The 144,179-nt window shown below is 42.1% G+C and overlaps 1 protein-coding gene across 4 annotated transcripts; it reads right to left on the bottom strand.

The window, feature by feature from the left end:
- Positions 1 to 32,659: 32,659 nt before the first annotated feature.
- Positions 32,660 to 121,806, bottom strand: epha7 (eph receptor A7). Of its 4 annotated transcripts, none has more exons than XM_069161507.1 (17): positions 121,613 to 121,806; positions 120,052 to 120,116; positions 118,816 to 119,485; positions 101,334 to 101,489; positions 91,445 to 91,780; positions 56,378 to 56,502; positions 54,262 to 54,430; positions 51,554 to 51,698; positions 48,673 to 48,728; positions 45,710 to 45,835; positions 45,099 to 45,284; positions 44,750 to 44,811; positions 44,331 to 44,540; positions 43,135 to 43,284; positions 39,626 to 39,819; positions 38,856 to 39,011; positions 32,660 to 37,343 (listed from the first exon to the last, which is right to left on the bottom strand). In XM_069161507.1, the coding sequence occupies exons 1-17, from the start codon at positions 121,704 to 121,706 to the stop codon at positions 37,229 to 37,231; spliced, it is 3,015 nt and encodes a 1,004-aa protein (XP_069017608.1). In that variant the 5' UTR covers positions 121,707 to 121,806; the 3' UTR covers positions 32,660 to 37,228. The 4 variants fall into 4 exon arrangements, with proteins under 4 accessions (XP_069017608.1, XP_069017609.1, XP_069017611.1 ...); XM_069161508.1 differs by having other exon boundaries at positions 45,710 to 45,823; XM_069161510.1 differs by having other exon boundaries at positions 51,590 to 51,698.
- Positions 121,807 to 144,179: the final 22,373 nt, after the last annotated feature.

Here is a 144,179-nt window from a genome sequence, read left to right as displayed (position 1 = left end):
TTATTATGAAGGTATTTCAATTTATTATGCAGTGATCATTATTTATAACTAAAGCACAAGAGGCACTCCTATTGTGACTTCAGTCAGCACCAACTTTTCTCTTTCATCTCGTGGAGACAAAAGCATCGTAAGTTTTACCAACTGAACGCAGGCAGAGAGAAGAGAACAATAGTTTGAACATCGAGTACAGGACGGTGGTCCCTCGCTCGCATAGTTTCTGTTCTTTCTTTTCCAGATGTCCCGTCATGGAGCTGCATGTCTCTGCTCTGCGCTTGTCGTCTCCACCAACAGTTCTTCTCTTCTATCTCTATGCTGTCCTTTTCTCTCTCTGCTCTCCTATCACCCCAACCGGTCGAGGCAAATGGCCGCCCACCTCTGAGTCTGGTTCTGTTAACAGATGCTCCGCCCACCTCTGAGTCTGGTTCTGTTAACAGATGCTCCGCCCACCTCTGAGCCTGGTTCTGTCGGAGGTTTCTTCCTGTTAAAGGGAGTTTTTCTTCCCTCTGTTGGAGGTTTTTCTCCCTTAAAGAGGAGTTTTTTCCCTCCTAGCTTACGTGGGAATTGTTGGATTGTTGTGTTTCTCTGTACAATATTGTAAAGTTCTGCTGTAAAGACTTTAATGTGTTAAGATTCATGAAATAACTTGTGTTGTGATTTGGCGTTATATAAATAAAGTTGAATTGAATTGAATTGGTTTGAGGTGGAGTTTTCCGTTAAGTCCACCTGAGTGCAGCTGCTGGAGTTAAATAGAAGTGAGCTGTCAGATTAATTCCATTTCAGCCCTCCAAATAATGTACGGCCAATCACTCAACAGTTCCATGACAGGGTTACTTCGACATGACACCGAAGCAACGTGAGTTTTCAGCAAAAAAGTTTCTATTGCCAAAATGTAATCAGTTTGGAATTTATTTAATCCCCGATTCACAGGGCGAATAGTAATATGTCTTTTCCGTAATCATTGTGTCTCCAGCAGAGTTCAATAGCACGCTGCATTCCTCCTCCCAACATCTCAGACTGTGTGCACAGAAAAGCCTTTCATTCCCCGTCACATCACTCTGACAACAGTGTAAAATGCATGGAACATCTAAGCACAGCCCAGCAGTCGTACACACTGTTGGTTCAGCGCCAACAATAATCCACCTTAGATCCTCCTAATTCTGTTAAAACAACAGATCAGGGCAGCCACGTCTGACGAGAAGATCTCAGCAGCTTATCCTCCACCTTTGCAGCCACAGATGAAATATATTCTTATCTATTATGGATTGTTTGATTATGTTTGTCTGTTTTGTGAACACAAGTGCATAGAGACTGAAAGTACATTCTGCTGAGTTTACTCGTTAAAGAAACTTGTGAAAATATGATATAATCGTACTATGTATGAAACCAGCCATCATCCATCAGTGATGTCAGCCTCCAGTTCAGATTCTGTCCGTCACCATCTTTGCTAGTTCGGAGCAGTTTGGAGCAGGAAGTGACCATATTTGGACGAGCTGGGGGAGGAGCCAGAGGTGGATCTGACCGATCTGATTGGAAACCTGACGATACTATGTCCCGCCCACCGATAGCTGTAACCTGACTGCACCACAGGCCGGTCAATCAAACAATTTCCGTCCACTTTTATACACAGTCCATGGATTGGACACGGTTTTCAAATAGTCATTATAATATAAAATCAATTAGTTAATGAGACTATCGTTCTTCATTATTTCCCCTGTCTTTACTGGCCCCTAGTTTTAATGTGTTACTCCCGTCAGCAGGTGGCTGTAATGTCCCAAAAAGCTGTCTGCCAGCCGCCTTTAAACAACATAAGGAGAAGAAAAACACCTTGCTCCAATCTCCAGTGCTTTTCAGGTAAAACTGTGGCACTGTGTGAGATTAGATGCCGCGGTGCAAACGGCAGAAACATGCAAATGTTTGATTCATAATCAAATAGTTCAGAGCGAATTTCGAGCAGTATTGTTGCTTGAAGTGCTGATCCCTACAGCTTACTCATGCTAAACTTTAAAAAATTACAATTTTATGCATTTTACGAAACGCAAATTGTGTTGACAGTTTTTAATCAAGCTGACAAATGTCTGCTTATAGCGCAACATTAATTTATATTGACATTTTTTGGTCTTCCAACTGATCTAAATCTAATATTCACTCCTCTTTGAGCTTGTGTTCTTCTCTACCAACTGCTGAGAGAAACATGGGGCTCATTAGCTCCTAAATGCTGCGTTATGCTCACCAGCTAGTTGTTTTCCTTTTGCTTCTGGTGCTTGGCAGGAATGGTACAGTTAGATTATTGGTGCTTTCCCACTGAAAACAGGTGCCTGCTGCTGCTGGAAATGAGATTAATAAGATCTGTGACACTAAATTAGAACAGAGAAGTTCAAGTTGTAGAAGCAAAACAATGAGTAGAAAGAGGCTGAAAAGCAGAGTTGAGTGTAATTGTAGAAATTCATGTCCTTTTCTTTCACAATACATACAGTAATATGATTTAAAAAAAAAAAGAAAAGTATTCATGGAGTGCAACTTTAAAGTTGTTATTTAGTATGAGCTCTGATTGTGAGACTATTTGTTTGGTATCAAACACTGAAATTGATGATATTTATTATTTAGGATTTCCACCTTTGTTACATAAGTGGCAGCAGATGTTTCAGAAATCTAAAAACACTGATAAATGAATACAAAACTGCAAAGTTGGGTTTTTTTTGTGTGTAATTTGAGTGAAGTGACCCTTTAGCTGGTTGGAACAGCAAATTCCAAAGTTGTTATGACCAGCAGAGTTTTATCATTGTGTGATTGTGTCATATGTTCGTGTTAAATAGCCACATCTTATTACAGTGAAGGTCAAAGGTCATGCCTGGTGTGTGGATATATCCACGTTACACACCCTTTAAACACATTTAGTGCAACCAGTCCTGCGTGCCTGATCAGTCATGGTTTAGAGTGGTACCTGCAGGTCTCTTTGACGCTAATATACAGAGTCTGATATACACACAAACAAAAATACACACAAACAAAAACACACACACACGCACACACACACACATGTGCACCTGCCTGAGTCACAGTTTTGAAATCAGCCCAGCTTAACGTGCACATGCCCTGTTGGTTTAACGTATTGCATTCATATTTTGATGCAGAGCTCCTGGCACTCTGGCTCACCTCCCCCGGTGGAAGCATTTTCATTGTCTGCATTCGGTCACGGAGGATACTGGATCCTCTCCACGCTGCTTCCATCATGCTCGGCCTTCATGAGCCAGGGCTTCAGCGCTGAATAGCACCACGTACAACATACTGTGGTCAGACGGGAAAGCTGGCCATTTATCTGTGTTTGCCCTGAAATCCAGCACTGTTCAGAAGCCTCCCTTTCCTCTGAAAGTCGGATTATGTATCCTAAGGGGCAGCTAAGTCTCTAAACCCCAATTATTATGCTACCATTTGATTTATGGGTTTATTTTTAATGACACATTAAAATGCAATTAGCATCTGTATCCAGAACAAACTGTGTGCATCCAATGAAGGGCTGTGAGGGGGGAAAAAAATGACACCTCCCATGTCCAGCAGTCTCTCTGGCACTCCTGCCTCACAGTATTTTACTGCTTAGTTTAGATGAAACAGCTCTGGCTTTTAATGGGAGTCTATTAAAGCCACATATATTGATTGCTTTCACCACAGCATGGTCGAGAAGTTCTTCAGATGAGTGGATCCTTTGACTGAAACCTAAAACAGAAATCAAGTCTGATTCACTTGGCAAACATTCCTATGTTTTTTTCTTTCTCTGGCTTCACTTTCCTCAGTAACACACCCACACCCAAAACCTGCAAATAGAAAATCAACAGCACACACACGCATACTGTGCATGTCCACACAGTAGTGGGATCGTGTTCACAAATATAAACTCATTGATTTTTTTTTAGGACTACATTATTATCCAGTCCGACATGGATACAGCGACTTCTCCGACCACCGACCTCAGGAACTGTCACCGGCTTTAATATGCGTGAAAACACCACCAGTCAATACTGCGGCTGACCTACACCGTGCAGCAGAAGATATTGTGCTTTAGAAAGTCAGCTTTAGACATGGCGAAAAGCAGAAATAGCAGCAAGATCAGCAGCCTGCATTCCTGCATGCTGTGCTGCATGCTGATTGAGCTGCCAGTATTGTATTCTCATAAAAAATGGATTGGCTTTACACAGACCAGCAGACAGACTATCTTTGATAATCTTCCTCCGCTCTGGTTTAAGAGCACTTTTATGGGCCAGCTGGTGCTGCTTTCATATTCAGGTTAGTTAACCGCTGCTACCTCAAATCCTTAACAGATTCCAGGAGCCAACCTGAGCACCAAAAGTCCCAAAGTCAGCAAAGCATTGGTCTGATCTAAAGGCCTGATGACAAGTCCCTAAAACAGCCAGATTTTATTTTAACAAAACATTCATTTCACTCACAAGCAAAGTCAATCTGGGCTCATTTTAACTTGAGCACACTTTACAAAGCATAATTTGCACTGTGAAGACAGCTGACCATAAAGTGAAGGGACAATTGCAGAGTCCAAAATTGAGGAAGTTATTGTAAGCTCGAGACAAGAGATCCACTGCAGGGGGGAAGCTTTCTAATATACAGCTAGCAAGACCTGAAACCTTTATTTACCTGATGAAACGAGGTTCAGTCTGAGAAAAAAAATGTCAGGTCACAGTAAACAGCACAGTACAGAGAGATTGTAATTTACTAACACTGTCATGCCCTCTGTTAACGAGCTGTAATGTACCATTACTCACCACCAGGTGGTCGTGTTTTTTGTTGATGTACCGGAGGATCTGACCAACTTTCCATTTCTTTTTATTGGCTCTCTTGCATGACTTAAGCTTCACAGATGATTGAATTTCCAAGCACTTCAAATATATAAATGAATTTTAACTGGATGAAGAAAGCTGTGAACATTCATTTCCATACTGTGTTGTTGCAGTGCGCTCCAGCAGGATTACACCGACACTCAACACCTACCAAATACTCAGGATGTCATCAAGCCTCCCTCAACACCGCACATTTTGACATACGAATGAACTTCATTTTGCCACTTTCCAGTATGACCAGCCCAGAAAAGTAATTTAAGGCTGAATCCAAATGTCCAGATTTAAAAGTATTGTTCTTGGGAAGCCAGTGAATGCTGACGTCTGTCCAAATCTAACTCATCAACGGGCGTTAAGTAGAATTTCTACACGCTTCCACAGCCTCCTCTCTGTGTGCAAACTTGACAAGACTTCCTTCAGGAAATTACACTGCAGAAGATTGAAGCAGTAGATGCTTGTAGGTGATGCAGTAGTCTGTCGTCGACTGTATTTTTGTACTTATCTGTAGTAGACTGGTTTTCTGTTGCAGTTTGTGGTTCTCTGTAGTTGACTTTGTGCAGTGGTTCGTCCTTGACTGTAAATACTTGTCTTTTAAAATGACTTGATGTCAGTAAATGTGCTGAAACTGTGACATTACAGTTGTAGAATTTGCATAAAAGGACAGCATGCCCCGCCCTCTTTTGTTCCACCTCCACAAACGATTAGGATCCATTCCATTTCTCATCAAAGAAATGCCCCGCCCTTTTGGCCCCGCCCACAAATATCAGGACAAACAACTTTATATTTCTATAATGTTGAATTATACTGTATATTATAACCTATTTTATAAAATGTATATATTAAAGTCTGTTCTCAAAATATATGCATACTTTTTATTTTTAAATTATAATTTCTCAGTTTCAACATTTGATATGTTGTCTTTGGTCTAATTAAAGTAAATATGGGTTTACATGATTTACAAAACTCAAAGATTAGAAAAAACTACACAAACTGAAAATAGTTGTGTTTGAACAAAATCTTTTTCTTCTTTCTTCTCTCAGTAATCATGTAATGACCCCTCAAATATATCTATAAATAAAACTGCGTAAAGTATTTCACCCCCAGCAGCCACAACAATGATGTCAAATATAATAATGCATCCATCATCAGACCAAACCAGTTATTTTACTTTAATACTTGAACTACAGTTTTGCTAATACTTTGCCTCATTGGGAATTTCCATGCAGGTTATTCACCTGTAATGGAGTATTTGTACACTGCTCTTATTTTCAATTAAATATAAATACATATTTACATGATTTAAAAATCATTTAATTCTGTTTTTATTTACATTTTACACAGCGTCCCAACTTCTTTAGAAATGGTTGAATTATATCCTGCATTTAAGATTTTTACCAAGAATACTATACCTGGATGAAACCCCTTTATAAAATCCAACATTCTTGAATCGTAATTGTAATTAAATGAACATGTTTTTTTGTGATTGATTACATTTAGATTTATTTTGTAATTGAGCTATATGTAACTAGTTACTCCTCTAAACTGCTGGTAACCACCATGAAAAAAAGGATGTTTGACACCTGTTTTTACCAAAGCAGATAGAGCAGATGACTTTGATGTTGAAATCTCAGTTTTTGGAATTAAACAAAAAAAAAAAAAAAACAGCAACAGAAACAGATTTTGTTGTTATTGTTTTCTTCTCACAGTCCCTCGAAAATTGTGGTTGTTGCAGAATCTACCTGCACACGAAGAGAGGGAGGCAGACAGGAACATATACTGCAGGTTTTGTATGTAAAGAGGTTTAGTTTACAGTGATTATGTTAAACAAGTCAGAGGAAAGAAGGAAAATGACCTGGATGAATGTATTGGAGATTCATCCACGGCTGACTTAGTGTGTGGTGACAGCTGGAGTGAGCGAACTGACCTGTTACAAGACAGCAGCGTCAGCGGAAGTGACATGAATACAATTGATCTTGGCTCTGCCTTTGGAGAGACTCGGATATAAAATCTGACAAAGGGTCAACAGCTTCTTCCAGAGAGGAGCGTTTCTGCTCTCAGCCCCAGACAATAAAAACATTAGGCTGCAGACGACACTGCCACCACCACAGCCACCGCTCTCCTTGTGAGTCTCCAAACCCCCCATGCTTACATTAAGCAATTAACACAGGTGGAACATATGGATGCAACAGCCTGATGTAATCACTTATGCAAATGTACAAAAGAAAATTCGGGGGATTAATTGCAGCCTGAACACATGCTGTGAAAGATGTCACGATTCTCTGGTGTAGAGATGGAGATCAGGAAGATGTTTGTATCAAACCGGCTCATCTCACAGTCTGCACGGTCACCGTGGGAACAGATGAGATCATAAATGAAACTTTATTCAGTGTAAGTTACTTTTCAATGTCACAAAGAGTGTCATAAAATACAGGGCAAACACATTAAAAAAAAAATTAAAAAACAGCAATTAATCACCTCACAAAAATTCAAACATAAACCGAACTTAGATAAAGTATAAAAACATACTAAAATAATGTATAGGTTGGTTCTGATCTCCAAAGGTAGTTCATTCCTCAATCTAAGAGCCCTGGCTGCAAAATCACCTTCACCTCAGTGGTTGCATCTTGACCCTGAAACAACTGACAGGTGAGCCAGTGAAGAGACTCTCAAGCACTATGTTGATGAATTATTGTGTGTCAGTAAACAATACATTAGTCAAGTCATGAAGTGATGGATTTATGCCAGTTTTGGTGTGTAAGAAAAGAAGGAAAATAGTCTTGTGAATTGCCCTGACACGTAAATACAGTTGAAACCAGAAGTTTACATACACTGTGCAAAAAGACACATAACACTTTTTTTCTCACTGTCTGAAGTTAAATCAGACTAAACCTCTCCTGTTTCAGGTCTGTTAGGATTACCAAAATTATTTAACTTTTGCTAAATGTCACAATAATGAGAAAGAGAATTTCTTAGAGAATTTTATATTACTTTCTTTGAGGTCAAAAGTTTACATACACCAAAAGTACTATGTCTTCAAACAACGTGGGCAAGCCCAGATGATGATGTCATGGCTTTTGAAGCTCCTGATAAGTTAACTGACAACATGTGAGTTAATTGAAGGCACACCTTGGGATGTATTTTAAGGCCACACCTCAAACACTCTGCTTCCTTGTTTGAAATCATGGGAAAGTCAAAAGAAATCAGCCAAGAAATCAGGGAGAGAATCGTGGCGCTCCACAAGTCTGGTTCATCCTTGGGTGCAATTTCCAGATGCTTGAAGGTGCCACGTTCATCTGTGCAAACAATTATACACAAGTATAAACATGGGAATGTCCAGCCATCACACCGCTCAGGAAGGAGACGGGCTCTGTGTCCCAGAGATGAACGTGTTTTGGTCCGACATGTGCAAATCAACCCCAGAACAAAAGCTAAAGACCTTGTGAAGATGATGGCTGAAGCTGGTAAGAAAGTGTCATTATCCACAGTAAAACGAGTCCTGCACCGACATGGGCTGAAAGGCTACTCAGCAAGAAGGAAGCCATTACTCCTAAAGAAACATAAAAAAAAGCCAGATTACAGTTTGCAAAAAGACACCAAGACAAAGACCTTAACTTCTGGAGACATGTCCTGTGGTCTGATGAAACTAAAGTGGAGCTGTTTGGCCATAATGACCACCGTTACATTTGGAGGAAAAAGGGGGAAGCTTGTAGACCTGAAAACACCATCCCAACTGTGAAGCATGGAGGTGGCAGCATCATGTTGTGGGGCTGTTTTGCTGCAGCAGGAACTGGAGCTCTTCATAAAATAGACGGCATCATGAAGAAAGAACATTACCTGGAAATATTAAGGCAACATCTCAGGACATCAGCCAGGAAGCTCAAACTTGGGCACAAATGGGTCTTCCAAATGGACAATGACCCTAAGCATACTGCCAAAATAGTTAAAAAGTGGCTTGAGGACAACAAAGTCAATGTCTTGGAGTGGCCATCACAAAGCCCTGACCTGAATCCCATCGAAAATTTGTGGGCAGATCTGAAAAGGCGTGTGCGAGCGAGGCGGCCAACAAACCTGACTCAGTTACACCAGTTCTGTCAGGAGGAATGGGCCAGAATTCCAGCAGAGTACTGTAAGAAGCTTGTGGAAGGATACCCAAAACATTTGACCCAAGTCATGCAGTTCAAAGGCAATGCTACTAAATACTAAGGAACTGTATGTAAACTTTTGACCTTGAAGAAAGTAATGAAAAATTCTCTAAAATATTCTCTTTCTCATTATTGTGACATTTAGCAAAAGTTAAATAATTTTGGTAATCCTAACGGACCTGAAACAAGAGAGGTTGAGTCTGATTTAACTTCAGACAGTGAGAAAAAAAGTGTTATGTGTCTTTTTGCACAGTGTATGTAAACTTCTGGTTTCAACTGTAACAAATCCAAAAATCCTTCAGCCTTCTTAAAAGAGTACTTGACCTGTTCAGCATGGTGCTCGTACAGAAAAAATATAAATCAATTTAGCAGAACCAGACTTATCAGGCACCCACACAACAAGCCCTCCAATCTAAACGACCTTATAGGTGATTTGTCCATTTCCTTTTACAATACAGAGGAGAGGACCAGCAGCTGGAGATATGCAAGAGACAAGATGTACAAAATCACTGCTAAAAAAAATACATCATCTTATAATGATGTGACAATGTTCTGGAAAAAGTGTGGTTAGATTTAGGCACAAAAATAGTCGCTGAAGGGAAAGATCACAGTTTGGATGATTCATTAACCCTTTGAGCTCCAGGCTGTTTTCAGGGTATTTTACTCCCCTTACTTTTGTGTTCATATCTTGGTCATTTTAGGAGCTAACCATTCATGCTATATCTGGAAATGATGTTTTTACATGTATCTCACCATAATATATTGTAGATATCATTTTACCTGTGTTGAGGAGATTGTTTAGAATCTGGCAATATCTGAACCATGTTTATGTGACACTGTATGACTCAGCAATTTCAAAAAATATGATTATTGCCTGATGGAAAATAAATGTCGGGAATGACTCCCGGTGTCCAGGGGCCCAAACCAGGGACCCACACTCAGGACATATGGCCCTGTGATATGTGATAATAACGCGACTGTAGTGTAGGCCCACAAATATGATATTATTTGTTTTCATAACAAGTGGGATTTAATGTCAGCCCCATGTTGGAGACGATGCAGAAGTCAGCTGTGATATTAAAACTGGAATAGCTAAAAACACTTTGTCGTACAGAGAAATGACGGGTGTCATCAGAAAGTGTGAGGTGTGCGGTTTGATTTGATATGCAGTACGTTGCGATGTGATCGGGACTTCGGGTGTAATTCTCTTAACGGTAGTGGCGGTGGAGGTTCATATAGAGTGTAACAATGAGGTGAGAATTCGGAAGCAATTTGCGTCCGTGGGGTTCTAATGGTTAAGAGTAGAGGAGCTTTGTCGTCATGGTTACTATAACAAACAGTAAGATTATGGATGGAACGAAACAATGCTGACTACAGGTTTGAGATGGGAAATGAACAGCAGTCTCCCATCTTCAGGTCTGATGTTTTGTTGACTCTTCCATCAACCCCGACCTCCTCCCCACACTGACTCTGTGGCTGCATCACCTGACCTTTGTCTTTGCTTCTGTCATAACACTGTAAGAACACTGCACCTACACCGCCTGCAACTCAAACGCTGGCACTTCAGAGGTTTGAGTGTGTAACGCTGATAGCAGGTAATATAGCCTGGAGCCTGCAGCCTCAAGCAGAGATGAGCAGCTGGTTACAGAGGTCTGGTTTTATCAACCCCTTCCAACTCCACTCTTCTTCTACTACTTTTAGGCTTGTAGTTTTCAGACCCAGCAACATCAGTTCAGGATATGACAATCATTGCAGACCCGTGCACCCACTTATACAGTTACAGTTATAAGTGCCAGCCATTCTTTTTGACAGTGATAGTAATGGCAATCACATCACACATTCTACATTTCTCAGTGATTTGGAGGAGGATCGATTAATTTAGTGTCCGGAGAGCCGAGAGCTCAAATTCATTATAATCTTATAATTCTTATGATCTTGTATGTATAAATCTATACTAATTGTAGAAAACTGTGCCCACGGTGTTAAAGCTATTAGGGAAGTCAATTAGGATTTTAAGGTCATGATGTGAAGTGCTGCATAAACATGTAACAGCAAGTGTAAGTTTTGATGTCTTCATCAATGCTAAGAGATCTTGGGTGACATGCGAGATATTTCTATCAAATTATTATGTTGTTTGTCTTCCAGCAGCCTTCAACTGTAAAGCCATATAAAAACAAATATTTGAAGGTGTCTTTAATCAGAGACTCCTTCTATTAATCATCCAAATTACTCCTCACTTTGCAATATTTGTGATAATGCAACCAACGACACAGCGTTAATTGCATCCATCCCTCAGCTCTTCTGATGGCGTGACACACCGATCAGAAGGAAGCCAGTTTCCTCTCGCTGCTGCTTACACTCAATCCATCATCTTCTCCCCTTTGTGTTTGATGAATGCTACATTAATGGGGCATTATTTTGGTTGTTTGTAGCCCCCCCGATGTTCCAGTTCAGCTGTTCATGTGGCATCTGACTGTTTGATAAACAGATGCAAACTGCATCTTCATATTGTAAGCACCTGTATGTTTTTCCTAAGAGCTGCATTTCCATGTAAAGGTAATATTTTTAGTTTTAGGAAAAGCAGGGTACAAAGAGGGGCAGCTGTGGCTCAGATGGTATAGCAGTCCCCGGTTCCACATGTTTATATGTTTAAGTGTCCTTGTGTAAAGCTCTGAACCCCAAGTTGCTCCTGAGCACTTTTATGGTTTTATGACAAATATATGTACAGTTTGAATTGGATACCAGCAACATGTTTAAAGAAAAGTTGTGACAAGGGCATTGTTATCACTGTAAGTGTTTGGGAACTGAAGTTTATCACCTGGACTCTCCTACTACGGAGCCATGCTATTGGAATACATGCATAATCTGTTTTTGCATTATCTTGCTAAAATAAGCAAGGCCTTCCCTGAAAGAGACGTTGTCTGGATATATATATATATGCTACCCATGCCATGTGTACTATTGCACACCCATACTGTCACAGATGCTGGCTTTTGAACTGTGTGCTGATAACAATGTGGATGGTCCCTCTGCTCTTTATCCAAAAGGATGCAGCGTCCATGATTTCCAAAAAGTATTTCCAAAAAATATTTTTCAGACCACAGGACAGTTTTTCACGTCATCGCAGTCCCTCTTAAATGAGCTCGGGCCCAGAGAAGGCGGTGTTTCTGGATCATGTTCATAAATTCTTTGCATGATGGAGTTCAATCTGCATGAGTGGATTCAGCAACAGACAATGGTTTACAGAAGTGCTCCTGAGCCCATGCAGTTATTTCCATGACTGAATTGTGTCTGCTTTTAATGCAGTGACACAGGAGAGCCTGAAGATCACGGCCATCCAATATTCATTTAAGCCCTTGTCCCTTGTATACAACTCCTGTGAGCTTTTAATGATTTTATGTACCTTAGATGATGACATTTTTGGAAACACGGTTGTTGAAATCCATGACTAGTTGATGCCAGCTCTTCATGAACTTAGTGTTCAGTTCAAGCTTTCAAGCTTTTTCTTCAAGGAATTTATTTTACATACACCATCGGTATCGGTATTATGAACCGAACTGAGTGATATATTTATCAAGCTGGTACACTTCATACAGTTCACTCTTCATTTCAAAACTTCAAAGTGGGAATGGGTTCTCCTACTCGAGGTAAATGTGTCAGTACCTTTATACTGTAATCTCAAATTAATCATGTGTATACTAAGAGAAGACTAGCCAGTGAGACTCCTTTGGAATTTCTCCTGCTTATTATTGAAAGAAAACAGGTTGTGACCAAACAAAAAAGCAGCAAAAAGAGAAGAAGCTAAGTGAAACTGATATATCACTCATTGTTTACTGTAAAAAGGAATAAACTATTTCAACACACTGACAGATTGATGCGCATATAAAAACGAGGCATTGAAACAGATTGCCAGGAACTTGAATGCCATCTTTCTTGTTGTTGTTTGCAACCCTGTAAAATGCATAAAACCCAATCAGCAGCACATCTGAAGGTTACAGCAATAATAAGCAGAAGGTCTAACTGGTAGTATAAAACTGAGTTGGTTTATTTGTTGTTGAGCATCAAAGCACTTTAATACACACAATTATGGAATGTCCAATGTAACGGAAAACTACAGGTAAAAATTCACCCAATAAGCATTCTAAAGCAGATCTATAATAAACCTTAGCAGTCCATATTCAATACGTCCCTTTACAAACAATTTTTCAATCACCTAATGCATAATTTTGACTCGTAATTTAACTGATTTATAGGAAATCACAAAAAAAAAAAAAAGGAATCCAGGAAGTTCACTGGAAAATATAAACTCAGAAAATAAAGCATTACAAAAAAATCGCAATAGATAAGTTTAAAAAATAGTTGATTCAATATATTCAACAAACATCCAGCTCCAGTTTTACAGTGAAACAAATGCCCCTTTTTTAAGGAACGTATGATGGAAATATAACAATTCAACAACAAGGCCCGTGCACAGCAAGTGGAAATAAAATCACAGGTTTTGTGACAGTCAAATGGAGGTGAAACCTGCTGGAATACATCCACCAACCCAGTTATTTGTTGCTTTAAAGTCACTCCATGTGGATATTTCAAGTTGTAAAATTTAAATCAAATTATTGCCTGTCTAGCAGTATTGTTGACAGAATCTTTTTTTTTTTTTTTTTTTATGAAAGAAAAGAGCAAAACTTTTGCTTCCTCAAGCAACTCAGTAAACATTAGCAGAACAGCACTTTAATCTGCAGGCAATCATTTTATCATGCATTTAGTTGACCTTTCTCATAAATCCCGGCTGAGTGATCTGAGTGAACTCTGCCAGATGGAGAAAAGTTTGCAGAACAATGCAGAGGATCCTCTTTGTGTTAGAAAGCATCTCCGCGCTGGCTGCTGCATCTTATTTTAGCCCATATACTCAATTTTCCTGCAGATGTGCGCTGCAGCTGACAGCTGCATTAGAGGCTGATATAGAATGAACAATTACAGCTGAATAGTGATCTGAAGGTTAATTTGGTAATCAGTGAATCTGCAGTAATGATAGCTGCCATAAATTATGACAACGGGAAACATTTATCTTTGAATCAAAAGAAAAGGATTGTTTCCCAGCTGAAACCTGACAAATGTGAACACTTTAAAACCGAGCAGGAAACATGGAATTGGAGCATTATTATCTATTATTCTACATCGGGTAAATATTCAATTACATCATCCAGTACAAACTTTCCAGATATGTGGAAGTCAAGGACTGGACACCTCAGGTCATTTCTTTGTTGGACACATGTAAGTTCCAGCATCTGATAGTCATTAAAAGCAGTCCTTGGACTGCTCTGTAAGAATGATCAGAGTTCCAGCTTCCATCCTGCAGGTTTTGTGCGTCTAAAGCTGGATTATTATCAGTGTTAAGGTGCATGTTCTTGGCTCTGGGCTCAAATTTATCCAGCTTTTAAAAGAAAGAATGCAGTACTTGCTTGAGAATCATTACATTTTTCTGTCTAAACCTTCCTGCCTCCACTTGATTCACATAGACATCCTCTTTACAGATATTATAGAAAAGATTATAGAAGATTCTTTTGTTGAGAAAACACTATCGGACACAAACATGTTAAATTTTGTTCATGCTTATCAGCTTATCAGCTGTAAAATAAATACTTAACTAGTTACTTAACATAATGTACACATCATTTTGCTATAAAGAAATTATGTTACGTTACTAAGAAGAACCGAAAAGATAGGCTGATAGTTTTGCAGCTGTTACTGACTACGTTTATATATATTTTACAGGTAGAAGTTTATTATAAAAAAAAGGGGGAATTCACGTATTTTCTTTTTCTTGTGTAGCTCTAATAGTAATTTACCTGGATTTTTACATATCCAAATACTTTAATATTTCCCTGTTCTCTTTAGTTGTGCATTTCCAGAACTTAGTTCCAGAACTAACAACACTAACACGTCCTCAATTTAATCTCAAAGAGAGAGTGGGTGGTCTAAATACATCCCTCCCAAACATCTTTATCGTAAACTAAAGGTCTTCCTCAATGTCTGATATTAATAGCAGATGCTACTGCAGAACAGACAGACAGTCTGCAATATGGAATCATCAAAGACAATCCTGCATGAGTGAACAGTGATAATATGATACTGTGATAATGTTTGTCATACAAATCATACAAGAATATGAAGAATAAGGTTATTTTCTATACCAAATCCTGAACAGGATTATAACCAGGATGAATATGTATTTACAGATGATGTTAATGGGAGGAAACTGAACAGCAGTAAATCAAGTTATTATTATTATCCCCATGATATAAAGTGGTGAAGTCCATTTGGTTAGATGGACCTTTTGAAATTAATAATCCTGTAAATCGTATTATGTATATTAGTAGTGCATACATTTTATGTTCAATAAGGGGTTATATTTAATACTTTACACTGCTCAGATGAAAACATTTTTAATAAGATTTCTCTACAATATCTTTCAAGTACAGTGTGGTGAAGGTTAGGGAATTATGATTGTCCCAATTAAACTGTGGTGTGGTTAAAGGTTCAGTGCGTAGGATTTAGGGGATTTATTAGTAGAAATTAAATATTATATTCATAATTATGTTTTCATTCGTGTATAATCACCTCAAACTAAGAATCATTGTGTTTTCACTATCATACAATGAGCCCTTCTTATTTAGATAGGGAGCTTCCTATGGCGCGCACCATGTTTCTAGTGTGGCCCAAAACAGACAAACACACACTGAGGGATGTTTGCATTTTCACAAGTTTTACAGCCACTGTAGGTTGAACGGAGGAGGGGGGGTTATGTGGTTGCAATCTCCAACCCTGCTGCTCGAAACCACTAACAACAACAACAACAACAACAACAACAACAACAACAAAAGAAACTGGATTCAAACTGCCTCCTCAGCTGCCCATCCACCATCTTGCTCATCACTGGATATAATTGTGGGCTCCAGTTGAATATGAGTATACCTCCGTAGGGGTACTGGGCTGATTTGTGCCACACACTACATCTTTACTACCCAAGACTGATCCAAATAGGCTGCCTGTTTATCTGGCCTTAGGACTGACAATGACCCCTTTATGTACAACACTTTATGTGCAAGCATGCTCTCGAACCTAGTTTACATTCAATATACGGCATCAAGGTCATCAGGGGACATGTAGACTATACATCATCACTGGTGGCTGTGAGCACTTATTCCAAGGGGGGAGTGAAGCACTCAAGGACAGCCTGCTTTTCCAGCATGAGCCTCCTCAGCTGCTCTTTTACTATATTAGCTCACCTTTCAGAAACACTCTGCTCCCAGCAGCTCAGAATAAACATCTTCTACAACTATTTTCTTTTCTGAAAAAGGCAAAGCAAAGTGAACACTTCTGCCCCGATGTGTGATCCAAACTCTGAGAGTGGAGACCGCTTTGCCCTTTTATTTTTTCAGCGGTCTTTTCCATTAGACTCATGGGGTGAACACCATGCTAGGATCAATACAGGCCCCATTAGGGACCCCTATTGGGTCTGGCTTCTGAGCATCGACCCGTCCACCCCCAGTAGGTGAAGAGAGACCCTATAGGATGTGGCTGCTGAGGACCATCCCTCTCCATCAAGCTGCATCTCCTAAAGGCACATCCCAAGCACGTCTACCCTCTCATGTATTCTAGCTGAGCACTGTCATTATTACAGTGATTACTAGATGCAGTTTGAAGCGCGTTTATCAGCTGTGTTTATCAAAATGAAGCTTCCTGAGAGAGGACAGCCAAGCAGCTGTTTGCCAGTCGGACCAGACGATTATGAATTCAGTCTCAGAGTTGCGATGAATTGTGGCTGATTTCCGAGGCAGCAGAATGTTCTATGCAAATGTGTTAGTGCAAAATAAAGCAGCGAAGGGACAGATGTCAACAGCTGTTTGTTTTATGAATATTTGCAAATGTGCACAATCTAATCATTGTTAAAGGAATGGCATATCATGCACGTTATCAGTTTGTTAGTAATCTCCAGACAGTGCTTCCACGGTATAAATACTCATCTATTGTTTTGTATGCCCGCCTCCACTCAGCCGAGCCTCCAGGATCTTCCACCTATTCATTCGCCCTGAATAATGCGGCACATCTCATGTCAGATGGAAAGATAATGGTGTCATAATGCTGGCCCCACTTCTCCCGCTCAGCACAATTTACAATATGCCATTCTGTGATTTCCTCGCCACTTCATGCCTCACATTGCTGCCCGGTGAGAGCGCGATTTGCAGAGAAGCACATCCTGACCTTACACTGGCATACACCCACACAAATCACTCTCGTTGACCTCTGACTGCTGGAATGCTACTGATAAGTCCTGATTGGACTGCTTTGTTTGCTTCCAGCAGACCTGTTGACAAGATGGTGGATGCTTAAGAGAGATTCCCTCTTTTGTACACACAATGTGAATGAACTTTGCTCCTGATGAACCAGTTGTTTGAATTGTTTTGTGAAAAAAACTGTGCAACGTAGAACTTTGACCAGAAGAATACGGAGAACAAAAAAAACATGCACATATATATTACAAAAGACGTACATTAAACAGATAACCTCATAAACATCAGGCCCTCATTATCTTTGAGACTGTCCTCCAAGAAAACAAACCCATCGGTCTTTTGTGCAAACAGCTTGCTACACAGTTACGGTTTAAGGTCGGGCAACCTCTAACGGCTCAATGAATAATGAGAATCTTGAGCTTTGGAGCCGCGATGCAGTTCAGAAGACATTCACATAAGATGAGTTTTCCTTGAAAGGAGGCGGGTTGGGTGGATATTTAGATGCGTCATTGGACTTGGCTGCAGGAAACTGCTGTTCACTCCCAGTTTAAACCTACAAGTCTGGACAGTTTTTTAAAACAACATTTGACTGTTACCATGGCAATGAAGGTTGCATAACTTTAAGGACATGGTTCAAGCCATCATTTGATCCCTAACTATTATCTTTTTTCTTCACCCTAACCAGGTTAGGGTGAATCTGTCTTGTGGCAATGATCCAAGCAGATTGCAGCATTGTTGACAAGTTGTCCCTTCGTGGAGTTGAACCATGAACCTTCGGATCGCAAGAGACGGTGACAGACTGTTTCACTGGGGAGACCTGCATTTACACTAACGTCTTGTAAAGTTTAGGGAATGACATTACATGAGCGAAAAAGTTTTGTTTGTTTACTTTTAAAATTCACCAAAAAGTCAAAATATTGGTGATACAATTTTGAAAAAATCACATCATTCTGATGAAATCAGGTGTATTATGAAATAATTTGGGGAAATTTAATCAAATGTTTGGGAAAATAGAAACTGTTCAAACAAATTACAGGAAGATGTGTTATATCACCACAGAGTCACCGTTTGGTCATTTTAAAGACGTGATATCTAGTATGCAAAGATTGTCTGTGTTAAGGTTGGTAATATTTGAATACATATATGTGGAGTTATAGATTTTAATTGATTTTGCATATTGCTTAAAAAAAAAATCACGACCATTGACCATAAGTTGCAGTTGCAGCGGTCTGTGTCAGTTACGGTCACATTTGATTAAAGATTTGTTGAGTTACAGATGTTACTTGATTGAAGAATAATCAGAACAAAGACAAGAGGGGTCAGTTGATCAATAAAAACCCTTTATTGTGTCCAAACTTCCAATGGTACTGTATGAAGGAGGTAGTAGGATATGGTGGATGAAGACAGGCATGTGCAACAGTTCTGGATCAACAGATCAGCAGTGTGTGTGGTGAAAACCCAGCAGTGGGGCTCGCTTACCGTATACTGTGCACACACACACACTTTGTACAGCTGAACCTACATGAATCAAAATAGCAGGTACACTTGGAGATGCTCACACTGTCTGCTTATCCAAGACCTGCTGCTTTGCCCTTGAATGGTTAAAACAGGGTTTGAACAGACTACAGCCAAGCTGTTGACTTTATGATGCTGAGTTTAACCTCAATGCTAGCGTACTCACACACATGACTTCAGACACATTCATGTTCTGCAGGTCAAATTTACATTCATCAATGAATTACTTAAGAAAATTAGCATGCTAACACTTGCTCATAGGATATATAAAGGTTGATGTTTTGATGTTGATGTCATGGACCTACTGACTGATAAAGCCAACGATCCCACTCCCATCTTTCAGAAGAGACGAGGCACTCTTGTTTCACTTCAAATTAGCCAATTACAATGGAGCCTTTGGGGACTTAAAGGCTCGCAACAGCTAAAATGAAAAAGTTAGTGTACAGCAGTCAAGTATCAGGTGTTAAGAGTTCAATCTGTCATAACAGAATCATATTTTATGACAATCTTTTATGAATACCACTTCCCTTACTACTTTTTTCTGGTTTCTGTGCTGCAGGCACACTGTCTGTCTCACATCTCTGTGGTGTTGAAGCTGACAAGCATTTTTCCAAAACTCAAAGTCCACTTTAAGTTCAAATCAAACCAAACACTTGCAATTACAGTGAATATCAACACATAAACTATTCACAGTCTTTCCAAATGTCAGTGCGTTATTGCCATCCAAGTGGATCTGTTGAACTTTCCTCTGTGGTATTGCAGAAGTCACTCAGTCTGATCATCAACAGAGACTGCTGCTCTGCAAGCTGTTGAACGGGAGTGAATATGACAGCAGTTGATGAGGACTAGTATATATTTGTATATACTGACAATACACCCAGACTTCATTTTCAATCAATCAGTCACACTGTTAACCATCTGTGCCTCTTTCTTTTCATTTAGAAACATTCACACACTTTTAATTGTGCTGCCACAGTTCTGCTAAAGCACATTAACTTTATTTCACGCAGCTGATATCAGCGTTGCCAGATTGACCCGCAGTTTTAACAAGAAGTTGAAAATGGTTTGAAACACAAACAGGATGCTACAGCACCTATTTCCATAGTGGGTTCAGTTATAGGTTTTCTCAAATATTTACTGTGTACTATAATTTGCATTTGGTGCAACAGATTTAATTTTAAAGGAGCCTCTCTGGAGCTGAAGGCAGAGCGGTTTCTCTCACACCGCAGCGAGCTAATGGCAGCAGCACCATCACTCATTCTGCTCCACTGTGTCTTTGAAGGAACCATTGTATCTGCCAAATCCATCAACCTTTCCCACTGAGGCATTTGCCTGCCTGTGAAACTGATCATCTACCTTGGGGATTGCAGACCATAGCGGGAGGAGCAATATTTTACTGCCTCCTTAAATATTTAATGCGGGAAGGTGCCACGGGCTTGACCATAAAAAGGACCCCATGAATCCAAAGGCACCCGGTCACTCTCAATCAGCCCAAAGCATCCCAAGACACTCTCAGTCCAGACATTTGATGAATCTGACTGCCACTGCAACACTTAATCAAGATGAAATTTAGTTTCAGGAAGAAAAGCGGAATGGTAAATTAGTGTTCTTCAAGGTAAGCTGGTCAGATTTGCATTAGAAACACATTATCCTTTGATTTAGGAAGAGGAACAAATGATTGTAATCAACTTGTGCTCTACTTATCTATGCTATACTTAATGAATAGCAATATCTACTTGAGGCAAGTCTCACCCTGGGAAATGAGCATATTGCAATTATTGTAGATGGATGCACAAGGATTATGCTATAGAGTAACATGATTATTTTCCAGGCTTATTATTTACTATTATTATGGTCATCATTTCGTCAACAAGTATGAAACATCTCTCAGTGTTCTGAAATAGTTTAGTATTAAGGTACTGCTGTTTTCTGCTGCATATGTGGTGAAACACTATATTGCAATTAAAAGACTAATCTTATGTCCACAAGGAGAACGGGCCGAGTTGGCATGCCTTAATGAAAAAAAGATAGATCAGCTGATAAACCAATCGGATGAGGCGACTGGCATGCCGTGGTCAAACTGTGATTAGTCAGGACCGTGGCAAGAGGAGCCAATCACGACATCTCACCAATCACTTCATAGCATTTTGTCAACGTCATTGAGTAACGGCAGATAACCGATAGCCACTTTATGTTTATATTACCGTTAGCAACATTAGCATGTGCAGTCATAGAAGTGAAGATTTGGGCTTTGTTCCAAATGGCGTACTTCCCTCAGTGTACTCACACTCTGCAGTCGTACCTGTTAGCACACAGACTTATGTTGTACTTGAGGTTTTTTTTTTGACGGGGTAGTATTGTCTCAAATGTAACTGCCGTTCTGCACTTACCAACAAAACAAATCACCGTAGCATTTCAATGCATCACCTGCCAACATATCTGCAGCTTGAATTTATTCACACATAAATTAACGTGTTTTTGTGCACTCTGTTTGATGCAGATGATACACACACTGATGGACTCTGTCCAGCAGTAGTTTGGTGATACTTCGTGAAAAATAAACATTTCTGTGCACTTTGACCCGCACTTTGGAAATTCTTCATGTGAGTGTTCCTTCATTTCCCGCTACAGAGCCAGGAAAGTGCAAAGTGTCCAGCGTTTCATACTAAATTTTCTGACCGTTTCAAGTGCACCATCCGGGTACTTGTAGTGCACTGCATGTTTCCAGTCTTGTCAGTTTTTAACGCACACATGCAATCAAAATAGTTAGTTAGCACGCAAGTTTGCCTTTTGGAACACAACATTGGATGTTTTTAGTAAAAATAAAGTTTTACTGAACTCCCAGCAAGTTAAAATGAAATCTGACGGCAGGCCGATGTCAAACTGGAGCTACTTACAGAAAGAAAAGAGGGATTCAGACATTCCATGTGTCAAATTAATGAGATGGGATTTTCTACTGCGTAGAGGTAGCAAACGTTATGAGTTTTACATCAAAACATATTATGATGGATGTTTTCAAAGTATCAAAATGTGATACAGAATAAAAAGGTAGTTTTTGACACTGGATATATCTGAGTGAAGTGGCCAGCTGGTAGAGCTAAACTTCAGCGGCTATTCTACTGGCTGGGTCCTCTATTGACAGGGATTCGTGCTCACTTAACAGTCCGTGAGCCACAGCAGGATTCATCAACCTTGCCAACCTGTCACAGGTAATTAAGATACATGGGAAATCCAAACGTCACGTAGATTGCGCCGTGAAATGGAAAGCCTTTGGATGCGTCAGTGTTGACGAAACTCTGGACATGGCAAAAAGCATTAGTGTAAAGAAGCACAATCGACTGAAAAAGAGGAACAAAGATATTCTGATGAGACTCATTGTTGTAGCCTTGTATCTTGCACACCAAGAACCTGCATCCAGGGGACACGATGAAGCTGTTGGCAGCTCAAACAGGGGCAAACTTGTGGAGCGGTTACATCCTTTTGCGGAGTTTGACACTGCACTTTCAGAGAACTTGGAATCGGCACCAGTAACTCAGAATGACATCTCTAAAAGAATAGCTGGTGTTATGCAGGATAAGACTGATACAGAAATTAGCATGTTTTCTCTGCGGTAGAAGTGAATGACACATTTTCAACAAGTGCCAACTCCCTGTCATCTTTCATGTTAATGAAAAAGGCAGGGTGCGAAATGTTTCTGGCCTTTTTTGCTGTCAGCTCAGACAGACATGCAAAAACTATGATTTAAATTTTGATGACAGCCATTGTGAAATTGAATGTGATAAATAAACTCTTTTTTTTTTGGTGCACTTACTGTGCTTGCTAATGATTGAGGTCCCTGTTCGGAAACTCGGGATATTTTGGCAGTTCGATAAAAGATTCAAAAAGAACGGTATCAGTTTCCTCTAAATTAGGGAAAAGTTTGTTTGTCATAATCAGCAACTTGGGATTTTTTTTTTTTTATCAACGTAACATCTTTTGCAAACCACAAGTAGAGGGAAGTATGAAGTCCAAAATGTCATAAAAACGTCAGACATACATACGTATGGCATCAAAAAAAAAAAAAAAAGTCATACTACAGTATTTCGTCCAAAAACAATTTTACTATAGATGTCTTCCAAAATGTCATCCAAAATGACATACTGCAGTATTTTGTCCAAAATGTCATACTATAGTATGTAGTAGGTCATAAAAATGTCATACTATCATATGTCTTTCCAAAAAATTTTATATTATACTATGGCGTCGAAAAAGTCATAAAAAAAAAGTCACACTGTACTGTGTCCTCCAAAATGTCAAAAAAATGTCAAACTATAATATGTCATCAAAAAAAAAAAAAAAAGCATACTCTAGTACGTTGTCCAAATAGGTCAAAAATAATTAATTCTATCTTATTACGTCCAAAAAGTCATACTATATTTTTGGATTACATGGTATACATGTAGTCCAAAACTTCAAAAAATGTTATACTATAGTATGTCGTCCAAAATGTAGAGACATTTTCATACAATAGTATGTTGTCCAAAATCTAAATAAAAAAAGTAATGTTGTGCAAAATGTGATCAAATGTCACCCTGTAGCATGTCATCCTAAATTCCATAAAAACATCATGCGATATCATATCTTCCAAAATGTCATACAAATGTAATATGTCATCCAAAATTTCAGAACAATTTTATATTATATTGTCATTCAAAATGTAAAAAAAAAAAACTTTTTGGTAGAGCATGTTGTTTAAAATATCATAAAAATGCCTTACTATAGTATGTCGTCAAAAATATACAAATTTAAAGCTTATGAGGTAATCACTAACTTCCTGCCAGAAGATTGTATTTGGTGGTGTGACTCGCCTGCTCATTATTCATACATTTTTCTTAAAAGCATACCTGCTGTTCAGATGCCCTTGTAACTATCATTCAGGCTTCTTAATTACCTCTGTCATAATCATTTATCAGGACTTGTTGATTAAGAGCAGCTTCAGAGGAACGCAATTACTTTATGCTGAAAATATGATGTTTACCCTGCAAATGATGAAACCAGAAAGAAGATTACGCCAGGAGATGGTGTTTGATTTTCAGATTATTTTGTTGACATCTGACACTTGGAGCCTGAGTAGCTTTTTACTCAGAGATTCACGCAACATGAAAGGGAACAATCAAGGAAAGGTTCTGCTGTTTGTTAGCAGTGTTGAAGCTGATGAGGTGCTTTCTGATTTCTCAACGAGTTTGAACAGTTCTGATGATGGATGCCTGGCATGTGAAAGTAGGAGGTGTTTTTTTTGGTTGTTTTTTTTATCATGTGAAGACCCTTGCTCGGATGAATACATTTGTTATGATAGTGATGCATTTATTCCTGTGTGTACTGCAGCACGGTGGACTGAAATGAAGCAGCCAGTGCGGAGTTAAAGCCCCTATCTATTCCATCACTTCATTTAATGGTGTTTACATCAACATCTTATTGGGTAGTTTAGGATGTATATCCCAACAGGGACATTTAGCATCATGAAGACAAGTAAACAACAGTTGAATAGTGCTGATTTGTGCAGGCCTTAGTGGACCTTTCTTGCATATCTGACCACTCTCTCCCTCCTTCTTTTCATTCTATAAACTGCCCATTAAAGTCCATTACTATGGAAGATTTACACCCATCAATGATCTCCAATATGGTCAGAGGTCCAACATACTTACAACTTTGATCCTCAGAGGACAATGAAACACAGTCAATGTTTCTCTTTACTAAAGGTCATATGGACAAAATCTATCCAATTTCCATTGTCATGTCTGTGTGACAGCGAGAGCCACAGCAGGAGGCATTTTATGTTCAGATTATCCAAACATCCTGTTTTCATAAACCCAATATCTCATAAGCACCTTGAGGGAATTTCTTCAAAATTAAGCACACGCATTCACTTTGTCCCACGAATGAACTGATTCGATTTTGGGGGTCAAATGTCACGGTAACTGTCCTTCACATCTGTCCCGTACTTGTGAATGCAGTATCTCAATGCCTTGAGGGACTTTCTTCAGAAGTGGCACAAATGTTTACTAAGACTCAACAATAAGATGATTAGATGTTAGGGGTCAAAAGAGAGGGTCAAAGTCACCATAACCACACATCTGTCCCATTCTTGTAGGCGCCATAGCTCAGGAACACCGTGAGGGAGTTTCTTCAAATGTGGCTCAAACGTTCAGTCGGACTTAAGGATGGACTGATAAGATTTTGGTGGGTCAGAAACAGGACGGGGAAATGTGACAATTTGTAACATTTCACCAGATATTGAATTGCAGTGTTTCCCTTATATGCAATTAGCAGCGGCGCAAGTCCACTGTTGAAACAGAACCGCCGTCGTTTCAACTTTTTTTTTTTTTAAGGGCAGGATGAGACGACACCGACTGAAAAAATAAGGTTCTGCTTAATTTGCAGGATTTTTTTTTTTTATTTGGAAAAAAAAAATCTATAACTTCAGTCTTTTTTAGTTTGTTGTCAATAAATAATCATATCAAATATCAATAATCTCCTGCTTTGTTTTTTTTCAATAAAAAAATCTTCAAAATTATGTAACAGCACAATTTTTCAAAGTATGAGTTGTAGAACAAGCAATAGAAGACCATTGATGTGTGAATGGATTTTTGAAGTCCTAAACTGTGTATGAATTTAAGTTATTGAAGATCCCCCCAAAAAAAATCCGGAAAATGAATTAAAAGCACATAATCCTAAACTAAGTGTTGTAGTAAAACCAACAGGAGATCATTGATGTGTGAAATGATAAAAGTTATTCTGGAAAAATGACCGTTAAAAGTGAGGAACGGAGATAAGAAATGACAGCTCCTGCATGGTAACGGTCACCCAGTGGGTGATTTGGGTCAAAGAAAAAATGTATACCTTGTTATGGAAATCATGTTTGAATTTTCTAATTTTACTGCAATAAGGTGGTTGTTGATACATATTTTATGTTCAATATTTTATGTTCAATAAACGTCAAATGTTTTTCACATGCACGCATGCTTAACCTCTGCTGCAACAACTGCATCTTAGGGGAAACGCAAGTATGACAACATTTCCCACAATTATGAGTAGGATAAGTTGCCGAAGTCATAACATTCTATAGCCAAAGGGTCAAAGGTCAAAATTCCCTGTGACATCAAGATGTTCGGCAAAAACACTTTTATGGGCATTGTTAAACATCATGACTCAGGAACAGAAGGGAAGATTGTGACCATATTTAATATTGGGCCAGATGCTAAATTGGTAACACTGATTTTGGGTGTGGTGATTGGCCGATTGGCCGGTCGAGGCCGATGGCCTCTGAGTCTGGTTCTGTCAGAGGTTCTTCTTCCTGTTAAAGGGGAGTTTTTTTCCTCCCAGCTGTTGCTGGATGAATTCTTGGGTTTCTCTCTACAGTGTTGTAAGGTCTTCACTATGTTAAGTGCCCTGAGATGACTTGTAAAATTGAACTGAATCGATTTTCAAACTGTCTTTGTATGACACTGCGCCGTGCATCTTGAACTTTAATTGTAGTGTGACTGTCACAGCTCTGATTTCTATTCTATCTATTCTATCTACTCTATCTCTCTCTGTACAGTATTGTCGTCTTGCAAGCCGCATTCTCTACAAACTAAGGCTACATATTCTTTGGCCTTAAAATATGCAAAAATATACAGTATTTACAACTTGTTCTAATTTGCAAAAACACTTTTTTTTTTATAAAATGAGAAAATAACCTAATGAGAATGGATTGATGTTCTCTCCCTGCAGGTAAGTCTAGGGCTAAACTTTTGATGAAGCACCAGCTCTTTTTTAGGAAACAGGGGCCCTTTCCCCAGAAATCACCTCTATTTTTCTTCAAGACAAGAGTAACAGATTAGGCGTGAAAAGTCGACGTTGTTGCATCTGTAAATACCACATAATATTTCCCAAAGGATGCACCTGAAGTGTGAAAAGCAAAGCCTTTGTTTTGTAAATGGGTCATGATCTGTTTTCCCTGTGGAGTCCAACAGGTAAACCATTAGTCAGACCTGCACGCTCCTTGTCTAATCAATTTACACAGTTTAAAACCATACATCTCCATATCCCCATTTGACTTCTATATTAGATGCAAAATGTCAGATACTGTAATAATGGTGATGCCGGGCTCTGGATTATTGCAGAATTGCCAAATACAAATGATTTATGTTCCTGTTATCTTCCTCTGACAGTCTCCCAGGTTCGTCTGTTTGTCTGCGGCAGTACATGAGTTTATTTAAGAGATGTAGATGAAGACATTTTGTACTCTGATATGTAAAGGGACAATATGTGATGCAATACAGAGTGGTCATTAGCTGACAACTGGAATCAAATCGCTTGGAATCTGACTCAATAACGATTGCTGCTAATTAAATGTAAAGAGGACCATGCAGAGAAATCACATACAGACTCTACTCTTACTCAGAAGATTGACACCCGTTTCATTTGTGTGTGTTCAACACAGATGCACAGTACTGACAGAAAAGAGAAACTGCTAGCTGGGGCTTGTCTTAATTAAAATAAACACCTTGCAGCAGATCCAAAGCTGTCTTATTACAAACTGTATCCGTAGATGAAACAAAAGACACAGCCAAGTCTGAACACTGTCTTCAAATACATTGTTTCATGAGATGTTGTGAGTAGATTGACAGATACAATATATTCCCTCGTGAAGGAGTTGATCCTTGTGGCTAGAACTGAGTTTTGAGAGTAAAAGAAAATACGAAGATGATATATTGACAATACAATGTGTAATGGAGATGCAGTGCTGTAGGTTTGAGTTACTTATTGTCTGAAGTATGCACAGATGATGATACATCTTCACTACTCCCATGCTTTATTTACTGTGTACTTCAGATTTAAGGGATTTTCTCACACCCTGCTGACACACACCTGTTCCAGAATACAAATAAACATTGGGGCTACAGCGTCTGAAAGGTATCACAAGGAAACCACAAGAACTGTGATTGGTCAGCATTAGCTGCTTTTCTCCTACAAGTTTCTAATACTGGTAAACAGCTGATAATGACAACAGCTTCAGGAAAGCTGAAGCAAGGTTATGTTCCCCAAACCTCCCCACGCACCAACGCAGACTTTCTGAATGAAATGTATCACACGGAAGTCATGAAACAGCGTTGAGAGCAAGAATGTACAGAAAACATGTGGTTCATTTGATAGATTTGTGCAGTTGAAGTGGTTAAATGAACGCATGAAGTCCAACACTCAAATACAAATCAAGACCTGAGTCCTAGTTATTTATGATAACACTCCTTTGAAGCCCTCACATTGATAATACATCTGAATAGATACTGTATCTGCTGATACATTAGTTCGACTGTTTTCCCGGCCTGGCTCAAGTGATATAAATCATCACCTTATTGTATATTTTCTGATCACAAAATATTCCAAATATTTTTCAATTCATTAGTAAAACCCCGTTTCCAAAAGAGTTGGGAAGCTGTGGAAAATGTAGATATAAACAGAATGCAATGATTTGCAAATCATGTAAACCTATTTTTGATTGCAAAAAGACCAAAGACAACGTATCAAATGTTGATATATGTTGATGTCAGCAGTGAAGATAGAAAAGGGTTCACCATTTTGTGAATGACTGCGTGAGAAAATAGTGCAGCAATTTAAGATTAATGTTCCCCAGTGTAAAATTAGAACACATTTTTCTGATTTCATCATCTACGGTTGATAATATCATTAAAAGATTGAGAGAATCTGGAGAAATCTCTGAACACAAGGGACAAGGCTGGAAACCAATATTGGATGGTGGTGATATTCGGACCCTCAGGCAGCACTGCATTAAAAACACACTATTCTGTGTTGGAAATCACTGCATGGGCTCAGGAACACTTGTGAAAACCATCGTCTGTGAACACAGTTCATCGCTGCATCCTGTTGGACTCGGGCTCATGCTAGTACAAAGCCAATATGTGTAAGCCCCCAGTCCTGCGTGTTCTTTTAATGAGGCAATAGGAGAAGATGTCAGGCTTCAAGGTATTTATTTAACAGCAGCAGAATAATCCGTTTACAGAGCTCTGGGTCCAGACTATGTTTCCCTGACCGCAACAGAGTATGTGTCAGTTCACGAAGTCTGAACTCCTGACTCTCCCTGACCCAGTCTTCTTATAGTACAGGAACCAAAAAGTCATGTATGGTGATGTGTCCTTTGTTGATTGGTCGAGGTGGGCCGTCTTGCCTTGTGGGGACGTGTTGCTCAGGTCAGTAACTTATTCCTGTTTTATGACTCGGAAGAAATAAGAAAGACAGGAGGTGAAACTAATGGTCGTACCATCAACCGTTACAGGTTGAGGCCTGTGGCCTTGTTATTATGCACAGCAGCATGCTGACCCCAACAGGATCGCTGACCTCAGCAGTATCGCTGACCTCTACAGAAACAGCCTGTTGCATATGCCTGAGGATTAATAGTTGATTAATACGAGATTGTATACAAGGAATATAATATGGCATACATATATAATATTATTGTAAGCAAAGACTAGCATAGGATAGCACAGTCCACAAATGCAGGTTAAAACTCTCCAAAGAAGAAACCAGATAGAAACATGATCCAGAAACACCGCCGCCTTCTCTGGACCGAGATCATTGAAGATGGACTGAGGTGAAGTGGACAACTGTCCTGAGGTATGATGGATCACAATCTGAGATTCTGTTTGGAAATCATGGACACTGCATCCTCCAGGTTAAAGAGGAGAGGGACCATCCAGTTTGTTATCAGCACTCAGTTCAAAAGCCAGCATCTGTGATGGTACATGGATGCATTAGTGCACATGGCATGGGTAGCAAGAATGGGACAACATTTCACTTTCAAAACTCCAGAAACTGGTCTCCTCGGTTCCCAAACTTTTCCAGAGTGTTGTTAAAAGAAGAGGTGATGCAGCTCAGTGGTGAACATGATCCTACAACAACTTTATGGAGACGTGTTGCTGTGATCACATTCAAAACGAGAATATATTTTTCATAAAATTAAATTTCTGTTTCAACATTTGTTAAGTTGTCTTTGGTCCATTTTCAATTAAATAAGGGTTTAATCATTGCATTGTTTTTATTTAAATTTTACATTGATTTTTCTTAACTTTTTTTGGAAACGGTTGTAAAGTAAATACTTTTAGTTTTGCTGAAGTCATCTGGAGGGCACACTTCTGCTAAATTCAAACACATTGAAAACAGAAGAGCTGGAGTCATAAAAGCAATGCACAAACTGTCTATGTATCGTGGCCTCTGAATAATGCTAAAATATTCCTAATAAACACAACTTGATGTAACTTTCTCACTTCAGCGTGCCAAGATGTGCAGGGGAGCATCCATCCACCTGTTTTTATGCACACACTTTCAATTTAAATACTTTCATCTAATAGGGAATAGTGTAAATTGAAAAAAATGGAAATATCACAACTTTGCATTTGCCTGAAGTAAGTAAATAAATAAACAAATAAAGAAAAATAACAACAAAATGTGAAAAATGCATTGGAAATGGATTTAACTGAAATATCTCATGATGTGCATGAAATCTTTGACTTAAATGTTAAAAAAAAAACAAAAAAAAAACATCAGCCCTATTTTGAGCACATTAAATAATACATATGAAATAAAGATATGTGATAATTACCTTTTTATGGTTTTCCAACGCCTTCTTCCTCTGATTTAATGGAACCAAACTGTTGATCTCTGTGAACCTCATGTTCATGTAACAGTAGCAGATCGAAAAGCTCATTCATTTGCATTTTATTTGACTGATTTTTGAGACATCTTTCACCAGATACAGAGTTGAGTAAACAATCTCATCGAACAGGCTTTTTGTTTTGGAAATATCACAATCTTCATGAGCAGATGGCGTTTTTTTCACTTTCTGTTGATGTTCTTTGTCTTTTTTCTATTAGTTGTTTGAATGGGTTTCTTGCTGTTAATTATTTCTTAATGATGTTGGGGATTTGGGTGACAGACCCTATACGTTATTTGTCACCCAAGCTACAGCACGACTCAGCCATTTAACTTGAGCTGAGGTTGTTTTGAAGGATGAAACTAAAGAGAAGCAAAGTGGTTGTAAAGTGAGTCTCGTATGATCACCGATTAAGAGTAGCAGACTTTATCCACTGACTGTTAAGATAAGTATCTGTCTTTAGATTTTAAAGCCAGGCTGTAAGACAAAGCACCAGGGCACCATTCCTCTTTTCTGCATGTACGATCTTAGTGAGACACTTTAGTAAATGATCTAACCGTTGAAGCCGGATCAGACTGTGCAGTTTAAGCTGGGAAGTGAGGAGTAGCCGCACAGAAAAGCAATTGGAAGGAAGCCAAATTCATGTGAAAACCAAAGTTGTGCTTCACACAGACAGTCGAGCAGCTCAGAGACAGCATGGCGAGCCACGACTGGACTTACCAAAATAAATACTGGAACTGCTGAAAGATGTGATCAGAAGAAATCCATTCAATCTCTGGAATAATTGGAACTTTGGGAAGATTATATTACAAAACAGGGAAGTTTGAAGGAGTGTTTGGACCGTTCTGGCTGTCTTATCATGTATGCATGTACAAACAAGTTTGTAAGAATGTCCACACGGTTTCTCAGGCACATCCACACTCAAACATGTTAATCCTGTTGATTCATGACTTCTCTTCTTCAATGCCTGGATCATCTTCACAATGAGCGACCCAATATCCCCGGTAACTGTGCCCAAACTGATTGGTTCTGCATGTCACCATTTACATTGAGAGCCAATGCTCTGTGTCAATGCAGGAAGTACAGTGACCATGATGTGGTAAGGCAGGAAGTAGGGTCTGCATGTAGGCATGGTGTGAATGGGCATTTAGTATAGCGTCATTTCCTTTTCTGTTTGAATGATTGTTGTCACATTGATGTCACGATACAAGCGTTGGCTTTAATTTGTATCAGATCAGAAAGGAAATCACTGAACAATATCTGACCTCACAAATATTCGGGGAAAATGAACCCAACCAAAATCTCATGTGGGGTGAATTTACTGTATGCTGAAGACAACTTCCATTGAAATTGTAGTATATACATACAGTGATGATCCAAAACATGATGCACACCGGGTGAAGTGAATAAATGTGTTTGTGTTGTAACATGTCAAGTTACATTTTGCTGAATTTTGGTGGGCGTGGTCCTAATGTTTTGGCTAATTGATCTGATTACAGACATTTTTTAGTTCAGTTGATTTCCTAATGAGCTATGTCGTTTGTTGTCATTTAAAATCATGATCACATCACAGTTTCTCACCTTCCCTCGATGATAAGAAATGTTTTGTCGCTAAAATGAGTCTTGATTTTGATTCAGCTCAGGACAAGCTGGAGTTTTGTGGATTTGATCTTCAGGGCACAAGTGGTTTTAAATCAAGTTTGAGGTGATTTTAAATACAGAGAAGTCCAAAAATCATCAACAATATGAGGGTGGGTTGATAAGTTCAGAGACTGCTGCTCGTGTGCATTCACGGAGCAAATCCAAGCTAACTCCAGTTAAAGCTAAGTTATCCATGTAAGAAGGAAAGATCTTTGGCAACCTAAAATAAGTTCTAATTTATAAAGTCATGGGTTAAAACTAATAAACCTTAACTTCAGTGTGCACTCTGCACTTTTGAAAAGAAGCTTTCTTGAATGATATGACTTAATTATTTTAGAAGGAAATCAGTCAGGTACATTTTTGTATGGACCAAAACAATGAATGAAACAAATCTAAAATCTTTTTTGTCACCCAAATACTCGCAGCAAACGATAAAGACCATCATTAAATAAATGTCACCAAAACTCAAATGAGCTTTGGATTTGAACATCATACATTTATAAAAAATAAACATGGTAAAAACACTCCAAAGGACACACGCAAATTCTAGAGATTGTATTATATTTCCAAAAATATATGTACAGTCTATTACAAAGGTTACAAAGCAAAAAGAATTGTCTATGTAACAAGAAATTGTCTAATTAAATGATCTTACAGTTCTGCTTCTGGGGAAAATACTTTTAACCAGTGAATATTCTCAATACTTTCATCACAGAAAAATAAATAATAAATCAACATTTTGTATTACTGTACAACAAACTAAAAAGTAAAATCAAAACAGAGTCAAAGGAAAGATGGGAATCCTATCAGCCGTCTTTGGTCCTAAATGAAAAAGTATGTACAACTGAAATCTTGTGGGTGACAATAATTCATCTGCAAGATACAAAAATATAGTGCATTTTCAATGTATTTAGAGCTCTACTGAGTAATATGTGTAAAAAACAATATAAATAAAATGTACAAGTTTTACAATTAGAACATATACAAAGATCCCCTCAAATCTCGGCTCGTTCTGACACAATCGACAGTGCTGCACTCTTTGGAATTACCCAACACCTCGCCAAAGTGGTGAAACTGATTTCCAACTGCTGAACCACGAGATTTGAAAAATAACTTCATAAATCTATCTGCTATTCCTGATTTCAACCAACACTCTACGTCCCGCACCTTTGTTTTGTTGTTTTTTTGTGTTTTTCTTTCCTGAAACAGAGCCTGAAACCGTTTTTTTTGTCCAAAGTTTTAACAACCTGAAGTTCAGAATGTGAATGAGAAAGCTGAGACGGTGACGTGTACGATTAGTGAAGGTTGCAGCTGATCTCTTGATTGTATTCTGGCCTTAATCTCAATTTGGCTCAAACTGTTGTCTGCTGTCAAACGGAGGCGCGTGAAGGGCTTCCTCTAGATGCCTCCTTTAAAACCAGAGCAGGGAGTGTGTGGGGGTGTGTGTGGGGTGTGATTGTGTGTGTGTGTGTGTGTGTGTGTGTATATGGATGTGTATGTGTTAGTGTGTGTGTGTGTGAGTGTGAGTGTGTGTGTGATTGTGTGTGTGGGCGGGTGTGATTTTGTGTGTGTGTGTGTGTGGGTATGGGTGTATGGATGTGGATGTGGGTGTGTATGTGTTAGTGTGTGTGTGAGAGTGTGTGTGATTGTGTGTGTGGGGGGGGTGATTGTGTGTGTGTGTGTGTGTGTGGGTGGGTGGGTGTATGGATGTGGATGTGGGTGTGTATGTGTTAGTGTGTGTGTGAGTGTGAGAGTGTGTGTGATTGTGTGTGTGTGTGTGTGTGTATGTGTTAAGTGTGTGAGAGTGTGTGATTGTGTGTGTGTGGTTGTGATTGTGTGTGTGTGTGGGGGGGGGGGGGGTGGGGGACTGAGGAGTTTTGCGCTGACTGAATGACTTCATGCTGGTATTAAATTCAAAGGTCTGGCCTAAGCCCAATGCTGAGCTCTGCTCTGTGGATAAAGAGGGTGCGTGACGAACAGGTCTGGTCAGGGATAAGTCCTGGTGCTTCTTCACAAAGTTGATTCCGTCAGTAATTAATGGTTGGAAGCAGCATCCACACTAAACCGGCGTATGTTTAGGTCTACAAATGTATTTTTTTACGAACAGTTTAGTTGTTCATATTTAAAAAAAGTTCTACTGCTGTTGTCAGAAAATGGGAGAAATCACAAATCTGAATTTGACAGATGCTTATAAACGCTACTTGTTAAAGGGGCAGTTCAACATTTTATCATATACACTTATTTGCTTTCTTGCTGAGAGTCAGATTAAAAGACTGATCAGACTCCAATGGAGTCGGAGTGGTTAACGCAGTTTAGGATTAAAACACCGTCCACAGTTCAGCATCACTCAGCTCATTGCCTCAAATATAAAAGCGCATTTTTGTGGATTTGGGACTTTTGTTTTGAAACGACTTCTTAGTGAACAGCAGTTTGGAGTAGTAACTTCTCAAAATCTTGTTTAACTGTGAGGTTTTATCAGCAAAAGTGCTCAGATTAGTTGGCAAAGTCCAATCAGCATTTTCTGGCATTTTATAGTTGAAAAAAAATTGTTGCAGCTGTTGCAGTTCAGTATTTTATGATCACAAAGCTGTCATAAATATAAAATGAAATAAGTTTTAATAGAAAGGCTGTTATCCATTTTCAGACGATACCTTCCTTTTTAGCGGTGCGACTCGGCCTTCCACAGTCGGGCCAGTCATCGGCCTTCTCCGTTTTCTCTGCTCGATTTATCAACCATGTTCATTCACCAGCTCAGTGGGGACACCGGGTCAAACCAGAGAAAAACAAGGGTTTTCAAATGCATCTCGCTCAATGTAGACATACTCCAGGTGACAATGGTGAGAGTGAAGAAAGCTTGTTGGAGAGCTCAAGGTTGATTCCTGATGTGGTTCTACTTTCTTTATTAACTGTACGTGAAAAAAACGTGAAAATATAGATTTATCTGTCCGGTTAGAGCAGCAGTGAAAGAGGATATACTGGTTGTCTTCTGGGAACACCACGTGACAGTTAAATAACTAGGATTTCTTATCCAAGAATACCGCACTAAAACATACTTAACAGTGAAACTTTTCTTTTCTTTTCGTTTCTTTTTTTTTTTTTTTTTTTTTGAAGTGGAAACAGATGGCACCAAATAGGTTGATTGGCTTTTAAGCACATCTTCTGAAAAGCCTCCTCATCTCTGTTCTACATACAAAGCCGTGTGGAAGAAAAGAGGAGCAATCTTGAGAAACACTTTAATGCATGTTCCGTCACACACCGAGATGCATGAATAAACAAGGGAGCTGCATGACCGCCTGCAGAGCCGGGATGGAGGGATTTAACAGCACGCTCTGCGTCTGACTCGGGCTCCGACGTTTGTTCCTGCGTTTTCATACCCAAACCCTGAAGGGGCTCTTTGATTTCTGGGCGGCACGATGTGTCAGAAGATGATGTCAGCGTGACTAATTGGCACCTTTCTAGTGTTTCAAATGGTGCCTCTTTCATCTCTGCGGCCACTCAATTCAACATTTCCATGCCATGTAAGATTTTCATCAAATGTTTCGCATATCATCGTGGCAAAATGCGACATGATTATTTCATTTGATGACTTGGCACGGCAGTATTTTGAGCACTTTCCAACGCCTTTTTAGGTCAAAGAGGTCCTTTCCTTTCCTTTCCTTTCCTTTCCTTTCCTTTCCTTTCCTTTCCTTTCCTTTCCTTTCCTTTCCTTTCCTTTCCTTTCCTTTCCTGTCCTGTCCTGTCCTGTCCTGCCCTGTCCTGTCCTGCCCTTCCCTTTCCTTTCCAGCGATGACTTAATCTTTCCAAAGGGTTTGTTCTCAGCACAGCACACACATGCGTTTCCACCTAGCATCTTAAAAAATGTCAGGTGAGGACCGTTTCTACCTGGTAATTATTGCTCTGTTTAGTCCAACTCGTCCTTGCTGAATATGTCACTCATGGCATTAAACCGTGTCCGTCCACCCCAGTTTGAAATTCCAGATAAAAAGACATCACGCTACAAGGACAGCAAAAGGGAGCTCGTCCACCCTTGAAATGAGCCGCAGAAAGCATTGCCACTGAAGTGCCTAAAATAGTGGCAATACTAAATCTAAATACATTTTAAGGCAGTAACACGTCTACTCTTTTCTTGGATCCACCCTTAAAAATTGTATTTGCAGCTGATCAATGCACCAAAACAAACACGGCGTGCAACATTTTAGGCAAAATGATGGCAAAACATAACGCGGTGGCTGCGATTTCAATACAATCTTCTAGTTGTGCTGAAACATTCGACTCAATAACCAAGTCACTGCTCTGAAAGTCTGCTTCCTGTAGTCAACACTGAGATGAAGGATATTGCTATTCTGATATAAAAGTCTGGTGATTTGAAGAACAATCTGAATCCTGCATCTCCTCTGTGTTGCACTTATCAGAAAATTCCTTAATATAAACTTTTTAAAAAGTCGAAACCATGTCGAGAACCCAAGAATGTGAGGATACCATTTTCACTTCAACAGCACATGAAGGAAAACACGAGTCACTGCAAACAGTTCAAACAGTCCAGCACGAAAAGGACCTTTAAATCTGCACCGAAGAACGTTCCCTCTGCATTTGGATTAAAGAGTTTACCCTGTTGTCACATCCAAAGAGAAGACGAAACACAACCTTTGCCACAACATGTCAATGTGGCAGATAAAGAAAATTAACAAATTAGAAAAAGAAACCAGTGAAACCACCGCGAGGAGACCGGTTGGTTTTTGTTCCATCGCCACGGTGTGCACTTAAATCATTCATTGAGTTAAAGAAACATAAAGTCCTTTCTAATGCGCCGTTTGATATGTGGTTGAGTCAGTAAGCGCTTCTACGAAGAAGAAAGTCGTGTCGTCCAGGTAGTTTCTTTTTAGTTGCTGTTTTTTTTTTGCCCTTTTCCTCTCTTTAGTGCCCTTTGAAGAGGCGGACCACAATCCTTCACTGAGGAACAAAGGAATGATTTCACTCCAGACAGCGCCGGAAGAGTCTGACGTAACAGATGTCCGTTTACTTTGACCGTTATCCCGGTTGCATCCGAGGTGCTGCTCCAGAAAGGTTCTGTTTGTTCCCGCCCTGTCTGAGGCGGCCCGTCTCGTCTCGTCACACCTGGACGCCGGTGCCGTGGAGGTGCAGCATCTGGGCTCTCGTAGTCTGTATGCTGCTCATGATCTTTTTCTGATGGCCCACCAGCGTGATCCCCAAACTCATGACGTCCCTGGAAAGACAAAACACATCAGTCAGCACCACGTGAGCAAAAGATTTACAGCCTCACCATTTTCACAGCAGGGTTGAATCTCAATAACACATTGTAATATCAATTTCAAGGATGACGTGAGGTAGTCTGAAGGCTGATTTTGTTTCTTTGCGAAGTTTGGAAAGTTTGAACTCAAGCGTTTTATGTGAACGGGGACAAGGACTTTGACGACTCATGCAAGTGGAAAGCTTCACGTGGGAGCTGAAGGGCGAGAATGAAGAGCACGTTGAGAATGTAAGAAACAGCAGAGAGTTCACACAAGTTCACCAAGTATAAGACAGACTACATGAGAATAGTTTAAAACCCTCACATAGCTTCATCATGTTTGTGGCAGAGTTAAACTAACATTTACAACAACAAGTGCACAGCAGCCTTCAGCTAACTTTACATGTGGAAGTACACTGATAGAAGAAACACCTTCAAACGTCAAACTAAGAAAACAGTCCAGGAAGATTATGGATGATTGTTTCTGTTCTTTTGTTGAATCAGCAGCAGTTCTGCTGTGCTGTGTAAAGAGCCAATGGTGAAAATAAAAGGCTGAATGATGGCTTCACTGTGCTGGAAGTAGTGTTGTACAACAACAAATAATTTGTATTATGTAACAGAAACACTGATCTCACAATAATTCTACTGTGAGATCCTGAAATGCTTTTAATGTCACACATCTGTGTACAAAGTGTTGAGTTTTATCAAAATTCACACTGGATGAAAAAAACTGGAAAGTGCATGAAATTCAAAATAATTAGTGAATGAAGACTGTTTCATAGCCAAAAAGAAATTGATGTAACACAATTCTTTTGTTGAAATAATGGAGTCAGTGCTGTTGAAATGGACGCCACTGTCCCAATTAAAATGTCAAACTCCCTGACTTTCACTGACTAAAGAGCTGACACTCTTTCCCAAACGGGACAGTACGACATGAGCATGCTTCTTATTGTGTGTTGAGACCAAAGGCAAAGCGAAATGTCTCCTCGCGTTACTCGCACGAGTACGGCCGCTCAAGTTTCATATTTTCAATTCACGCGGGAATAATTCGCTTTTCGTTTGCTCTAAAATGATCAAATCCCCTGACTGTCCCCGTCTGGAAAGGAGTTTTTAAAATCCCCTGATAGTCAATGAGCAGTGGGAACCCTGACCATGGAATTTATCAAGACAACAGGTAAACATGGAGGAAGTGTTGAGTGTGCAGAAACAGCTGTTTAATGGGAGCAAATCAATAAACAGGCCTCTTGCTAAAATATGATAAAGTGTGGTAATAAAGGAGGGAGGACATGAAGGCTTTTCTCTCCTGTAAGTGTGTTACAGATGAAGACCTGCTTCAGTCTGAAAACGTATGATCACTTACTGACTCTGTGTGAATACTAAAGTAGATGAAATAGAGAGGGACATGTAGGTGAGATCACTGTCTAATGGTGCTCGGGTTTAATGTTCTCTACTGATGCTTCACCTCTCCAGAGCTTCACATCCACTTACTCGATTGACATCCTGGCCACAGATTCCAGGGAACTGTAGCCAGCCGCTGTGAAGTTGTCTCGGTATCGCTCCATCTTGATGGCTTCCAGCCACTCTCCCACTGAGCGGAAAGCGGTGAAGTCTGGTGTGCTCTGATCCAACAGTGGGCTAATTGGTCTGCGGGATGAGCACAGAAAGACGTTTATGTCTTATGTGGGAAGGAAACGTTCGGCTGAAAACACAATCAAGCGAGAGACGAGACAAAGCGGCGACCAAAGGCTTCCAGCAGGGAGGTAAATTGCGAGAAGGAGGAAAAACTCGCTGATTGGAGCGCTTCAGTCAATAAGAAAATCACAAATAGATGCAGGATGCCAGCCTCTGCTTCTGAAAAATATTTTCGTCAATATCTTTTCAATCTGAATGCATTCTCTGATACATCCTCCATACAGCCTGCACATAATAAAGTGCTTTTTAACCAGTTGTAACCTCCGAGTCTCTCATCTCAGGGAAGTCTGTCCTGACTGCAAATAGAGTTCATTTGACAAACGTCAGAGAGGTCTGGAGTTCCCACCACGCTCTGAAGTACAGGGAACTCATTACAGAGATTGATTTAAAAGCCCCACCGCTGACCATAAAGCCATGGAAGCTGCTTTGGGGTATCGATCCCGTGGGATTTATCTTTCATCTTTGAACCAGGGAGGCTGAATCATCCACTGGACACTTCGGATCATCTACTAATGTACAGGTTCAATTTCCTTCTCGTATGAAGCCGCAGCGTTTCGGTTCCTCACCGTGTACATGTTCCCACCGGGGTTTTCAGTGTGTTCGGGTTGCGGATCATCTTATCGAGGATCCCGACTATCTGATCGAATTTGGGCCGTTCGGCTCTGTCTTTCTGCCAGCAGTCCAGCATGAGCTGATGAAGGCCCGGTGGACAGTCCATGGGGGCGGGAAGACGGTAGCCTTCCTCTATCGCCTTTATGACCTGAAAGTACAAAACACGTGGCAGCATTTGCATCAGAATCTGATATCAATCGAACCCCAAACACCAAACCCGGACCCTGACTCTTGATTATCGGCCAGTGGCATCAGCCAAACCCACAACGCAAAGCCTTTAGCATCAAACTAACACCGCTCCCTCTGGCATCAGCCTTTTTCCAGCCAGTTCCACGACCCAAACCCTTCAGAATCCGCCTGTAGTTTCACTCCGACCCCAAACCCACAGCTCATTAGTATCACATGACCGCAAGCCTTTCTGACTAGGTGAACAGATTACTTCTCTGCATTCACTTTTCATCCCTTTAATCTCAGAGTTTGTAAAGCGTGTCGGGGTTAACCACATGTGATGGCCCTGTGCGAGCTTTGTTTGAGTAAACGTGAGGACTTAAAGCTTTCGACGCTGACGAGCTCTGAGGAGTAAATGTGGGTTAATCATCTTCTCCTGATGCTGAACTGCTTCGATGTGTCACTCGCATATGAAGGATTTCATGTCCGACAGCCTCTTCTATCAAAACGAGGCTGCTGGGATCATATCAATAATCTCCACTTCTATCTGACACAGTTTAAGTGGCCATTTACAGTGTTTACATTTTATGTCCAAGTCAATAAACTTGTAAAGGAGAGAACCTGAGAAAACTGTTGTATAATGTCTTGTTATGTCACTGAAGTTAAATCACTCACAAGATTGACAAAGACGGAGGAAGAGTCGAACCGAGTCAGTGACTCATTCTGTGGAGAAGGACTCAGAATGGTCAAACTTTCAAGCTGAGATATCTTAAATTTAATCGTTCTCTTTGCCCAACTTACTGTTATGTAATAAATAAACAAACTTTGATTTGACAGTTGTGTTAAAAAGGTGCATTACCAACATCGGAGCTTTCCTTTTGTCCTGCTCTCAGCTTGAAGTTAAACACCGCAGAGGCTTTTAACCGACTCTTTAGGGGATGAGATCATATTACAACAATCCCTTTCACTGTTCACTGGCTGATTGTGAGTTTGATAAATTGATTTTTAAGATTTTACTGATAACCTTTAAGGCATTGTAAAGATGGAGCTTGTGGTTCTACTGCAGCTGTTTCTCTGAGATGGATGTCCTCCACTGTTCATATGTCCAAACAAAAGTCTATATTTACACACTCTGATGAATAATAGAACAGATCTTTAAAGCTAATCTATTGTTACTCTGCACCACGCATGCACTTTAGTGGAGAGTTCATTAAAAGTCAATGCCGTGGGAACAGTAGCTGCAGCGGGCCCTTTGATTCCGGCCCCGAGCTCTCCGCCCTTTATTGTGCGGATAAGCAGCCGTGTACGTTTCTGCATATATTCATCAACTATTCCTGTCAGGGCCGCTCAGACGAGTGAGTCACGGAGGAAAAGGGTGTCAAAACACTGAGACTGTTGGCAAAAATGCAAATACTGTTCTTGCTGTACACCCGCAGGATGTTTGCTGACGTCTTGACGAAGCACACCATTTTCTGACATTGATGTCTGTCAAACAGCAGAATGTCAAAACACCACATATGCCACTTTCATGCCCGGACATCTTGTTTAGCATTTCTAACACCTAATTGTTCAATCAGCAGGCCTCTGCTTCGGAGCGCCGGAGAATCTTAAATGTGTTGAGCAACGTTGCTGTGGGTGCTAAACGCAGGAAGCCATATAGGAATCTAAAGGCAGAACTCACTCGCCCTCCCCCATCAATCAAAATGTGTCAAGTGTCCACGAATAAGCAACAGCTTCAAGTGAATTGGTGCAGTTGGACTCTCTCAGTGGGGAGTTGGCAGGAAAGCTGGCAACAGCACTCAGAGAACTACGGGTGAGTCCATCATTAAAGCAATTTGTGACATTTGTAAAGAGAAGTGTGGGATTTTAAAAAAAGGAAGAAATGTGTGGACGGTGTCCAGAGTCGGCTTGTACAGTTTACTGGATGGTAGGGAGGGCTGCAGCTTTGGTACAGAAGGGTTCATCTTAATGATGGATCTTGTGAGTCTCTTTTGTCATTTTGCATGTTAAAGACACATGCAAAGGACAAACTAAGGTCCTGAAATGTCCAAATTTCCGGCTGTAGTGCAGACAGTTTTAGAATATCAGGAACTAGAAAATCTTGTTTTTCTGTATTGTAGAAGAGGTTTGACTGTATTTCTCCTGTAGTGGATGCTTCATTACTTCGTGGTGCAGCTACAACATGTTGGAGACACATGTTTAGGTTTTGTACATATCCAACATTTCTGATGTCATCAGATTAACGTTAAATAACTGGTTTCACTGGCTGCCATATCTCTTTGCACTGCCCCTTTAAAATCTCATTATTATTATTATTATCCGTGTAGAAATATGTATCTACAATAAAGTAATGGCAGCAACGCACACTGCAAAATATGCATGAGTTGTCTATAGTGTAATTGGCTCAACACTGCTAGTCTCACTGCTTCCTATTACCATAAGTCATTACAAACTTTTAAAGACATTTGAATCAGAAGCATTCTGCATGACAGGAGTTTATCTGCATTGATGTTGTCAGGACTGGATTTTAATACATGTCCCAGTTCAGGCTGCTTTCTCCTTCAAATGCATTCAAACGGCACAATTAAAGCAAGATTTCCTGAACTAATTAAGCCCAAGGTTACCGTCCCCACCGAGCCGCTCCCAGGAGGGTCGTGTTAAAAAAAAACTTTAAAAAAGAACCATAAACTGAGATTTTTGTCTGATTCTCTGTGTTTTAGTGTGAGGACTTCATTACTCATAATTAGGGATGAATCTGGGGAAAATCTTACATTCTTACAATTCATGTACACATCATAGTGAGTCCAGTAGTTCTCAGTTGACACTCTTAAAGCTGTTATCATTTTTATAATATTATATTTACAGAATTTAATTAAAATGATATCCATAAAAATCCATTTTCCAGTGATATAAAAGAAAATCAACATAATCTCATTTCAGAAGCTGGAAAGAGCAGATTTAACATTCTGCTTAATCAATTATTCATAATTAGTTATAATTACAACTGCAGTTGTTGCATTTTCATCTAAACAAATCTTTGATTCTATAACTGGATGTTTCCGTTTTTTTGAGGAAAATGCTGAAAGTGTAAGAATAATCATCAAGGGAGTAAATACTGTTAGAAAATCTGTGGCTCTTTGCTGTCTTAACTCTCATCTCAACTCTGCATGGATGTTTCCACATCACTGGCTTCACTCGGTCCACATGTACAGCCAGGTTACTATGATCTTTAGTTCTGATGTCGTCCATCATCACACAGACATTGTTTACCATCTTTTATCAGGCAGTAACTCACGTCTTGATTGGACATGTCCCAGTAAGGTCTCTCCCCATAGGACATGACCTCCCACATGACGATGCCGTAACTCCACACATCGCTAGCTGAGGTGAATTTACGGTACTGGATGGACTCTGGTGCGGTCCATCGGACTGGTATTTTCCCGCCCTGTTCAGTAAAACGCAGGTCAGTGGCTGGAGAAAACATCAAAGTCATTATATCCTGCATCTTCCCCTAAAACATCAATTATAGAGAGTTTTGTATTAAACACAGAAAACACAACAAATGCACCACAAACACAAAGAGACTCTTTAAATGGACCTTTAACTGGTTAATAAGTCGTTTACCAATGGGACACAGATCAGGTTGTCAAAAGTCCAACAGAAAACAGATTATTGTATAACAACAAAGAAGACCGTGTTTTAGCAGGAACTTAAAAACTCAGCTCAGACAGATGGCTCCATTATTCTGAACTAAAAGGCTGTTTTAACTGAAATATTTTACCTGTAATAATGGCGTCCTATTTTGCGTGGTATGAGTAGAGGTGCAATTAAATATTATCCTAATTATTAATTATTCACTCTAATAAACATCCAACATTTAGAGGAAATAATGAGCAATCAGAATAAAAGACTTTTACTTCATACTTGTATTACAATAATTGATTCCTATTGTCCTTGCCTTCAATAAACCACAACCTTCTGTATTATTTTATTTCCTTTGATCTTCAGCATAATTGCGCATGTACTTTTTCCAATTTCTTCTTTGCTCTTTCCACTTTGAAGATGTCTTCATCAGTTAATGAAGATGAGATTCGTTTTTGGCTCCACTTCTAACTGGTTGTTTCAAAGATGACCAGAAAACTGCTTTTGTTTGGAAGTCAACGTTTTCTATTCATGATTTCTGAACATGTGTAACGACAGACACAAGAAGCAGACAAAACCTGGCAGCATAAAGGTCCTTATTACTGCTTTATAACTGCACTATGAGGCATTAATACATGATTAACAACTCTGATTAAAGACTTGTAAAAACTTTTTAAAGGCTGTCTTACTTACTGCAGATATACAGCTTATTATCCATATCAATAACGGTGCAGGCTACCGTCGCTGTGCACTCGTACTTCTGCTCTATTTTTATGCACCAGCAGTGACTTGATTTGAGAAACTCAGACAGGCTGCTTGTAGGGAGAGCGAGCGCTTTAATTGACTCACGGTTGTTGTGTAGACAGCCTCGGGATCGTCGTCTATCACCCTTGACAGGCCGAAGTCAGACACTTTACATACGAGATTGCTGTTGACGAGGATGTTCCGCGCAGCCAGATCTCGATGGACGTATCCCATATCGGAGAGATACCTCATTCCCGCCGCGATGCCCCGCAGCATCCCCACCAGCTGGATGACTGTGAACTGACCGTCGTGTTTCTGTGCAGCGGAGAGAAACACGGGCGGGTCAGCCATCTTCACTGACCACGAGGTAAATGTAGGTCAGAGCACTGCAGCAGCTCTGGCACAAGATTTATGATATTTATGCGCTGCACAGATCCGGCTGCAGACTCCCGGCTCTCTGGGACACTTTCGAGCAAAATGAAGAAAAGTAGGAGAAGATGCTGCGCTTCGAAGGTGATACTCACCCTGAGGAAAGCATCTAATGAGCCGTTCTCCATGTACTCGATGACAATCATCACCGGCTTTCCTGGAGAAAGTGGAGAAAAAGATGGACAAAAAGGAGCCGGTTAATCAACATCGATGTTTTCTTTTCTTTAGAGATGCTTCACAATAAACAACTACTGCTTCCAAGTTATTCTTAGGTGCACATTTCATTGGCTTTTAATTAAAAGTTAGCATCTGCTCCTTTTATCACGGGGTCTAAATGAGAAAATGCTAAACAGGGAGCGGCTAATTGGATCAGATATAACGTCTCTGACTTTCATCGCTCGGTGTCATCAGGATGAAGGTCAGAGTTCAGACGCTGCTGTTTACCTCTCGTCACGACTCCCTCTAGGTGAACCACGTTGGGATGGTCAAACTGCCCCATGATGCTGGCCTCGCACAGGAAGTCCCGCCTCTGCTTCTCCGTGTAGCCCACTTTGAGCGTCTTGATGGCGACCGACACGTCTCGCTTTCCCGGCAGCTTGAGCCGCCCACTGCACACCTCGCCGAACTCTCCTGTGTGGGATGAGAAAAAAACTAAAATAAAATCACGCACTTCACAATGACAAATTTATTAGTGTATTTTGAGACAAAGCAGCTGTGCAGAGCTTGAATACAAATTGCAGTGCAACATCTTGTTATTCTCAGGGGAGTGTAACCGGGTCCTATAATAAGACATGCTGGAGATGTCAATGACCGCCTCTGTAAAAGCCATGTGGCAGCAGTTTCTCCACGGCTGCTATCTCGGTGACTGGCTCTCTCACACGCATCCCACACATTAATTGCAATGAACTTTTTCCCCTCTTTGCAATTGCGCCATCAATATATGATGCATAAAGCTGTGTCCCCATTCAAGGTGTAAATATTTGGCTGTCAGGGTGATGTATGAGAGCACGGAGAGGACTAAACACAGAGAGCCGAGACACACGAGATGGGCTCACCTGCTCCGATAACCCGCTCGATTTTAATGCACGAGGCGTCCAGCTCCTTGGCAAATTGATGGACAGCCCTGTTGGGGTCCTCATAGGTTTCGGGGTCGATGTAGGTTTTGGTGCCTGGAAATTTAACTGTAGAAAGGTAAGAGGATTACTGTTACGATTAAATATGCACACTGCGCTCCAGCGGGCGCTTGACAGGCAAACGATTACTAAGACCAGTGAATCAGAGGAAATTGCTGAGGAGTCAGCAGCCGGTGTCAGAAAGGGTTTTCACACGAGAACGTTCAGCACAAAGATTTGAGTAACCCGAGCGTGGTGCTCTTCATGAGGCCATCAGTTGCCTTTCACCTCCCTGAAGCTGAGACTAACCTCGCTGGGAAATAATCCGTCTCGCCAGCCGTGTGGGTTCATACTTTTATATCCAGGATATCATTGATGGGGAGGGGTGTGTGGGTGAGGTGGGGGGAGGGCTGTTTCTATAATCTTAAATCTCTTAAAACTGCCCCTAATTGATGAAAATGATTACAGTGTGCTCACAGTAGTAAACTTTACAAACAACAGTGATACACAGGAAGTACAGAAAGACTGCAATGACTTGGATTCATGGTGCAACTGAATATTTATTTGTTAAATTCAGTTGTATTAGCTTTGAAATATTTAACTTTGAAAAGCACCTGTTCGATTTTAATTGGTTTGAATTCCCCTCTTTCAATACTTCAGGAGGTAATTTCAAGTTTCAAAGTTTGTTTTTTATCCAATTTTAATGGATATTGTTGGTTGGTATTTTTAAAGAAAGTTCCAAGCCTCTAGTGTTTCCAGTCTTTTCTTTGGGTTTTATAACTAACAGCTGATGCAATAGAAGTTGAGTCAGAGTCTTAATATTAATGCTAATTAAAGTTAAAATGCTTAACATTTATTCTGATGTCTGAATTTCATCAACTTCAATTTTCTTTTACCCTGGAATTCATTTTAACGCTGCCAGTGACCACAATAACAGCCACATGGATATTAAACCCAACAACCTATGGCTGACCGGGATGTTTGAAAAGTTTCAAAGTGCCTTACAGACACAAACACAAAGTAATATATTCCTTTGGACAAAAACTTCAAAGAAATCACAGGAAAAGGGTGAAAAATAGGACTTACGAAATCAAATTGCGCTGTTTAAAAAATACTTTCTGGGAGTTTCAAGCAGGTGAAATAAAACTACATGAAGCCATAGCTAGTTTTCAGAAGAAAAGGTTCCAGTGTGGACCTGTGATGGACTGGCGACATGTCCGTGGTGTACAAAACGTCTTTTATGCCTCATCAGGCTAAATATAGGTCATCATCAGATGTTAAGAGTCCTGGAATATGTACGTCCAAAGATCTTTTACATCTTCAATACAATTGAAATGAAGTATTTCAAAGAAATGATCATTTTTGGTTAAGAAGATATCCCTCACTGTTATATTCATTCTGCTGCCAGCCTCATCACTTTTCTGATTACAGATGACGGAGAGCATTTATTTTCTCTTAAAAAGACTACAGAGCTGAACATGAAGGGAGGATAAGACAGGACAGGACGGATGCAGGTGTCTATCAATAAAACAAAATGAGGTGCTGCGACAAAGTCTGGTCAGTATTCTTTTGGTGGTTTGGGACTTTGTTAAAAAAAAAAAAAAGTGATTCATTTCCAACAGCAATATTATGGGAACAGTTCATGAATATCCATTCAGTGAGAGTCGAGACCTTTTGTAAAACAAATAAGGAAAACAAAGAAGGTCAGAGAAAGGCCAGAGAGGAGGTCGGGGGGAGCTGTTCTCCAAATTAACAGCAAATCACAGTATTATGGAGCATTAAGTTAACAGAGCATTCATGGGGAATATTACAACATGCATTTAAACTCCACTGATAACAGCATAACCTGTCAACTTTTAAATTGAATGAGATTGTGCAGTCGTAAAGCTGGAAGAGGATAAACACTGGACCACAACAACGCAACGCAAGAGAGGACCCGAGCAGCCAGAGAGACACACCTTCTCTTTGTGCTGTAAAAAAGCCCGCTGCCCGATCCACCAGCGTAAATACAACTAATACATCGTGCAGCGGCGGAGGGGACGCCGGCAGTCGAGATTTCCCTCCACTCGCTCCCATAATTGCTGCGTCCATCCACGATGTCAGCGGATCTGATAGGAGATGTGACTTCCTCGCCTCGACATGGCAGACAAATTGGGTGTCCATGTTGGATCTGCGCGCTATCTAACTTGTGTCGCCTTGGCAGCCTCTTGTCATTTGACATTGCGTGGCGGATCCCTCCATTAAGCCCGACACCGGCCTTGTTTGTGTGGGGTTTTTTTTCAGGAGATGGGACCGGTGAGCTGCTGAGATGCATCTGTCAGACACTTAGCAGCAGCCCAACTCGGGCTCGCCATCGCCGTTGCTGCCCTGACCCTTTGTTTCCAAATCAGCAGTTTGCCTACAGCATAGATCATTACAGCTGCACTCTGGGAAGCTGTCTGTGGCTGGATCTCCAGGGGCATCATTAGAGGTGGTGTATCAGTTTAAAAAAAACAAACTCTTAGTGATAGAAGCACCACCTCCGACCGAGCACACCGTAGAGCACAAACTGTCACCTGCTAAAACTGTCCGACTGATGATTGGCTGCATCGTTACAGAATCCTCCTTCACACACCGGTCAGCCCTTCACTCCCCAGCAGCTGTCACACTCATGTGCTTGTACAGTTTTGACTTCTTCATCTCCACAGTGGAGCCAATCAGCAGCTCGTGTGGGTCTGATGGATCATAAATGAACTGGGATACAACGTGCCTGCAGGGGCTGGTGGGTTTTAAGGCCCCCTTCATATTCACAAGCCGTGATTGAGACGTTTCTCCGCCTGTGTACATATTCTATACATCTACTGTGTGTGTGTGTGTGTGTGTGTGTGTGTGTGTGTGTGTTTGGGGTGATGAATGCAGGCACTCACACTGGAAGTAGAGCTCCTCGTCTCCCTCCTGATCGGCTTTGCTGTAGCCACAGTGCCTGCACGGGGGGGAGAGGAAGAGAGCGGCAGAATCAACTGATTGTGCGCAGGAAATAAACGGCCTAAATTAAAAGAATTTTAATGCGACAGCTAATGCCGTGGATGACAAATCTCTTAAGGAACCCAGCTGAGCAGCAGAGGCTGTGAACCCAACAGCTGAGCCAACCTGGGAAATCAGCTCCAGCATCTAATCATGTGACATATCAAAAGTATAGAGAGCATGCGCTGTAAAGGACCGTTCAACATGTCTTATATCAATCTGTAATATTAACGTGTTGAAAAGTTCCTTTCAGCAGCTGATCTGCAGCACAACGTTGGTCTTTGAGCAGAAACTGAAAAAAGAAAGCAATGACATGGGAAGGTGAAATCAGCCACGAATGATGGACATGCACTTACTGAAGGTGCAAAGCGTGACTCTGCTGTTCAGACAACATGCTTTCATTTCCTTCAACACCAGCCTTCATAGTCGAGACACTTTCTGTTTTGCTCATTTGCTTTTTGTGCAAATGAGCAATTTTGTTTACAAAATTAATTATAAAAAGGGGATTTTCATGAGCAAAAATGAAACAATTTGAACCCATAATAAGTCTGATTTTTACCAGGTGACTCCGGTGTTTTAATGCTGAGGACTTGACGAAAATAAAACTGGAGTTTACTGCAGGAGAAAATACTTTTACCAGCAGCAGTTCCTACATTTCTCTCCTCTTCCTTCTGAGATGTGTGCGCTTTGAGTTTGTTTAACAGGAAGTGTTACCACGGCGTCGGAGAGGGAGCAGTGGACCACTCTGGAGACCAGCTTTAGTAGCCTAAAGCTGGATAATGGTGTGTTGTATATATACAGAGCTGTACACAAGTTTTAGGCACTTTAGATGTTTAGATTCTTATCCATCAGGGAGACGTCTGATTGGTCCCGAATTTACTCTGCAGCAGGACAACAAGGCCGAACCTACAGCCAATCATAAAGAGCTATCCTCAGTACAGAGGCCGGACCATCTGGCTGCGGATGGTTTGGTCCCTGAAGAGCCCTGATCTCAACATCATGGAGTCAGTGAGGGATTAAACACAGACACAGAAGACACTGAGACAGACTAAATCCTCAGAAGAACTATGGCAAGTTTTCCAAGATTTAACAGCAGATCTGCCAAGTAGCTGGAAAAACAGTTTCAAAGGCAAATGTTGCTCACAGCAAATAGTGTCATTTAGTTTCTTTTCTTTCATGAACTTTGTATGAAGTTTACTGGATAATGAAAAAGCATTTGACTTTTAGTGCCTTAAAAGTTAACACTATGCTGCATGTATATTAGATTTTGAGGATTCTGCACATTAAAAGTTAGTTTACGGGACAAAAAATTCCAATAAAGAAGTAATTAATGGATATTATGCCTTCTGAAGAATTGGTTTACATTAGCTGCTGGCACTTCCTGTTTCCACCAAGTGTCAACCAACAGAGACGTCTCTCATTGGTTTGTGAACGTTACGAAGCCTCCAGTTCAGATTCTGTCCGTCACCATCTTTGCTAGTTCGGGGCAGTTTGGAGCAGGAAGTGACCATATTTGGACGAGCTGGGGGAGGAGCCAGCAGTGGATCTGACTGATCTGATTGGAAATTCTACGTCCCACCCACCGATAGCTGTAACCTGACTGCACCACAGGCCTGTCAATCAAACAGACACGCCCCCAAAAACAGGTCTTTTTGAATCTTCTTTTCTAATGAATGAGGGATTATTTTCAGATGGACCTCCAGAAAACTAATAAGAAGGAGTGACTTTAGCTAACAACACCGAGATAACTGATGGACACATTTTATTAACTTTGTATTTGATGAGAGAAGTTGAATGGGAGTCTACGGAGCCGGAGGCTTTTTGGAGCCGACCTCTAGTGGCACTCAGTGGTATTGCAGCTGAAGACACTTCTGCATCGGAACCATTTTACAGACCTGGAAACTCTGAACTCTTTTATATCCAGTCTGTGGTTTGCACCTGTCTTTACATTTTTAACCCTCGTGTTGTTCCTTGGGTCAAAATGACCTGCAGCTGTGTTCAACCAAGTTCTATTTTATTTTCATATTTTTTGGGATCATTGGTGACAAGGAGGCTGTGAGGGTTTCTTTAAAGAATGATGACCAATGATCCCAAAAAATATAAAAATATAGAAATAAAATAGAACACAGCTGCGGGTCATTTTGACCCAAGGACAACACGAGGGTTAATCCTGATATTTAATTGATATCAGAGGTACCATTATCACCAGAAACTGAGAGTAACACTGATTCATCTGGGTACTCTGGTTGGACTGAGAAGAGTGATTGTTGAAACACAGCAGAGATTTAAACAGTTCTGATGGATCTATCATGAAAAGACAGTTTAGGCAACGCTACATTCGAGCAAATGAAAACACAGATGAAGTATGTGAGCGAATCATGATAACGACGATAAACTGGGTGCTTTGTAATGGTGGAAAAAAAATAATAGCCCTGCCATACTTCATCCTGCCCTCAGGATCTCACACACACACACACACAGACACACACACACACACACACACACACACACACACACACACACACACACACACACACACACACACACACACACACAGGGACACAGAGCCAAAGCTATCACACTCTGGAGTACATGTCTCATAATGGCTCTACAAAAATAGCTTAAAAATTTTGTTGGCGACTGGTGGGGAAAAAAATTATGCATCACAAGCCATTAGCACAGCATGCCACGAGATGATGGGTGCACGTGTGTGCGTGTGTGACGACTCCACAGACGTGGAGGCCTGTGAGTGACAGAAAGGCTAATTGACAAGCGCAGACTCACAGGAGCGGAGAGTCAATGGGGCCCGCGAGAGCGTACCTTCTCCCAATGATGAAGCCAAACACCATGAACACCAGGATGATGGTCCCCGCCACAGCCACCACCGCAATGATGATGACGGGGTTCTGCTCGCTGGAGACGATCGCAGCTGATCGGACACACACACACACACACACACACACACACACACACACACACACACACACACACACACACACACACACACACACACACACACACACACAAACACAGGGGAAGAAAGAAAGGGAGGATCAGTGAAGCACACAGAAAAACTATAACCTGCAGGACGTACAGTAACTGGGCCCAATGAGCAGCATGGAGATTGATACCCCCCCCCACCCCCCCACCCCGCACCCCACCCCATTTTCCCTCTGAGAGAGTGGAGGAGGGACGCTTCTATTTTTGAGCCGTCCTTATACACACGGCTCTACTGTTTCAGAAAGTGGGCTTAATAGTCCCAGACGGTGACGGCGATGCCCTTCATCTCAAACAAAGACACATTCAGGGTGAATTGTTTCCCGCTCGCAGCTCTCACAGTGCTCACACTGTTTGCGTTGACAAACGGCCGATTGCCCCGGAAGAACGAATCGCCTCGTGTAAAGTCAACGCAGGAAATCCATGCATTTTAAATCAAGTGGATCTGCACTGTATAAATAGTGAGACATGTGAAGAGAGGAGCCTCAATCAAACTTCGATATCACCAATATGTCTGCTCTGGGAGGAAATAAGAAGCTCTGTACTGTCAGGTTACACACTCGCAGGTTCCCCTCTGGAGGCCGTCGAAGAGGAGGCTGGTGGTTCAGCGTGCCGGTCAAGGACACCGAGACCGGACTGCAAGCCTCACCTTGTTGCAGGACGCACGCTGCATGTGGTATGAGTAATTAATGTGTCCTTTTATGCAAAAAATGTTGGATGTGAAGTCGGCGGGGGCGGATTTTAGGTGGGCAGGCTGGATCATGGGGCTCTAAACCGAGGGAAGTGAACAGAGAGGTGATGTACACGGGGTTAAATCCTTCAAAAACGCAAATAAAAAATATAAATCAGCAGATAATTTACTTGATAAAAAGTAGCTTATTTGCCCACTTTTTGGGGGAATTTGTTGGAATAATTTCATAAAGGGAGCCTCACTGAAAGCTGTACAAATAAAACGGCCCGTTAGCGTCCCTTTTGGTTTGATTGTGAACATTTGTGTGCTGACTCAGTGATCTAAGAGACATAAATTGTGGCCTAACCTCGTGTGTTAAAACATCTTGTAATGGCAGACATCGTGATCCATAACACAAACACTTCACAGCATCGCACCTCACCAAACCTCACAATAAGAGACGGGGAGCCTCGCAGCAGAGCTAATGTAAGTGATTAGATTTAAATGAGTTTATCCTCACGACACTACAGTAGCTTGTCCTTGTGTTTAGTGATTTTTCCCATGATGTGTTATCAGCATAAAGTCAAAGCAATTTGTGTTTGCTTTGCTTGAAAGCAAATAATTTCCCTGGGCTATTACTACAGCGGCTGGAAACATTAACAGGTTGTGCATAAATTGTTGAGCTGAAAAACTTGTGTTCCAGGGTGATGTGCAGATACACTGCTGGGGTCCAAGTCTGGAGCATCTGGACTCCTACTGGTATTCTGCGTGAGCTATTCATGTGAAATAGGACTGCTATCTAAATATTACATTCGTCCTTTAACATCTAGTTCATCAGCACATTTACAGTTGCACCAAAACAGTATAGATTCATTTTTTTCTTCTTGAAATAACATAATTTAATTTAATTTGATTAATACTGCCTAAACTGGCACTTAATGGCACAAAATCAACAAAAACAAAGTGGCACCGATATATATTCTCGAAGATTTTAAGTGATGAGGGAAATGGAGATACAGTACATTTAAACGGCATAAATAATCTATATCCAAGCAGTACAAACTATCACTAAAAGCTATTTTGTATGTTTATTATTTAGTTTGAGGACATTATTTGTGGTACTTCCTCTGCTGCATACACTTTAATCAACATTGTTTGTATTTGAATCCCACTTTAAGAAAAAGTAAACAGTGTTGATGGTCCAGGTGGAAATCAATAGCATGAGAACAAGAGGAAGTTTTAACAGAGTGAAAAAAACAAGACAGAATATCATCAGGCGATGTTGCATGGTTTCTCTTTAACCCTTTGAACCCTGCAGGCTGTTTTCAGGTTAATTTCAATACCTTCACGTTTAAGCTCCTATCTTGGTCATCGTTGGGTCGAACCATTCTTGCTGTATCTTGTTTTTTTTCAGGACAGTCCAGGCTAACCAAATCTGTCATCATTTAATATGATAATGCTTGGAGATTTTTTTTTTATATTAGCCTTTTTATCAAGGAAAACAAATATTTTGTCTTATGGAATTGTTATGTTTTTACATGTATCTCACCATAAAATATTGTCAGTAGAGATATTTTTTTATTGTTGTGTAGATGAGATTGTGTAGAATCTGGCAATATCTGAACCATGTTTGTGGGACACTGTATGACTCAGCAATTTGAAAAATTGTTTGACGGAAAATAAATGTCATGACTGACTGCGGGTGTCCAGGGGCCCAAACAGGGACTCACACTCAGAACATACGGCCCTGTGATAAGTGATAATAACTCAGCTGTCTGCTCAGAGCCCGGTTTGTGTACAGAACCGATGGTACCTCCAGGCCTACCTGTGGTCTCCTCCTTGGTGGTGATCTCCAGCCGTGGTCCGTAGGTTCCGTAGCCGGCCTCGGTGAAAGCCCTGATCTGGAACACGTAGGCCGTGCTGGGCTTCAGGTTGTTGACGGTGGCGGACGTAGACTTGGACCTCACGGTGGAGTAGATCCGGTCCTTCTGCTCCTGCACAGGGAACAAATCACAACTTCGTTATTTCTTCTTCCAAAAATAAATTTATGTTTTAGCAATCAGGCAGAAAAAGGACATCTAACTGCTGAGAGAAAAACAGCTTATAATTGAGTCCCATTGAAGTGCTGTTATCTGTAAAGTCTGGGCTTTGAACGCAGCACAGAAAGACTTCAGAGGATGTAATTACCTGCACTTTGTAAACTCAATGAATGTGATACAGCAAAGTTTCATCGAACTAGAGATGAAGCCATTCAGATTTACTCGTCATTTTCATTTTCCATCTATATATATCATCATTTGACCTATATTTAAATGAGGGTTTTAATAGAGACAGACTTCATACTTCAGACTTTCATTCGTTTTTATGTCTTGCTAAATTTAGCATAATTATAATGCCATTGTTAGACATATGTCATTTTATTAATTTGCTTTCCTCTGAGTTTATCTTTTTATGAACCTATTTTTTTATCATATATCTTCTGGACATGCACTGCCCATTAAAAGGACATAATCCACCTTATCATTTTATTCTTAAGCATTCTTCAGGTGCTGCCGGAACGACCCTCCAACACTTTTCATTCTCCAAGTGAGAAAATAAAAATTGTCTTGATCCAACTGAAATTAATTTACATTTTTAAAGTGCTTCAAAATCCAATAATCTGTCAATTTTATGTCATAAAAAAAAATGGAAGGTCGAAGTTGTCGCAAGTGATTCACAATGTCGACTCCAGGACTGATTTTGATCCGCTCTCGTGGAAACTTGCCATGCAGGAACAGGTGGAAATGAACGTTAGAAATGAAACACAACTCTGGTACTTCAACAAACAGCTACACATCTGTACTTAAGAAGTGATTAATTAACAGCAGATTAACAATGATGGGAAAAAAACCAACAGTAAAGTTAAGGTAAATAGAAAATATACAGAGAAAATCAATGAATACATAAGTGTACTAAACATGTGCAATATGATGAATATATTAAATGAACGGTGATGTTATTGTACGGAGAACTGCCACCCCTCCGATGTCTTCTGGCCCAGCAGTTACTGTGTTTTATTTGAGAATTGGCTGTATTAAAAAAGGACACTAACATCACATTTCTCTTGTGTTTCCTCATGCTGCCTGTAGATTACACAGAAGACCTCCGGTTTTAACTGAAAAGATCGTCTTGCCACGATGCAGCCGACCGCATAGAGAACATAAATACACGTGAAAATAGCCTCTCTATCAGGGATTGCATAGGGATGCACACGCTGCGTGCATTGTGTACTTTGTTGTTGATCTGTAAATGTTTTGCTCGGCAGCCCAAATGGGATGCCAGGGACTGTTAGGGGTGTAGTCGTTGTTTCCAATTTCCCACTTTTACAGCTGGGCAGAGCACAGCCACCGTACGTGACGCAGGAGACTGATTGGTCGGTGTGTGTGTGTGTGTGTGTGTGTGTGTGTGTGTGTGTGTGTGTGTGTGTGTGTGTGTGTGTGTGTGCGGGAGGCTGCGGCCGGCAGGACCGGCATCACAGCTCTGCTACCCTGCCTTTGATTCGCTGGGTTAAATCCGCTCCATTAAACCTGGCTGTAAAAAGCTGATGCGCTCAGACTTGAAACACAGCGAAGCAGCCGTGTAATCTGTGTGGAAGGAGGAAGGAGATAATGCTAACAGATTTCTCATTCTGGCAGTGCGGCAGCCATGTATTGTGTGTGTGCTAACATGTGCGTGGGGGCGACTGTGAAGGACTACAGCCTGATTAAAATCTTATGAGCATCTCATTCATTATTGCAATTATGAGACAAAGAAGGTACTTGCAGAATCTCATGAATTCCACTCACAGCAGCATGCAGACCAGAATGCAAAATGAAGAGTCGGCAAAAGGGGACGTGAGGCTGAGAGATGGCGAGGAAAGAGCTTCAGAGAGACGAAGACAAACAAATCTGCTGCAAACTCACTTTTTCGTAGTATTTGATTTCGTATTCGGTGATGACTCCGTTGGGTTGCTGGGGCTCCTGCCAGGAGAGCTGGATGCTGCGCTGCTGCACTTTCTCCTTGATGACCTCGCTGACCTGGGACGGAGCTGTTTAGAGAAGAACATGTCAATAAGTGGAGGGCAAACCCTCTCAGCACGCACACGCATAAACTCGACTCCTCCTCCTGAGCTGATGAATATTCACGCGGACGCCTCCGAATGTTTACACCTCATGATCAAAATTTCAATTACAGTGCAAACAGCGGGAGGTGGCGTCATCCCGGCCTGTAGAAAACTGCAACATGTAGATTATGAATGACAATTTGGTTCAATTAATTCCAACATTTCCAGTGGAACAAGCAGCACTTAGTGTCCCTGATGACAGAGGAGCTGAGGAAGCCTCTTAGAGGGAGACGGGTGTACCTGTAACCTTCTGACACCCGTCTTATGCACACCAATTATCTCCATCTCTTTGCATGACTCATTCTGAAGGTCTGGGTGTCTGGATTAGATTTACTAAACAGTGAACACACACACACACACACACACACACACACACACACACAGGAGTGTGTAAAACAGTAGTGTATTAACAATAGTACCAACAAAAATAACAGACATAAATGGAACAAACAAAAACAAAAACAAGGCATGTCGGTCTTCTCTATTTTCTGGTGCGCTTGTATGTAAGCACGTGTTTTTGTGCATGTGTGCGTGTTCCTGTGAGGAATGAGCCGTGGGAGGACGAGGTGGTGGGTTGGATATAATAAAGAGACAATTTGGTGATATGTGCGACTGCGTTCGTGTTGGATGAGTCGGTGAGGATGTGGTTGTGGAAAAAACTCCCTTTCAACAGGAGGAAACCTCGGACACAGCTCAGAGGTGGATGGACGTCTGCAATTATTATGTACTGCTGCTGATTGATTCTGAGCACCTGTGCTGTAGCACCAACTACTGCTGCTGTACTTGGATTTAAATGCTGCTAATAAGCTACTGCTGGTGCTCTAAAATACTGCTGACGCTGCTAGAACAGCTGCTGGAATTGCCACTACGACACGTCCATGTAGGATTATGTACAAACTAAAGAAAGCTGCGATGAAGAACCGTAGATCAAATGTTATTTAAAGACATGACAAAGGTCCCCGTGTCCACAATTAAGGCTTCCTTCATTGACTTTCAGACTAACATTTTTTTTGTTAATGTGATGAATGTAAGAGTATTAATTCTAAGTTCTGAGGAAAAACATGTGACTCTTCGAATGCACAAAGCTGCATTCAGACAGTTCAGCTGAAGATACCAAAACGCTTCATGAAGCTGAATGGAACTCTTCTATTGTTGACACAGTTTTTAATGTAATAAAAAAAAAAGTCTCCTGGTCTTTAATGAGTTTGAGGCTTGAAGCAGCGTGTTACAGTAGTTAGGAGCTCCACAGCTGCTGCTTCTGGAATATCTTCCGTTACCTTTACAGTGCATCATTATCATCGTCGTCTTGATTATAATCACCATCATTTCACAGCACTTTTCTTAAAGACCCCAGTGAGGGAAGAGATGGCAGGCTTTGTGGATTACTCAACCTCACCCCGAGGAGACGATGCTTTCAAAAATATGCTTACTGCAAATGTGCACTCTAAAATGGCCCAAAATCCTTTCTGTAAACATACTGTGAAATCTTGATGACTCACACCGCTCCTGGGGGCAAAATATATTAATTAACACGTCTTAGCGAGTTTGAAAAGCCGTCCTGGGGATGACTTGAACTCCGAGGTAAAAGCCACTTGTCAGACTTGGTGCTTTGATTTGTTTCCTGAGTCTCTGACAGATCAGCAGAGTGCTTTCACATGAAAAAAGAAAGCTGCTGAATGAAGAATTTACTCCGAAGTCAGAGATGCAAATACTTCAATGACTCTGTAATCATACAAATTTAGTTCATCATCTCATTTGAAGCAACGTACAAATGATGACACAGATGAAGCAGCGGTTCGACATGTTCCACAACCTGAGAAGTGAACGGTGGAAACCTGGAGATTTATCTTCTACTCTTAAAAACAAAGATCTAGCTGCTCTGCGTGGACGAGCAGCAGCTCCGAAGTGTCTGCGCCGTGCTCGGTGACCCGGTGGGAGCGGACCTCTGTCGCCGTAATACAGCCTGACCCACGATTGTTTTAAGATGACCCGCCACTAATCACTCCGGCTGGATTAAAACCTCATTAGGCCTCATCGGCATTCCTGACAGTAACGCGCACAACAGCGGACACCCGGGACCTTGTCAGAAACCTGCTGCTGTGACATGTCCCCTCATAATCCACCCAAAACAGAGGAACAATGTTTCCTTTCTCAGCGCCGTCGGCCGGTCAAAGGGACGATTGAGTTTTCACTCCCGAGTCACAACAAGCAGTTAGTGCAGCTTAACTTCATCCAATTTGGCTGCGTGCTCAACCGCCATCCAGACGGCGTCCTTGAAATACGGACTTCTCTCTTCACCAACATAATTCTGCTTCGGGTTTATGGGCGCTAAATGATGCTTCTTCTCTGTGTTTACTGCTTTAATTTGACATTTGCTTTCAGCCCCTGCAGATGCTGTTTTATACACTGCATGTGGACGGAGAGAAGCTGCTTTAAGAGTTATATTTATATAGTCAGGAACTCTTTCTGTGCTTCTGACCACAACTCAAGAGACCTTTTACGATTCTTATTTTCTGACTAAATACAAGGGAGCATTGTTTTAAATATAAAAATAAATAACTCATGTTTCTGTGTTTTCGTTTGTCTATGATTTCTTTAGAAAACAAAATAACCCACAAAATTGAATAAAAGATTGTCCAGCTGCTTCTTGCTGAAGGTCATAAAAACCTCTGAACCATAAAGTGTCTGGTGTATCTATGAATTCTGTCTGAAATCAATCAGCAAGTAGAAAACCAACAGGCTGATGATACAATCCAAATCTATGTTTTAATCTTCCAGCCGTCGAGAAATTATGTTGTAAACTTGTGTTTGTTCCCAAGTAATAAACTTGTTTTGGTCGTGTCTGCCTCTAACTTTGGCCATTAACTATTAACCATGTTTGACATGTTTTACATGTCTTCATCCAAAAAGGAGGATTACTTGCCAGAGGGAGAAACAAACAGTAGGGTTGAAATTGATGCAGAATAGGCTGATTCCAAAAAGATGAGATCCTACAATTCCCATGATGCAACTCGGTGGTATCTTCAGTTACACCAGATGGTTACATGCAGGCCTTTTGAATATCCTGACATATCCCTTACTTTCACGCGTTTTTTGGGTAATCTTCCCATCTTCACTTCCCATGATGCAACTTGCTAGTGTCTCAAGCTACCAACTATGGGACCCGATCAGTTTGGACATGGTGAAACATCCTGACTGACCAGTATGGCTGGTAAACCAGCACCAGGTCTCAAACTGTTGATCTCAGTATGGGGTAAACCAGGGGTGTCAAACATACAACCCGCAGGCCGGATCCGGCCCGCCAGGGGGTCCAGCTCGGCCCGCCAGATGACTTTGCTAAGTGTGAAAATTACAGAAAGACAAATTGCATTTCTATGAGAATATGGAGGTTTATGAGTACAAACGTTTTGTAATTTTTTTTAATCGATCCAGTAATTGCTTCAAAAACAGCGTAAATGCGACGTTTGCTCCGGAGGCAGCAGCGCTCGCTGCTAGGGAATCTGCAGAGGAGAGCCAAGGCAGATAAACAGTGTGCTGATGTCTGAGTTTTTGCTCTTTATGTTTCTAGTTTATTGTAGAAAGACCTTAAAATAGGGTTTATCATCCAAAAACCTTCACCAATGATTTAAACATAGAGAAATATTGTCGTTATGTATGCGTTATTATGCTATGATTTTACTGGTCTGGCCCACTTGAGATTAAAGTGGGCAGTATGTGGCCCCACACCAACATATCAAACATGAACAGGCAAATTTTGGTTCTTGCTGCATGGTTTCACGTGACCGCCGTGATATTATCCCCTCTCTCCTCCCTCTCTCCTCCCTCCTCCACGGGTGACAGAGAGCTGCATGGGGGCCATGTGTTTCCTCAGGAAGCATGAGATCAGTGAACAGGACTCACAGCTAAAGGATGACCATCACAAGAAGGAGATTTTCAGAACGGAGAAGAAGTTATCCATTTCTCAGGACGGTGAATCAGGACCACAGCTGAGAGATGATTTGAAGAAAAAGTGCTCCTCCGGCTCCGTCCGTCTCCCCCCCGAATCATCCAGGCGGCACTGCGTGACAGCCGTTAATGACTGACTTGATATCATGGAGGAGCAGTCAGCCTCTCTCAGACTTGCAGCCTACCTGCGGGGCTCAGCACGGCGGAAAATTGCGTAATTGTTCTGCTGCTCTTACAGAGCCTGTTTGGGAAGGCATTTGTGCATTCATTTTGCAATATTAGAAAAGGTGTGAGTGACCCTGAACAGCTTCTCCTGTAAAGCTAACTGATCCAGAAGCCAGTCGCTTCCATACTCTGCATTTATGAATACATTAGACAGTGCATTTTTTAATATCCTCCTCTCTGAGGCAGGAAGCAGAGCAGAGGTAGTTCATTACACAAGAGTCTTTCTCTGCCTCCCTGCTCGCCTTATGGACCGAACCGATGCTATAAACTCATATATTAATTACTGCTGTTTTGAGGATGTGCTGGCGTATCTCAACGCCTACGGCACCATCTGTGTTGAAGATTGCTGGTGTTTAACAGTGTTTAAAGGTTTGTAACAGGTTTTTAATTTGAATAGGAGATGACAACGTCTCCTGCAGAAAATAATCCAAATACAAAAAAAAATCCTGTGGTTTCTGCAGAAACAAACATGGAGCACGTCTACCGAAATGAAACGAGCGCACATTTGGATACTTTTTTCCTTAGAAATGAAACTTTTTGTGCCGCAGATGAAACTTTGGTTAAAAGCAAATTTGACACTATTTTCAAGCTGAATATGTTTTTTTTCCAATAATCTGTTAACATACTTAAAATCTGTGCTCTCCATCTTATCCAGTAGTTCACACATTGGCAGCTCCTGATGCATTAAACATACTGTACAGGTCCATTCAGTTTCCTCTTTCATCGCTGCAGAGCTGAATATTTACAGTTCAGGGGAGGCCAGTTATTAGTCTGAAGCCTTTTAACACATCATCTCCAGCAGCCTGTGAAACAAAAGCCTGGCGACAGTCGGGTCCCGGGCCGGGCTGACACTAACGAGGTATGACATAATCAAGATTACTTCCACTTGATGCTGCGGCTCCCATAACAGAGCAGAGCGTGACTGCTGTGAAACGTCGGCCACTCAGGAGAAAGTGACATTTAAGGAGTGATCCCTGCACAGCACCCTGAACATGTTGATTACTCATTGTTGACACCAATAATTCTCCTTGAGAGGAATTCTGGACGTTCAGTTGAAGATGCAGTCTGGCTATTTGTTTACTGCAGTGACTCAGTGAAGCAGCAGTGTCTTGAGACTTTTAGTACTCAGTATTGGTCAAGCACCAAACATCCTGCTGTTTTCACAATGCAACTTAGTCGTGTTCTTAGTTAAACCAGGAGTCTAAAACTAAGCTGATGTGACTGAAGACATCCTGGTTTTTAGGGCTTTGCATTGAACAGGCTCCAAAACAATTTGTCCTCCATCTTCATAACTCAACAACACTTTAAACAGATTGCCTCAGCTGTTAAGTGCCCCGTTCGAAACTCAGGCTTTCTGTTAAAACTGTCGTCTCAGAGAACAAGCCCTGATAATCCTGATGACACCATCACGGGGTTATTTTCCCAGACTTGAAAAGTCTCGACAAAACCACTGCAGAGCCGTGCAGGATGAGTAAACCGACATCTCTGCGGCTGGAATTCTCTTTATGCTCAAAGCTACGAGCATTCTGGTTAAATGTTGCTCACCGTGAAAACAAAGACGCGTTTCTGGCACAGAAAATTGCTTGCATGAGTTGAGGATTGTACGTAGGTTGTCAAACGGAGACTGACTTTCCTGGTGGGGAGAGTCTGTCTCTCCCTGTGTGCACCATCCAATTTACATTTTAAGATTTCACCAGATTTCATGCCATCAATTTTTCCAGCAGGAATGTCTGTGTGTGTGTGTGTGTGTGTGTGTGTGTGTGTGTGTGTGTGTGTGTGTGTGTGTGTGTGTGTGTGTGTGTGTGTGTGTGTGTGTGGTTCGGTGTGTGTAGGGTGATGTCATCCGCCCCCGAATCCTCCCCACCTGACCGAGTGACACGATCGTGCAGCTCATCTCTGAAGGCCGTTCAACACACCTGGAGGATACTTAAATGGAAAGAATTCCCTTCGGTAGCCAGAGCACGCTCAGTGAGTCGCAGAGTAAAGGATGGAGGACACTGATGGAGCCGGCTCTGAAGAATGTGAGGGGAAGTGTCAGAGTGGATGTGACACGTCTGCTGCTGGGCTGCAGAGCCGGCGTCTCCCCCCGGTGGCACCGAGACTCTGCACGGCATGGCGTTCCACCACCTGCTGACATGTCACCTCTCCTTAGACCCAAGCAGGCCGAAGGTGTCGCTCAGGGTGCCGACAACACTTCGCTATTTCATCCCTCTTTTAGCCTACAGTTTTGGTTTTCTGGCCAACAACCTGCACCTCCTACAATTATCTCTTTCAAAACCAAACCGACGTGGTGAAGTGCTCCGACACTTATTTTATTAAAATGAGGAAATGAAATGTCCAGTTTTCGTCACCTGATTAAAATTCATTAACATGTTTTGAATGTTTGAAGATCTAAAGCATTTAACAGAGCCAATAAAAACTAATGTTATGGTCAAATTTGTTATAATTACATTTGAGATGTATGAATTTATTCTTTAATTAATATTATATCAACCTGAAGTCTTGCAATGATTTGCTGCCATTTGCGCAGTCAAAGTTACTGCAAACTCAACACTACCTCTATTATTTAAAATTAAAAGCCCTCTAATAGCCCTCATATTTTACAATATCTTTTATTGTGAAACTTGTGCAGGAACATGTGCCCGAAGTTGAACAATCACACTAACAGAAATCTCTTGATAAATGTATAAAATCAAAGCAATAGAAATATATACAATGTTATTATGACACTTATTTTTGGCTACTATACATCTATGGTTGACTGCCATCGTTCGTCTTATTTGATCTTAGTTTTATCTGTTTTTTATCTTGTTCGTTGCTGCCGATCCTGAGTTGCCAACTGTTGTATTTTTATAATGACAATAAACTGACTTATGTCCTTATTACTGACTTGCCACCGTATGAACAGTGTTTACACCTTAGAAACGAGCCATCCGTGCACACACACATCACAGGCACGCTCCGGTACTTCAACAAATATCACTCCACCCCCGCTTGTAGGTATCTGTCAACCGATCTGGCAAATATTCTAATTTTGGGAACCCAACGGTTCCTGTGGAGGTGCTCGCAGATACCCTTGAACCAAGCATGTTTGAAATTAGAGATTTAAAGAGCCCGGCAGAGGACAGAGCGCTGGCTGAATAACAATGTCATCAGAGGCAGGGACACCTTTAGTGACCACGCGGGAGGTCAAAGGCGCCTCCGTTTGAAAGCAATTAGCTGGGCCTGATGTGGAGGAGACCCGGCCGGGTCTTTCATGTTATATAGGCCTGACAGCTGCAGACGGTGATGGGATGGTTATTAACACACATCTGATGCAATGACCGCTGACAGCATATCACATATCCCCCCCCCCTTATATTTCCCAGTTTGAGGACCATATTTACACGAGTTCTGTGGATCAACAGACTGCCATCGACTCTAACTCTTTTCTCTTTTAAATGTGACAGAGGACTGATGGAGACATCCTCATCAAACGGTGTCGAGGTGTGTTTGGCCGTGAGCAGAGCACATTACACGTCAGAGAGATTTTCTCCACTTAATAGAATCCCTCCTTGAATTGTGCCTCCACTCCAGCAAGTAAATGTTTTTTTAGTGTGAGTCACCAAGTGCATCAGCCACACCTAACAGCTTAAGTACAGGCCTGTGTGCGACTGTGCAGCCAGGAATCACAATCACAGTGCAAGTCGGTGGGGAAATTGCATTCATGCCACACTGACATGCACACGCGAGGCGCACGGTGCATGATTGCTCCTCCAATGCCTCCTGACAGCAGTTCATTTTTAACACACAGTGGTGCTCCATGCCGGTTGCTCTCACATAATATCAGAATGCTGTTCAGTAGTGTGAGAGATGCAGAAATCACTGGTCAGCTTTGTTACGTAATTGTCAGAGCAGCAGGGAACCCGCTTATCGAGGAAGCACTCAGCTTTCCCGGGTCAGTGTCGAAATTAGGGAGCAGCGCTGGCAGCCTATCATCACACGCTCTCAGCACACTTCCTGATTTCTTCACGTCAGCAAGAATTGGGTCCGCAGCAGCCGTATTTATTTTCCCCCATGTGGGGTTGAGAATAGAGTCATTTTGGCTCTATTGTGCTGCGGCCTAAATTTACATAATTGTATACCTGTGATGGTGAAATGATGGTGTTGTTCACACCGGGCTCTAAAACGCATTATGGGGTTATCCCTTCACAAATGGACGGGACTACACACACACACACACACACACACACACACACACACACACACACACACACACACACACACACACACACACATACAGGATACAAGGCTGATAGATTCACACACAAGAACAGTAATTTCCCTCTTCTTTGGATAATCAGAGTTTTACGGTGGTGTGTCGCGAACTGAACTGAGAATCAACATGAACTAATCCGTCTTCCTCTCTCACTGGCTAGCTGAGTAGATGTAGATGTATGTGCTGCATGCTGCAGAGTAACATAATTGTGATTTCCCAGCATGCCCGCTCCCCTTTGTAACCTTTGAGAATAAAACAACCAAATTAAAAAGGTGTAAGTGATTGGTACAGATTTCTTTGCATTTTTAATTATTCATTCATTTTTAAAATAATATTTTAATTTGTTACATTTCAATAAAGACACATTAATATAGCCTTCATAAAACAGGCCGCTTGCTAAATACGCTCTCTGAATAAGGTTTGTGACCCAGCGGTGTCGTCATAGAAGAGAGGCACCATGGATCCAGCCTCATGAAAACAGGATTATGGGAATTCATATGCAGGGAGGTTAAGGGGACTTTTATTGTAGCAGTAATATAGTATAATAGTATTTTTAGAACAACACCGGAGGGACTGTGCTGACAGCAGGAGGAGTGCTGAGCGACATTTTTGGGATTCAACATCTGTATAAACTTGTGAGCGGTCTCTTTGTGTCCAGTTGTTCTCCAGACTGTTGAGCTGACTCCTCCTCTTATTATTTATTCAACACCAACGTATTATACAACAGCACAACAGTAAATAACTCTAAATTTCGGCGCCTTCTATGGGGAGAGGCCGCCTTGGGCACCATTAGTGCACCAGGAGGGAAGGTGGTATATATACCCATCACAATCATTAGAGTGTGGAAAGTAACACTGAACAGACTATGCGTCAAAAGCATCATCCTGATACCTTACGTGAGCCTCTGACTGCTTCGGCTGCGGTTGCCCTGGTGACAATAACGCCACGGAGCATGTCTGCCTGAGTGAACCTGGACATTAAAGGTAACCTACTGGCAGTTGGTTCTTATAATGACTTGAAAATATAATCCTGCCAGCGCTACCACCCAACAGGACAATATTTTCCATCGCTTACACAAAACGGGATCCTCTTGTTGGGAGGGAAATTAGAAATATAGTTCCAGTGACAAAAGGCGAGGTATACATTTTCAATAAAATGTAAAAGTACTCATAATTATCCTACAGAGAAAGCCTTCTGGACTTGTCAGGATAATCTCACCAGACTCGAAGGCTCAGGATCACGTGACCAAATATAACAAGGCCAAATAAATCCTCTCCTCTTTGCCAATTGCAAATATATATTTCCTTCTTTTGCAGTTTCCCACACATAACATGAAATATAAGCAGTGAGGCACATTTTTAACAATTCCAGGTGTGAACTGCAATTTCCTGCTCTGCCTCCCAGAAACCAGGTCATGTTTTAGAAGGGCAGAATAATCAAGACGGCAAACAGCAGTGTGACTCAGAGAACAATGATATGGAACGTAAAGTGAAAGTGTGCTGCAGCTTGATTGTGCCAAACCCAAGTATCTACCACAGAACTGAAGCCGAGCCTCCTGACTGCATCACATCAGAAACGCTTGTTTGTAATAAATGTCTCAGGCTGCCACAAAAACGACATTTGTTGACGTAGCCTGGCAATCATAATTATCATGACAATACACAGCAGGCCAGCATGTGTGTTGGATGTGATGTGATGTGAGGCAGTGCGGAGGGGAGCTGGTTTCAGGGAGGTCGCTGGAAATAAATGACACGGTCTGAAACGGGAGGGAGAGCTCGGCCAGTCTGTAAATAATAAACCTGGGTTTTGTTCGCAGCCCGTTTTTCCATCTGAACCCACTTAATCAGAGTAAATCCCCAGAACCCGCCGGGCTGCATGATGTACAGCCTGATATCCTCGCTCTTAATTGCTGAATTTCCTGAGATCTGCAGAATTCATCGCCCAGACAGCCTGATGAAGTCATAAAAATATGCCACGCTCGTCCAAATCCCTTCTGTTGGTGAGCTGTGTTATAATGATGCTATCTAACTCCGGCTCAGCACACGGACTGTCGGAGGGAATCCACTGTGAAACCAACAGGCAGCGGCCAGATGAGGAATGAAAGCACTGGTACTTGTTCTAATGTACACAGTGGGCTGTGCTGATCCACTACGTCTGTGACCTTTCTGCTACGAGCCGCTGCGAGGCATGTCTTTCCAAACGCAGGACCGGCCTAAGCAGATATATGCGTTTGCATACACAGTGGCTTTATCGTTTATCTTGATAAAACAAAGACTGCGGAGTGAAAAGGCACAGAGCCGATTAGAGCCGGACCCGGCGCGGTGACTCGGGATATATACAGGAGCTGCTAAGCAGCCAAACGGCCTTCCACCTCTTTGTGTTTCTTAAATGTCAAAGCGCAGCCTGAGGGCCGGCGCCCCAATCTGAAACTCTGATTGGACATCTGAGCTCCACGGGGATTGATAAGTGATGTAATTCCCAGAATGCAGTGTGCTGCAGACTGAAGGCACACCGGGTTGCCGTCCTGAGGCGCTGCTATTATTTGGAGGTTGCAACCCCTACAGTCAGACTTATCTGTGGCTTCATACCGAGGCAGCTGCTCTCCTTCCCTTATCGTCTGATGTTTAGCATCCAGCTTGAGAAATATTCAAATTTCAAATTAAAACCAGCACTGCTCTTTAGCCGAACGTAGGGACATATGATCGCTGAAGGCTGGCATCATAAACATCCATTTATTATAGGAATACGTCTGTCATCAGGACGATGATCGTATTAATCAGTGCTCATATGCTCTTTAATCAGTCCTGGACCGAATCCATCTCCGGGAAATCTCATCCAGGGCCCCTCCAGCCGCCACTGTAATTTTGCACGGAGCTGTCTGGTCCAACACGCTGCTGATTGCCAGCAGATCCGAGCCGGGCCTGCAGTTCTCCGACATGCCGCACGGTTAAATCAGATCACAGCAGCGAGGGTGACCCCCCCGCCCCCCTCACACGGCTGTGGACGGGTGGGGGAAGGGTGGAGGGGCGAAGGGGGCTCCCCAGGTCGCTGAGCATCTCCAGTCTGTCAACCAGTTCACTGCTCCACCAGATGAGGTGACACACACACACACACGCACGCGCACGCACACGCACACGCACACACACTCGGTTTTGGTTGTTTCAGCACCGGGCTGCCGTTTTCATATTTCATTCTGCACAAAGACAGAAAACAATCAGCCGCACAGCAAGTGGGACGAATCTGTAAGAGTGCAAACGCACCTCGTTGTCAGGGATCACCTCCATCTTTGAAAAGTGAAAATAAAGTAGTGGAGACGACTGCGACCAAAATAAAACACAAGCAGTTGTTCACCTCTTCAACATCACGAACCGCGCGGTCGAACTTTGTTCAAACAAACCAACATTTAGAAGTTAGATATCTCAGATTTCTCAATGATACCAAACATGTCAGTCTGCATGTCGGGAAATATGTTTAATATGACGCCGAGAATATTTCTATGTTTACGAAAAGGTCCGAGATAGACTGCATCACCAACCTTCTTGGTTTTAACTAATTTCATTAACTTCACATTTCCTAAAACACAATATCCGTTATTATGAATAGGACCTTTCTTGTAGAGGGTTCAAACTATAGCGAACTCATATCCTGCTTCACGTCTTATACATTTGGGTGATATTGTGATAAAATTGTGCATACTGCAGTGTGTATTTTAGAATAAGACGCCATATAAAGCTGAAACAATAAGTAATTTAACCGATTAGTTAATGATAGTAGTCAAAATCTGGGTTTTGAAGCCAATACACACAAATCACTGGCTCCAGCTTCGTTGTTTGTTTTTGTCATTTGGGATGTTGCTCAAATTTCAGGGACATTTGAACTATTTTCTAACTAAATTAATGAAGAAAATAATTGTTAGCTGTAGTATGTATGTATGCACTGTACTCACGAGGAAAGGGGGGCTATGCAGGATTTATTGTCCCCAGGACCCCTCAAGCAGGCCAATGCAGCCCAGAGCATGCACATATTATATAGTGTAATTTAATGCAATATAATACTGTCAGACAGTGACATTATTTGAACAGCCTGAAGAGGAAATAAAAGTGGACTCTAACTGATATAATCTCTAATGAAGCTCCTGACGTCTGTGATTCTAAAGTCTCTATTTTAAAACGACCTCATGCTGAAAGGTGTTAATGATCAGGTCACATTCACGCCAGCAGCTGTGAGGTATTTCCTCTTTTTAATAAATCCCACACTGATTCGGTACACGCCCGCCTCAAAGCTCCACCTAGCAACACCTCAACCTGTCAGAGAGGAGAAGCCGGATGTCCATAACGACCGTAGGTGGAAACTACGTTCCTCATTCTGATGCTCCCCGAGTCGGAGTCGAGCGAGTAAAAGCACCTGGTGATACGGGATAACACCGGAACGCCCAGCCAACTCAGCAGCAGGCCTGTAATCAGGGGGCGGCCAGATGCTGGCAGCTGTGCTCGTGATGACTAACCCCCGGGCCAGGCGCTTCACACGGGCCTCCAGCCAAACCAGAACACACAAAAAAAAAAAAGAAGACTGACAAAAGCCTGGTGAGTGGCAGAGTGCAGTTTCAGGGACCGTCTTTCTGCGTCTGTCATCAGCGGTGAGCTCCTCCGTCACTCAGCTGTCTGCTATGAGCTCACTTGATGTCTTCTTTATGCGCAGACAAAAAGCAAATGACAGGATGTGAAGGAAACCAGACGGCAGCGCACGAACGCTCTCGACTGGGTGTGTCGCTTCACGCTCGACAAAAACGCTCGGCGAGTAGATTCGTCGTGGAAGAGCAGCTCGCACAGCGACCTCCTGAGACACATATTTCCTTCTTTATGTTCTGTTAAGTTATGGAAGCAGCTAACTGATTATGATTAATGACCACTAAGCACAGAGAGAGACAGGCAGCGACTGTGAATACAGTGCGATTTAACAATATTTTTCATGCGTTTGAAACAATTTCAGAGTTGGTTTGCCACAACTCGCCGCGCGTAACAATCTGTTTAGATCAGATTCATAACTATGATTTATTATGAAGTGTCGTGCAAAAGCTTTTTTGTGCTGCTAAAAAGCTGCTGAGTCTAACAGGGGCTGATTATTCGGGTACTTGAGGACGACACCGGCTGACCTCGACCTCCGAACAGTCATCGACCCGAGTGGCGCTGAGTGATCGGCTGTGTGGAGACAAAGAAGCTCTCAGGCTGAACTCTGTCTGCTCTGCAAACACAGACTCACTGTCCTCGGCCGGGACGTTAGAAAGTTCACATGATCAGTCACTGTCAAGTGTATCTTCAAGCAGGTTGTATACTGTAGAGAAGCATACATACACTGTACAAACAGCATATTTCTACGACTTACACTTATATGTGTGCTGCACACGATGTACACAAATATTACATAGCTTTTGTTCATTTAAGTTTTTTTCTGCACAATTATTTTTTTTACTGTATGCGCATATTTAAATATATTCATATTTAATAGTAATATATTTATTTATAAATATATAAAAATATATATATTTATATGAATCACATAAACTGATACTCATAATACAAATCAATACCACAAATGTAAACTATCATAATCATGATACAATACACTTGTTTGACCGAGTTGCAATATTAATGTTTTATTATCAATAAAGTGTATTTCATGTATTTAATGTATAGCTTGTCTGTGTGTATTTATATATCTGTCCTTTTTTTTTTTTTTTTTTTTACATTTTCCTAAAATGACATTTTTTATTGGATTTATTTTTTTCTTTGTGTGTATTTTTTTGCTACCTCTATCCTTGAGCTGCTGTGATGACTGATTTCCCTGCTGTGGGATTAATACAGCTTTGTCTAATCTTATCTTATCTTATAAAATCACTGATAATATTTCTTTAAGTTAATTTATTCCCTTCAAATCTAAAACGTATTTCAGTGTTTGCATCACATATATAAAACCGAGTGACCTACACTGACACTGACAAGTCTTTCTACGTGTAAACATACTTTTCACTGACTGTAAATATGAATATCCACGCAGTTATATATTCTACAATAATTCAGGTGGAAACTGAAACGCTGGAGGAGATGAGAGGAGATGAGAGATGAGAGGAGATGAGAGGAGGCGGTTTCTGCAGCCACAGAAGCAGACAACAATCCTTCAGGACTATTTCAGTCGAGGTCGTGACTTTCACTTTCTCTTGACTTTTTTTTTTTCACCATTGTTCATCGCACCTGTGCACAAACCCAAAACCCACAAACCCACAGCTGACAGCATCAGGTCCTCAGTGGAGAGGAGGGAAACCGAACGTCCAGAAAAATGAATCTGAATTCTTCATTTCAATATATTCAGTGATGTAAAATAAATGTTAAAGAGAGAAACCTGCGCTTCTTTTATTGAGTTGATCAGTTGTGACCAGAATTAAACTGTTCGTACTCCGCAGCAGGACCGAGTGCTGAGCTAACACAGATTCATTCTTCAACAGCCTCACCATCATTATAATGATGTCATTATTGCCAGATAATTAGCTTTGAAAATGTATCTTGGGAAACAATCTCATAGTTTGTACTTTCTCCTTCGAGCAAAGTGTCCCTGTTTTCCTGCCAACTATATATTGGACATGATAATGACTCTTTTCTTCTCTGGCTGGTTACAGAAATGTACTTCCCCGTTTCCAGCGTGATCTCTTAGCGGGAGTAATACGCAGAACAGATCCGCTAATGAGATGTCAGAGATCATCAGTGGAGCTGGGGAGAAAATACCGGTGATATCGAGAAGGACTTCAAAAACGCCGCCGCGAGCTGAGGAACATAATACACCCGGCGCGCTCGAGGTGGCACCTCGTGGCATTGAACAATCCAGAGAGCTAGTTTTTCTAACAGCTCTGTAATGTTTTCTCAATTTGGCTATTTGGTGGCTTTGTGGTGAGCTTATGGAGAGCAGCTCGTAATGACAGAAGCAGGGAACGCTCCGTCTCTGCTGGGAGAGGAAGGACCTGTGGAAAGTACTGCACCTCCTTGACTTCAAGGCAGACTGATTCAAGTTTGGAGATTAGCCAGAAAAACAGAACAAAAAAAAAGCCCAATCTGTACTTCACTTCTTTTTTCTTGTGCTGGGAATCATGTTTCTATTTTCTTTAAGAGGGGGGAAAAGAAGCAGGTGGAGAAGAGAAGAAATACAAAAAAAAGCTATTTCTTCATCTATCCCCTCTGCTGGTCGAACAAAGTCTCCGCCTCCACATGGAAAGCATCAGCAGTCAGTGCCTTCAACACACTGTGTTGTCTCCTAAAATGCCCCCCCCCCCTCCTTCACACACACACACACACACACACACACACACACACACACACACACACACACACACACACACACACACACACACCACGCACCACAAACTATTAGTCACACAGGGACAATTAAAACCGCAGCCCAGCCTGTCCTTTGTAAATCTGTCTGAATCGCCTTAAATCCTTCACTATTAAACTCAGGAATGCTTGGTGGGACCATTCATATCTATACAGGCGAGAGCTGTATGGACTCAAGCTCAGAAAGCAGCAGCAGGGGGTGGGGGGAGGGGGGAGGGGGGCTGTTTGTGATGCAGATTCACCAGTAGAAGAGGACCACCAGCAGCGTGGAGCGCACACACACACACACACACACACACACACACACACACACACACACACACACTCATACAGTACGTTGGTCTGTCAAGATGTCAGTTCCTCCATCAATCAATCAGCTGATGTGATGGAAGCAGACGTGTCAGTCTGACTCAGACCGAACCACTAACAGGAAAGAACTGAATGCGTGTTGCTGTGAATTATTAAAAGTCGATACTGCTGCGGTTCAAACTGGAACATGTGACCATCCGTTCATGGTCGGGGTCATAACCTCACATTCTGTGTTTTATCAAGTCACTTCCTGGTCACCAGCTCTGAACTGTTTAACTTGAACCGGTGTTTGGGAAGTTCAGCGGCTTTTTAAAAGGCAAATGAAGGACGAGTTAAACGCCAACAGTCGAGTAGTTCCCACCGAGAAATCTGATTGGTCAACTGGACATTCATAACGTTCTCAAATCACCACGACAACACACCATGCTCACCGCTCGAAAATGTAATGCAATGTGACCCTGCCATCTCCATGGCAACACTGTAACGACAGTGGTAGTCCGTTCCTGGAGACGGTGGGATTCCTCGGGCTCAATAAATACGACACATAGACACACTAAACTGCTCAGCTAGATAATGTTGTAACTGAGACATCTGCTGACTAATGAAATCCATGGACTCACGTATTTTTAGGATAGTAGCATCGTTTTTCCAAAACTCTGGAGAACCGTTAGCCTGTTGGGTTTGGATGGTATCAGCTGTGGCGGTGAGAGGGTGACGGGTGAAGTCCTGACCGCATCAGTCGGGCCGATCAAAGACGTCAAAGCAAACCATCTTATGTAATATTGCTTAATTTAAGCTGGAGCTGACCATTTAGACTCCATCTTCTGTTTCAGACTTTAAATCTCACTGTTGTTTCGGAGTTCGGATGCTGCTGAACATCTCACGTCCGGCAGGAATCTACTGTCAGCTCGGTGAACTAACTCGTTTCTATCAAAACAACATGATTTCACTCATTTTTTGCTGTTTGTTTGTTGTGGCCAAGTCTTTGACAAAATAATCACATTATAATAACTACAGACAACAATACTTTTGATTTTCTGGAGCCAGAAATGGAACATTCGAAAAAAAAATGGCACAAAATACCAGCTATTGACAGCATTAATCAAAAATCATTGACACAAGCCTACAAAGCACCAGAGTGGTTGAATGTAACACACACACACACACATTCATGTCCTGGAGACACACCGTTATCCTCCCTTATCCTCCATTATCCAAACCTTACCTTAAACATAAAGTTAAAAGAAGTGTTTACCATAAATGTAATGATTTTCATAATGATGACTTGCTTTTCGTCCCCCAAACAAAGAGTCTCTGTGATGGACTGAAGATTATTATATTCTTCGGTTTGAATGAGTCCTTGATCAACCCGACTCGTCTAACTTAACTTCTCCTGAAATGCTTCCATCTCCAAATGAATTCTTCCAATAATCAGTCGGCTCACTAACAGGAGTTTTAGAAGATGATAAAGTTTTCATGTGATGGCCGTGAGAAAACAAACACAAACTGTGTCTCAGACAGTTCTTCTTCTAACAAACTCCAAACAGGATAACCACCCAAAGCAGCTTAAAGCTGCATACCAAGTGACAGCAGATTCACAAATAGAGAGCTGAAGCCCGACATCCTGATTAAGGCCAGCGAGGTGTCACATCATTGTCAGACTTTGTGTATCGGCTGCCTGATTTGCCATTACTGTAATTGGTGATTTGTGTGTGATAGGCAGCGAGAGAGACGAGGCTTAAGACTTAGTGGGAGGGCCCGCCGAGAGCTTCTCCCAAACCACATCCCAATTACCTCCGGGACAATGACGGTCTGCCTTTTGCCTCTTTGTGTCAGGCGTCTGCTGTGTTTACTCAGCAGCTCTCCAGTCCACTTTGTCACCAGTTAATTGGAAAGTTAGAGTTATTTTAATGTAAATGTCCGACGTGTTCACACAACTCAAAGTGAGCTACCTTCACACAACAAAACCTGTGTTTGGGGGAGCCGTGTTCACCCTGACTTCACACCCGCCTGTCAAGACGCTGCACACGTTGGATTTCCACACTGAATCCATCTCCTGTTATCAACTGCAATTTAATTTCAGGCAGAAAGCAGAGGATGTTATCTGCAACGTGTCAGATTAACAAACCCACACAGCTGAAATCCATCCAGTCCATGCATTGAGTCACTGAATCTCGCAAGCTCGAAATAATTTAATTTTGCATAGCAGACAAAATCAAATAACATCATGACATTAATAAGTGATTATCTCCCTTTGAGCACCAGACGAGTGTTTCGCAAAAGCCAGAGCTGCTGAAAACACCGAGGTCTCTGCTGGCCTGTGATTTCCTCTCTCATCCAGACATCCTCTGCCAGTGTATACTGGTCTTAACACATTGTGACACACTTCCTGGCAGCATTGGTAGGCGACTCACCAGCGAGATGATTTGGGAAGAATTTACAAATTTAATTAGCTCGGTCTCTGAGGACACCGGCTCTTCCAACTTTCATTTAGATGTAATCTTTCTTCTGAAAATACATTTCAGCACACAGTCCTCGCACCAGAATAGCTCCACTCTGTCTCAGTACTTGTCGACGCAAGATAGAAAGCGGCGGGTTGTTTTCCAGAGAGACGACTGGCAGCGTAAGTGGTGAAAATAACACAATCGCCATAGAAATACGGCACAAACAGGGAGGTGGCGTAGAGGACTCGTGGGATTTCTGGGTCATCCAGAGCGGCTGCACCTGCAGGAGATAATTCCTGGACTCCTGCTGCCAAGTATTTTTCGAAGATGATGCCAACGTGAAAGAGCATCTTGAAGGGACGTCAGACAGTTCGCATCTCCAGAGAAAGTTTCTATCAGATTGGGAAGCGGTAATGCTTCCAGATGATAAATTAACAACAAACAAAGGGCTGCAACTAATGATTATTTCTGTTATCCATTAATCTGACAGTGATTGTCTCTATTAATCACAGCGATGTCTTCATATTAGTTTGTCCAACCAAAGTTCACTATCAATAAAAACAAAGGAAAAACAGTCCATCTAACATTTGAGATTCTGGAACCAGCACATATTCCCCTGGAAAATCATTTTTTCAATATGAATCAATAATTCAATTTATAACCTCATTATTCTGTCGATCGAGTCACCGGCGCATTCAGTAATCATTGCAACACAACAAGTACCAGAACATTGACCTAATTAAAGCATATTGGGCTAACGTGACAGTAATTATTTGCTCCATAGTGTGCAGCCAAGCAAGGAAACTCTGAGCAGCTCGACACCAAATCTAACACCACAATATAAATGTTGATTCATGGAAAAATACCGTTTCAAAGCTTCTCCATGGTTAAAAAACATTACCGGTCTCATTCTCGACCGTTTTACTTTTCTTTCTTTTTTTTTTTATCTTTAAATATAAACAGACAACCAGACTTGAACGTTTTTTTTTCATAAAATAAGCCCTAAACATGAGATTATAGGTAAAATAAAAAAGAGAGGAGGGTTTCATTGTAGACTCACCATCCAGCACCAGTTTTAATTATACAGAAGGAATGCCATCAAAGAGCAGAAACATCAATCTCTCCCCCAAAAATTGAATTAATAGATCAAACGACACGATAGGAATACCTTAAATGAGGTAAAAGTTCAAGAAAGTCACCGGAATTAGTGACAAACCGACTCCAACATTACAAACAGCAGAGATTCCTCTCAAATGTGAAACCAGAAGGTTAAATGGGCAATTATTTCCTCCACAGCAGGACTCAGAGAGCCCAACTCTTCCCCGGAGTCGGAGTCCCAGCTGTCCAAGGACGCAGCCGACAGGACGGACGGGTGACAGAGATCAGCGGAGACACGGGGATCCGGGGGACGCCACTGAGCTCTCGGCCACGTTACCTTGTCACAGCATCCCTCCTGCCCTCACTAACTTCCTCCGGCCCAGATGTGAAGCCCATCTGCTCCGCTGCCGACACCAGCGTCCTCTCGGATCCTCGGCTGCCATCATCTTTTTAATGTTGTTTAATGCCAAATGATTAAAAGCAGCCGAGCAGATGGCTGTCAAACACTCCTTCTGCTTTGATAACGAAAAGGTTTGGGACTCCTCCGGTTTGAATCAGTGCAGATGAGGAGGCGAGCAGGTGTGCAGGACTAAACTAAGTTCTGCTCGGGCCCTGAAAGAATTCCAGGTGACAGCTTTCGGGGGTCAAAAGGTCGCCCATAATTGCCAGTGGCCTGTTTGAGGGAAGGCAAACGGACTTTTCTCAATTTTTTTCTCCCCTTTTCTCCAAAGCCAAAGTGGTCTGCCACAAACTCATTATGATTTCCAAGTGTGATGATCTGAATAAAAGGGGAGGGGGGTGAGGCAGGGGGTTGAAGACATAATTAGTTTTCCTCACTGCAGGAGACAGTATGCTGATGAGACAATGAAAGACGGAAAAAAAGCCGAGCTGTCAATCTCCCCTGATTCTTTTTCATCTCACAAAGCACCAGTGAGTAATGCTCACAGACCAAAAAAAAAAAAAAAAAAAATCCCCACACACACACTGCAACCGCCGTTACACAACGCAGACCTCTGCCAGCTCCACAGCAACAAACCGGTTCAGAGACCTTCGGAAGGAAGCAGCAACAAACACTTTAAAGGAGAGGCTTTCTAGAAAACATCATTCAAGACATGTTCAGCTGAAGAAATAAATAAATATGTTCAACATATTTTAATGTCTTATAATACAAAGGTCTGTAATTGTCAAAGTTATGATACCTGACTCCTAAACATGATAAAAAAAAAAAAATGCTCTGAAATAACAAATTTATTTATTAAAAGCAAAAAACAAGTCACTTAAACCTCAAAACACTTGAAAAGCAGACCTGTCAATCACCTGCTGTTCATTCTATTATAGTCTATTTTCAAATGCTTATATGACTGTAATTTCTAAAAGTTTATGTTATTTGTGGAAAATCTTTATTATCTTAGTAGCATGTTATAACGTGGTCAGACTGGAGCAATGGATTTGAAATCACTGGAAACATGCTTTAAGAGGGAAAAAGCTTCATAATCATTTTTTTCCCATCTTAAGCTGAAGGACCTTGAGTTTTGTGTTAAAGGAGGCCGCCATCGTTTCTGATGAGGAACCGGCCCCTTTGTTTCTGGACCACAGCTGTCTGCGATCCTGAAACACATCTAGATCCAACAAGTCGCTTGTCTCTGGCTGCAGGACAGATGTCAGCTTTGTTTCTAGCTTTGTTTGGTCGGCAACTTTCTGGCAAAAATGGTTCTGTAGTCGCTGAATATTCCACTTTTATACCAGCTGTTAGGTTTCCGACTTTAAGGGAAATGTCTAATTCCCGGACTTTTCCCATGAAGCTGAAACTCCGTGACCTCTAATGAACAGAAACAGACACATTTCTGTTTAAAACATGCCGACACATGCCCCTCGGATATTAAAATAAATGTAATTAATGTCTAATTACTGTTTGCAGAGGAATATAATTCATCTAACAATAACTGTAATTAGCTCACAACCTAATAATCTACATTTCTAATTTCTGTCAGTGAGCACTTAATGTTACCAAACATACAATAAGCAGCGAACTGACCTTACAGCTACATGCATGGAACATATTACATTTTGATAAATGGAAACTAAAATTTAAACATGCAAATTAAATTCCCTGATATTTTTAGGACTTGGCCCCCCAAAAAATATAAAATTCCCACGACTTTCCCTTTCTGGAAAAGAGTTTTTAAAAGTCCCTGATGTTCAGGGCAGGTTTGTGTTCTGTAGGTTTTTTCACCTTAAGGAGCTGGAAACCAAAACAACAAGCTCATAGAGGCTACAGCTGAAAAAAAAAAAAAAAAAAAAAAAAAAAGCTTGAGAGGGGCTGCAGGCTGAAATTCTCTGGAGTGACTTTTTTTTTTTTTTGTTACACACACTTTACGCTAATGACAAAAATATTGATTTAACTCTTAAGTCTTCTTCAGGTGGAAGATGAACGGTTGTACATTCAGCCTGTGGCGGCTCGGTAGCAGCAGACTGGTGCTGTTATTGACCTGCGTGTGACAGATGAAACATGTCCTCTGACGAAGCGACGCTCTCTGGGCTACAGACACCGCTGCCTACAGGACGCAGCAATCACAGCAGCCGTCCGCTGGATCGCCGCCGTGCGTCTTTGTGTTTGTGTTTTTTTTGTCCGGTAGGGGGAATTCTCTGCTGTCGGGCAGCTCCGGCATGCAGCCCCGCTCGGCTTTTATTACCCTTGGAAGTCCTTTTAACTCCTTCGGCAGGAAATGAAACACTCGAATGGCTCTATTGCAAAGTGCCGAAGCCATTTGCAGCCGGGGCCGTGACATTCCCGAGCATGTGTTCCATATAAAGAGAGGCTCGGGGAGTCACAGGTGCATGCTGACTGGGTGTGTGTGGTATGTGTGTGTGTGTGTGTGTGTGTGTGTGTGTGTGTGTGTGTGTGTGTGTGTGTGCGCGTCTGCATGAGTGTATATGAGAGAATGGAGTAGATAAAAAAAGAGGAGGAAAAGGAGTATTTGGGTGTTTACTGAGGCCTTACAGTCACCCGTGGGCCGTAAACGGAGCGCTGCTGCATTCCAGCGTTAAAGCCAGCTGCCTTCACCGACTGCTCGGCACACAAAGCCACTTTAAATACAGAGGCCGGAGGTCACTGCTCAGTACGTCCCAGAGAAAAGAAGAAGAATGGCTATCGCTGATTTTACTGGGATTTACAGTCTGTTGCAGCTTTGTAAACAACACACTTTTCTGTTATCAAGTATTTTCCTGATTTCGTCATCAACCATTATTCTTTTCTTTTGACTGTTCGGATTTTACAATAGTAATAAAAAGAAAGAAAGCCACAAACAAACACATCGAAGAAACTATAAATCCCCTTAAATGATTGATGTAATATGAACATTTTCTTATCATGTAATGTATATTGGCAAGTATTTGCCACATTTATGTTTATTAAATAGAAATTAAATCCAAAAACGGAGCAAAATGTATCTGATTAGGAAACGTGATAAGATATTTAATTTGATCTATTGTAGAATTTTAGAAATGTGATAAGATATTTAATTTGATCTATTGTAAAAAAAAAAATTTATTCTATTATTACGATACTAGTTTTGATTTGACCAGTGCACGTGTACATACATATTTATGAGTGATGTTGTGTTTTGTTGTAAATTGTTTTACTGTATTTGTCTCTGTTATGATATTTTTTTATGTGTTTTGTGGAGATGTTTGGTTTTGTAAATTTAAAAACAAAAAAAACCACACACACAAGATACAGTTAAGGGCTTAAAAAAACTTGTAAATAAACATTGAGTTAATCTGAATTGACTTCTTTGTCTGAATTCTGTTTCCAAAACTAGTTTCCATTCGTAAGCAGAAGAACGTGTTTCTTTGGCTTCAATGTTAGCAGACAAATACAATGGTGATTTCTGATTTTAGAAACTTATGCCGCTTTCAAATCGAAGTCATGAACTCGTGGATACAAGACGGGAAGTCGTGTGCACCGTACAGTAAATCGTAAAAATGCTGTTGCTAGGCAGCAGCCACTGAGGCTGACAGTTTATCGAGCTAACAGGAAATACAAAGACACAGAGGGAAGAGATGAGGCCGTCGGGAAGATCAACATTATCCTCAGACGTAGAATATTATCCAAGTTACGAAGACAAACTCTACGGGACTGAAATTACAACATGTGAGCTGGACATCCAACCAAACATGAACTTCCACGACCTCTGACCTTTCTGTAAACGTCAGCAAACAACTGGTGAACTCGAGGCTTACGGGACATTTAGAGTCGTGACGTGGTGAACACCACCAGAGGGCGCCGTTCATACGGACTCTTCTCCTGAATGCAGCGTCACAACTTTCACAGCTTCATCAACCAAATTATATAATTATTTGAACTTGTTGTTGCAGGACCTGATGATTACTAAAAATGAAAGTTTCTCACCAGCAGTGAAACTAATAATCAACATGTAAAGACAGGAGGAACAATGGTTGCGTATGATGGGCTTTGTTGCCCGACTTGAGAACAGTGTGCTCTGGCTGCTTCACGGCTCGGCTAAATATGTAGATTCTCATTGCAGCTCTTTTGTTCTCAGGTCACACTGTTATTTGTCCCACGCTTCATCTGCCGCACCAGACTGACGGCCTTAATTAGTGGCTCTCGCTGAGAGACATTAATAAGTGTCCAACAAACTTGAGATGGAATATAGCCTATTAGAGTTCCATTTTGGTCGACAGTGACATTTCTCATCAACTGCCCCTCAGGTCGGTAATTTCACTGAGCGAATGCTCGGCTCGCGATCTGTCAGGTGGCATGGAGACGGCTCAGGAGATCAGGCCTTTATCGTGGATGGGAAATTCTACCTGATGCAGTATGTATCTGTTCATTCAAACTTCATTTAAATGCATTGAAGAGTTTGTTTTCCTAAATAATGAAATATTAAAACTTACATAGTCGATAAAAAAAGATGATTCTAGAGATATATCATATTTCTATCTCTGCAACACAAAGATGAATGGAAGTATGTTTGCTGTCCTCACAGCTGTAAAAAATGACATTATAAAACAACTACTCTGTTTTTAAAATCATTCTCCCTCTCCAGATCACGATGATCGTGTCTGACTCCTCCCCCTTCCAGCTCAGCCGCTGGTCGTCGTTCACGTTAATGTTCGCTTACGTCACCATCCATGCCACACTTGTACACCCAGTAAAGATGTTCACCAAATCCAGTTGATACATCTCCTAACTTTAAAATACACAATACTTCAAATGCTGCAGCTTTTATTTTGAAGGCACAGACACTCGACTACTGAGGAAGATTTTATCACTTCTGTCGATTTAGTTTTGGATGCTTTCATTGAACCAAATGTCTCATCAACAGTCCAGTAATGTTGCTCTTATTTCCTCATCAGCTTCCTGATTCTGGTGTCGCTGGCCTTCACACCTGACCTGCGACCAGGTTCTCCTCTCTGCAGCAATACTCACCAAAGACGGAGCAGACTGTTGAGAATTGTCGGAAAACTGCAGAAACCGTTGCAGCTACGTGCTAAAATTGAACTTTTAAATGCCGTTATTATTGTAGTATGACCAGCATGAGGCTAAACTACTAAAGTCCAGGTAAACCTGATATTATTTGGGTCAATGACTAACGTGATTAAGTCATATATTTGTCAAAAGACAACACTTTTGTAACACTTATGAGTTCAGTAAATTGTATAAATTGTCCATCTTGTGGCCCCCAGTTTTTAGAAGTCATAATTTAGTAAAATAAACAAAAACAGCTTTAGTACTTATGGACCTTTTTTAAATCAAAGGAAAACTGTAAGGTTGAAAACAAAATCAATTTCTGTTAATAACTTTGTTTTGAGTTTAAAACATGAGAAAACAGAAAAATCAAATATTAAACATATTAAACATATTTGTTGAATGTCAGATCAACAGTTTCAGACCTGAAGATGTAAAGTTCACTGAAAATAAAACTATTAAACAATTGGATAAACTGCAGTCAATTTAACGTAATTGAACTTGAAAATAACTTCAATGACTGATCAAATACCAAACGGTTTCTGAGCAGCATTTTGTGGCACTTAAAACATGAAACTTTAAACTGGAGTTCAGCAGGAGCCCAACAACAGTTTCTGGGTCCCCTCAAAAGTTGAATCCCGACATTGATCAGCAGCACTTTTTCATGCTGTATATTGTACTTTTACAAACTTAGAGATTGCAGACAGTCCTCATTTAGGCCGGTAAAGAGAGGCATATTTCAACAAATATTTAGACGACAGGGAAAAAAACCTCCGTTACAAATGAAAAGTGTCGAGTCTGTTGTAGTCTGAGGACAGAAAGCACAGAGACCAGAACTATGTCCACAGTGCATGACTCCATACCAACAAGTCAGCCATTTGGGTGAAACCAGCCTTTAACATACCTGCACGTCCCTAATGTGGACGTTTTGAAGTTACGTTACAGGATACAGCAGGGCTGAGAACATTTCCACCACTGCAGGTACCAGTGTGCTGACCAGTCTGGATGGAAATGTATTCTCAGCTTTAACATTAGAAATGAAATTTCCTCTGACACGTTTATTTTTACTTCCTCGTCCAGACAGATCTGCTGAGAGAAGGATCCCAACAATGTGAGCACGCCGCTGACACGTTGATAACTCTGCGCATTAAAGGTGTTTGGCTCATTTCATCCTCAGCTCTGCGTCTTGCTCAAAGACACTTCAACAGACTGCTCTGTGCGGTGAACCCGCAACCTTTAACTCCGCGGCCTGTCGCACGAAGCACTCAGCCAGTCTGTCGCCGACATGTCAACATGCAGCCGAGTCTCATCAAACATCCTCCGTGCGTCTCAGCTTCCTGCTTCCTGCCAGCACAGAAATCTCTATTTATTTACAGAAGGTTTTAAGATAGCGTAAAATACACACGCACAAATGTAATATCCCGAAAACGCAGATAAGTGCAACAATACTCTGGGAAAATTGTTTTGTGGTCCAAAAAAATAAAAAAAAGGGTTGTCAAATGTGCGAGCTGATAAATGAGAGTGGCTGATGTCGGTGAGAGAAAAAGAAGTGACTGCAGGAAGGTGAGGGTCGGAGCTGCCGTGAGGAAGGTAAACAGCACACCGACTGCCAAAAAACAACAACATTGCCTCGATCTCTTTCTGCTGCCTTGCAGAGGCCTGAATAATTAAAGCCGTGTCTGTCTGCTGCTGGCGAACGCAGCCTATAGGAAGAGGCTGAATGTGAATCAGCGCTCCCTCTTCAACTTCCACATATTCCCAGCTGAGCCTGAAACATCAGAAATGTTGCAACGTCTCAGACAGTTTTCAGAATGAAATGATATCTCTCTGCAAACGCTCCAAATTAAAAATGCTGCATCCAAACACAAACAAACAGAGCTACAGACAGACTTTCTGTGGAAATAAACAAAAGACATCCTCAGGAGAAAAAAAAAAGAAGAAATAAACAGTTAGTGGAGCTGCAGTTATGTGACTAACATTAACACTACCATTAGAAGAATATCTGTGGAGGCAGGAGATAAACTCAAACAGGGATTTATTGGATTCTGTGATTTCAGGCTTCCTCTCCTGTCAGTATGTTTGTTGTTCACCTGTAATTCACCTGCTGGAACAAGGAAACAATGATGTCTCTGTGTGAGAGTGTTTCAAGTGCACATCTTCCATCTCCTTCAAGTTTCTTGCTGATTTATTATTTTCTATAGGTGTCAGCGAAGCCTCAAGCCAAATGGCTGCTTCAAAAATCTTTAAAAAAAAAAGAAAAGTACAATGTTCATGTCTAGAAAATGTTAATTAATGTCCTCAAACAGCTGAAGACTGGAGGTTTTAATCAAACAGTATACAAACCAGTAGCTCTGACCCAGAGATCTGATTGGTACATCTGGTATGTGCTCATCACTAGAAATATCACTTCAACATCTCCATGGCAACTATATAATTGGAATTGAATTTCATATTACTTGCAATATAATGTAGTTTCTACTTGCTCTAGGTCTATTAAATGACCCATTTGGTGAAGTCAGGTCTCTTTTGGTCCTTTTTGGTCACTCCGAGCACCCGTACCGTAACACCACGGATAGTCACTCACTTACAATCCTAGCGGCGGCTAGCTGGACCGGTTTGGATTGAACACATGACACGGTGCTAAAATGTTAAAAACATCACCAGATATCTTTGTTCCAACCAGACTGAGCTAGCTGAGCAGTTTAGTGTTTCCATGTTCTGTATTTATTCAGTTGGAGACTAGAAATCCTCTCTGTTGCTAGGTGGTTGCTAAGGGTCGGACTACTTCTTGGAGTAGTAAACGTTGCATACGTTACATCAGTCTACTGACGTGATTGATTGTTTTCCAGTTCTTAGTCGTACCCCTTGTGTTGCCATGGAAACAGAGATCGCGCTAACAAAAAAGTTTTATATTCGGAGAGTGAATTGCTCCACAATATGAATACATTTAGATTAAATGTTTTATTTAGATGGTAACTTCTTGTATAACCGCAACTTCCACTTCCATCTGGACACCAATGGAGCTCTGTGGCACGGACGAGAAAAACTTATCAGGCTTTGGCTGCACATGGAGTGCACGCAAGTAAGATATTCATGTTCTTTGGGCCCTTTCATACAATTTGTTGGCATGGAAAATAAAATATGGATGGTGAATATCAACAGAAAACATGTGAAGCTGCAGCAGCATCCCGCTAAACCCGCTCCTGCCTACAGCCCTGCGTGGATCTGTCTGCCCGTGTCCTTTCCAAGGCGCTGAAACAGCCGGCTGCTCTGACAGGCTGCCTGCACAGAGAGAAAAGGAGCGTCCAATGGCTGCGATAGGGACCAAGTGAAGGGGAAAGAGGCAACGCCAGCTTCTGTGAGGGAGCGCTCATTGAAGCACGGCAGATTCGGGGGGGATTTAGGGAGCTCGTCTGCCAGCAATAAAAGGCTGAAACAGGATACTTGGTGAGATTAATTACCTAGATAGGCCCCGATAATGCCATTTAAATGGGAAAGTAATTAAAGTGCACCTTCCATGAAAATTATTCATTGCTGACGGATTGGGTGACAGACAAATCAGGAGGCATTTACAGAAAAGCTACAGGTTAAGTGCTCCGAGCTGCTGCTCTGAGACCACCGCAGTTTTATTGCAGCTGTTGAATCTTACTGCTTTGCCCGGCTCTCATCAAATTACTGCGAGCATGCGGGGTGGAGGGGGGGGGGGGTGAAAAGAATGGGCTCCCAGGTAACGTAAAACCGGGGACAAATGCTACAAAGGAGGATCCGCTTAACTCGAAAATGACACTGGCTGGCAGTGGTCAGCAGGGACTCCTCCGGATCAATCCATCCTTCTGTTTAAGGCCACCGTGGCAGATTAGGACACAAAGAGGGATAAATCAATGGCCGTATTGTTCCCCAAGTGTTACTTTCACAAATGCACTGAGCAATATCCATTTAGTGATGATAAAGCGTCAGTAAAGAGGACGTATAGGTTACCGCGGAGGAGCTGGGTCTAAATGTGCACCCAAGAACATCTAATACTTTAATGATCGCTGCTTTCTTCTGACAAAAACTAACAATCAGACCAACTCTGCCATCTTCAGACACTTAATTGCTGCAGGACACTGGATCAGATTTCTGATTGAAACAGCCCAACTCAACGGGAATATTTGCTTCTCACGCAATGCAGCGGCGCCGAGGCTTTTCAGATCAAAGTGAAATGCTTAGCTCACATTCTTGTGTGCCTCGCTGCTTTTTTCCCCTCCGTTTGCACTGAGAGATCGTTCTAAAGGGAATCGCCTGTTGTTCTCTTTGAATCTTTAAGTAGGTTTGTACTTGAGGGGGACGAGAACATCAGCCTACATTCTCAGTTTTGCGCAACAAATGAAAAGAACAACAGCTAAAAATAAACATGGTAGCTTCTCCTGTAGAAAAGTCTTTAACTTGTACCGTACAGAGAGGCAGATTTTAAATGTGATATTTTGATTCTGTCCTCTCATCTTTTGCAGAGACGTTTTTTTTTTGTCATTCAGACATAAAGGAGTTAAAAATGTAGAAATCGGCTGCGTCAATGACAGAAGTGAAGACTTCCTGCTGCCGCTGGGGCTTCTGGGAGTTTTCAGGCCCGACCCGTGTGGTGTGGTTTAAACTAATTCTGCGGCAGGCTGGGTCAGTACACACAGAACAATCTGAAAGTGGTCATTCAAACCCTGGTGTGGACTTCACAACCGGGCCGAGACCGCTTAGAAAAGAGTCTCAGTTCTCTTGTCTGGTTCTGAAATAGAACCAAAAACATTTAAATACATAACTGATCATAAATCCATCAGCTGTTTAGGAAGCCATCTTATAATAATCCATCTGCAGGGTATACACAGAATGTATTTATATAAGTCATTTAGTAACCATGACAACAAGGGCTTTCCTCTGATCAATCAGGCAGTCAAAAGGTCCCACAGTAACACCCCCGAGGTACAGCTGCACACACTCTTCTCTCTTCTTTGTGCCAATACTAAACACACACACACACACACACACACACACACACACACACACGCACACACACACACACACACACACACACACACACACACACACACACACACACACACAATAGATGACAGAAAAGGTAAGAAACTATCATTTTGAAGTGTACACACTTTAATTACATAGTGAGGAAGTGTTGTTGCTGTTGTGTCGGTATCTTAAGATATCAGCCAATCAGAAAGATGAATCCATCACACTCTTTCTGTAACAGTCCAGTCTACATAATGCCATAACAAACATTTATATCTATGTTTGGAGGACAAACATTTCTAGCCAGACTCCCTGCAGTCTAAATAATACATCTGGCATCCCGTCACAGTGCCTGCTTTCTGCGCTGGAATCTGTGAATACTTTAGAGAAGCTGTTGGAGGAGTTGCTATCGGAGGCTAACAGGCTCTGTGCTGCCGGCTAATACAGCAGTCAACATTAAAATCAATTTCCACAGGCTCTCTCTTTCACTCAATATATTGTTTATATCTCCATCTGATTGCACCTAAACCCCATTTCAAGCTGAGTGTGTGCACACCTGTACACACACACAGACACACACACACACACACACACACACACACACACACACACACACACACACACACACACACACACACACACACACAGAGAGAGAGAGAGATCCTGCAGCCTTTCCCAGAACCAATTTCCACTCCTCTTTCTGTGCCCTCCTCCACAGTGAGTTTTCTGCCTCAGAGATGTGAACGCCCGCTTGAATAAATATTAATGGTAATGCTATGAGCAGTGCCCACTCGTGAGTGTGCTGCAAGAACAAAAGGCCATGTTTACAAGTGTGCTCGAGGAAAGCTAAGGCATGGAGGGCCTCGGAGGTTGGCTCTGTCTGGTCGGCTCGCTGTCGGCTCACAATGGAGCGCTGATTGAAACACGCTCTTAACTTCCAGCATGGGGCAACAGCAAAGACGGGGAAAAAAAATCCTCCACATGACCAGTTTCTATTCAGCTGCTGCAGAAATCAAGCTTACATAGCTGCAGCCTCTACTTTAACTCATTTAAGACAGAGCTAAGAGGTAATTAGGTTTCTGGGAACAATAAGCACTCAGCACCTCGTGCAGCTTCAGCCTCGCTTCAGATGGTTCCTTTGGTATAATTAGAGGAGGTGTGAATTCCTCATCAGATGGATCACCATCTGCATTTACACACCAGGCGTCGGTTCCCTCGGTCCCCGGCGCCGGGCCTGTGTTCACGCTGATTATCATTCAGCAGGTGGAGATGGGAGCGTTGGAGGAGAGGGCTGCACTTCTTAAAACTTCTTTCAGTGCGATGGGCCTCCAGCGCCACACCACGCAAAGGTTAATCAATTCTGAATGATGAGCCATAAAAGCTTTAATAATGCAGTCATTTTCTAATGAGTGGTCCTGCACATTTGCCCAGGAAGGAGCGATTGTTTTAGGAAGCTCCGACGTTCCAATTACAGATCATTCAAGCATTCCTAACGGCCCGGAGAGCGCCGGACACAGAGAGGGTCCAGTGAGCAGGACAATGAGCCCTGCAGCACGGCGCTAATGTCCCGGAGATGGGAAACGAGAGAGAGACGTCACATGGACGTCAATACCAACATAACGCTGACTGCGGACGTTCAGCTGAAACATTCTGACTGCTTCCTTCTTCAAGTCTCAGAAAACAAACTGTTTTCGATCTACAACATCAACCAGACTGAAGCAAAGGTAGAACTCAGGTATAAAACCTACTTTATTTTAATTCCTACAGACAGTCCAGAAGTGTAAGACTAATTATTATTTTATCTTTGAGGACAAGTATTTATTTATTTATTTTTTGTATCCAAACCATTATCTTTCCTTAACAAGACAAGTCACCCTAACGCTGGGAACTGAGTAACCACCTTCCATAATGTAGTCATAGCTCTGGCAAACTACATTTGTGAATCTTGACTCGAGACAATTTTGGGAAGCCTAACCTACTAGTTTTATCTCTAAATTTCCCAAAATGGCCAGGCAACTTTAGGAAATTTACCTTTTACCAAACTAACGTTCTTCCTGTGTCTGAATCAAACAAAGCTCATTGTTACACAGGATTATGCACTCGTTAGAACAGAGTCATGCGGTCAGATCATTATTGGATGAACAGTAATCCCTTACTAAATATATATTTATGCTATGCATTAACAGCAACATATTTAAACCTGGGGTCATTTTCTTTCTGCATATTTAATTTATCCGTTTTTTCCTCATCCCGGGTAATTCCAGCCTCCATCTTAAAGGTATTATTCTGCCCTGCTGTCCTTCCATTGAACAGATGGAAAGGGTCGCGTTGCCTTGAAGAGCTACTAACCCTGAAGGAATTTCATTAGTCGGGGTTTCAAAGAGGAGTTGCAGGATTGCATCATGGTCTAAATACTATTTCAGAAGTTCCTCCTCAATAAAACACAGAGAATCAAGGAATCTTTGCAATTATTGAAATAAAAATGATCGAATTTACAGATGAAATATCAAAATATAATTGAACTGATCAACAACGTATTCATGGTTGTGATCCATCCTGGACATAGTATTCCCTGATTGCAGTATCATAGCACATTAAACGGTGGCACGGACTCCCAGTTATAAACATGACACGATGTTGGCCGCTCTCCTTCACAATAGCTAATGGCTGAATATTCTGCCAGGTTAACTGAGTAATTGTGCTTGTCAACACGCCATGAGTATAATTATGAGTGACTCGACAGAGCATGTGTTAATTGTTGTGTTTCTGTTTTTGTCCTGCAGGTCATCCTCCTCCCGACGCCCTCGTGTCCTTGGCCACGCAACCCCTCGGCGGCTTCCAGCTTCTGTCTCTGCCATGAGCCGAGCCGCACCAAATACATCATCTGCAGCGCTGCACAGCACACATGCACTATGCTGATCGCATCCATCTTTCTTTCTGTCTCTCCCACACATACGCACATCTAGAAAAACGGAGATATCGACTGTGTTTTTTAACAGAAAACACAGCTTGCGAGATATTTCTGGAGAGAAAAGCGGCTCACTGGCAGCTTTACTTCACATGACTAAATGAAGATGGGAGATTCAACAGCAGCAGGACATGATTGAGCAGCACAGGTCAGGTGGCAGGTGCAGTTATCCAGAGACAGAAGTTGTACATCCGACTTCAGTCCTCTCTCTGCAGCCTTCGTTTCAGCACCATCGTCAGAACACAGTGTTTTCAGGCCAACTGTGTTTCATGGATGCTCGAGCATGAAAGAGGAATCTTGTTGGATGGATCCATAGAAATAATGAATAAAAAAAAGGCTTTAAGACTTTGTCACCACAAAACGCAGCATTTTAATTACGGCACATTCCCTTGAGACTGAGCTACAAATACACTATTAGCTCTTGAGGTGCCGCTGGGAGGCTGCATCATCGCTAAGCTAATAATGTCTGCCTCTGCAGTGCTGATAAACACATTAAATCAATTTCGTAATATGCATACTGAAAATAATATGGATCATATCAGATGATGGCCATTAATGTTAATGGGAAATCATTACCGTAGTTTGCATATGAGAGGTTTCAAAATGAAACTGTCAGTCGTCGTGGTCTTAATGTCTGACGCTCTCGGAGGGTGAGCTCCACGCTGACATGTAGTAAACCCCGCAAACGGTGCAGAGACCAGTGGGAGGCAAACTTCAGCTTTAAGGAAATAGTTTGACATTTTAGGGAATGGAGGGATTTAGTGTTGAAGCCGATCTGAGCCTCATCTCCATGTATTAAGCAAAAAACCGGAACATGGTTAACTTATTTTAGCACCTCATCGTAACATGTTTGTTTCATCCACACTCAAAACATACAAGAAGCAATTTGTGGTTTTAGAGGAGTTGCGCTCTTTCAACATTTCTTGAACAACAGCTTCGGATCTTTAACATTTGTGTTTGTGTCCAGAAACAAACTGTTAATTATTGAACTTTACAGGTGTGTTTTTGAACACTGAACAGAAGCAGGTCGGGTGTTTCCTCCTGCGTCAAGTCGTTATGCTGAGATAGGCTTTTCCATTCTCTGATTCAGCTAAAACACACACTTTGGATCCATCTAACTCTTGAAGAGACAGTAAATAAATGTATCTCCCAAAATATTTTAAAGGTCTTACAAAGTATGAATTCAGATTTTCTTTTTTTAAATTATAAAGCATGTCCTAGTGCAACTATAATTTGGATGAAAAAAAGCACACAGCTCGTATTCAGCAAGTGTGCTGTTTGGACTTCTGTCAGTTTATGATGTCACAAACTCACTTGTGTCACATGTCCACCTTCAGCACGGCGTTCTGTCCAACCTAGGACAACTTAGGAAGAACTAACAAACTACAAGACTGAAGACAACCTGTGGTTGGCCAGGGCGTGTGTCACTCAGAAACCAGTCGCCCAATCAGAAGAGAGAGTCATTGATATCAATATGTCTTAAATACACAGACATTAAACAGCCTGGTCTTGGTTGAGCTGCTGAGAGGAGATAATTAAGGGTTTTTGATACTTAACGCCACGAAAAATATCGTATTATGCAAACTAAACACAGCAAAAGTATAAAATATGGGACCTTTAACAGTTCACGGAAAGAAAAGACCAAAGGTTTCCTACGAAAACTTCATGTTTCAATCCACACCAATCAAACATCACTTTCGCCCAACAGAGCACACAGAAACACGCATAATCAATAAACTGATGAGAGGTCCTTACCTGCTTGACCGGTAGCGATGCTCACTGCCGCAAACAGCCTCTGCGTGCGGCTCAGATCCGACACCCCGTTGACGGCCTCCACCTCGAACGTGTAGTTGGCGTGGGCGAGCAGGTCCATAATGGTCACGTAAGTGTCCACTAATCCTGACTGAGCGGGAGAATATCCCACGTTGGGCCCACAGGGAACACACTCCTCCGGTTCCCAGCTGCAGCGCCGGCATATCACCCTGTAGCTGACATCGTTGCGACCGCCGGTGTCGGCCGGCGGGCTCCACTCCAGGCTAACCGTGGTCTGGTTGATGTTGTAGACCAGGTTCTGCGGCGCCGAGGGAGGTCCTGTCAAGAGGTGGACACGGAAGGAGCCAGAATTAAATAACTGGAGTGCCACTGAAAGTGACAGGCAAGAGTGTGCATATACTGGATCTGTGCTTTCACTGTTCTCTACAGGACACGCCAGCTCAGCCCCAGAGCCAAACACTGACACTCAATTATAATAAGACTCAGATCCAGAAGAAATGGCGCAGGTAGACTGAAAGGAAGAGAGCTCAGGCAGCACCGAGGTCAAGGTGAGAGGCTGAGCAGGCCAGACTTTCAAAGACACAATAATTCTATAATCAGAGGACGTTCAACACCGTTCCCATGAATTGTCATCACAGTTCAGTCAATCCAATATTTTCACACACAAAAAATCTGTCTCTTTAGACAGCTGCATGATTCACTGTTCACAGGCTAGCTGCTAACTCCCTGGCTGCTGTTTAGTGAAGGGCACACAGTGTATATTTCACCAGTTTTTTCACTGGCAGAAGATGGCTACTTTTTAATGTTATATGTTTTTTATATGTTTTATTTCAAAACCACAATCATGAAACTTTAATTGATAATTACTCGTCAAAAGAATTTTGTGATTGACGATTTACCTCCAAGTTAGCAGGCTCCTTTTTCCTTTAGCTAAAAACCAAGATAGAAAAAGCATGATTTACTGAAACATAGCAGAAGAAGTTGGTTCAGCAGCCACCAGCGATGTCATCGTTGGTTTGTGAACGTTATGAAGCCTCCAGTTCAGATTCTGTCCGTCACCATCTTGTTAGTTCAGAGCGGTTTGGAGCAGGAAGTGACCATATTTGGACAAGCTGGGGGAGGAGCCAGCGGTGGATCTGACTGATCCGATTGTAAACCTGACGATACTACGTCCCGCCCACCGATAGCTGTAACCTGACTGCACCACAGGCCTGTCAATCAAACAGACACGCCCCCAAAAACAGGTCTTTTTGAATCTTCTTTTCTAATGAATGAGGGACTATTTTCAGATGGACCTCCAGAAAACTAATAAGAAAGAGTGACTTTAGCTAACAACACCGAGATAACTGATGGACACATTTTATTCACTTTGGATTTGATGAGAAGTTGAATGTAGAGTGAAGAACACTTCTGTATTTTATTAAACCTGAAAGCTATGTCCACTTTTATATACGTAATTTATGGTCACACCTCAAACATTAGAAAACAATGTGGAAATAGTGATAAAAATATTACATTTCTGTTAGTTTATTTGTGCTGTTTCTACACACATGAATAGGAATGAAAATTATGCAAAATGATTTCAGTCAGCTGAAATAATTAGATTATGTAATAATTGTGACCAGCCTAATTAGACATTTGATTCACTGTCAGGATTAAAGATAATGGTGAGAGGGTTGGTGGATGAAGGCAGCCCGGTTCCTCTGAAATCACGCACGCAAACATTCATCCAGATGGACACCAGGCTTTGTTTACATGGTGACTGTTAACAGCCTAAAATCTGCAGCTGCTATTGAAGCGACTGAGACACGGTCAGACAAACGGTTAGCAGCGAATCAGAAGCCACAGACAGTCACTCGTTAAGTCGTCCTGCTCTCCAAAAATATACACAACTGTCCCAGCTGGAGACGGTGGCTTTAGAGAGTATATCACACAGACAGCAGCACACTTAGACTTAATGTCTTCCAAAAAAGACTTTAAAGCCTGTCACAACCACACAATTTATGAAGCAGATTTAACCTGAGTTATCACCAGCCCTGCAACTGCCAAGTACAGTTTCACTTGACATCCAACAACAACCAGCTCACCAGCCTCCAGAGTGCTCGGGACCACGGAGCATTCACCTATAAACGCTCACATAATGGCAAACAGATTAGCTCATCTCGTAAAACAATGAATAACAAATTGCCGCTTTCATGTTTCACATTTCGGGCTGTTGGCTTTTACGGCCCAGATGTTGGTATAAATAAACTTCCCCGAATGCAGTAAAGATGATATGATTTGTAGTCTTTGTTTATAACCGTCTTAAGAAGATCTTCATTTGTTCACTGGGACTCTCAGGAAATAATCTGGGAGGGAATCTCGGGGACGAACCTCTCAACTCATTAAATTTGTCACATTAACTAACAAAACAGGTCATGCATATGCAGAACAGCAAAACTGCTAGCACCATATTCCTTCTCATTAATACGGCACTCGGTTGTTTTCCCTCTTCCACCCACTCGGGCCGAGGGCCCGCCGGAGACATGCATATTCATGGGGAGAAGAGATAAGAGACGGAGATGAAAGAGCCACCTGTGGCAGGTGAAGTGGAGAAGAGTGACTGCCAATAGCGCCACTCAACTTCAGTCTTGGCATCGACACTCGACCCGCGCTCTCAATCTTATTTGTGTACAAAAGGAGGGTGTGACTCAACACACACACACACACACGCTTGTTTTATTCCACCATTTCCATGGCCACAGGAAGCAGCGATAACATCTCATTTCACCCCGTGCCGCTCTCACTCGGGTCTCAGGTGCCACAGATCAAAGCGGTGATTTATTGGCAACAATAGGCGAAAGGAAATTAGATTTGACTGACCCTGGATCTGTGTGACCTTTGTCTTTTGTCATCTTTTTTCAGATGCACACTCCGCTGTGAGCGTTACCTTCTGTCCGTCTCAAATGAAGTGCTTGGCAGGTCGTCGACCAGCGACTGAAATTCACCTTTGGATGATTGGATCGACGGGTTCTGCAAATTTTTTGTAAAGTTGTGTAACCAAGCAGAGTTTGAACTCCTCTCCATCATGTTTCATATGTTTACTGAGTGTTTCCCCTCCGTTGTCTCGGGAGGGCGTGTCGCTATGCCAACGGGACCTCCCGCCCCGTGAAAGAGACCAAATACGAAGTTACTCGAAGAAGCGCAGTTACATCCAGTAACAACTATTTATTGACTTACTTCATTTCATTTCAGTGAGTCGCTCACGCATCGAGCTCGTGCATTGACTGAAAGTCGTGCTAATTTGCGTTCCTCTGCTCTGCTACCTTTCTGTGTTTCATGAAGGGAGGGGGCGGAGCCTCACTCCCGTGGACACCAGGTGCAACAGAACAGAGAGGTGGAGACAGGTGAACGCCACTCCAGTTCAACCACACTCGTTACGTGACTGGGAGAAAAGCCAAAAAGTTAAGCTGTCAATGGACAAAACCTCGAACCTCAAACTGCTGAACACCAGCGCAGAATATCAGCATCTTTTGAACGCACCCTTCCTGTATCTACCGGCATTATTTAGCACGTTAATGTTAGCAGCTCCGCCGAGGCTGTCTGGTTCGGAGAAACACGGATGCTGATGACCAAATGTTTTTAAAGAGAGACTGCGGGGAATGGTTTGTACAAAATGCCAAGTCTACAAAGACATGCAGAAGTCCGTAAGTCGTTGCGGGGAGATAAAGACAGCTGTTGAGGCCCTCTGAGGGTGTTGAGGTGACGGATGATTCGACCCGGTGCGTTTGAAGCCTGAACACCTCGGTTCTCTTTCTTCTGCCGCCGCCGTGGCGCCTCTTTGTTTCCCCGATTCTTCTCCGTCTGGACTCAGGAACAAGAAACTCTTCTCGCCCCGACTTCACCTGCAGCACAGATCTGCAGGCATCCTGAGCCCGCCGCCGTCCTGTCTGCTCATCCTCATAGCTCAAGGGCTTGTCACTCTCCCTGTCCTTTTTTTTCCCTCTCCTCGGTCTCTCACTCCCCCACTCTGTCTTATCTATTCGTGTTCTCTCCTCTCACCCCTCCTCCCAGTCAAGTTTCATTTCACGGATTAGCCTGCCAGAGCCCCCACAGCCTGAAATGTCTCAATCACTTGCTCGCTTCCCTCCCAACTCCGCCACTGCGACCAGGCTTGGCTGAGCATGTGTGGCGCGTACGTGTGAGCGTATTTTTGTTGTTGGACATAAATATGTGATATGTGTGTGCTCACTTTATGTTTCCTGCTACAACATTTGCATGCTAACATGGCGCAGATTTGAAAGCAGAACCGGTGATTTTGTGGAGTAAAGAAAGACCTCCCATGTGCACAAGGAGGGAGAAAAAGGCCTCAGCTCTGCCGGGGTAAGCGCCGCATCCGAGAATCTACCGTACAGAAAACAGAGAATAGCAGCAGATTGTTTTTAGGTCATGTTTCAAAGTCCATCTCCACTCGGTGCAGAGTTGTAAGACCTGAGTAAATCCAGGCTTAGGAGGAAGAATCTGCCGCTTATCGGCCTTGAGAGGTGATCCGGGCTAACTTAACCCTCCACAGCCTATTAGCTGCCTGGGCTCTAATTGGGGAGCTGTGGGAAGAGGGGCAGCAGGGGTGAGTGGTATTCAAATCGCCCATGAGGTAATCCTCAGTCTACAAATGTGTGTTGTGACCCCGTGACCTTGCCTCTAATGATGTGGCTGCAACAGAACCGGTGTGAGAGGAAGACCAAAAGAGTTTTTCAGCCTCCGAATGCTGCTGGCGTAATAACCAATATTTCAATTCTCCTTCAATTCCACACTGAATTCAATATTGGATTTGCCACTCGAACACAATGTGCGCTGCAAGCTGAAATCCATTTCAGCCTCGGTCTCTGGAGTGTGCATGATGGCACGTGGACAGGAATAAGAAATTAAAGCAAAGCGTGCCTAAGACTGTGTTAGAACAATACACTTTTTTTTTTTTCGGTGCACCTAGGCTGCATGAGCTAAGAGCTTGGAGATTTCACTCTTTTTGAGCTGCTGAAATATATATATATATGCAAAACATGCACAAACAAAGTTCTGATGCATTTGATGGAAGCTCTGAGCCTCCGACCAGCTCTGTGAAATGCCTTCGAAGAATGATGTAGTGACGTCTCAGATGTCCTTTATATCTCAGTATTCATGAGTCTTTATTGTAATCCCATAACCTCCTCTAATCACAGTGTGGACACAAAAACGTGCAGCGATTTACATTGAATTTACATGTGCATGATCAGGTCAACCCTTCCGGTCTCGTTCCACATGGATCCGAAAAGATACGCCATCACTTGCATCCGTAATGACACAATTGTACAAACCAGTGGAGGCTGGATTACAATGCCTCAAATAATTATACAGAAATATGCATAACCAAATTTCCAAAGCAGATAACTGCCCGGAGGCCGCAGATGCTGAAGATCCCCAAAGGTCTTCAACAACCTGCGCAGCAAGTGCTTCATGATAATTCGATAAATTGCTCATTTGTTTGGTTCAGTTTAGCACGATATACACTGCAACATGGAGGACATGTTTTTCTCGCTAGTCATTTATATTTATATTATCCTATGTCATACTTACATTTTTACCTTCTAACTCCTGAGCTCATATTCTAAGATTAAGCGTCCTAAAAATTGTCTTGACAGAATGCTTTTACATAATTTTTTTAAATTAGGTCACTTTCACTAGAAGCAGAAAAAGGTCCTTGGGCTGGTTTGTGACCTTTCTGTCGGTTAAACCAGCCCTGACCGAAGTAATTGCTGTAATGTGGGAACACGCTGACGTTGCTAGAACGAGGTCTGAAACTGGAGCAGTCACAGCATCAGACAGGTTGTTAACAAGTCAACAGCGTGGCCCGATTATCTCAAATGTTTGAAAGTGAACGCAGCCCAAAATGTGGGTAATAATCTCATTTTACAAGGAAACCGTAAAACGACAGCTGAGCTTCCACCTGAGAGGAGAACGAGTAAGAAGTTGACCCTGTCGGTGCTCCCGGTATCTGGCAGCAACACTTACGGTCCCCTAGCAACTCCAGGCAGGACGGACCCTCTGACCGACGCCGACTTGTTGAGGTGGCACATTTTTCAGAGGGGTGGCCGGTGAGCTGGGAGGAGGAGACAACAAATGCCCCGTTCAGCCCCTTCGCTCGCCCCCGCCCCGCTCACAGCTGTTGCGTGATTGATGCTCGGCTGCCCAACCTGTCAACAGCGCCGGTCTCTGCTGAGCCTCTGGGGGAAAAGCCTCCCGATGGCCGTCCGCATATATCTCATCCCCTCACAACTTTGCATATGAATGGCGCGGACAAACATTGGACAAACAAAAGTGCCCCCCCCTCCCCCACCTCCCGCCCCCTCTTTACACATACCACATGAGGGACAATGTCTTTGGAGCTATGTTTTTTGGAACTTCTTTCCTCATCTTTATTCAGCGTGGATTTATCTTTTCATGTCCTCACATTACATCTTAATCACATTTCCTCTGAAATCCTCGCAGACACATCCGTAATCTGTGTGCGCCAGAGATCCATCTCTCTGTTTTGCTAAGGCCTACGATATGGTAGCTTTACATTCCCCTATTGAAAAAAAACCTGTCAATCAAGCTATTTACTCAGGCAGTGCAAATTCATTTTCAATTACTATTCACTCCTAGTCCGGATAAGACTTGAAAAGAGGAAATCACAGTGACTATTGGTCACACCGACTTAATCCAGCGGTGAATGAGGAAACGCACGTACGGAGAGCCGTGCACAGATTGTGCCGGCTGAATGAGGAGGAGGGTATTCACACAAGTTAAAAATACATATTTACATATAATGGTATGGGGTCATCAAGTGTAGACCCAAAGTTAATGAAAATGAATAATGGAAAGTGTGCATTAGGCAACTTCAGTAATTACTGTGCGTCTTGGGCAAGGTGATTACCCAGAAGGGAACAGCCAGAGGACACGGAGGGGAAGTGGGAACTTTCTGTGTTTCCCACCTGCGCATGTGTGTCCTGCCCTTGATCAGCGAGGGATGTCAGAGTGAAGCGTTAACATCCGATTAGGATGGTTGGAGAAGTGAGTAATGGACCTGTCTCCGAGAACAGGATCTGTCTGGCTGCCTCCGCGCTACACCGACAGATTGGTAGTTTGTGGTCATCGGCCGGACCCGCGTTTGCTTAGCCTCAGTTAGGCCCTCGTCGGTGTCGGACGCTGATCGGAGCGGAGACGAATCCCATCCACACCGAGGTCACTGAATTTATTCACAAGGCACCGGAATGACCTCAACGGGCTTCAGCGCGTCTAGAACGAGGCTGCCAGGTAAGTTTAAAGGAGTCCGTACCACACCGGCAGAACTAAAACCTCCCCTGTTCAAACTGGACGTCACTACAGTTTACTTTAATAATTATCGCAGATATCGTTGGATAATTTTCCACCCAAACAATAGCAGCAACATCTCAGACTCTGCTGAAGTGATTGTTCTATTGTGTAGGGGCTCCATGTTTAATTGCTACAACAAAGATTGTGTAATTTCTCTTTGTAAAGACTGTAAGTGACAGGGGGTAATGATGCCGACAAGCTCGTTAAAGGAAAACAAAGGACAGGGTGTGTCTCCCATTGGTATACTGTGGTATGTTGGGAAGTGTAATGAGTTAAGTCACTGTTGAAATGAACATTTGGACACTGTGAGTGAGTCACTGTGAGCCGCACCACCACTCAGCCCTCCTTGACAGTTTTCCCAAGTGGTCACTTGAAGTATTGCAATTTTAAAATCCCCTGTGACCCACAAACCACGATTATAAAAGCAACGTCTGTGAAAGTGCTGACTCCACAAGGTTGAGTTCTACTCTTTGTATTATGGATTTTTAATCCATGAAGGTTTCATATTTCTAAAACCTCCCCAGTGCCTAGAAAAGAGAGGGTTTTTTTTTGACTGATGTGATCAAACCGTAAAGACCAGGGGTGGAGTGGGACCCCGCGGTCAGAAGCTCCAGACCTGTTTTTTCCTCATGCACCAGGAGAGCGATTTTAATTTAAAAAAAAAAAAAAAAAAAAAAAAAAAAAAAAAAAATTCCCCTCAGGATTAATAAAGTAACTACCTAACCTAACCTAACCTAACCTAACCTAATTCAGGTGAGCGGTGCCATCGCTGGTGTTGGTATGTAGTTCTCCAAAATAAATCCTGAATTAAGCTGTTGTTCGACTTCCTGTTTTCTACAAACAGGAAATGACAATGCTTCGATTAACACACGCAAGGTGACGAAGGCAGAAATGTTCTTTTGACCTCTATTAAATTTGATTTTGGTTCCTGGGACAGTTGCAGTGAACCTGCCTTGAAATGACACACTGATAGAGCCTTCAATTTTAGAACTGTCCTGATAATATTAAATTCAAGTGAGTTACACAATCTTTTCAATAAATCATTAATAAATGTGTTGGTGGTGCTGTAGCTGATCACATCGTGGTCCACTTTCTTTTTTACATGTTATAAGTAGTGTGAAGCTTCTTGACTATCTTCTGGTACAATAGAACCACCTAAATGGGACCTTACTCAGCATGATAGCATTTGTACTTTTAAATGTATCACACTATATGATCAAACATGAATAGCTTGATAAAATTAGAAGTATATAACACAAGTCAATATTGTTTTTTTCAATCTCCCTACTTTTCTGGCATTTTAATGAAAGTAAATAATACATTTTCACTTCAGTGGAATCAAAGAATCTCAGAATAGGAGAAGCAGATGCTTCTGGCAACACAAACACACCTGTGCATGTTGGAAATAAATGAGAAAGGTTTCAGAGCAGGCAGAGACAAAGACGTTGCTCAACAAGCTTCTTCACAGTCGCCCATAAAAATCAAAGAGTCATTTTTCATTTACAACATTAAATCTAAACTTCAATCTGTTAAATCCTCTGATTTAATGCATAGACAAGCCGATGCAGCACTATAAAATTATACTATTTGCATATCTCACCAGCAGTTTCTCTCTGTCACACACACACACACACACACACACACACACACACACACACACACACACGCACGCATTAGAGACTCTGATTTGGCCTACTTTGGTTGTACAGGGAGAAAACAGCCGTGCATATTTTCCTGCATATGAATATCTGTTTTTGTTGTTTTCGTTCAACAGATAATGGTACAAAATAAATTACGGCAATCTGAAATGTTTAATTTATCCGCTCCACTCAAAGTTGCGTCAGTGTGTCTGTCTTCCAGCCAGCAGCCTGCGGACCGATGCAGCCGGCCTGTGATACATTATCAGCAGAGAGACGGCACACAGATAAGGTGCAGAGATTATGTTTGGGGGTCCTGTTTACCTCCAGAGATAAAGCGCAGTGCGAACACGGCCCTGCTGGGGTGTGCTGCTTCCACATGCACAGTAGCCGAAGGCAAAGGAACATAAAAGCCATCCAGCAGCACCTTGGAATAAACACGTTGGAGAATGGATGTGTAGGCAGACAAGCCCCGCCCCTTCAGACTGTGTAAATAAGCCATCAATGGCTGTCACAGGCCGGTTCCACTGGCCGGGACAAATGAAGACAACGGGCGCTGCGTGGGCCGCCGCCGCCGCTGCCGACTGTAATTGCAATCTTTCAGACGGGAAATGGCAAATTGCTCCTCTCATCATTAGCAACCGGCTAAGACAGAAAACAGACACGCAAGCCTGCAAACATAATTATAATGACATACTGGGAGGCAGAGAGACGGCTATGGAACACATCTGGGCCTTTCATGAGGCCAGTGCAGACGGACCGAGCAGGTCTGGACCGGGCTCTCCGCAGCGTCTCGCACGAGCAGCTGTTTAAATGCAAGCGAGCTGCGCTGTGTTTACCTAGCAACGGCATGGCAGACTTACTTGTGCAGGCCACAGACGGAGGATCAGAGGGGGCTCGGTAGTAGCCGTCCTCGCAGTCGCAGCGCCAGGAGCCCTCGCGGTCGTTGAAGCTGTGCGCCGGACAGCGAGAGCACTGAAGGTCCTGGGAGGAAGACTTGTAGAAGCCACGGCCACACGCTGTGGAGAGGAAGGAAAACAGGAACACAGCTGAGTCACAGGAACAGTTTGTCTTTTCAGGCAACACAAATATCAATTATTTATTATCTGATGAACTGATGAATCGTTTCATCTACAAAATGTCAGAAAACAGTGGAAAAGGTCTTAAAGAACTTCCCACAGCTTCAGATGCCTTGTTTTGTTGAGCTCTCAGTAAAAGAAGTCTTTAAAAACATTCTCAGACTGATTCATGGTCGTAGTTGATGGAGGCCAGAAAAGGTTCAATTTCACAGTTTTGGAAAAGAGCTAATTTACGCCGTGGAGAATTTCTTCCTTCCTGTCCAATTCATCATCCGGTGACCCCTCACATTCATCCTGTGACCCCCAGAAGGGTCCCTGCACGTAGGTTGGAAACCACTGACATACAGAACTAGATCAATATTAAAACAGGGTTCTGACAGCACTTGGTATTAAAGCTCAATATTTTTGAGAGTATTTTGGCTCCAAACTCTCTTTATATTTTGTCAATGTGCTTTTAATGGAGCTTTAATTTACAAAAAGTCTCCATTTCCAAAACGTCCTTGGAAACTGTATTCGTGGTGGGCCGGAGAGGAGGACAGACAAAATATATTTCTAGAGATACAAACTTGTCATCCAAACTATTTACAGCCAATATCTTGCGTTGAGTTGTTGTCCGGAATATTCTGCATCACGTCTAAATTTCCTCTCGCAACTTTTTAAGCGTCTCCTCCGGGGCTGTCAGGATCTGTGATTCAACAGGTCTCTGGCGTTGTCAGGGCAATTTTGATTGAGTACATCCCAGCTGAGCCAGATTCACTGATGATCTCAGCAGTCTTTACAAATCCCTGAATGTCTTCAGGTGATATTAGTCCTGTGCAAACACAGTTTGAAAGAGTCCTAGCTTCACACCTGAATTCCCACCGTGGAGAGGGCATGACAGAACAAACCGCCGTGTTCACATCTGGATGAGTCGGTGTTTGAACGAAGCACCACCCCCCACCCCACCCACCCCACACACACACACACTTCATCAAGCAGCCTGAGCCATGCAACGGCAGCGCTGAACTCAGGGTGGAGCGTTCACCCGAGGACAAACCACAACCTGAGAGGAGCATAACGAGGCTATTTTTAATCTGCTGAATCATCAGGTCGGCGAAGGGGTCCGACGTGTTTATAACAAGTGCTATCTGTGAGAGGAAACATTCCTCAGCAGAGCGGAGAGATAAGCGATGTGTCGAGCAGCAGCACACGGATCATCTCAGCGTTTCACCTCGTAGGTAAACAAACCGGTGAGATGACGAATCAAAGACTCATCGCTGCTCCGTGGTAATTAACACACACGCTCTTAAATCCATCTGACTCGTGCACTCGTCAGTTTTTCTGAAGGTGCAGATGATCCCCCAAAAGAGCCGCGCAAGTAATGACAAAGACAGACTGGAAAACAGATCCAGTGACTCACAGAAACCTCACAGCCCATGTTGAAATGTTACAAAGAGGAAAACACTTATTCTGGGTCTGGAAGTCAGCGGATCCACGCCGACCGAAACCCGACTCAGCCTTGGATGTCCTAAACAATCTGCATGAAATCTCTACCTGGGAGCAGCTCTGCATACAAACTACCAAATTACACGCAAAATGCATTTTTCATGAAGCGCGGGCAGAAATGAGCAACAATTCTCAGACCGGCTTCTATCTTTTTCAGATCTCCATTCTGCTCTGCTGCTGCTGTTGTTGTTGTTATTTTTTATGTTTGTCCCCTTTGGCCACCCCCCCCTTCCTGTGACAGGTCCGGACTAAGAGGCCCAAAGGAATCAGATATTTCCGGTTGAGGCGGAGGCCAACGTATCCTCATTTCAGCGACATGAAAGCCCCGTCGCTCCTCATTTATCACGCCGCAGCAGCAGCCTTGTGAAACAAGACCTTTTTTTTTTTTTATCAACAGGAAAATGACGTGATTTTATCTTTAATCTAATAATTAATTGCTCTTTACCTTTTCGATCCGGTAATTGAAAGCAGAGCCACGAGGAACGCGCGAGCCAGCAGGTCGCAAGTGCTGATCGGGCGAAAGATGAGTGCTGACTCATCATATTTAGCTTCTTTTTTTTTTTTCTTTTTTTTTTTTACTGTATGTACAGTTGTGATGAGCGATAGCACTCCACATAACAGCAAAATAAACCCTGTGTAGCTGCAGTGTAAACACCCCCCGTGGACGTTGTAATGACACTGAAGGACTTCCTCCAGCGGGTTAAAGACGGGCTGCGTCCCGCCGCGGTCACCCACCACGACGGCCTTTTTTAACATTAGGATAAGCCAGCGCGTCTGTTTGCGTTTGGGTTTCTGAGAGCTGTTCGGCAGCGGGGCCGGTGTGCGGAGGGGGAAAATTGGGGCTATCTCCCACCACGGCCCCCCGCTCCAGCCAACCGGAGGACCCACGGTGCAGATTAAGATTAGTGCAAGGCTTTGGAGAGGACGGCTTTCAAAACTGAACGCTGCTTTAAAAGGAGAAATCTAGTATTTCATAACTGCACGAATATTCTGTAACAGTCACAGAATTTCAACTGGTTGGAGTTGTGCTTTTTCCTCCCTTAACACTGATACAAAAACTATTACTACTACGATAACAAAAAATGTAAAACTACAAGTACACATCAAATAAGCGGATATATCCATAAAGCTACATCTGTTTTTAGGCTTTCGATGATGTTCAGGGGAAAAACGCTTTGCTTAGCACACACAACCTTCGCCATCTCTTCAGCAAACACTCACCCCTCATTTCCGAATTTTGACAGCAGGTTGTAACCTCACCGTTTCTGACTCTATAGGTTTAAAGTTGTTATATTCGCTTTAATTTACAGTTTTGATTAGGCGGCCTGGTGATGGCATCCAGGAGTCGTAATGCTTTTTAAATTGTCCATTGAGCCCGAGGTTCTTCATTTTGGCTTCACAGTTTTTTCAGATGGAAATAGAAAAAAATAACCTCCAGCTGAAGGGGCTAATTACATTTATTTGTCAGGGACCATGTACAAAAACATTAGTTTCATTATTCTCAGATTCAGCTACTTATTAACCTTCAAGGCAGGTTTCACTTTACAATACCGATAATGGCATTGTTCACATGAAATCAATTGTAAGCTAAATTACACTGGACATTATGGTACAAATCTTTAGTTTTCATGCAGTTTAGATTGGGAGAATGTGATCCCGTCCGTTTTCTGTCTCTACAGTTAACGAGTGTCTTCGGAATACCTCCCAGGCTGTTGGTATACTCAAGCTAGACGTCTGAACACACAGAAGCAGAACTCAGACATGTGGTCAAATACTAGTTTGATAAGATTTAAATGAGGCATCCTAAATGGAAACCAAGTAGCTTTATCTATGTAGTCCAGCTGCCAAAGTAGGAGCTGATGAGATTTACTTCTGAGTAAAGGCAGCAAAAGTTATCCCGAGCCATATTTCGATGGTAGATTGTACTTTGGTTGGTGTTTTTAAAGTATCAAAGCTCTGTACCCAGCCTTTACTTTCAAAATGCATTTAATGGTAACCACATGCAGGAAGTGTGACGCATAAGGAAGCAAATGGAGAGAAAAAAAAAGTTTTGTAAGCAACACTCAGTTTTGTTCTTAACTGACGGCCTGTTTTTTGACCCACTGCTGTTCCCCCAATCTAAGAAATGACTTTGGTGAGTTCAGTGGTCAGTCAGTAAAAAAAAAAAAATGATGGCTGCAAACGACAAAAATAAGACCAGCGTTTTCTATGAACTAAACCCGCTCTTTAACTGGAGCTCACAAGCAAACATGGTTCATTTTCCATCGTTTTCTTTCTCAGTGACAGCCAATGTGTTTATCAGTGCATCCGACTGCGTTTGGCACGCGGGAATGTTTACAGAAGCAACAAGGCGGCAAATGAGGCCTCAAAAATCGAACGGCTGTATGACACAGGCAACCAAGTGTTTCTGCAATGCTTCCCACCACTGGCAGTGCACTGAGTGACAAGTACAAACACAGCCGTCCCGGCCCGGCATTCCTGTCCCAGCAGCAGCGAGGCGAGTTCCCTTCTCCCGGCACCAGATGCTGAGGAGACACTCTTAGTCGAGATGGGGCGAGAGCGAGAGCTTCTTTGTCGACTGTCCCTGCAGCAACACTTTCTTTCTGAGGGGACATATCCACAAAGCAATTACACCGAGTCCGTTCACACAGCAGTCTTCTTAAGCGACTGGACGACTGACACCTTCCTGGCAAACGCCCACACACAAACATGCTGGTACATTGTACCAAACGGCCGACTCTTCGACAAGAGGACTCATAACTCAACGTGTAATTACATTTGTAAGGATGAAGTGTTTCAGAGTGACTCTTTGGGAAAAAGGCCCATTTCTGTAAGCCTGGTCTTCTTCTTCTTGCAGATAAAGGCCGACTGTGCTTGTTGACACGGGGCCGTAAAAGAAGCTGAGCGGCCGACACAACAGCAGGCTTATTTACGACGCGCAGAAATTAGACAGTCTTTAGAGAAGCGGGTTGAGGTTTAGCAGAGAGAAAAAAAAAATACAAGTCTTACATTCCAGCCAGCTCCTCGGCAGGCTACAGAGGCAGCATCTGTAATTTCCCTTACAGTGGTCAGGCACTTTCATTCAGTGATGTGTGGGGGGACGAGCTGCAGTCAGCACTTTTACACAGAGAGGAAGAGGAGCCTGAGAAAGGAGAGGTCCTCGGAGTAGCGGGATAGAAATAATCAAACACTCCTGTGACCGTAGTCTCTCAATCACAGCAGACTTGTGGCCCGGAGAGTAAAACAAAGTCTCCTTATCTTATGCAGACACGCATAAACAAAAAAAAACGGGGAAAACAGATTTCTGTATTTTTCTAAGATCTTGGTTTATTTCCTTTTCTTCCGTGCTGAGCTTCTTAACATTCTTGAATTACATCCAATTTCTCTCACGCTTTGGCAGTATCATGACACTCCGGGTGATGGACAGAAAGGGAGGGGGGAGCAGCCTGACATATCCCTCCCCGGCCAAAATAGAAAATAATTATTTCCCCTGTCTGAAGTGACACAATGGCAGTTGGTGAGGGTTTTTTTTTCTTCACTTAATCTTGTGCCTTTGCTGAAAGATGGGATTGAAAGTTTGCCTTTTTAGTTGATTTTTAGAATCAAACATGGGTCAGAAACTCTGACGAGGTGTCCGACCAACAACTGATCTTTGGTTAAGGTATTAAAAGGAATCAAATAAATTATCGTTATGGGATCGCCACACACACTCACGTATCATACTTGCACCAAAACTCAGGTATGGTTATTATAGAAAAATGAGGCCGATGCAGAAGTGTTTTAAGCTGCAATACCACCGGGTGCCACTAGAGGTCGGCTCCAAAAAGCCTCTGGCTCCATAGACTCCCATTCAACTTCTCTCATCAAATCCAAAGTGAAGAATTGTTTTCTATGACTTTGGGTGTCTGCGTAGATGATGTGTTCAAATAGGTGCAGTCAGTGAGGATGATCCATGGACATATTTTGGGTTGTCCAGAAAGACCTTGATGTGAATCCTTGTGAAGATGGTCGGATGACAAAGTTTTGGCTTCCAGACTGTTGTGGTAACACAGACGTGGAGGGCATATTTGTGCAATTTAAACAAAAAGTATAGTGTCGGTAGCAGAATTAAGGTAACATATTAGTGGCAGTATTAAAAAAAACTTGTGATGGCACCCAGTCTCTGAGGACCTGGAGGAACTAAGCTTCTTTATTTGCTTACAACCCATAAATCCAATCAAGGTTACAATCCTTATTACTACTGAGCACAAAGGGGGCCGGCTGGTCCGAGCTGGGATATTGAGTTCCTCCCCATCTGTCTTAATATTGCTGCGGACGGGACTAAAAGTGAGCTGCAGTGTGGGAACGTGGGAGATCCCCTCTGTTTTTCAGACTGCCAGAGCCGGGGTGAGAACGACTAGTTTGGGCCTTTCTGTCTCCGCGGTGCTCGCATGATGAGTCCTGTCAGGGCCGGGCCGACCCCCCTTCTTCTCCGGCTGCCCTCCCGTCCGGCCTGATTATGTGTTAAATCCGCCCGTGTGTCGGGATGGATGTGGAAAGAATGCGGCTGAAGGGAGCCGAGCGGTGCTGAGCAGACCCGGAGAGAGCGGCCTGGAGATAGCACCCCATTAGAGTGATAAAAGAGGCAGAGGGAGGAGAGCAGCCGACAGGACCAACATGCCGGGCCCGCCACTGATGAATGCCAGGTGGAACGGGTCAACCGTGATAAAGGAAACAGTTTATTTTCTTATTTCAAAAAACACCATTGCTTTCCGTAAAGCGCTCGCCGTGGCCAAGGCTGTTCTGATAGGGAAATGTCTTTATAAATATCAACTGTAAACACAGGGCGGTACAATGTGGAGCCCGTCACCTGTGGTTTATGAGGAGGTTTCCTTCCACTGTCTTTTCCTTTGTCTGCACGATTCACAGGGCCGTGCGTTGTTTGAAATTTATCTATAATTTATTTTTCTAAGCTCTGCAGCTGATTATACAGTTTTGGTACCATTTAGTGCCATTTCCTTTTTTTCAACACCTCACTTTGTTATGCGAACATGTCTTTCTAGCGAAGCCATTTTCCATGTGCAGAAAAGGGCGATGGGTGACCGTCACAAGCTTCACAGAAAATATTTCATCACGGATGTTTTTCATTTAACAAACGAAGCCCAACCGCTGAGATGCAAGACTGGATTATCAACCACGCAGAGCGGGAAGGTGCCCGGGGCCCCCGAAAGCTTTCCTACGGGTCAACCAGTTTGTGCTAATTTGGGAATATGCACACAGCTGTGATAGGAACCTTTGAGAGGGTCTTCATTCTTAAGTGCCTGACTTAAAAATAGTCCTTTGTGCAAATCTGGTTTCAAAACTTTCCTTTTATGAGTGTATAAAGTGTACATTTCCTAAATGAATGTGTTAAAGTGTTTAAGTTTTCACACATTAAAACTATGGCTGGAAAATATCCCAGCACGGGACGAGCAGCTCCATCGCCTCCGTCAGTGGGAGGAACAGAGGGGTCAGTCAGGGCCGAACGAATCTGCTCATGTTGAACTGTTAAATGTTGCAGAAAGACGAGCAGTTGAACAAAATGTGTGCTGCTCTAAAATTAACTGACTTTAAATGAGGAGCGACCTGTTTAAAGAAGAACTGACTTAGTATTGAGACCAAAAACCCGACATTCGATGCGACCTGTAAAAAAGACAAATGCTTCCTCTCCCTCCAACTTGTCTGTTGGCTTCTATTACTGCCACAAACATTCACGATGCCCAGTGTCTAGCAGGAAAACAATGAAATGCTATTTAAAAAGCCAGCTCCTCCTTTATGCTTTTCAGTTTTACTTTCGAGGCGTGCGATTAGGAGCGTGACCGTGTGCTACGAATATAGAGAGGGATGTCAATAGCTCACACAGAGCTTATTTCTTATGCATTAATGTAGCCCAGGGCCTATGTGCACTGCTCTGATTAGATGTGACTGATGTTCTTTGCTTGGATAAATAGTCGGCCTGGGTGCGGACATTCATCAGGCTCTGTTTACTGGCATTTTAAGCATACTGAACTATAGCTGCGTCTCTTTTATGGACTAAAGCCTGTGGTGTTTTCCCCTGCAATGGAAGAGGCAGTACATCTTGTGAGTAATTTCAGAGCACCGCAGACGGGCAGACCTGGCAAAAATCCTGGCTGAGTGTATTTCTTCTAGTTTAAAAAGCCAAAGGACAGCTCAATTGATCTCGTCTCGTGGGTGATATGTGGAAGGTTTTTGGAGAAATCCAGAGTAGCTCAAAACAAGACATGAGTTATTTCTCTGGCTTACTGCAGTGCTTGCTAACATTTTTTTTTTATAGCTTTGCATCATCTGAACTGAACTGAGAGAACTCCAGTATTATGCTGCAGAATCATACTTTTAATATTATATATCTAACCATGTTTTTGAGTCTGATCATAAGAGTAACAAAGGTAGCAGCAGGTGCTTGTTGAATTTTCATTTTTCCTCTGAGCCCGCTGCACCTTTCTAAACCTCTTTGTTTCCACCGGTGAAGAAAGAGATGCTCTGCAGCTGGGTTTTTGCCCGCAGACATGTTAATCTCCCACCTATGAGAGGCGAGGCGCCTACCCAGCTCGGGGAAACAGTGGCAGAACACACAAAGAAAAGGAAAACAGCTGAGTCTGTGCTGAAAATCGCTTCACGGGACAGAGATGGAGTTTCAATGTCAAAAACCAACCAAACAAGCTCGTTTCCAACAGCAGCACCTCCCCTGGGCTTCGGACGGCGGCAGGAAGCCAGGACACGGCTACAACCAGGCCAACGCCTGAATGTAAAGGAGCCACAGAAACATATAGTGTACTAAATGGTTAAAGAATATGATGTCATGTTATGCTGGATCCTCCCTCCACCCCACGCATACTTGGAATGGCTGTCTGGCTGCTGCTGCACTCCACACATCCACACAAGCGAGCCATTCATCCGAGGTACCTGTGCTTAGCGGGAGATAAGTAGCTTTCCATGAGAAACAAAGACAAGATTAGCATTCCCTTACACTGTGTTGGAGGGCATGCAGCTTTGCCCTCTAAGCAGGGAAAACCCTGAGGAAGTGCCTGCTCAGTTGTACACAGCAAAGATCAAAGCCAGACACTGATTAAGTTATACTCTGATTTAAGCTAATGCTCCTGCCATGTGGATAGAAGTAACGCCGCAGCCAGCCGGCAAAGTTTAACCTAAAACTGGGACAATTTGGAATTAAACAACAAACCAATGAGCACTTCATCAGCTCCAAGTCAATAGAGTCACGTGTGGTAATCTACATTTATAGTTGTTTAAGTTCATACTCACCAATACACAAGCAGCTTTAGCATTGTTTACTATTGTCAGTATAAAGGTCAGATCATTTAAAACTACAAGGAAACATATAGTACTTCCTCATTCAGCTCCGCTTGTATTTTCTGCCTGCAACATAAGATAAGTTCTCCTCGCTCTGTCTGACTGTTGATCACATCTCTGGAACCTGTTCGCATTAACGTTTGCACAACCACTCTGAAAGAAAGACCCATCAGAGACCAGTGTCGGTGGTTGAGTGCAGCAACAATGAAGTCCAGCGTGTTTTTCGAAATGTAGTTACAGCAGTGGTCGAGTTTCAGCAAATATGTTGGTAAATGTTGATTTCTTCAAGGCTGCGCCAGTAGTTTCTAAATTAAGCCAAAGTCTACGCCCAGTGGGATGGAACAAGAGGAAGCGATTTCCAAAGGAGGGCGATCAGACTTCTATATCTACCGAGTGAATTTGGGTCTGGGAACACAAGGCTAAACATACTTTGTTAAATTGAAGAAATGATTTACAGCGTTTTCTGTAGATTTTCCAGAATAACAAGGACAGTGTTTCTGGAAAGAGATGTTGCTATGGATTCACTGATATTAATTTTAAAACATTTTATTTTATTTGTACATACTGTATATTTACATATTTGGATTCCTATCTATCTATCCATCCATCCATCCATCCATCTATCCATCTATCCATCCATCCATCCATCCATCTATTCTTTTTAAATGTCTCCTTTTAATCCACCAGCACCATGAATGATCTTCATTTCATCGGCAGGAGACAGTAATCTAAGAAACAGGCTGAAGTTGGTTTTGTAGGAAAAATGTAGAATATCCTGAGTCCTATTCTTTAAATCTCCCTTTTCATGATAAACCTAAGACTGCGAAGCCAAGACTATCAAACAAATGTATCTAGTAAGGTTATGAGTGAAATTTAAAAGGGGGAAGTAATATGATCTCACAGAAGAAAAACTGCTTCGGCTGCATTAGAGCCGCTGCTGACAGCAATACAAATGAAAAACAACAAACTCAAACACCTGTTTTCTCTTTCAGCACGGCAGCTGATTTACTGCATGGATTTGGAGGTGGAAAATGAAGGGCATTTTAAGATTAAACCCATTACATCAGTGAATTTACAGCCTCTCGCTCTGCCTGAGCTGCATCGGGAGTCTGTGCACAGTCCTCCTAAGAGCTCCCTGCTTCTTCAAGTTATCATGTGGAGAGTGAGCTTTTTGAAATGGATTCTCAGTGACATGGAAAATGTCCCTGCCTAATCGCCTTTTGTTTAGTTCATTTAACTCACATGGAAACAGGCGAGTGGGCCCTTAAGGCCAGCCAGGCGGCTACCTTTAATGGATGGGCTGGTCAGCTCTAAAAAGACACTGCAGATGAGGCAAAGGACTCTGCATTCTGGGGATGAAAACAGCGGGTCTAAAGGTCTGACCGATCCAAAGCCCCCTGCAGCCCGAGCAAAATCAGCACGGAAAATGTCCCAGTCAGCAGCTGAGCATTATCTCTGAATTGTGCCCATGCCTACCAACACTCCTGACCCAGCACCCGCCCCTCCCCGCTGCTCCCCCTCCGGTCCCAGAGAGTTGTGACAGAAAGGAAGGGAACAATGTCGAACCAGCCGCTCATCACTGCTGCTGCTCCCCCGACTCAGAGGCACCGGCTCGGCCTCAGACGCCCACCAGGACTTCAGTCTCAACTGATCTTAGAACCTTCGTTCATCCAAGTTATAAAACAACACATTTTCTCATATGGCCCTTGGTTGTCTCAATGGACACTCAGTTATAGAGCCAATCAATTTTATTATCCCGTGGTAATGCAGCAGATCATTTAATAATGAACATTATGATCAGTTGCAGCATTAAACATGATGATTCCCAGAGACTGGAAATCCTCTTTAAGACAACTCACTGCAAGAAACAGCTCAGCCATCCGGAGCACATTTTAAGTCCTGTTTCCTCTGCTCTGGATGTAAGTGAAGAAGTTATATAATAAGTTATTGATTTTCCTCTAAAAGGAAGATTGAAGCGCAGAGTCAGTGGTCTGAAGCCTCCCGGAGGAGCCGACGACACCCCCCCCCGCTGCCTCTGAAGGTGGCCAGACCCCGGGCCCAGTCACAGATCACTTTCACCCTCATGCCACTGGGACACAACACAAAACACCAAACACATTGTCTTCTGACACGCAGTTCGCCTGTCTGATCACATCCCTCTCAAGCAGTTAGCCGGCAAACAATTATAAAAAAAGACATTTGTGCCACAGTTTGGATAGCTAAAAAGGGCAAGAGCTTAAGATTGCGAGAGGAATGGAAGCGGGGATCGATGGAGATGTCGCAGCCTGTTAGTGCAAGTGGAGATGAGGGCTGCCGCACGGTGGGGAGGGCTCTTTTGTCATGCAGGGAGAGGGGGGCCAGAGAGGTGACTCCTCTGGCGATCAGGGGTCAACTGCTGCGATCATCCATCTTCTTCTTGACAGTGTCCTGTCAGCCCGGGTGCTCATGTTACTAAACACAACCGGCAGGCCTCCATTGTGGCGCTGGGCCGGTCTGCAGCCATGTGTAAATGAAGTTAATATCCACTGACCTCATGCATGGCCAAATGAGGACCTCGGTGTCACCTTGGAAATAACACTATCTGACGCGGAGTCACAGAGGTCTCCCTTTCTGGGCATCACACGGTCCTTAACTGGTATAGCCGACCGTATGCCATTGTGTGTGTGAGAAAGAGGAATGTTTACTCGGCTTCTGTCCATTCATGTGATGCAACGTAGGGTCTCAAATTTGGACTGGCAGGTCAGATTCCAAGACCTCAACGCTGAGAAGTCATCAGTCATGTTTTTCTCTTGCTGATTTAAAGTGCTGGCTGGCTGGTTGGTCAAATTTGCAAAGGTTTCTTCTCAGAAAATTGCACAAATACACAACACACAACACACTTCAGCCAGACATATGAGCAGCTCTGATTTGCATCGAAGGTAAACGTCAATAAATCGGCTCAGAAGTCATGACAGACGTGCTCGTTATGTCAATATATATATGTTTTCTTCAGGTTTAAAGTATTTCATTGTTGTCTATACATCCATTTTTTTTAAAGGACTAAGACATAATCCCACGAAGTTAAGGTGTCCTGGAATATGTATGGTACAACAGGCATGCTTCTGAGTGGACTAAATTAATCTGTAAAGATTAGTTTGAGAGTAAAACTGAGTACAACCTGCCCAGGGTTCAAGAGTTGGGAGTCAGAAGACAGGAGGTTTCTAGAAGGGATTCAAATATTTGAATAGTCGTTATAATCTACAAAATCAATTACTACACGCGACTACCGTTCTTTTTTATTTCCCTCTTTTACCTGCGCCTGGTTGTAATGCGGTACTCCCGTCAGAAGGAGGCGGTAAAGCGCCTAAAAGCTGTCTGCCAGCCGCCATTAAAGAGAAGGAGAAGAATAAGAAGAAGAAGAACGCCCTGCTTTCAGGAGTTCGGAGCTTTGCAGATAAAGATATCTTGGTATTAGATGTCCTGGTGCGAATGTGAGGAAACATACAAAGGAAGTCTTTCAAAACAGAAATAAAGATGAGGTGCGATGAAAACCACGCGGGTGAACTCTTGCACCGCTGAGAGACACTCCATCGTGCAAATTTCAAATAGTACTTTTGCTTGAAATGCTCAGCTGCTAATATTTCCAAAGATGTCTCTGTGAGATGTGTTTTCCAAACAACCTTGGAGCGGCTTGAGCTGCTTGATATTCATGTGTGTGTGAGTGAGTAGTTGCAGTTTATCAGCAGAGGTGAGAGACAGCGATCACACGGCCGGCCTCCTGCCCTTCTCAGCTCAGCTCCCTGCCCTCAGACGGACTCTTCAGATCCATCTTTACCTCACTCTGATCTCTGGAAACCTGGAAACCGGCAAATTATTACTCATGACACACTATTGCTTTCTGAAAAAGTGTGGCTAATATGAATATCACTGAGGCAATTTTTTACAAAGCCAAACAACTTAGTGAAGGAGCCTCGGAGGAAACGTTTTTTTTTTTCGTATGTAAAAATGAGGCATTTGTATTTCATGTGATGTGTTGACAGGGCGACTGGATCCCGCAGAAAGCGCCGCTGCCACCAGCTCAGGCGAGTGTATCCCTGGAAACAATCTCCTCCTGCTTTCACTTCTCATTTGGAAGTGTATATTTGAAAAGGGGGAGCTGGACGTGGAAGTAAAATAAATAGTCTTTATTACAGACTGCCAAATCACGAGCTCAAACATCGTGCCCTGTCTTCATCCTCTGACCTGTGGTTTCGTCCTGACTGATGAGGAGCTGCAGGAACACTGAAGGAGCTTCGGACCGACCGGGAGGAACTTATAAAAACTTTTATGTGTTCACTCTGCAGGAACAGTTTTGGAGGACATTTTTTTTTTTTTTTTTTTTTTTTTAGCTCTTAGGTGCTTTCCCAGCACAAGAGGAACCGTAAGTGTACAGTGACCGGGTACATGTGCTGCTTTCTTCAAATCCACCAGACCTCTGACAAAAACAGTCATTCTACCTCGTAGAACGAGGAAGCCGTTGGGTACCGATGCCAACACATTAGTTTAAATCCAAACTACCACAGTGATTTAATAAGAACCCGTTTTAGAGGTCATACTTGATATCCTTGAATGTCTGCTGGACAGTTCACATGTCCAGCAGATAATAACTATTCTAATACCAATACAAAATGGAGTTATCTAGACTTTAAACAATTATTTTATTAATTTATTGGTAAATTTATTCATGCAAAAATGTCTTTTCAAACATCAGTATCTTCTGTTGTTACGACACTGAATATCTTTGGGGTTTGGATTCTCGGTTGGTTTTAAGGAACCAAAAGATTTTTAGATACATTTTAAATGTTTGGTTTTAGCTCTAAATGTTTACTGTGAAAAATATGTCGTAAAAACATCCTGTTGTGTTTACCAACAGTCCAAAAAACAAACAAATTCCATCTAATCATCGAATAAAATGGAGGAAACCTTTGAGAGGCTGCAGCCAGTGAATGGTTGATTGATGGCTTTAATTATTTGTTCATGAATCAGTTGAGTTTTGTTTCTCTCTCTCTTGGACTCCTCCTCTAAGTGATCCATTTTAGGACATTGCCAACTGTATTGGTAGCTGCACACTGAGCAGAGAATGCTACATCTGTGTGCTGACTGCTACCTGCCAGGCTGAGACAACACGCAGGAAAAGCCCTGGGCTGTGGAAGAATGCTGCTATTCACAGGAAGCACACTAACAGTGACAGGATGAGATCCCATCCATCACCAATTTGTTTCAATCTTGAGTGATTTAGGTCCATTTGAGTCTCCTACGGCTTTGACACACACCTCTCATTTGCATAATTAAGCTCTGGAGCGCTTGTGAAAAGACAGCCATGTGGTGTATTAAATTCACACCTTATCAATCAGGGGAGCATCAAGATGTATGAGGACCTCCTGGCTCCATTTGAATTGCTAAGTCCAGCTCTTTTTCTGCAGGCCTGGGGGCCGGGCCGCCTGGCGGCCTCCATACACGTTAGCTGTCGCGCTCAGAGCCCGGCCGCTCCAGCCGCTCCAGCCGCTCCCTCGGGGGCTCAATCATCAATCAGTCTCCAACTAACTTCTGTCCAACTCCCTGACAGTGAAGATGGATGATGCCGGCGTCTCCGGGATGCTGTATCCTCTCATTACTGCTCCTGTTAGCATGCAACGATAGCAGCTAGATACGGCCTGGCTTATCTGGCTCTCACCACAGAGGCCTCTCCCTTTTTTTCCTCTGGGCGAGGGTCAACAGTTAATCATTTCTCAGGCGCTGGTTACTTAGTACCACAATGATGTGATGTGTCAAAATCGGACAACATACATTCCCGGGATTGAGCCGAACAAAGACGGCAGTGTCCTCCCACAAGGGCCCTCTCTCTGCCGAAACGACTCGGTGGCTCCGTCGCAACCAGCAGCCAGCGCCGAACAGAACCGGCCAATGAATGGGCGCTATTTTCACAACACGCACTTCTTTGGCGAAATGAAGCTCTCGCAGGCTGCGGGGACACTTCAACTGGCCTTTTCTTCTCTTTTTTTAAAACACATTACACTGAGACCACTGAGTGAACACAGCGGCCGGGGGAAGAAGAGTGACATTTACTGCCACACAAAGAGTTAAAGACAGACACGAGGGGGGAGAGGGGTTAATGGGGGGGGAGGGGGGGGCAGAGAGAGAAGTGAAAGACAAGGGGTCCCTCTTTGCTGACGGTGATGAATGAGTGGATCACAACACGTTTCTGGAGAAGGCCTTCGAATCTACACAGTAGGGGGGTGGAGGGGGCTCCTCAAATGACATGACTGACAGCTCGACTCGCTGGTTCCACCTGCACCGCCCCCCCCCCCCCTCCCTAACCCCTAACCCCCACCAGATGAATATTTGACTTTGCGCTAAGTGTTATAATCACAGCGCAGCACACAGTAAATATAACCAGCCACTTAAAGACTTAAGAAAATAATTTGACCAGTTTTTTTTTTTTTTTTATTCGAAAATATGTTTAAAAAAAGTTGACTTTTACGTTTTAATCCGGTGCTTGTAATTTTACATGTTGGCTGTGAGTTTGTTCCACTTCACTTTTCTTTAATTCTTCTCTTTCTTTTTTGGAATATCAACATCACTGTTTGTGATTTGTACAAAACCAAGAAGGCTTCAGAGGAGAGACTTTGAAAAGTGGAGCACTTATCTTCATCTGTAAAACTCTTGGTGTCTCACCTCTATGACAACCACCTCCTCCAGGCACCAACATGTTTCCTACTAACTAGTTGCAACATGAGGTAACATTAGAAAACAAAAAGCTGATGTTTTTTTTGTTTTTTTTTACAGCACTCAGACGAGCTCGTCACAGACACTTGGACTTACTGCTTTGCTGTTCAGCTGATACAAATACTTAGAATAGCTTTCAGATTGTTCGGCGGGGGAAACTACTGAATGGACAATTTGCTGTCAGTGGAGCCGCTGGAAGAAGTGCTGATGGTGCACCGTGATTCTCATTTTTATTTAGATTAACTATCCCTTAATACAAAAGCTTCTCATGCCTCGGTGGAGATAAAGCTCATAAAGGTGCAGTGTCAAGACTGTGGGGTTTGATCCACACACACACGCACACACACTAAGGAGCCTCCTCGCTCTGCCTTCGCTCAACCTCCGGCTCTTACCGCTGCCCGGATGTACCACCATTTGTTCCAGTTGACACGCGAACACGTTAATTAATAGAGACGGGCAACGGTCTTGTGTTCGGAGGGCTTTGCACCAAGACATAATCATAAAAGGTGGCTAAAATTACCCAGACAAGTCGGAGCTATCGGTTGTTGCTGCGCTGCTCTCCCTGTGGAAATAAATGGTGGGCTTTCTCTCAACCGGAGGGCACAACTGGATCTTACATCTATGCATATTAAAACCACAAGAACAATAAGAAGGAGCTCCGTGGGGTTGAATTAGCGATAGCCCGCTAACATTAGAGACGTAGCACTACTTGAGGCGGGCTGTGTTGCTCTAAATTACATGGCCTAATATATTTCATTAACACACCTCCCTCAGAGGGGTCCCTAATGGATGACAGCGTGGCATAAAAGCTCGTCTGCCAGGGACACTAATTTGTTCTTAGACGCATTCCCTTCAATTATTACTGGCTGCTGCTCCGTCTAAGCTGCTTACATTGAGGTTGCCCACTTTGCAAAAAAGAAAAAAAAAACAAGACAGGCCACTTAAGTTGTGTGACCTAAGTCAGCCTCTATTAATCCACAGAGATTTCTATCGTTCGAGTCAGGTGGCCGCTGAAAATAATCCTGCGTGTGACAGAATTATTGTTAATTGCAGCGGTACGACGGAGCACCACGACAACGATAAGAGCTCTCTTCCTGTTACGCTGCTTCATAAATACCCCCGAGGCCTAAACGCCGGATTGTTTCCCCACGTCAGGGTCGTTGTGCCGGGCCAGAGGGACACTGAAGGACCGGCTGGATTTCCTTTTGGACCAGTATGTTCTGCTGCTGATTGTCTTGGCTCCCCGCCAGTAAAACAGACTGAGAGGAGCGTTGGAGCCGAGGAGCTCAACTCAAGTTATTATTTAATCCCAGTGTCAACAGAATCACGCCGATACATTAAGAGCCTCAAAATCAATTAGCACTGAATCCAATTATTCCACTGAAGATGTTTGGTTTTAATACTTTACCTAACTTTACTGCTGTCACATCAGCCGCTTTAATCCCGTTTGCCAACACAACTGTTCAGCCATCGAAGCCGTAATTGTCATTCACCTGCTTTGCATAATCAAATCATTAATACTCCCCAGTTTATTGTCTACTTTTTTTTTTTTTTTCTTCGCACCTCTTTTGTGATGCGGCGTCCAGGATGCAATTTAAAAAGTTTATTCGATAAGAAACAATTTTGGGAATTCTAACGAGTGAAGGAAATTATCCCCCAAAAATATTTTTCAAAAAGTAAAAACACTCACGTTCACAGGCGTCTCCTTTCTGATGGAATCCAGCTTTGCATATACATTTCCCAATGGGCACCAGCCACTCCCCCTCGGCACTGCAGTGCATCTTGGGAGAGTTGTCGGCCTCCTCCTCGGCGTCGTTCACACACATGCCCTCGACCTCCACCAGCGAGGAGAACTCCGAACCCGTCACGGTGTCTGGGAACGTGGCCAGGTTCTCGATGATAGACCAGCACTTCTTGTAATAAACTTTGACAGAGACCAGGGCGATACACGCCCCGACATCCTGGAAGGCCAGGTAGAAGCCCCGCCTGGACAGGGGGCCGATTATACGCACTTCTGTATTCAGCTTCATCTTCCTCTCGCCCAGGTCGCCCTGGGTGAAGCTTTCATCTGCAGCGATCGTGTCAATTTTCACGTACTGGTTCTCCCTTAAGCTCCTGCCCACCTCCGAATCCGTCTCCTGATAGTACAAGTTGAACGTCTCCTTGCACGTGCCCACCACTCCGGGTAGGCTGTTACAATCCCTCAAGGTGAACTTCAGTTCCACAAAAATTCTCTGGGCATCGCCCTTGTCTATCCAGTTAGTCCGAAGCCAGTTATTCTGATTGGGCTCCATGACTTGGCAAACCTGGTACGTACGGATGGGCGTGTAGTTCTCGTCCAGGCCGCTGATCTCTTCCCACTGAAACAACATGACATACATTTGGAAATGAATGAGGGAATACATTTTAGTGTGAGAGACAGACAAGCGACTGATTGGCAATCATAACTAAACCGCAGGTGATTAAACCGCCGGGAATACAACAGCTCCATGAAATATTCCAGACGCTTCTGTATACAGTAAACTGCGGAGACGGAAGGCAGATTAACAGATGCGTTTTTATCACGCAAACACATCTTTAAAGAATGAATTGGCTCGGTTTATCTGCTTGTGCTTGCATTATTTATTTAAAAACTTTCTCTCTGCCTGTTTTTAATCAGACCAGCGAGTTGGTTTTGCTTTCAGGCCTTCTGAGCTCTGAATGTCCAAAAACGGTCGTTTAGATGCAGAAAAACAACCGCTTGCAATCTTTTTCTTCTGGAAATACTTCTGCATGCAGCACACTGATCCTTCAGCATGTGTCCTTTAAAGCGTATTATTCCCTTCACAGATGTGAGACAATAGAGAGAGAGAGAGAGAAAAAAAAAACAGTATAGAGATGTGGAATAAATCCGCATGCAGGCAATGCAGAGGTTCTGCAGACTTACCCCATTGGGAGGATAGGAGATCCACTCCAGTTCTGTCTGCTGTGCCTTGGAGTCCAGCAGAATCACTAGTGACAGGAGACCAAGAGGCAGGTGGTTAAATCTCACCGGGCCACCGGGCCTGGGTACAACTCATAGGCCACATGTATGTATCTATAGCGCATATAGCCATGACCTAATTTCTACCAGCAGCAGCTACAGCAAAAAAAAAAAAACATGCAATCAGAGCGTCCACACTGCAGCAGACAGGTCCTCATGTCTGCGGGGAACTTTCAGGAGACAATTCAAGACACACGCACTCTGATTAAATACAATAGAGTCTCCATTAATACTGGAATGAGGGAATCTTTACGCATGAGATTTACGCACATTTAATCTGTAATTCTTCTAATCTATGACGTGTTTATTAAAAGTCATTTTTGAAGTGGAAGTTGTTGCATTAAGGTCAAAGCTCCGACGCACTGACTGCATGTATGTGCTTCACATGATATTTTCGGCTCCCACCGGACACTGTGCTGAACCATCTGAAACATGCGGCTTGGCTGCAGTTTTAATCAGAGAAGAAGATTTGTCATATCAGAGCCTGGTTTATGTTCTGGACGCGTGCGGCAGCGCAAAGCGGCAACGCGGCGGATTTAAAAAAAAAAAAAAAAATAGTTAAAATTGTATTAAATATCAGCAGACAGTTCCGTCGTGAGGAAGCGGGCAGTCGCCAGGACGCACGGCCGTGGAAATAAAATAATAACGATCCGGTTATGTTTTATAGGAGACTGTCTGATACGGAGGTCCACAAAAATCCCGCATATGAACACGGAGGATTTACAATTCATATCAGCATGTCAGCCTCCACAACACGCTCCGTTTCACTCTCCCTGCTGTAGTTTTGGTAGTGAAAATAATTTCAGTTTTTATTCATACAATAATGTCCTTACTTTAATCAGAATCCAATTAATTAAAAATGTGAATTTTCAACTGTTAGGAGTTATTTACATCCTCTCTTAATTTGGTCTTTTATTGTTTTAACTTGGCCGTCTCTGGGCCACATCACGGCTCCACGGCAATATTCTGGATTTTCCTTCCAGGAAAGCAGACAGGACTGTCAGCGCGGAGGGAGGGAGGCCACTCTGGATGGAATAAACCCTCCGAAACTGCGTCCTGATCGAAGGCGCGCTCACTCCCCGCGCAGCGAGCCCGCTGTTATCGATCCGTGGATATCTGGCTGCTAGTTTTGTGGTGACAGACTGTTCATCTACCGCGGACAGGCTGGTTATGTGACTGCGGACTGTCGCTGGAGTCAAATAAAAACACAGCTTCTGGTACTGATTCGCGTTCTGTCGCCGTGCGTAAAAACACCGAGAGGTCGCCCGTTAAACAGCCCCGTGAGCAGACCGCGCTGTCATCCCGCACACCGGCCTCACCGACACACACGTAATAATAACTGGAATTAAAGAGAGAACGCAAAAAGTCCGGACGCTGTCTGCTGCTTCTAGACACGTCCGGGTCGAACCGGGAGGATGTGTCCAACTGTAACGGAACGAAGGCAGTCCAAACTTTAACAACTCACCTTCCTTCGCGTTCTGTGCTTCCCCGCTGTCCACAAAACAGCACACATGAAGGCAAAATGTAATCCACACACACGGGATGGACCGGGAGAGCATGGTGCAGCTGCGGATTTCACTCTAGACCGTAACTCGGTTTGCCACCGTCTCGCGTGCTTCCCATTGACGACACTAAACCGGCTCTATGTACAACAATCCGCTGGTCCTCACTCAAATAGCGTCTGCCGCCGCTGGGAGGAGACTGGAGCTGCGGGGCTGCCAGTCAACGAGACGGGCGGAGGAGTTGACCAATAGGAGCGCGGAGAGGGAAACAACACGACGGGGGAGAGCCAATAGGCGCGTGGAGGATTTTTTTTTTTTTTTTTTTTTGTTTTTTTTTTTTTTTTTTTTTGAGGGGGTGCACGGAGGAGGAAATGGCACAAGTTGGATCTGATATTTCTGGGTTTCTCCAGGAAAAAAGGCAAAAGATGCTCCAGAGGACAAACACACATCCACACACAGGCTGAAATAATCCTGAGAAAAACTCCAGGGTTTCAACTTCTTTTAATGATGATGTCACTTTTGAAACTCCTGAGCCTAAATTATTGGTCAATTCTACAATCGGCTACGAAAGCAAACAGAAGTGGGAAAAAAAGGTGCGCTTTATTAAAGAAAATTGAAAATATATGATCTAAATAAAATTTAAAAAAAAACATGAGTCACATGCAGCTAGCCCAAATTTAGCTGGTATTTAGCTGTTGCATTATTTATGTGATATGAATCAAATAATGACTGAACTGAATTAGTTGGCTAACATTTAAATCATCAAAATTGTTTTTGAAAACACAAAACCAGGGAAAAAATGGATAAAGGAGCTTTTGCTTTGCACACCAGTTTAGGAGGTGCGTCTCTGCTGTCGTATCACAGCAAGTTTTCTAACGAGTTGAAGGAAAAAGGGAAACTTTTCTGCAACTTTTGGTTGTTGTAATCAAATAAATGCTAAAATCAAGCAACATGAAATAACATTTCACAGCTGAGAACAAATCGTACAATAACGTACTGCTCTGAAAGGGTTGTTTGTTACATCGCTGTAAGTGATCCTTCTTTGAAAGCATAAAGCACTTTTATTTTGGAAGGAATATCGGTTACAGTCATGCCCTCACCAAACTGTCAACACAACGCAGATGAAGTCGACCCCCGCCTGGTAAAACTCTGTATTTCACAGTATATGAAGTTTTTTAATGTGGCAGGCTGATACTAAAAGCTGTGATGTACGTCCTCGTTATGTGCATCCAACAGGGTTTCTGTCGTGACTCTCACTGCCAGAAGGAGGCGAGAACAGAGCCGCACTGCAGGTTGAAGCTAACCTGAAGGAGTGAAAGTGACTGTCAGTCAGTTAAACGTACTGTCAGACAAAGAAAAATCAATGTGCCCTTCATTTCCTATGTATTCTTATTATCAGTCTTCTTATTATCAGTTGCATAAAATTGGTTTATTCAAACTTAATTCTTATCAATAGTTTCACTTCAAATGTAAATGAGGGAAATATTTGATATGAAATGTAATTTAAAAAAATGGTTTATTCATTAACTCTTTGTTTATTTCCAAAATTATGGAAAAAAATATGATATGCTGTATATATATATATATAATTTGTTTATAGTTTATTAGTTTTCTGCATCATTGATACACAAACTTGAAGTAAAGATGATTGGATGATTGTAATGATTTGAAGGACATGTGTCCTGCAGCGTCCCCATATGAAGAAGCAGCCGTGTCGGTCTTCATCACTGCAGCGAACAGCAGCAGCCAATCAGGTTCCAGCTTAATGCAGCATCTTCTCACCAGTTAGCTGTAACTAGTCACTGCAGGTTTCCCTTTAAACTAGTCATTCTCACAACAATGACACATTTGTATGACATCATAATGTCACAGCTTTAACGGTAGGTGAGATTCGATGTAACGTTTGTCATCGTGATAAATAAAGATTTGGGCCGTGTTTCCTCACAGCAGTGAAACAGTGTTGGTGGTCCGGACTTCTCAGCAGCCTCCTCCTGATACACAACGTGTTTTCTGTCATTTTAAATATTCTTTATTTGTGTGTGTTTGTGTGTGTTTGTGTGTGTTTGTACATCTGATACCACTGCAAACCCACAAAACTGCAATATATATATATATTGCAGTTTTATATATATATATATATATATATATATATATATATATATATATATATCCCAAATGTTCCGTGTATTTTCTCTGACAGCAACAGTTACTTTACAAATTGTACATTTTATGAACCAGCAGAGATCAAACAACCTATTTTTTTTTGTATATAACTCAGTAATGTAAAGATCACATTTTGATCAAAATAATTGCTATAATTCTGTTCCTGAGGGTAGTTTTATTGTTTTTATTCTCATTTCTTTTGTAATTTCATGGGACTCAGTCAGGCATCCTTTTCTGTTGTTGTTTCTTTTGTGTATGTTGAAAAATAAAAACGAACACAGATCATGCTCTAAAATCATAATTCATTCGCATGAGCGATGTCCATCCAGTAATATAATATACAGAGTCATTCAAAATAGTTTTACTTTGATGTTAATACTTTCACTTAATCAGGATTTTCATATTAAACTCCGTCTGAAGAGTCAGCGGTGCAGTAGATAAATTAAAAGGACTGTGAGGTTGCATAAGACACAAGAACCTTGGAAACTGTACTGAAGCACAGAATTTCTATAAAAAAAATACTGAAATCACCTTTTAATTTTTTTTTTTCCTTATAATTAAAGCACAGTGGAGAGTTCAAATCAAGGCAGAACTGGAGGTGTTTGAGGAGAGCCGATCGTCCCACACACAGATGCTAACAGAGAGTGTGTGTGGGTGTGTGTGTGTGTGTGTGTGTGTGTGTGTGTGTGTGTGTGTGTGAAAACCCACAACATGTTGAGAGTTCGCAGCAGTACCTCTGAATACTGTAAGTTTGAACATTCCCCGTAAAAATGAAATGAGTTCTTCTAGCTGTGCATTTAAAAAAAGGAAAAGTCCACCAACAAGGAAAAAGGAAAAAGAGACAGTGAGAAGAGGAGTAGAGAGGAGGAGGTTGAAATACAACATGCAGACACTGAATGAGAGTATTTGAAGAAGTAGTTGAATAAAAAAGTTGAAGAGGATTTATGTTCTCTTCTGGATTCTGTGACAGCGTATTTAATGTCTGAGCCGCATTTAATATGTGGAGACATTAAATGGTGTTTTTATGTGCGGAAGGTCACCTTAAGTCCCACCGAGACGGACCGTCGCACGACGGGACCTCATTCATTACTGCTGCTTCAGACACCTGGAACACGGACCCACCGGGGGTCTGCCAACAACAAACAAACATAAACACAAAAATACAATTAAAAAGTGCCAAGTTAATTTTCTCAGATGACTTGGCGTATCACTTAAAGACTTAAAGCACAAAGCGGAGCTCATTATGCCTTCATACATTCGGCGTTTGTTGCAGGTCACTAATTAATCTCCATTACTCCACAACAAGCAAAACCGCTGTAATTATGGGCCACAAATATTGATTAATAATCTGTGTACATAAAAATGGACAGAATCTGACAAGGACTCACTTCAAGGTTTATTTACCTCTGCTTTTTTTTTTTTTTCTTTTGTTAGTTTGGCCTGTTTATTATGCAAATTGCAGCTAATCCTTTTTGCCCTTGATGCACAGTGGAGTCCTGCGTGGACATGTTTTAGTGATGACTGTTGGAATTAATTTGGATTAATGTTACCTTTATCATATACTGTCTGTACGGCAGCATCATCGGTGTGTGAGCTCACAGCTCAGATTCTTCGCCGAGTTTCAGGTTTCAGTCGACGGCATTTAAACGTTCAGCAGTATTTCCTGTCAGCTGTTTACTCCTCAGAGCCTTCACATGTGAGGATTGAATCATCAGACATGTTCATGGCTGAATCTTCATTTTCATAATGATGACCATCATTTCTGTCACTGCAGACACTAAGGCTCGGTATGGTTTTGTAAATTTAGGGATTTGAAAAACGTGAGAAAAAAACTGACAATCAAACATTTACAAACTAGAAATAGTGAGTTTCAGGTTTATTCTTACATTTTTGTCTTCAAAACTTTACAAGTTTGTTCTTATTGTTTGTTGCCTCTCATACACTTTCCCTCACTCGCATATTTTCTGTGGTTTCTTTTGCAGACGTCCCGTCATGGAGCAGCATGTCTCTGCTCTGTGATCGTCGACCCACCAACAGTTCATGTCTTGTATCTCTATGCTGTTCTTTTCTCTCCCTGCTCTCCTCTCACCCCAACCGGTTGGAGGTTTCTTCCTGTTAAATAGTTTTTCTTCCCTCTGTTGGAGGTTTTTCTCCCTTAAAGAGGAGTTTTTTTTTCCCTCCTAGCTTATGTGGGAATTGTTGAATTGTTGTGTTTCTCTGTATAATGTTGTAAAGTTCTGCTGTAAGAAATCTACTGTGTTCAGTGCCTTGAAATAACCTGTTGTGATTTGGCGCGATATAAATCTAATTTAATTGAATTGATTCAAATTTCCAGATGCAAAGGTAACATTTTATTGTGACCGCTGACACTGTGAGGTCTGCGTCACGTTTTTTTTTTTGACTTTTCTTTCTACAATTTATGCTCACGGAAAGATTTGATTGTGTCCAAACACAAACTGTGCTCAGGTGTGCTTCATGTCCACCAAACTCACCTCTGGTTTGTTTTATCTCCGCGATGCTGAGCAGGTGTTCGCTGCAGGAGTTTGACCTCGTGACCTCCAGTTTTTCAGATATTTTACTCAGTAATATTTATGTAGTAATATGCAGCTCTGGTCAAATGATTATGGTACTAAAAGGAAAATGAGGATTTTAAACATAATGCTATGAATAATTGATTCAGCAGTTAACTTATCCCAGACTGACTCCATGATGATGAGATCAGGGCTCTGAATCTGAAGTTCTTCATGAGTCTGGCTGGATATCCTGCTATATCACAGAATTTTTATTTGCACTGCCGTTTCCTGTTTCGGATAAATCACGATCTGCTTGTTTCCCACCTCTTGGTCTAAAAACATCACCGACCGCCCGTCGTCTTTCAACATTCCTTTAACCCGACATATAACACCGAACATGTTGGCGTTACCGACTCAGGGCTAATGATCCGCTGAGCGCTGGTGTTTCTTTCCCCTTCAGACTCATTTTTAGGGGCACTGCCTTGTTACCAGATCTCCGCTCTTACTTTGGTGAGTACAATGTTATCGTGACCTGATGGCCAGAGCCGTTAAAGTGAGAATGGAGATTATCCTTGAAACCGGGATTTACTGCATTGTTCCATTGTAAACACTCTGTAAGTCTTTGAAGAGTTTAATCAATAATATGAGTTGTTTTTTTGTTTTTTTTTAAGTATTTCTCCAGACTATTAAGAATCAAAATCAGAATCAGATTTATTGACCAGATATGTTTACACCGACAAGGAATTTCACTATAAATAGACATTTTTCATTTGTATAGTAAATGCTGATAATAAAAGTTGCACGATCAAGGAGTTTTTAAAGGAGCACACATAAAATAGTATAAAAAGTAAGTAGAAATGAATATTCAACATTTAACAGCATATATAAGTAAACACAGTGATTTAAAGCACTAAATATAAATACGACAAAATGAATAGGAACAACAACAAACATGTTATTCTTTCTGAAGGTGTTGATAAAAACAAAGCAATCAGGAAAAACAAAAAATGTATGAAAGAAATTCTAAATTAGGAGGTTGTGCTAAAATATTGCTTTATTGCTGGGAATTTGTTCTATTAATTTTTTTATTTTTTTTCCCAATAACAACCTGTTTTATCCAAATTATGAAGAATCAGGGATAACACATAAATAGACATATACACTGTAAATAGACATAAAACATAAATAGACACATAAAGAGTGAGAGACATAGTGTAAGACATTCTTCGGCTTCAGTTGTGACAGATGTGACCTTTAAGTGTGAAGATTACCTTTATGAAACATAAATCTGAAGTTGAGAAAACATCCATACTGTTTGTGTCTTCGTGACATCCTGACTGTCACAACAACGACTCGAACTGCTTCACTAATGTGAGACGTCTCACTGACTCGGAAACCGTCTGCTCCACATCACTGTATCTAACCCAAACATGTTCACCGTTGCCATGGCGTCGTCTAATTAAAGTGTGGCTGTTATCCTTGTGTGGAAGTGACACTGAGCATCAGCGGCATTATGTGGCACACCGATAGTAATGAAGCTGCTGCCTTGTCGTTGCCACACTGATTGGACGACAGAGGAGCGCGGACGTGTGCAACAGGTCAGGAGGTCACTGAGAGGAGTTTGGAGCTGGAGGACTTTTCAAGCTGATCTGGGTTCAGTAGGTGTTGGAGTCCTGACAGGAAACAGTGGCTGGTTGGAGGGAGCGGCAGCACCGACGCGCAGCTGCTGCAACACGATGCACTGACGCAAACTGGTGCTGCAGACTGTGGACTGGAGCAGCTAATCGACCCAGTTAGTGATTTTAGGACCCGGCAGCTGTGCAGATTTGAACTATAATGGACACAGCTACAATTACACATTCACACTTCATCATTATTTTGCTGCTGAAGAGCACGGATTTTTACTGCAAAAGCTGCTCTCAGATTTAACTGCAACTCCACCACAAGCTGCTTTCATTATTCAGTGTCACATTACAGCTTCTCACCAGCAAATGAAACAACATACACCATACCATAGTCACTGAGATGGGTAATCCCAAGCAAGTTGCAAAGGATGAGTCACTTTGGATCAGTGCTGTTTTGTAAGCAGTCTTAGCTATATATTAATTTAATTAAATTAATACAACAAAACCTGGTCCTTCTATAAATATGACAACAGAAGAAAACTCTCCCACAACCAGGAGTAAAATGTTGGTAGAGAAATGCTGGAAAAGTAATTACATTCATATGTAGCCTAGAAATACAGGTAATGAGTTTTTTGTTTTTTTATGATGGTCACTGGTTATTAAAATGTGATAATTTTGGCACCTGATGTTCATTTAGTTTTTGTCTTTTGATAAAAAAAAAATGTGTCATAGTTTTAGTCAAATAATAATAATTTGATTTTTGTGAGTTTCAGTTGAGTAAAGTTTTTGGACATTTAGTCTGTGTCTGTTTGAACAGCTGATCTTCCTCCATTTGTCCTGTTCACCCATTAGCATTAGCATTATCAGCTAATTGCTCTCCCCGAACAGAAAGGAAATTATTCACTCACTTATTCACACGAATAATTCAGGTTTTTTTAAGCCTGGATTTTTTTTTTTTTTTTTTTTATCAATATCTGAGAGATCTTTCACAGCTAAACATTTAAAAAAAAAAAAAAAATGACAAAAGAAAAACCTTTTTCCTGGAGAGAGACAGGGAGCTTTGACACAGGAAAGTCACATTTTTACAGAAAAGAATTCAGTTTCACATTTCATTTTTTTTTTTACTTTTGGATACAAACAATAAAAAAATAAAAATGCCTCCCACTAGTTTCATCATCAGATGTTCAACTTGTGTCTCAGTTAAATGTGCTTGTGGCAGCAGTGGGTGTTGCACCACGGAGGAATGTGGGCTGACACCGGTCTTTATTAAAGGCCGGCCGAGGCCCTGATCCCTCACTGAACCAGTGACCCTCCATCTGAGCTGCTGCAGCGGGTCACGCCGCCTCCTGGAGGCTTCATGCGCGATGTCAAAATAGTGCCCCATATTGTTCTAAATGTTCATCGTATAAAGTATAAAGAACAGAAGCACAACGTGTATTCCTTCTCCAGAAAAAATGTGTTCAGCATTCATCCAGCGCACTCATCAGCAGGCAGCACTTAACCCCTCCACCAGTGTTTCCTCCCTCCAGGCTCGAATTACACGCCTGCGACAGACACAGTCCCACAGACTGCTGAGATGTGTAAAGAAGTTGGAAATACTTGTGTACACACTTGTATCTTGTTCCCATGCACCTCTCGGGCTGTGTCAATAAGTAGTGAACGGGCCCGTCTTCAGCTGGCAGCGGCCGGCTGGTCCTGGCACCCAGCAGGCGGGCGGGCGGGCGGGGGTGGGGGGGAGGGCAGCCTGCAGTCGGCCTGTCAGGGCCCTGCAGGGAAACACCACCCAGAGCTTTAATAGCGACCATGAGAAGCAGCCCAGAGGCCCTGTCAAACGGCGGTTCGGTTGTGCAAGCAGGCAATTTGCTTCTTTTTATAGATGGGTAATGTGGAACGGTCGTCCCGCAGGAAATCTCAAGTGTGGAAAATTCAACTGGTATTGTTGTGGGGCAGCTCAAAGCCATTTGCACCTGACACCATTTTGTTGATATAATCACATTCCTGTCTGCGAGTGCAGTGGAGTTTAAAAAAAAATGCAAAGCACCAGAGAAAGAGTAATCATTCCACACCAAATTTCCCCTGTGTTTAAAGTCACATGTGCCCACGGTCACGGTTAGGAATTGGTTCATCAGGAGGGGAGGACGAAGGCCAGAAACCAACGTCTCTGTGATCCAATTAAGAGGTTTAAAGAGAGAAGAAAGCTTCCGTATTTATTAGGCACATTTCTGTCTGCCGTGTTGCTCCAGTATTTAGTTGTACACAGAAAGTTTGGGGTGTTGTGTCTTCGTTAACGAGTCACTCTGCAGCTTCAGAGTGAACAACAGACTGTAACTCCTTCCTCCACAGTCCTCGTTAATAAGAACAACAGACAGAATGGAAAACGAAACAGAAACGGACGAATGGAGCCTCAGATTACTGAACATTCTCACTATTCATGGAACACAAACGCTTTAATTGATGTATCCACATTAAAGACAACCACATGTGAAGACAATCCTTTCAATTCCAGTTTGATATTTCCATGCAAATGGAAATTAATTAAAGCGCTAATTAGTCGGTCTTGCTCACATAAGTCGCTGCTTTTATAGTCTGATTTCAAATTATTCCGGGATCACAGCTGCTCGTTCGTTTCAAACACAAATGGCTTCACACAGAAACGGCTTCCAGTGAGTGAAATGTCAGGACGCCGCGGTGCGCCGCTCAGATGACGGCCGCGTTTCCACGTGTCACCGTTCTTCTCAGTACAACTGTGGGATTGTTGGAATCAGTGTTGACGAATGAAGATATCCAGACGTCTGCACTTATGGGAAACATGTGGTCACTTTCACTCGGCATCGTTCATGTGTGGGCAACGGGACCGTCACCGTGTTGTTTGTTTATTTAGGAGTGATTAAAATGGCTTCCCTTTGGCTCACCCAGAATCCCACAGTCGAGACATCTGAAAACAAACTCACTGCTGCCGTCTCGATGAAACATGAGCAGAGGAGGAAGTCGGGAGCTCATGTTTTATACTAATGTGATGATGCTTCAACTGCACGAAGGACGCTACTTCTCTACGGAGCTGCCCAAAGATGGAGTGTATGTGTGGCATCTCATTGTGTTGTCATGCACTGTTATCTGCCATTTGTTTCTACCTTAACAGTTTAAATAAATAGTACTTTGTAATTTGAATAATAATAGAGTGTGATTGCATTACTTCACCAATCTCAATGTGTTGTAGCATCTTTGAGTTGAACAGATTCAAATCGAGTGTTTCGCACTGCAGCACTTCGCCAGCTTCTGATGCTAATTCACTCAACAGCTTCCAGTGTTGCCACCTCAGCACTTTGTCCATCTAGTAACTTCTCAGACTCCTTTAAGCCTTTGAACTGAAGGATATTTTCACTATAATTTCACTGTGATATCTGCTAATAGCTAAATAATAAATAATAAATAGCTGACGTGTAGTAATAATACCTTGTTATTATTTTTTCTTCATACAAAGTGTGATGTAATGTCAGTCCTGTGTTTTTTGCTGTTTATTCTGATGGCTAATGTGAAAAATATAACATTTTAGGATCCTGTTTAAGTGCCCTGGTTTGATTTGGCCCTACACAAATAACAAATATAAAATCTGCGTATTCTGCCCTACTACCCGCAGCGTCCAGGCTCCGGGGAGATCCTGTCTCACCTCCTCCATCTACATGCCTCGACGAGGCGTCATCGTCGCCAGCGTCTAATCGCAAAGACACTTTACTCATTTCATTAAATTGTTATCCACTGCTATGTCTCCTTTATTGAATTAAAGTCCATTGAATTGCTTATTATCTGGTGTCCAAGTTGTAAAACATCTATTTTTGGGTTGTCGGTACAGAACAGTGCAGAACTGCAGGAAACAGAACGCTCATGTCAAAGCAGAATGTCAACATTCCGTTTCCACGACAACGCTTTGATTCTCTGACACGTGAACCGACTGTGACACGACAGTTGTGATTTCAGTCATTTCACATCCTGAAGAGCTCCGTTCACATTCGATTTACTGTGCTTACAAATTAACAGTTTGAAATGTTTGTTAATTTTCTGAACGTTTATCATCAGAAGAAGAAGACTGCTATTGGTAAAAAATATATTGTTCTACTCTACTTGGTGACAGTTCTGATGGAAAACAACTTTAATTAAAGGACCAGAGTGAGAAAATGAACAGAGTCTGGTTGGGGAAAGATTTTAGTTTGGTTGGGATTTGAACTTTACTTTTCAAAACATCTTTTTAAATGTTCTGAAATCATTTTCTTAAGTGGATATAAAAATGAAATGGCTCTTTTATTAGATTTTTCTTGTTGTAAAGTGACTATAGTCATGACTATGTAGTTGTTATGAGCCTAAATTCAAATGCTGTGAATCTCCAACATTATGTGTTTTGTTTTTTTTTAATTTTCTTTCAAAGAAACTACAAAACACTTGATTGCAAATTGCTTTTTTTTTTTTTTTTAAATCCACATTGAAAACATATTTACAGCATTATACAACAAGTGACAAACAAAATAAATGAAAACAAAAGAAAAACAGGTTCATCTTTCTTGCAGTTTTTCCATTAAGTGTTGTTTTTTTTTTCAACAGCTCCTAACCACTGATCCTTTCACTGCCAACGACCTTCTGCTCCTTGAAAGAACTTTTTTACTAGTCAGGTTATCAAATATGTCCACACTACAGAGAAAAGAGACATTTATAGAACTGTGTTTGTCAAACAATAATCATTGGTCCTGCTGAATTAAATGTAATACATTTTAAAGGTAATACTTTCAGTACAAGTCTTTGAATTAAAAGCAGTGGTCACTGACTCCGCCTCTTTCTGTCTCCATCGGCTCTCAGTCCTCTCACGGCAAAGTGATGGTTTGCTTTTGATCGGATACCATGACGACGAAGGAGAATCTGTACAGGTAGGCTGGAGAGTGTGTGTTTATGCTGCATGCAGGTTACTGAGTGCATGTCCAAATCACACCAAAGTTACCAGGGCACCCCCTCAGGTGTCGGGCAACACTCCCACCAAGCTGGAAGCAGAAGAGAGAAATGGTTCTTGAGATATGCGACGGTTGAACACATGAACGTACTTGTACAGTGGTGTGAAAAAGTGTTTGCCCCCTTCCTGATTTCTTATTTTTTACATGTCTGTCAAACTTAAATGTTTCAAATCATCAAACAAATTTAAATATTAGTCAAAGATAACAAGTAAACACAAAATGCAGTTTTTAAAAATGAAGGTTTTTATTATTAAGGGAGAAAAAAAAAAAAATCCAAACCCACATGGCCCTGTGTGAAAAAGTGTTTGCCCCTAAACCTAATAACTGGTTGGGCCACCCTTAGCAGCAACAACTGCAATCAAGCATTTGCGATAACTTGCAATGAGTCTTTTACAGCGCTGTGGAGGAATTTTGGCCCACTCATCTTTACAGAGTTGTTGTAATTCAGCCACATTGGAGGGTTTTCCAGCACCAACCGCCTTTTTAAGGTCATGCCACAGCATCTCAATAGGATTCAGGTCAGGACTTTGACTAGGCCACTCCAAAGTCTTCATTTTGTTTTTCTTCAGCCATTCAGAGGTGGACTTGCTGGTGTGTTTTGGATCATTGTCCTGCTGCAGAACCCAAGTTGGCTTCAGCTTGAGGTCATGAACAGACGGCCGGACATTCTCCTTCAGGATCTTTTGGTAGACGGTAGAATTCATGGTTCCATTTATCACAGCAAGTCTTCCAGGTCCTGAAGCAGCAAAACAGCCCCAGACCATCACACTACCACCACCATATTTTACTGTTGGTATGATGTTCTTTTTCTGAAATGCGGTGTTACTTTTACGCCAGATGTAACGGGACACACACCTTCCAAAAAGTTCAACTTTTGTCTCGTCAGTCCACAGAGTATTTTCCCAAAAGTCTTGGGGATCATCGAGATGTTTTCTGGCAAAATGAGACGAGCCTTAATGTTCTTTTTGCTCAGCGGTGGATTTTGTCTTGGAACTCTGCCATGCAGGCCATTTTAGCCCAGTCTCTTTCTTATGGTGGAGTCATGAACACTGACCTTAACTGAGGCAAGTGAGGCCTGCAGTTCTTTGGATGTTGTTGTGGGGTCTTTTGTGACCTATCGGATGAGTCGTCGCTGCGCTCTTGGGGTAATTTTGGTCGGCCGGCCACTCCTGGGAAGGTTCACCACTGTTCCATGTTTTCTCCATTTGTGGATAATGGCTCTCACTGTGGTTCGCTGGAGTCCCAAAGCTTTAGAAATGGTTTTATAACCTTTTCCAGACTGATAGATCTCAATTACTTTCTTTCTCATTTGTTCCTGAATTTCTTTGGATCTCGGCATGATGTCTAGCTTTTATCTTTTGGTCTACTTCACTTTGTCAGGCAGGTCCTATTTAAGTGATTTCTTGATTGAGAACAGGTGTGGCAGTAATCAGGCCTGGGTGTGGCTAGAGAAATTGAACTCAGGTGTGATAAACCACAGTTAAGTTTTAACAGGAGGGGGCAAACACTTTTTCACACAGGGCCATGTGGGTTTGGATTTTTTTTCTCCCTTAATAATAAAAACCTTAATTTCAAAACTGCATTTTGTGTTTACTTGTGTTATCTTTGACTAATATTTAAATTTGTTTGATGATCTGAAACATTTAAGTGTGACAGACATGCAAAAAAAATTGGAAATCAGGACGGGGGCAAACACTTTTTTCACACCACTGTATATACAAACAGATCTCTTGCATCATTTAGAGATAGTAAGACGCACTGAGCTTAAAGCCATTTACAATTTTTTTTTAAATAACCTGTATTCATCCTTGTAGTTAGCCTTGTATTAATTCAGTATTGGTCATTTTGAGGCTCCATACTACCGGAGATATGACGGCACAACTGTTAACACAGTTTAGTAAAAGGATAGTTCAGCTGTTCGACTGACTGTAAATCTCTTTTTATGAGGTGAAGTAGAATTAACGGGGCTCTGTGGGGCCCACCCTGCTGAGGTACTGAACATACAGCATTAGACTGTTAGGAATACTGTATATCACCCAAATCCAAATGTAGCAGCAGTGTTGAGTTACCGGAGTGACTCCTGTAAGCGAAGCTGAGCGTTGGGGTACCGGGTGAAGAAGTCAGTTAGGGTTTCCAACAGCATGAAAGAGAAGAAGGTGGCCCCCTTCAATCAGAAGCAGAAAAGTGTTTTATTTCACTGCTTCTCCACCTGCCTGCTGACAGCATCCAGTTTAGGATGTCCAACGGCTGTCCTCCGTCCAAACACGGCACTCACCATCCCTGAGAAATACACGTCCACTTTTTTCTTTTTCTTTGCACAGTTGCTCGTTAATCAGCTGTCTGCACAATGGGCTGACCATTTTAACATGCAGCTGAAGCTGCTGAAGATAGTGGAGGTATAGGAACATGTCATTTGGTGTCCAGCTCTGCTGTCAAATGTCCAACTGATTGTTGCTGTATTTTTTGCCTCTGGAGAAAAAGTTAATCTTAGTTTCTGTTTTGTAACAACATTTATTAAAGCAGACAGAATTATTATATCTAACAACATGCAAATACCACAAACTGGATATAAAAGTGTTTTGTAGCTTCCATGTCTGAGAAATGGTTCCGATGCAGAAGTGTCTTCAGCTGCAATACCAGCGAGTGCCACTAGAGGTCGGCTCCAAAAAGCCTCCGGCTCCGTAGACTCCCATTCAACTTCTCTCATCAAATCCAAAGTGAATAAAATGTGTCCATCAGTTATCTCGGTGTTGTTAGCTAAAGTCACTCCTTCTTATTAGTTTTCTGGAGGTCCATCTGAAAATAATCCCTCATTCATTAGAAAAGAAGATTCAAAAAGACCTGTTTTTGGGGGCGCGTCTGTTTGATTGACAGGCAGTCAGGTTACAGCTATCGGTGGGCGGGACGTAGTATCGTCAGGTTTACAATCAGATCGGTCAGATCCACCACTGGCTCCTCCCCCAGCTCATCCAAATATGGTCACTTCCTGCTCCAAACGAACTAGTAAGATGGTGACGGACAGAATCTGAACTGGAGGCTTCGTAACGTTCACAAACCAACGGGTGACGTCATTGTACGCTACCCTGGCCGGTACGAATGTTAATGATCCTGCAAGCACCAAAATCATGTCAAGGAAAGTTAACGGCCTGTGATCTTTTAACTGAAGAGACATTCCCAAATATTATCAAGAGGTACACAAAAGTAAAAAAGAACGTGAAAATGCAAGATGCCAAGTAACTCTGCCTCACGTCTAAATTCCAATCACATGAAATCATTGAAGATAGTTCTTTGCTTGAGATTGATATAAGTACTGCAGCCCTTCCTTTTAATTTTTTTGTGCATGTTGCTGTGAGGAATTCAGCTCTCTTCATCCTCTGACATGACAGAGAAAATGTGGCCGATCCTCCGTCGGGCCCGGAGCTCTGCAGCAGCGAGGCTGCAGCCCTGAGAGGAAACCTGCTATCATTAGAACATCAATCGCCTGCACTCGCCTCTCTTAAACTCCTTCTTCATCACCGCTGGTTTCAGCTGCAGTACATCAGCGCTGACTGAGGAGGAATATGGGAGCAGGTAGTCATCCTTTAACGCCGGCTGCAGCCTGTGTGTATATATTAATGAGACGCCACTGGCTAGCTCCAAACTTTTCGGCTCATCTCTGTCATTAAAACATCCGTGTGCACTTTTGACACCATATTTAGTTTAGTTTGCCCTTTAGGGAAACACAAAGGATTATGTAAGATTTATAGGGATCAGCCCACATCCATCCTTCTGCTGCTCGTCGTTGTCTGATTGAGGTAATTATTGGTCGAAGGAGGGAACATTTGGCTTTGAAGCGCATCTCTCTCAATCCAAATGTTCTACTTACACCTTCTACATTTTGTCTGTTTTTGTTGTACAATTTTTAGTTGTCAAGTGTGTTTATGCCATATTTAAAAGTGGCATTATAGTCTTTCAATTTATATTTACAAGAATAGTTATTATTAATTATTAATAGGCTAAAAGGACACAAATTGGGTGTCCAAGTTGTAAAACATCTATTTTGGGTTGTCGGTACAGAACAGTGCAGAACTGCAGGAAACAGAACGCTCACGTAAAAAAGCAGAATGTCAACATTCCTTTTCCACGACACGACAACGCTTTGATTCTCTGTGACACGACAGCTGAGCTTCTTGTGACTTCACAAACCTCCACACTTCCACAATTTGAACTGTTTTCTGTGAGTTTCTCACCAGAATAATAATAAGAAGGTACTGTAAGTAGTCAGTTATGAGCCGGCCTCACACGCTGCTCATCGAAACACCTGTTTACGACAGTGGTGTTCATCATGACCTGCCACATACAATTATAATATTGGCCCGTAACAGAGAAAAAAGAAAAACACTTAAAGGCGCGTAGAGGATGGAACAAAACAGTCGCGGTGACAGATCCGTGCCCGGTGAGTCTCATTCTGTCGCAGGTTTCCTCCTGATAAAAGGTCGTTTTTCCTCTCAACTCTCCCCGCAATTGAAATGAATTGGAAAACCCAGTAAATGATAGTGAAGCTCAATTGTGACAAAGCAGATGCTCATCTCCAAATAAAATGACTCCATATCCCAATCCACTGTCACAGGTACCGGTCATTGTTTGGAAGACACATGTAGTCAAACTTAATGCAGCAAGCCGTCATCATGGAGCACACAAGGTCAGTGGTTTCATCAGGAGAACAGGAAGTGGTACAACAGCACACATTGGCACAAGTGTGCTTTCGCATCATCGTAATAGTGGACTTTTGGCCATCGGACAAATGTCTAATAGGGATAAAATAGTGAAGAAAAAACATTCTGTATCCAAAAGCTCAAAAGTTGACTCCATTGTGACATCACAACATTCAGCAAACATACATTTTACCAACATTAAACGCCATAACTCAGGAACAGAAAGGGAGAATGTGATCATATTTTAATTTTGGTCACACTAATCTTTGGTGTCCACTTTGAAACTGTGCTGACTGTCGGGTTGAAGATGTGTTTGAAACACCCATGTTTTACAATTTGTAGCCTCTTTGCAGCAACATCCAGATTTGAAGCATCATCTGCCGACAAGCCTACAATTTGGTGTTCAACCAGCTTTATTGGCCAAATTCCTTCAAAGTCTTCACCACAGAAAGTATGAGTCTGGACATGCAAAGATATAAACTGCACCTTGACAGCTTGTTATTTTTACTTCTCGTTTTTACATGTTCTCCTCTATACCTTGAAAATAAAAGTTCAGTCTCAACATGATTTATCTGACTAAATAATATTTATACGAGTTAGAAAAGCTGTTACTTGCTGCAACAATAAATCCTGTTTTGACACGTTTTTCTCGGCTCTGTTTTTGATGCCACTCTGTGATACAGGGACAGACTTGTAAAATGATGATAAGCCCTGAACTTCCTTCCACAATTGGATTGACCACACTGACCATTGAGATTTAGAGAATGCTCCAATGAAAACAAATGTAAAGTACTAACAGTACATCATGGTGATTAAAATGTAGAGGGTGCAGTTTGCAGCGCTGTAATTTAGCCCTCGTCCATGTTTATAGACATTAAAATGCCGATGGCGTACTTTGACTCAGAGAGAGGTCACTGCTGTGTGCTCACGTCCCGGACCGGCTGAATTAGCATGTGGAAATATGCCACTTGTTAACTTGTGTGACTTTGGGTTCTGTGCAGCCGTCAGAACCACAGGAGCAAGACTTTGTTTGTTGTTCTGCGATGCAGATGAAAGGAGGGCAGGGGTGTTGAGGCACACAGTCTCAGAGATACATGAAGCGTGTGTTTGAAGTTCGTCTGTCTGGTTACAAGAAGGTGAAACATTCAGACAGATGACGTAACGGCTCAGAACGTATATCCTTGTCTGACATCATAACACCATACAAGTCTTCAACAATTCAACTTTATAGTTATTGTAAAGAGAACTGCAGGTCATGACTCTTACGAGGGTTTTGGAGATGAGTCTTCTAATGGTAAATTACTTTTATAATGTTCCCACAAGACTTTTCTACTTCTTTTTGAAAAGGTTTTTGAGGACTACAGGTAAGTCATACTAAAGGTTCATTGGAAATGATCAGCTTAGCATGTAAAATAAATAAATGGACACAGCGGGTGAGACAGAAACCACTGTGGTGTTTTTGAAAAAGCCCAAATATAAAAGTAATGAGCGTTGTAAAGGATGAAAGAGACTGAACAGAGATACAGGTAATTGGAAAAGCAATACATAAGAAACAGTGTGTTTTTTATACGGTCAATCAAATAAAAAGATGAAAATTAACCCAAAAATGAAGTTAAATATTCATTTCGATATCCGACACAAATGACATCAAAGTAGAAAAATGACAGGAGAATAATAATAGAGATGTCACAGCCTCGTTTTTAAGGTGTTTGATAGAAGGTGAGGATGGAAACCGCACATTTGTGATTATGTGAAATTTTTCAAAGCCAAAAATCGTCTGTTCATCTTCCAAGGTCTCCATCTCGGTCCCCCCCAACATGTTTCATTACTTCTCGATCGTAAATCCATACGGATTCGCACCTTTCAATCCATTACAGCTCGCTGTCACCAAACATATCCAGTGTGAAATAGTGTGAAGCTCATAGCCTTCCATGTTTCATGCATAAATCCCTCCACTATGGTAATAAGCATTTCCAAGGAAGGAGCAGTAATGGGTTTATTAAAGGCTGTTAGAGGATGTCGAGGAGGAAGAGACACTTTGAGACACCAATCCAACGAGAAAAATGGGATTCCAGATCGACAAATTCATGTCTCGAACATGACATCACTTTGTTTAATCCAGCATGGAAATGCAGCTGTTTCATTCAGATGTCGAGTCCCTCGTAACTGCGTCTCCTCATGTGACAGGGACAAATTAAAAAAACACCTTCCACTGGAATAAATCTGCCGAGCAGACAGCTGAGCCGTGACAGACACAATAAAAAGTGTTGAAAATTCAACCCATAAACTGAATACCCGTTCTCACCTCTGTAGTACATTTTAATGTACTACAGAGCTTTTTAGACCATTTCCACACTGTTTTAAATAAAATTAGATTCTCAAATTTGTATGTGTTTTGCCAGAGCAGCCAGTTTCCACCACCTGAAATGGAGCTTGTACATACATTCAATACATTCTTTATTTGCATGTCTGAGATTGTTCAGGTAATTTTTTTATGCAAATTATTTCAAAACAATGTTTTTGTCATGATTGAGCTTGACAATTTGTCCAATTTGATTCAAATGTGGGCACATTGCCTTTAAACAAAAGGAAACCTCTGACAGAACGAGACTCACCTGCATTTTCCACGGCCATCGCCTGTTGTGTTTCACACTCAAGCATTTTTGTCTATACATTTGAAAAAAAATTAAATAAGATTTCCAGATTTGGCCAATTTTCCTTCATTTTTCTGGGGTGTCTAGCGTGGGTAAACATTGTGAAATGGCATCTTTGAATAGCGGAGCAGCGACCAGTGTCTGTAGTTAGTGATTTACACAGACAGACAGACAGACAGACAGACAGACAGACAGACAGACAGTTAGTTAGTTAGTTAGTTAGTTAGTTAGTTAGTTAGTTAGTTAGTTAGTTTATTAATCCCCAAGGGGAAATGTTTTTGCTACAGCAGCATTTATAGATACAGGAAAGAAATAAAATAACAGTAAAAAATATTAAATATAAAAATGCACAGTATATGCAATAAAATAGAATAATCAAATTAAAACTAACTAAACAATAGTGCAAAGTTTAAAAAAAATATATATTTAAACAACCAAGAAAAACAGACAACAGACAACAGTGTTATTGTTGTGTGATGGATTTTGCCAGAGGTGAGTTATTGTACAGTCTTATTGCAGTGGGCAGGAATGATCTCCTGGATCTGGAATGATCTCCTGTATCTGTCCTTGTGACAGCGGAGCTGGAGGAATCTTTTGAAGAATGTCCTCCTCTGTCCCTGCAGCAGGTGGTGGAGAGGGTGGTCAGGATTATCCAATATGGATAATAGTTTCCTCAGCGTCCTCCTCTCCACCACCATTTCCAGACTGTCCAGATTGCAGCCAATGATGGAGCCGGCCTTCTTAACCAGTTTGTTAAGTCTGTTGGTGTCGCCGGCTCCAATGCTGCCCCCCCAACAAACCACAATGCACTGGCCACAATAGATGGTAGAACATCTCCAACATCTCGCTGCACACATTGAAGGATCGAAGTTTCCTCAAGAAAAAGAGTCGACTCATCCCCTTCTTGTAGACAGCGTTGATGTTGGTCTTCCAGTTCAGTCTGTTGTCATGGAGATACCCAGGTACTTGTACTCCTCAACCATGTCCACCTCCTCTCCCAGAACTCTCAGCGGTTGTGGATGATGTGTGATGAAGGTTAAGTCAAGTTATTTTTCTAAATGTAGTTGCAGTGGTGGTAGAGTTTCAGCACACATGGTGGTCAGTGCCCAGTGGTTTTAAAATTAACCTGAGGTCTACGCCCAGTAGGATGGAGCAACTGGGAACGGAGGGTAACCAGACAGATACGTTCACGCAGTGAATCTGGTAACACCAGGCTAGACGGTTACAGCTCAGGGCCAACAAATGGTTTGGTTTGGACCAGGATTTGTACAACGAATTAAAATGAATTGTCTTTATTCACATAGCACCTCTCGAAACAGTTTCCTTTACGCTGAAAATAATTCCAAAAAACAGTTCAGCACCACCATTGAATACAATTAAGGTATAGAAAATAAATAAATAAAAAACACTTAATCAAATTAAACCTAAAACTTGAAACATGAGATCCTGAACCAAGACTAATAAAAGGCATTATTTTTCAAAAAAAAAAAAAAAAAAGTTATTTCATAGATGAGCTTTAGATCTGTTGGGAGGCAGTTCCAGAGCTCTTAAAAAAACCTTTTTAAAAGAGATGCAAAGACAGAAACCATATTTGTTTGTGTGTATCAGTGCTGGAAGGTCGAAAAACGAGTGCCAGTACTCCTCTCATTCACATGTCGTACCGTCTGCTTTCAGCAAATCTCTAAATTTAACATTCTGAATTCTACAGTGAAAAAAAGATACGAGGATAAATTCCTGATGTCCACAACATACATTTGTTTAATCAAAGGGATCCACCTTTAAATTACTGAAGTAACAAGACTACATCGAAAACCTATTATATGTCTGGTTTGTGTATAAAACGCTAGGAAGCTTTTAATTTGAAAGGGATGAAGGAAGTTGTAACATGCAATCGACTTGTCATTTTCTCATTTGATCGTCTGCGTTCATTTGAAACTGTCGACAGAAAAATAGTAAACAAATATTCAATGTGTTCGGGGGAAAAAGACCATTATTTATATGAGTATGATTTTCACGTACTTACAGAAAGTAAGGTACAAATAAATGTTGATACTGTATCAACACTGGTGTGAGTCAGAGAGTTTTCTTCTATCTTCACGACATGAATAACGTTTGTGCATGTGGCGGAGATCATCCATACACACTTCTGTCTCATTTCAAAGAAAGACCTGAGGGCATCAGACAATGTGGAATCAAAAGATAGAAGCAATAAAAAAGTGACAGTGTGATTTGTGACTAAGAGGATAAATACGAGGATACAGACAGCAGGCGCAGGATGAGATAAAGATACAGATCAGTTTATGATCCAAAAGATGGTCAGAGAAGGCTGGGGAAGCTTACCCAGGGTCAGGATCGACAAGACAGGCCACCGCACATGAATGTACAATAATTGGAAAAGCCATACTTCATACAACGGTATCAGATAATTAAATCTCGGAACAATTGGCGCTTCACATCTTCCTACATGTCAGATTCAACATGTGAAATCGAAACCGTCACTCGGACACACAAAAGGTTGAGACGAGACTTTATTTCCAGACGTATCACAGCATCAGAGGATTATAAAGAACGAGAGGAGCACTTACTCCTCATTTCCAGAACCTCGCCTAATAATAGCCGCTGTCGAGCAAAGCTGGTGTGAAAAGCACTTTATGGGCTGAAGGTGCTGTAAAATTATATCTGCCGTTAAATTGAAATCCTGTTCCCTTGACATCATAGATAAGGCATCTGAAATCACAACACGTCTCCTTAACAGCTCATCAGCTTTACAGTAGCTGGAGCTCCGTTGGACATTTTGGTGACTTGAGGGATGATGTTCAACCTGTCAACAAGCTGCTGAAACACGAGTGACGTCCCGCGACAGCTATTCAAACACAAGGGCTCCAGCATCTCTCAGGTTTATGAAAATGAAGGAGGCAGATATTGCACCGCTTTTCAAAATCCACCCTCTTTCTCCTGTCGGTGGTTTTACACAATGATTGTTTTTCCTCACCTTTGGGCTACTCATCAGTGGAGCTGCCACATCACCACATGATATTCCTGATAATCCCATTAGTCTGTCGGCTGCAGAGTCCAGAACCTTCGTGCAGATACAGTTTTTTTTTTTTAAACGTGCCGATTGCCTCTTTGGTTTCTTGTCTGGGCTTGATGATCTTACAGTTTCTTTGTTTTCTTCTTTTTTTTTTTTTTTTTTTCCGTGTGATGACTCAAGGCAACAGCTTGAATCCACATCCTGCACAGACACGCTGACCCCACGGCGCTGCTCCTCCCTCCGTGGTGGAGACGTGTTTTCATACTGTGCATGCATGCAGGTCACATCCGTCGGCGTGGCGTCCGGCGGTCAGACGGAGCTGCCCGCTGCGCCTCATATACGACACTGTTCCCAGGATATACAGCTTATGGCAAAGAAAATGTGTTGCAGCCACAAATCTGCATCTAATTGAGGCAGCAGTGGAAGCACCGCTGTGGTTCATTAATACGAGAGCTAAAGTGTCAGCGCTGACCGTAGCTGGAGGCGACGTTTCACTCTGCAGTACACAACTCAGGCTTTCTGTGTCCACAATACTGTCTGTTCATCAAAAGCATTGGGGTAGTTGCTTTTCACTTAAAAGTGTCAGAAATGATAATTTGGTCCCGCATCATTTCTTTATAATATGTCAGTCTGTCCACGCTTCATTCATAGTTCATTGTCACGTGGCATGTTTGTTTTGTTTTGGTTTTACACCGACATGATAACAGTTTATTTCGGGGAATCGTGCATATAAAATGATTGCGTATGAAACAATGTTTCCATGTTTTAGAGTGGTTGAGACATAAAAAAGCTCTCAACGTAAACACAGACCTCCTTGTGACTCTACGTAACCTCACTTCCTCCTTTGCTCCTGTTA

This window comes from Embiotoca jacksoni, unplaced genomic scaffold (assembly GCF_022577435.1).
Source record: "Embiotoca jacksoni isolate LCO1_2020_lvr unplaced genomic scaffold, fEmbJac1.0.p SCAF_29, whole genome shotgun sequence".
Lineage (NCBI taxonomy): Eukaryota > Metazoa > Chordata > Actinopteri > Embiotocidae > Embiotoca > Embiotoca jacksoni.
Note: the sequence above shows the minus strand (reverse complement) of the source record. Positions and strands in the feature narration are given on the sequence as shown.

Coding starts and splice junctions, on each gene's coding strand:
- epha7 (XM_069161507.1), bottom strand. CDS start 121,706: ATGCTCTCCCGGTCCATCCCGTGTGTGTGGATTACATTTTGCCTTCAT. Junction 45,285..45,709: donor CGAGCGGGTTATCGGAGCAG/GTGAGCCCATCT, acceptor CATCCCACACAG/GAGAGTTCGGCGAGGTGTGC. Junction 39,012..39,625: donor CCGGTGGGAACATGTACACG/GTGAGGAACCGA, acceptor CTCATCCCGCAG/ACCAATTAGCCCACTGTTGG.